Source organism: Miscanthus floridulus, chromosome 18 (genome assembly GCF_019320115.1).
Source record: "Miscanthus floridulus cultivar M001 chromosome 18, ASM1932011v1, whole genome shotgun sequence".
NCBI classification, from domain to species: domain Eukaryota; kingdom Viridiplantae; phylum Streptophyta; class Magnoliopsida; order Poales; family Poaceae; genus Miscanthus; species Miscanthus floridulus.
The window spans coordinates 35,514,829-35,659,007 of NC_089597.1; the positions used below are offsets into that span (position 1 = coordinate 35,514,829).

The 144,179-nt window shown below is 44.9% G+C and overlaps 6 protein-coding genes and 2 pseudogenes across 18 annotated transcripts; 5 read left to right on the forward strand and 3 right to left on the reverse strand.

Annotated features, from left to right (window-relative positions):
• Positions 1–18,753: 18,753 nt before the first annotated feature.
• LOC136522857 (triacylglycerol lipase OBL1-like) lies at positions 18,754–25,597 on the forward strand (annotated as a pseudogene).
• Positions 25,598–26,407: 810 nt separating this feature from the next.
• LOC136520896 (uncharacterized) lies at positions 26,408–71,374 on the forward strand. Of its 10 annotated transcripts, none has more exons than XR_010775430.1 (18): positions 26,408–27,028; positions 58,597–58,714; positions 58,843–58,978; positions 60,254–60,314; positions 61,866–62,458; positions 62,572–62,635; positions 63,486–63,605; positions 63,930–63,970; positions 64,414–64,608; positions 64,973–65,046; positions 65,613–65,957; positions 66,278–66,481; positions 66,565–66,690; positions 70,084–70,202; positions 70,302–70,377; positions 70,760–70,848; positions 70,943–71,138; positions 71,259–71,374. XR_010775430.1 is itself a non-coding variant. In XM_066514575.1 (16 exons), exons 11-16 carry the CDS (start codon positions 66,368–66,370, stop codon positions 71,064–71,066), a joined length of 648 nt encoding a protein of 215 aa, XP_066370672.1. In that variant the 5' UTR covers positions 26,408–27,028; positions 58,597–58,714; positions 58,843–58,978; positions 60,254–60,314; positions 61,866–62,458; positions 63,486–63,605; positions 63,930–63,970; positions 64,414–64,608; positions 64,973–65,046; positions 65,613–65,957; positions 66,278–66,367; the 3' UTR covers positions 71,067–71,161. The 10 variants fall into 10 exon arrangements, 1 of the variants encoding a protein (XP_066370672.1); XR_010775431.1 differs by lacking the exon at positions 62,572–62,635 and having other exon boundaries at positions 26,408–26,627; positions 26,899–27,028; XR_010775426.1 differs by lacking the exon at positions 62,572–62,635 and having other exon boundaries at positions 58,597–58,767.
• A 32,940-nt stretch (positions 71,375–104,314) lies between these two features.
• LOC136523656 (uncharacterized) lies at positions 104,315–105,587 on the reverse strand (annotated as a pseudogene).
• A 1,631-nt stretch (positions 105,588–107,218) lies between these two features.
• Positions 107,219–111,763, forward strand: LOC136521508 (uncharacterized). The gene is made up of 10 exons (XM_066515258.1): positions 107,219–107,547; positions 107,634–107,840; positions 107,925–107,991; positions 108,985–109,043; positions 109,471–109,549; positions 110,013–110,131; positions 110,226–110,305; positions 110,789–110,858; positions 111,111–111,188; positions 111,277–111,763. The coding sequence occupies exons 1-10, from the start codon at positions 107,275–107,277 to the stop codon at positions 111,340–111,342; spliced, it is 1,098 nt and encodes a 365-aa protein (XP_066371355.1). The 5' UTR covers positions 107,219–107,274; the 3' UTR covers positions 111,343–111,763.
• Positions 111,764–112,121: 358 nt separating this feature from the next.
• LOC136523025 (suppressor protein SRP40-like) lies at positions 112,122–114,433 on the forward strand. The gene has a single exon (XM_066516807.1). The coding sequence runs from the start codon at positions 112,359–112,361 to the stop codon at positions 114,282–114,284; it is 1,926 nt and encodes a 641-aa protein (XP_066372904.1). The 5' UTR covers positions 112,122–112,358; the 3' UTR covers positions 114,285–114,433.
• A 380-nt stretch (positions 114,434–114,813) lies between these two features.
• Positions 114,814–123,982, reverse strand: LOC136520713 (pentatricopeptide repeat-containing protein At1g71060, mitochondrial-like). Of its 3 annotated transcripts, XM_066514357.1 has the most exons (6): positions 123,672–123,982; positions 123,296–123,455; positions 122,947–123,155; positions 117,142–117,251; positions 116,914–116,973; positions 114,814–116,723 (listed from the first exon to the last, which is right to left on the reverse strand). In XM_066514357.1, exon 6 carries the CDS (start codon positions 116,565–116,567, stop codon positions 114,912–114,914), a length of 1,656 nt encoding a protein of 551 aa, XP_066370454.1. In that variant the 5' UTR covers positions 116,568–116,723; positions 116,914–116,973; positions 117,142–117,251; positions 122,947–123,155; positions 123,296–123,455; positions 123,672–123,982; the 3' UTR covers positions 114,814–114,911. The 3 variants fall into 3 exon arrangements, with proteins under 3 accessions (XP_066370454.1, XP_066370455.1, XP_066370453.1); XM_066514358.1 differs by lacking the exon at positions 116,914–116,973 and having other exon boundaries at positions 123,296–123,446; XM_066514356.1 differs by lacking the exon at positions 116,914–116,973.
• A 5,251-nt stretch (positions 123,983–129,233) lies between these two features.
• LOC136522061 (UDP-glycosyltransferase 73E1-like) lies at positions 129,234–133,009 on the reverse strand. 2 transcript variants are annotated; one of them, XM_066515850.1, is made up of 2 exons: positions 130,741–133,009; positions 129,234–129,689 (listed from the first exon to the last, which is right to left on the reverse strand). In XM_066515850.1, the coding sequence occupies exon 1, from the start codon at positions 132,748–132,750 to the stop codon at positions 131,197–131,199; it is 1,554 nt and encodes a 517-aa protein (XP_066371947.1). In that variant the 5' UTR covers positions 132,751–133,009; the 3' UTR covers positions 129,234–129,689; positions 130,741–131,196. The 2 variants fall into 2 exon arrangements, with proteins under 2 accessions (XP_066371947.1, XP_066371948.1); XM_066515851.1 differs by having other exon boundaries at positions 129,235–129,674.
• Positions 133,010–134,959: 1,950 nt separating this feature from the next.
• Positions 134,960–136,580, forward strand: LOC136522764 (UDP-glycosyltransferase 73C5-like). Its single transcript, XM_066516570.1, has one exon. The coding sequence runs from the start codon at positions 135,020–135,022 to the stop codon at positions 136,553–136,555; it is 1,536 nt and encodes a 511-aa protein (XP_066372667.1). The 5' UTR covers positions 134,960–135,019; the 3' UTR covers positions 136,556–136,580.
• The last annotated feature ends 7,599 nt before the right edge of the window (positions 136,581–144,179 follow it).

Below are 144,179 nucleotides of genomic sequence, written 5' to 3' on the forward strand. Positions count from 1 at the left end.
CTGCCCGAAAGATCCGTTCGGGCTACCACGCATTAATCAGATAGTTGATTCAACAGCAGGATCTACCCTATTATCCTTCCTTGATTGCTATTTAGGATATCACCAGATTGCATTAAAGGAACAAGACCAGAGCAAGGCATCTTTTATCACCCCATTCGGTGCCTACTGCTACAAAACAATGTTATTTGGACTCAAGAATGCCGGTGCCACTTACCAAAGAGCTATCCAAATGTGCCTCGATGATCAGATCGGCGAAAATGTAGAAGCATACGTGGATGACGTAGTAGTAAAGACAAAGAACCCGGATACACTAATTGAATACTTAAAGCAACCCTTCCAAAACCTGAAAAGATGGAGGTAGAAGTTGAACCCAAACAAGTGTGTATTTGGAGTTCCCTTAGGACAACTACTCAGATTCTTGGTCAGTCATCGCGGAATCGAGGCAAGCGTAAAGCAAATTCGAGCCATAATAGAGATGGGCCCTCCTCGAAATGTCAAAGATGTGCAGAAACTAACAGGCTACATGGTGGCCCTCAATCGTTTTATATCAAGACTGGGCGAAAAAGGGTTACCTTTCTTTAAATTGCTAAAGAAGACAGACAAGTTCGAGTGGACAGAAGAAGCCAACGAAGCTTTCAAGAAGCTCAAGGCATACCTCACCACCTCACCCGTTCTTACACCTCCGAAGAAATACGAAGACATGATGCTTGTATCATCGTGGCAACTTCTACTATGATCAGCACAACGATTATCGTAGAAAGAGAAGAAGAAGGGCGTGTATATAAAGTACAACATCCCATATACTACATCAGCTGAAGGTACTGTCAGAATAAAAAATCTGGTACCCGCATGTGCAAAAACTACTCTACGCCCTCCTGATCACTTCACGCAAGCTTCTGCCACTATTTTGAAAGCCACAAGATTACCGTGGTGACAGATTTCCACTCGGAGACATCCTACACAATAGAGATGCTAACAGGGTGCATATCTAAGTGGGCAGTTGAACTTGGTGCTCTCAATATCGATTTCACCCCATGGAAGGCAATTAAGTCTCAGGCCCTAGGCCTGATTTTGTTGCTGAGTGGACAGAAATTCAACAACCTATGTCAAGTACCATCCTTGATCATTGAAAGATGTACTTTGATGGATCACTCAAGCTAGGACGGAGCTGGTGTAGGCAGTCCTCCTCATTTCTCCAGATGGAAAACAACTCAAGTACGTCCTTCAGATATTATGGCAAGCTACAAACAATGAAGCAGAATATGAAGCCCTCATCCACGGGCTACGAGTGGCAATTACCCTCAGAATCAAGCGTTTACTCATATACGGCGATTCAGCAGTAGTCATCAATCTAGTCAACAAAGATTAGGACTGCACCAAAGAAAACATGAGCGCTTACTGTGCTGAAATACGAAAGCTCGAAAAACATTTTCAAGGACTAGAATTTCTACACGTCCTGTGCGATTCTAATATTGCGGCAGACGTCCTCGCCAAGCTTGGATCAGACAGGGCGAAGGTCCCACCCGGTGTATTCATAGAGGAGTTATCAGCTTCCTCTATCAAACAACCCGGTGAGATAACCCCTGAAATCTCAGCCAAAGGCACCCAAATTTTAGTAATCACCACTTCATGGACCCAGGTTTTTATTGATTACATCAAAGAGAATAAGTTGCCAGTGAAAAAAGAGGAAGCTACCCGAGTTGTTCGCAGAAGCAAGAATTACGTCCTAGTAGGAGACAAGCTCTACAGAAGAGCCGCATCATCAGGAGTACTCCTAAAATGCGTCTCATTTGAAGAGGGTAAAGAGATCCTAGATGAAATACACTCAGGTTGCTGTGGAAATCACACCGCTTCAAGAACACTAGTCGGTAAAGCATTCCGCACCGGTTACTACTGGCCAACCGCTTTGAAAGACACAGAAGAACTCGTCAGAAGATGCAAAGGTTGTCAAATGTTCGCAAGACAAGCTCATGTGCCAGCTCACAACCTCATCTGCATCCCACCCGCTTGGCCTTTCTCCTGCTAGGGGCTGGATCAAGTAGGACCTCTCAAGAAGGCAAAAAGTGGTTTTGAGTACATCTTCATAGCAATTGACAAGTTCACCAAGTGGATTGAATACAAACCACTCGCAAAATACAGCGCAGCCAAAGCAATCGAGTTCATCCAAGACATTATGCACCGCTTCGGCATGCCCAATCGAATCATCACAGATTTGGGTTCTCCCTTCACAGCCGCTGAATTCCAAAGTTAGGCACAGGACTGTGGCTTCAGAATAGATTACGCATCAGTCGCACATCCAGAGGCTAACAAACAGGTAGAAAGGGCTAATGGACTCATACTAGCCGAATTAAAACCAAGATTGTATGAAGAACTAATGGACTACGGATCAAAATGGATTGAAGAATTACCCAAGGTCGTATGGGGGCTACGGACTCAAATAAGCAGAGCCACCGGATACTCACCTTTCTTCCTGGTTTATGGATCAGAAGCTGTACTACCTGCCAACTTGATCTGGACATCACCAAGCATGGAACAATATGACGAAGGAGAAGCAGAACAAACCTGAAGATTAGAGCTCGACAGTATAGAAGAAGTTAGAGTAAACACTACCCTTCAATCAGCAAGATACCTCTAAGGATTAAGACGCCACTATAACAGGAATACCCAGTCTCGATCATTAGAAGTCGGAGACCTAGTACTAAGAAGAATACAAAAAACCAACGGACGCCATAAACTACTCAGTCCATGGAAAGGTCCTTTTATCATCACAAAAGTCACCGGACCGGGCACATACTAGTTGATAACTGAAGACGGAAAAGAAGTCAACAATACATGGCACATCAGCCAGCTACGAAGATTCTACGCATGAAAACAACTCAAGGGAAAATATATATACAAGCCACAAGAGATCAATGTTCATAATCAATAAAGATAGCGCTCATCAACAACATATGTACTATTATGACCTATCAATATTCATGATCAATAAAGATGGTTCTTTCTCGACAAACATATGTCTTATTATGGCTTTCCCCGAGTTGTTTCTAATGAACTAAAAAGAAAAATGGCTGAAAAGACGTCTGAGCATACCGGCCGAGAGCAAAAGAGCTAAAAACATGCTTGAGCCCGCCGATGAGGGTAGCTAATAAGCTAACACCCGAACCAAAAAGCAAAATGGCTGAAAAGACGCCTGAGCATACCGGCCGAGAGCAAAAGAGCTGAAAACATGCTTGAGCCCGCCGATGAGGGTAGCTAATAAGCAAACACCCGAACAAAAAAGCAAAATGGCTAAAAAGACGCCTGAGCATACCGGCCGAGAGCAAAAGAGCTGAAAACATGCTTGAGCCCACCGATGAGGGTAGCTAATAAGCTAACACCCGAACAAAAAAGCAAAATGGCTGAAAAGACGCCTGAGCATACCGGCCGAGAGCAAAAGAGCTGAAATCATGCTTGAGCCCGCCGATGAGGGTACCTAATAAGCTAACACCCGAACAAAAAAGCAAAATGGCTAAAAAGACGCCTGAGCATACCGGTCGAGAGCAAAAGAGCTGAAAACATGCTTGCGCCCACTGATGAGGGTAGCTAATAAGCTAACACCCGAACAAAAAAGCAAAATGGCTGAAAAGACGCCTGAGCATACCGGCCGAGAGCAAAAGAGCTGAAAACATGCTTGAGCCCGCCGATGAGGGTAGCTAACAAGCTAACACCTGAACCAAAAAGCAAAATGGCTGAAAATACGCCTGAGCATACCAGCCAAGAGCAAAAGAGCCAAAAAGATGCTTGAGCCCATCGATGAGGGTTGCTAATAAGCTAACACCCAAACCAAAAAAAACAAAATGACTGAAACTAAGCCTGAGCATAAATCAGAGCAATTCCAAGACAAGACCCTCTAGCTCCTTGTTCCTAATAGCAAGAGGCTCAAGGGCTACACTCAGAAGATCCCAAGAAGCGCTACATGGTTTCGCTCAAGAAAGCACTCGGACGACGCTTGTTTCTGCTCGACAAGACTTGAAGGAACAAGATGAGGCTTCTAGAACTCAACCATGAAGTGCTCGGGGGCTTATCGATCCTAGGATGTTTTTGCAACCATAGATAGGACCAGATGCTGACCACACTCCGAGTTAAGCCGAAAAGAAGAAGCTAGAGATGTCCTAAGTCTTTTCAGTACTAACAAGAACAAAAAGTTTGTCGAGACAACGATCTATACCGAGTTGTTTACAAGTCACAGATGAAAGCCAGACAAGCACTCGACAAATCAAGGAAGCCTACCAAAACATTAATCTACATATACCGAGTTGTTTATAAGGCACAAACTAAAGCTAGAAAAGCACTCGACAGATCAAGAAAGTTTGTCAAGACAATGATTTACCTAAGCCGGGTTGTTTACGAGACAAAGAAATACAGACAAAGAAGTCATCAATAAAAAAGAAAGAATCTCCATTCAGTCTTCAAGTATAGTGTTTTATTATAGAAGCTAAAATACAAAGGTCGACTACATCAAGCATTGTCATCAGGAGAAGAAACATAAATGTTAAGATTATCTACAATCTTCCTGGCTAAGTCATCGACCTCTGGCTCCAACTTCTCAACAGCATCTAGATACTCTTGGCTCTCGGCTTCATCAGCAACCTTGGACAAAGGAAAGTCTGGATAAAGAACCTGGACCTAGGCAAGGACATTCCTGGTATAATGATGGGCACACCTCTTCACAAACTCTTGGAAATGGGTCGGCACTTGGGGAATAAACTGAGCCCAAGAATAACCATCATCTGCTAGAGTCCAGAGAAGGTCGGCTACTGACCGAAAAGACTTCCACAAAGCTTTCCAGTTCTCAGTAGCCGTTGCCAACTTGCCAGTCAAGTCCGCAACGGTCTTTTGGGCCTGCATAAGATCTCTGTCAGCTCCACGCCTAATCAATTTAGCAAGCGCGAGTTCTTCTTCGGCTTGAGTAATTACCTCCTCAGCCTTATTGTGGCTAGTACGAATGAGTGTCTTCATCTCCTCGATACCCTCTGAGAGCTTTTGCTTTTCAACTTGGAGAGCTAGACCAAGCAAGAAAAGACAAGTTAGCAGAAAGGCGAATTTGAATACAAAGGGAAGCAAAAAAGAACTCGCGATACCATGGCACTCTTTCTTCATGGCCTCCACATTTTTCAAGGCCTCCTGGGCAGCTGCATCCTTCTGCTTTTCTACCTCAACTACCCAAGCACGGAGAGCCTTCTCCTCCTTCTGTTGCATTTGACGCTCAGTCTCCAACTTGTCCCGACAGAGGTCAAGTTCTGCCTTCAGGGTACTCACCTCGGAGGACAACTTTTTCTCAGTTTCAGACAAGAAAAAGAAGCCAGTATGATCATGAGAAAATGACTGAGCAAAAAGAAAGAGAGAAAAACAAGAAATAAGGATAGGAGAAAAACGAACATCCAAAGAAAGAAATTCAGAAAAACTTACCTAGAGCTTTTCCTCGAAAGAAGTCGCGAAGGTCGCCAAGTTTCCCCAGGCGGCAGTCAGCTCCGACAATCGATGAGTGGCATCAAATTGCTGCACCATGTCATCAGCCAAAGGCGGACCACCGGAAGCAAGAAGAGGATAGGGAGAAGCCGGCCGAGGTGAAGAAGGCATGACCAGGGCAATCTCCTAGGAAGCCACGGCCAATCCCTTAGATGAACCCGCCGCCATGGCCACAGTCACCTCAGGAGTCAGCAAATCAGCAGCTGCATACTCCGTCCCCCTCACAGCCACCTCGATGATCGCGCGCTCCGAGCTTTATGACACGGTGCATAAGGGCACACCAGAGGTCTGACAAGAAGTCGACTGGAGGCTCAGGGAAGATGAAGGCCTAAAAGTTGACAAGAAAACTCACCAATAAGAATAAGAAAAAAAGGAGAACAGAAGCAAAGAAATAAAACCAAAATTCACTCACTCAGCTATCTTCTTCTTCATAAAGCCAAAAGAAGACCTCGCAGGGGAACCACAGCAGCAAAAACATCACTGCCACCCTGCGACAGGAGCGATGCGGACGGTACTGGAGCACCAAAAGAAATTGACCCCGATGATCGCTTACTACAAGAGAATAAGACCAAAGTCAAAACAAAAAGAGGGGTTCAACAATAGGAAAACAAGAAAAGAACTCACCGATGAGTAACGAGGGCAGCATCATCATCCTCTTCTTCTTCACTCTCGACCAAGGCCACCATAGCGCTAGCTAAAAAAAGGACAAAAGTACTCAATCAAAGATAAAAACAAACAGAAAAGGGACAAAGCGTATTAATATGCTCACCTAAGAGCATGCTAGCTACAACTGAAGTACCTGGATGAGTACTCGACTGGCGAGACTTCTTGGCAGCAAATGGAGCAAAAGAAGAACTATCTGCTCACCCCCTCTTTCCGAAAGTATGAGGAGCTCGAGGAACTGAACGAGGAACATACTCTTCATATACGTCAGAAAATGCGGAAGAAACACCAGGAAGCATCATGGTAGTTTGAAACTTACTGGTAAGGATGCCCCAGCAAGACTACCCCCAGCCTCCACATTTGCAGGGAGATCATCAAGGGGAATTGGATCAGCGAAATTACATTCTAATTCCTATAAAAGAGTAAAACAATAAGATAAGAAAGATTAAGCAAAAGTGGATACAACAAAAGAGAATCAAAAGTACCTGCATAAAGAAAAGAATAACTCACAATAGGGGCGGGTTGTTAGTGATGTATTCAAGGACAGCAAGCGGAACGACGCTTACTCCTTTTCAGCATTTCTGAAGACTGCTCGAAGCACCTCCTCGTCAGTCAACTCAAGGGCTAGGGAGCATACGAGAAGGGTCGTCCAGTCCCCAGAGTACTCGAATCCATAATGTTCTCAGCTCCTTCAAAGGTTGAACTCAGCGGCGAAGAAAACTAGAAATAATCTCAAAGCCGGTCAAGCCTTGCTATTTCAAGAACGCAAATCCTCTCAAGAAAAGGCTTGATCAGTCTGGAGCTCAGCCAGCAGTCACAGGATTCTTTTCCCATCGGTCATTAACCTGAGGGACTAGATCCAGAATGAACAGAAAGAGAAGGAATCAAGTTGGCGGCATAAAACCAATCAGCACGCCAATCCCTCACAGAATCAACTAGGTCATAGTCAAAGAACTTGCTCTTAAGACCCTAGGTGAAACTGAATCCCGTAGCCACCAAGAACATTGGTGTCATCGCAGCAGGGGTTGGGGCTTCAGGCGGAAAAAGTAACGAAAGAGGGAAAGAGAAGGAGGAATTCCAAGGAAAGTTTCGCAAAGATGAACGAAAACAGAAAGATGAAGGACAGCATTGGGAGCAAGATGGTTCAGGCTAATGCCAAAATAGTTGAGAAATCAGTGAATAAAGGCAAAAGCAGGAAGGCAGAGACCGGCACGAATAAAGGAGATGAAAAGAATAATCTCACCGGGACTTAGAGCAGGGACCCGATGCTCGCTTGGAGCTCTCCAATCAGCAAACTTCTTGCTCTAGAGCAAGCCATCACTCACGAGCTCGCGAAGCTAATCTTTAGTTGTTGTTGGAGCTGGCCAGATCTTCTGAGCAACCCTCATCGCCATGAATTCTTGATTTTCAATGACGGATAGCGATGCTTCCTCATCGACAAAGCTCGCCTAGGACTTACTCGCCGACTTCTTTCTACCCATGTACTAGCAAAAGCAATGGGGCACTAAGAATAGAGAAGGCTCGGACGGCAGCGCTCAGATGACGGCGACAATGGCGACGGCGGAGTTTCGGAGGCTAGGGTTTCAAGGCAAAGGCAGGGTACCAAAAAAAGGAGGAGAAAGGCATTTAAATAGATTTTACACCGGTAAAAACACGGCCCACCAGGCCCATTTTAAAACGGCATGAGGACGCAACGGTCCATTTACCGACGTAGCTAAAGTGACGGATGACTCAAATGCACACAATGGTATAGTTCAACGGGCAGATTTCAGACTTATCCATCTAGCACCACGGCGGAGTTATCATATTACTACAAAAAGAACTCATCAACAATAAAGCAAAGAAGGGTTACCTCACAAGGAGCGCAACAACCCGGTCCTTACAGAAAGAACTCAGAAATCTCATCAGCAACCGGGACATCAGGAGAATAAAGAATGACAACTCAGAAGACAAGATTATTTCCATTATAAATGGTTTCAAAAAATAGGAGATTACACATCTTACAAGACCCAACGAACTCGGTACAACGACAAGCAAGGTAGCAAAGAGGAACTCAGACACAGCTAGGCTCTAGAATAACTATGTGTTCCAAATTGCTACTCAGTAGAACAAAACGCACTCGGCTACACTATTTTATTCAAAGGATGGACGCAGTGCATCCAAGGCGGAAATTCAGCAGCACGGTGGGACAACATAGAGCAGAGAAGGCCGGTAGGCATCTATCTACCCAAGACCGATGTGATGCTGGATATGGTGTTGATCTGCACCAGACAGTCTCAGGGCAGGCGATGAGGATCAACCCAGAACTGCCAGATGAAGGATCGCATCCCACATCACAAGACTCCCTCCTAACTACCGCCATGTACTTCCAAGTATAATGCTGCTGCGGGATTAGCCTACCTCTAATCCCTATCACAAGACTCCCTCCAGCTATGACAAGATACACAAGAACTATAAAATACGCCCGGGGGCTGCTCTACTTCACAAACTACCATATTCATGACTACAAAGACTTTAGACCACGCAACAAAAATGCTCGATGAATCAAAACAGCATAGGAGGAGGATATTTATAGGCCAAAGAAGCAGTGCACATGGACCAGGAGCACCAGCAGAACAAACCTAACAAAAGACACAGTGAGAAGACATAATTCAATGAAAGAGGAGTCAGGCGTAAAGCAGCAGTACTCGAGAACGAGCATATTCGGAAGAATATACCAATACTGTACAACTCGTGAACAAACAACATTTACACTCAACCACCACCATACAACTACATCTGACAATAGCAGACTACCAGAGAATATGCCAAGACCCTGCATCCGAGTTATTTCTGAACAAAAGAACCCGGATATATGCTCGACGGCTGCAACAGGAGAGGTTTTTAGTTCTTTTGAACAACTCGCATTCAAGACCCTCCAACTCTTTGTTCCAAATAGCAAGAGGCTCGGGGGCTACACTCAGTGAGTGCACTTTTTCCTTCAAAAAAGCGCACGTCACCAAGAGGACTACTTCAAGACAACAGTTTTTCAAATGACATAAGATTAAAGACCCTCCAACTCCTTGTTCCAAATAGCAAGAGGCTCGGGGGATACACTCAGTGAGTGCACTTTTTCCTTCAAAAAAAGTGCACATCACTTAGAAGACTTCTTCAAGACAGACGACTTCAAGGCCACGACAAAAAGAACCCAAGTATATGCTCAGGAGCCCTTCGACGAAGAATCAGGGCGATTTCAAGAAAAGACCCTCCAGCTCCTTATGCCAAATAGCAAGAGGCTCGGGGGCTACACCCAAATGGGAGTACTTTTTTGTTCAAAATGGTACACACCATGCGAAGATCTCATGAAGCGCTACACGGTTTCGCTCAAGAAAGCACTTGAACGACGCTTGTTTCTGCTCGACAAGACTTGAAGGAATAAGACGAGGCTTCCAGAACTCAACCATAAAGTGCTCGGGGGCTTGTCGGTGCGGGACCCATGGGATACCCCGCAAGGAAGGGAGAAGATGTAGTCTAACTAGGATTCTTCCCCTGTAATCTTAGTAGTAGTATTATTCTGTAATCCTACTAGGAACTCTCATTATAAACCGACTAGGATTCTGACCTCCTGACTATATAAAGGAGGGCAGGGTTCCTAGGGACGGTGACTCTTAGACAATTGTACAACACAACACTTGACAATCAATCCAACGCAATGGCTAACGCCGACTGGACGTAGGGCTATTACTCGATCAAAGATCGAGGGTCCAAACCAGGATAAATTGACTGTCTCTTGCGTTAACCATCGAGTTCCGCATATACTGAAGCCCGAACATACTGCCCTGGGTACCCCCGTGGCAGGCTATCGGTAGTCAAACATCGACAGTAACATTTGTAGATGACATTTGTAGGTATGAAGTTATCAAATATCCATCAAATTCTAGCTCAAAAACATGTTTAAATAAATAACCATCCGTACTAGTTGACCTTACTTATGTGATCATCTCAATGAGCATTTCTCTATCGGATGGCACTGACTTGGCCACGGAAGAGCTCCGATTCTACGAGGAAGGGAACAAGGTCTTCCACGACCGTTGCCGCTCTCCCTCGTAGAATCAAAGCTCCTCCTTGACGTTCGTTACCGCTTGGCATAGAACATGCTAGCTGAGATGAACATGATCCACAAGTTCAACTAGTACGGATTTTCTACAATTTTTTAACTATTTTCTAAGTATTTCATTTCATGGAAAAATTAATTATAAAAAATAAAAGGCATGATTTCTAAGTATTTCATTTCATGGAAAAATTAATTCTAAGTGACCAGCTCGACATTGGCGAGCTCACGGGCGTTTCATGGAAAAATTAATTCTAAGTGACCTGCTCGACAAAATTGAGAAAAAACACACGCTCTCATGACCTCACACATCTTCTAAGATCACGTAAGCCACCGCTTGTTGATCCAATCCGATGGGGTTTGACCAGCGCTGAGCGTCATTTAGGTTGCCTTGGTTGACGGTTCATTCATGATTCATGCTATTGACAGGCACATACAACAGGCACATACAAGAGATCAAATGAGCCCTAGTCGTCATCTTCCAAACCCTGTTGGCACATACACTAGGCACATGCAAGAGACCCAATTGATGTCAAGCCGCAAGAAATCGAAACGAGCAAAACACAGACCCAATTGATGGCTCCGGGGCTCCTCGTCCTCGGCGGTGCGTTGGCTCGGGTGGCTCCTTCGCTGCGGCGTCGCTCGGGCCAGGGATGCTCAGTGTGGGGAAGGCTCGGGCGCGCTCCGGTGAGGTAGCGTGGGGAAGGTTCCGGGGCTCCTCGTCCTCAAAGGTGCGGCAGCGCGGGGAAGGCTCGGGCGTGCTCTGGCGAGGACTGCGGCGACGATGGACGAGGATGAGCGAGGCGTGCGCTGGCCGACCGGAGAAGAAGCGCACATGCACGTGGGGCCAGTTACAGTGTGCGCGCGTGATGAGGTGAGGCTAGGGTGGTCGCCTGGGGGCGGCGGCGCTACTGGATCGGATCGATCTGGTGGAGAAGATAAGGTGACGGCGTGGTGGAGACAAAGAGAAAGAGAACTAGAAAAGGGAGAAGGGCTTGGTTTATAAAGGGAGACCTGTAGTCCCTGGTGATGGTTAGAACCGGGACTAAAGGTTCTTTAGTCCCGGGTGATGGTTAGAACCGGCACTAAAGGTTCTTTAGTCCCGGGTAAAGGTCTAACCTTTAGTCTCGGGTGTAGCCACGGCCCGGGAGTAAAGGGGATTTTGGTGGGCCGCGAAAGTGCAGCCCACCTTGGCAAGGTTCTTTAGTCCTGGGTGTAGCAACAGACCGGAAGTAAAGGGGATTTTGGCGGGCCACGAAAACGCAGCCCACCTTTAGTCTCGGGTGGTTGGCTTCCCACTAGTTTCAATCTCTATTTGTTTTTTATATATTTCTTTCTATAAAATGTTAAAGTCTTGTTAATTGCACAGTAAATTAAATACAAGGCATAAAATTATTTTAAAAGAATATGGATTTAGTTTTGCTTTATTGCACACAGGAAAATTGTGTGACCTAAAGTTTTTTGTTTTTTCTTATAAGTATTGAAACATAATGTCATTAATATTTACTATTTTGTTAAAGCGAAAATGTAGTGTCTAATTTAAATCATTAAAACTTTTGTTTTCCATTGGAAATTTGTTTTCACATCATTTTAACGTAAATCTTTTCATTTTTTCATCACTCATTGTCCAAAAGCGACATGGAAATCCCACCATCAAACACAAATTTAATCTGAACATAGAAAAAAAGGAAACACCTAATAAACATCTCTGAATTCACAATTATTACATAATACCTCTAATACACACTATTAACCATCACTATATATATCAAGCGGGTACGGTAGTGAACTTCTTCTTAACGTATATCCCTTGATTATGATCGCAACGTAACCATGGAGTGTCCTCATCATTTAGCTAGATGCTTAGGTCTTTGTTCACTATGAAGGGTCGAATTCGGTCATCCCTTTCATAATCTTCTGATATGTTTGACTTGTCTTCAATTCCGACAATGTTTTTTCCCTAAAAGAACTATATGACGCTTTGGCTCATTGATTGGGTCGTTGTTGTTTTCCCTCTCTTCGGTTTTGTAGACATGTCCTTACATAGAACACCTAATTCACATCCTTAGCAAGGACAAACGGTTCATCTTTGTACCCAATATTGTTGAGGTCCACGGTTGTCATTCCATACTAGTTGTCGACTGCTACCCCGTCTCCAGTCGCCTTTGCCCATTGGCACTTGAACAAAGGTACCTTAAAAGTAGGTGCATAGTTTAGTTCCCATATCTCCGCTATGCGGCCATAATATGTTTGCTTATTTCCATTAGGGTCGGTGGCATCTATGCGGACACCACTGTTTTTGTTGGTGCTCCTTTTATCTTGGGCTACTATGTAAAATATATTCCCATTTATCTTGTACCCTTTGTATATGAGGATATGCCACGATGGCTGCCTAGCCAACAAATATAGTTGCTCATCAATACCCTCATCACCCTGACATTCTTTTTGCAACCAGTCGCTGAAAGTTTCCATGTGCTGACACATAATCCAAGCTTCAGACTTCCCTAGAAACTCAGATCGAAGCAACTATTTATATGTCTTGATATACTGATCCACCAAGGAGGAGTTTTGCAGAACTGTACAGTGTGCTTTATTAAAATAATTGTCCTACGTACCAATATGTGTTTTCTTCCCTAGTGTCCCCTTTCCACTTAGTCTCCCCTCGTGTCGTGATTCAGGAACACCAATCGGGTCAAGGTCAGGAATAAAGTCAACACAAAACTCAATGACCTCCTCTGTTCCATAGCCCTTGGTGATGCTTCCTTCTGGCCGAGCACGGTTGTGAACATATTTCTTTGGACTCCCATGAACCTCTCAAAGGGGAACATGTTGTGCAGGAACACAGGACCAAGAATGCTAATCTCCTTACCAGGTGAACTAGGAGGTGTGTCATGATATTAAAGAAGGAAGGAGGGAACACCAACTCAAAGCTGACAAGACATTGAACCACATCATTATGTAGTTTAGCTAGATCCATTGGATTGATTGCCTTCTAAGAAATTGCATTGAGGAATGCACATAGCTTCACGGTGGCTAGACGTACATTTGGAGGTAGAATTCCTCTTAATGCAACTAGAAGCAATTGTGTCATGAGCACGTGGCAGTCATAGGGACTTTAAGTTTAGGAATTTCTTATCTGGCACATTTATTATACCCTTTATATTCGAGAAGAATCCAGATGGTACCTTGATGCTTGCTAGACATTCAAACATTCTTTCCTTCTCTTCTTTGCTAAGAGTGTAGCTGGCAGGACTTAAGTAATGGTGTCCATCATCTGTCTTCTCTAGATGCAGGTTGTCTCGTTCTTTCGAACACCGCAGGTCCTGTCGTGCTTCAAGTGTGTCCTTAGGCTTCCCATACACACCCATGAAGCCTAGCAGGTTTACACAAAGATTCTTCATCAGGTGCATCATATCGATCGCGCTACGGACCTCTAGGACTTGCCAATAGGGTAGCTCCCAATATATAGACTTCTTCTTCCACATGGGTGCGTGACCGTCTACGTCGTTCGGAACAGGTTCGCTACCATGTGCCTTTCCAAATACTACTTTCACATCCTTGACCATATTGAGTACATCCTCATCAGTTCAGTTGCCTGGCTTGATCTGGTGGTCTGCCTTACCTTTAAAATGCTTGCCTTTCTTTGTTAAGGGGGTGATTCGTAGGAAGAAATCGACGATGACCAAGGTACACGACATTTCGACATTTTTCAAGAATATACATTTAATGTCATCGAAACAGTCCGTGCATGCATTATATCTCTTGTTTGATTGTCCTAAAAGATTACTTAGAGCAGACCAATCATTGATTGTTACGAACAACAATGCTCGCAGGTCAAAGTGCTCCTGTTTGTGCTCATCCCACACACGTACACCTGGTCTGTTCCACAAAAGTAGAAGTTCTTCAACTAGTGGCCTCAGGTACACATCGATGTTGTTGCCAGGTTGCCTTGGGCCTTGGATGAGCACTAGCATCATAATAAACTTATGCTTCATGCATAACCAGGGAGGAAGGTTGTAGATACATAGAGTAATAGACCAAGTGCTATGACTACTGCTCTGCTCCCCGAAATGATTCATACTATCCGTACTTAAAGCAAACCTTAAGTTTCTTACGTCATTTGCAAACTCCGAGAATTCTCTATCGATTGCTCTCCACTGGGACCCATCAGCAGGGTGTCTCAACATATTGTCTACCTTACGGTCTTCTTTGTGCCATCGCAATAACTTTGCATGGTCTTTGTTTCTGAACAGACGTTTCAAGCGTGGTATTATAGGAGCACACCATATAATCTTGGCAGGGATTTTCTTCGTGGGACGTTCGCCCTCAACATCACCAGGGTCATCTCGCCTGATCTTATACCGCGATGCATGACATACCGGGCATGCATCTAACTTCTCGTACTCCTCGCCATGGTAGATGATGCAGTCATTAGGACATGTATGTATCTTCTAGATTTCTAATCTCAAAGGGCAGACTACCTATTTTGCTTCGTACGTAGTGATGGGCAATTTGTTATCCTGACTTCAACAAGTGTGAATGAAGACTCCTTGAGCTAGCATATTCCTTCAAATTCTTACATATGACACATGGGCAGCACATGAAGCCATCGCGTTTGTTTTCCTCAGCCACATGTAAGAAAGAATACACGCCCTCAATGAACTCTCGGGAGCGGCGATCAGTATTGTACATCTAATGCCGGCTCATCTGCATTACATGACATACATACCATATTAAAACTTAGAACATAATTAGTTAATTATACGACATGCATGCCACCACACAAGGTATTAATTTATAAAAATCTCGCTATAATGTAGACAATCCCAACTACCACTAAAAAACTAAAGCTAAAATGCACTTCAGCAGCATAAGGATTTCGTGACCAATCCCAACTAAAACACATAGATCATGCGTTTGTTCAACATCTATAGGCTTCTTCTGTAGGATCACTGCCTCATCAGCCGTCGTAGCTGCCTATGCAAGAGAATTTTGCACGTGTTCAACATACTCTTACTCCGAGTACCAGTCTGAACATCTAGTGCCATCCCACTGAAATTAAAACAAAAATTAGAACTCTAATCACAATCATCATGAAAATAAGTATAAATTAACCATAATCATCAAATACGACAAAATAACTCATATTGCGATCCGGACACTTGTAGAAGATACGGCCCTTGTTGGGACACTCCTTCCTCACCCGGTACTCCATCACGATCTTGTCCTCACACTTGCCGCATGCAATGAGAGGGAGGTCCGGCCTCAGTCGCTTTGGAACCCGATGAGAGGCCGAGGACCCGGAAGCAGTTGCCATCTACTCTCTATACTCATTTTTAATATAATATAAATTTCTCATTTTATAAACAAATAAAATTAAAAAAACTCTAAAATTCTCTATATCTCTAAACCATGAAGTGTGCTATGCATGCTAGAAATGAAAGCTGAATACTAGTTTTGAATAACTACTTTAACCTTCCTTCATCCAAATATGCAAACTTTAAAGTGATTTTGAGCTTAAATGGCTTACAAATAAAAAAAATCCACCATAAAAAACCACATATATCTAGTCCACAAAATGAGATATGCTACTAATGAAACATGAGAGTATAAAGTTGGTAACCTTTAGAACCGAAGAATCGATGGGGGAATCGAAGAAATCTTGTGATTATCGGCGATGAGGAAAGAAGAGAGACCGGCGATGAAGCAAGAACACTGAGCTCGAAGTGGCTCGGGCTCGGGGAGGAAGAAGGGGTATATAGGAGGGGACCTTTAGTCCCGGTTGAAGACAGCAACCGGGACTAAAGGTCCTTTTCTAGTCCTGGACGAAACCTCCAGCCGGGAGTAGACTTTTACTCCCGGTTGGAGGGACCAACCGAAAGTAAACATTAACCTTTAGTTCTGGTTGGTAGCTCCAACTGGGACGAAAGATCCCCTGCAGCAAAAACCTACCGCAGTAGCCGTTGGGCAGAGACCTTTAGTCCCGGTTGAAGCTACCAACCGGGACTAAAGGTTTCTCTAGTTCCGAACACGAAAAATACCGGGACTAAAGCCAAATTTCAAAATAGATCAAAAGTCGTTTCTCTACCGGTGGTGCCCAAAGCCCCGGCCTCCTTTTGTTTCTACCCTACAACAGGCGTCTAGTCGCCAAACTACCACGATAGTCACATAGATGATATGACTTGTATTACACGGTGCGTACGTTCTGACGGAGACTGGATCATAAGACTGGCCACAATGTATGGTTTTACCGGTGCTTGAAAAGGAGAGAGAAGCTGTAAGCCTCGGTGCCCGCCACTGCGGCCGATGCCGAGTTGAGAAAAATATTCGGCACCAGATCATGTCGAAGCATCGATGCCAAATCACGCTCTCTCTCCCGAGGCGTTCCTGGGCATTGATGACTGAAGTACGGAGTAGCAGGCAGCAGAAGAAAAACGGAGGGAGCAAGAGGAAGGAAGGTCCCACATGCACTAATTGCTTCGATGCTGAACGCTGTGGAAGCAAAAAATTTCTGGCATCGAGTAGGCAAACTTCTTTTGAGCATCGAGTACGCTGTGGCTAGTCTAATAAGGCTTAGGCCTAGTTTAGTTATCGAAAATTTTGGCAAAACAACACGGTAGCATTTTCGCTGTTATTTGGCAATTAGTGTCCAATCATAGTCTAATTAGGCTTAAAAGATTCGTCTCGTGGATTTCGTCTAAACTGTGTAATTAGTTTTGTTTTTTATTTATATTTAATGCTTCATGCATGCGTCCAAAGATTCGATGTGACGAAGAATCTTGAAAAATTTGGCATTTTGGAGGGAACTAAATAGGCCCTTATTACAAATTACAATTGTCGTCAGTTTGGCTAGCTAGCTACCCTAGTCCAACGTTAGGTGTAACACAAAGGCTGTGTTTAGTTCCACCCAAAAATCCCAAAAAATGCTATAGTACCTGTCACATCGAATGTTTGTGGCCCGTGCATGGAGCATTAAATATAGACAAAAAAAACTAATTGTACAGTTTGGTGGAAAATTGCGAGACGGACGTTTTGAACCTAATTAGTCCATGTTTGAACACTAATTACCAAATAAAAATGAAAGTGCTACAGTAACCCAAAATTCTAACTTCCTAGAACTAAACACGCGCAAAACTACACAAAGCGTATTACCATTTACTTTTACAAGAAGCAGGATGGATGCACAGAAAAAATGGTACAGGATACATTGAGGGAAAGTACTACTAAATCTTTCTTTAGAATTATACGGATTAATTAAACCTAGGTCTTTTTCTCGATCACGTAAAAACTTTGCGCGTCTTTATATTAAGATAGAGAATATATATTACACGGTGCGTGTGTACGTTCTGATGGAGACTGGATAAGCCTTATTACAATTGTCCTCGGTTTGGCTGGCTACCCTAGTCCAACGTTAGCACAACTACACAAGGTGCCATTACTTTTACAGAAGCAGGGATGCACAGAGAAAAATATGGGGGGTGTTTAGTTACTCCAAAATTTAAATTTTGGCATTATGCAAAAAGAAGATTCCTCATCACATCAAACTTATGGTACATGCGTGGAGTATTAAATATTAACGAAATCAAAAACTAATTGCACAGTTTGGTTGTACTTTACGAGACGAACATTTTGAGCCTAATTAGTCAACGATTAGACAATAATTACCAAATACAAACGAAATGCTACAGTGCGATACAGTGCTCTATAGTGAATTTGCCACTGCCGATTCCGGCCAACTAAACGAGGGCATGATAGAGGATGCATTCACGGAAAGTACTACTAAATCTTTTGTTTTAGAGTTAGGCCTTGTTTAGATTGTAACTTTTTTCAATCCGATGAATAGTACCATTTTCGTCTTATTTGGTAAATATTGTCCAATCGTGGACCAACTAGGCTCAAAAGATTCATCTCGTGATTTTTAACTAAACTGTGTAATTAGTTATTTTTTTATCTACATTTAATATTTTATGCAAGCGGCTAAAAATTGATGTGACGGAGAGAGAGTGAAAAAACTTGGAATTTGGATGTCATCTAAACAAGGCCTTATATAGGGATTAAAACTAGATCCAGCAGAAATCAACCAACCCCTGTCCACAAAAGTGACAGCTAGCACCTCACCCTCGATCCATCGGACATGCATGCACTGGGGTAAAAGCAATCTATAGCTAGCTTTTCTTACCGACCAAGATTTCCTGGTTCGCCTCGTTGCGTGCGAGGAACATGGGTTCCTTTTCCAATTCCATCGATCGCGCGTGCGTGACGACGAACAGGAAGTTGCTGGTTCCACCTTTGAGCCCGGTCCGGTCCTAACCCAAACCTAGTAATACTTTAATGGTAGTTGTTGCACATTGCCTTATACTAAGTATACCAACTAACACATAGTTTGCGACGACTAATATGACTAGCTACAGACGACACGGCAGCATTCCTATATAGTACTCCCCGTGCCGCCCAAGACAGGCTATTCCTCGTCGTGCTCCTGCTCCGCCTGTTGCTCATCTGCTCGCGTCGACCAACCAACCAGCAACCATGGACGGGCGGGACGACTTCTTCAGCGACTTCATGGTGCTGCGGCCGGACAAGGGCGGCGTCCGGAGCCTGCTGCACCTGCTGTGCTCCTGCAAGGTCGCCGACAACGACGCCGTCGACTGCCCCGTCGGCACCGAGGTCGCCGAGCGGCGGCGGAGGTGGGCCATCTTCGTCTCCCTGCTCGCGCAGATGCTGCTGCTGTCGGTCAAGACGCCCCTCGCGGCGTTCGGGAGGGCCGTCGAGTACGGGATGAACCTGTTCACGGACAATGGCGGCGGCGTCATTGGGCTTGTCAGGAACACTGTGCAAGGTACATATGAACATGATCATCAGTTCTTTCTTCTTTTAACAGGCACGATGAGCATAATTAAGATGGGTGCGCGAATCCATTACTCCAGCACAAAACAGATATACTTACGGTGATGCGCCTTCTGTTCTATAAGTAGCACGATTATAGCCTTTTAATTTCTTGACGTGCACTAAGTACTAACAACTAACTAGCAATATTTTGAAAGGTGCAAAAAAAAAAAAAGAGTCGTGCATTCACTAGTAGAGAAACGACTTTTGATCTACTTTGAAATTTGGTTTTAGTCCCGATATTTTTCGCGCCCGGGACTAGAGAAACCTTTAGTCCTGGTTGGTAGCTCCAACCGGGACTAAAGGTCCCTGCCCAACGGCTACCGAGACGTGTCAGAGGCACGTCAGTGCAAGAATCTTTAGTCCCGGTTTGAGACATGAACCCGGACTAAAAGTCCCGGTTTATGTCTCAAACCCGGACTAAAGGTGTCTCCTACCTGAATTTAAAAGAAAAGCATATCTTATCTAAGTTAGATGTGTGGTGGCATGTGAGATGGTAACGCGTGCAAGAGATGAAGTGGGAGGTCGTAGGTTCGAATCTCCAACCCAATAAACACCTCTACTCTCGGTTGGAGGAACCGGGACTAAAAATCATGACCTTTACTCCCGATTGGATAGTCCCGGTTCCAGATTTTGTGTTTGGTTTCCAAATCCCAGCCTATATTTCCTTGAAATATCATTCTTCAATTGCATATTTGTGTATTCGCCAAAAGAACAAGAAAAAAGGTTCTTTAGACCCTGTTTGGAAGCATGGGAATTTTTTTTCTATTTCTGTGTTTTTCATATGCAACTTGTTTATTTCTGTGAAAATTCTTATATGATTCCTCGAAAATTCCTGCATTCCAAATTGACACTTTTCTTTTGTTTTTCTAAAACATGCCTATCTCTCCTTTTGTTTGTGCATGAACAAGTGAACATATTGATATTTGCATAAATTGTTTTACATGTGCACGATTTAGCACCCCGGCCCGTACATGTACAATTTTTTTTTTTGATATTTGCTTCAAAGTCTGGAAGTTCATCTACCCATAATATAAGGCAAAATTGACTCCTGGGCACTAAAAGCGACCACCTTTTGCTATTGGACATCCAAAATGGAGCGATTTACTAGAGGACACTTTGGTTCTTGTCAAATTTGCTGATGTACGCTCCGCTCAATAAAATATTCATTTCTGGTTTTTGAGAGAGAGAAGCACACTGAAATATCCTTTTTACCCCTGGCTCTTTCTTCTACCTTGGTCTCCGGCCACGACCATGGCCATGGAGATGTTGTGGGGTGTATAACCTCAGATACCCACGACAGTGGACATGGGCCGCAGCACCAGGGGTGGTCCAGCCCATAAGAAGAAGGCGTGTGATGCAAGACACTGATCGGCATGCATCACATGGTTTTAGGAAGGAATCTTGAAGATAGAGAATGATCTGTTCGGATATAATACGTATAGTATTTTTTTGTAAATACTTACCATATACCCGGATAGATCTAGATCTAACCGACTTATAACCCTGTCCCCTAGACTATATAAGGCGAGCAGGGACCCCCTCGAACTCATTTTATATACAATATAATACATCAAAGACACAGGACGTAGGGTATTACGTCGATCAGACGACCCGAACCTGTCTAAATCGTAGTCTCTACGGTTGTGTCACCATCCTATAACTATTACGCGCACCTCTACCGATTCATCTACTACTGTGGGCATACCCATCGGTAGACTGTCGACCATATTTCGTCGACAGATGCTGCGACTTCGCATGGAGGGGGAAGGGCCTCCGGTAGGGGGCCTGGCTGGCCGGCGACACGGTGACGGTGCGGGGCCCACCACGGGCCGTGCTAGGGCCTGGCTCGGCGACCATAGGACGCCGGTGGCGCTGCTGTGCAGCAGCACGCGCGCGGAGAGAGGCCTCGGCGGGGCTAGGCTAGCCCACACGACCGCACGGGGGTGGCAGCCCTACTATGCTTGGGAAACCAAGAGGCAGGGGCAGCGACGACGCGAGGGCTAGGGGCGCGGGGAGGGGCCTCGGCGGTGCCGGTCTGGCCCGCACGACCGCGTTGGGCAGCGGCGGCGGCGGCTGCCCTACTCTGCTAGGAAAAATGAGAGGCAAGGGTGCGACGACAGGAGGGCCGAGGGCGCGGGGACATGCGCCGCGACCCCACGGAGAGACTGCGGGATGGGGAAGACGCCGGACTCCTCGCCCCTGACTCTCGACGGTGCCCCTGTGCCCGGACAGTGCGCAGAGCATGTACGCGCAGCTGCTCACCGTCTTCGCCTCCACAGTTCCTGCGCGCCGTCAAGTTCATCGAGGCCCACTAGGCGCGCACTCTGCGACTGACATCCGCACTGGCCACGTCAACGGGGCGTGTGTCCGACCGTGCCTGCTAGGATGCCAGTCACCAGGGTCGTGGCGCGGCCGGACCTGGCGCTGGCCGACGCCATCGCCTCTGAGTGCGAATCCGCCGTGTCCTGGCAGGACATCGTGAGCAGGCTAGCGGGCGCAGACCAAGTACATCGACGTCATGCGTGTGAACTTGTCCTGTCCATACTTTTTTTTAGATAAAGGATAGTTTATATCCGGCTTCATCTACCTCAGGGTAGAATCAGGCCAATTATTACAAAGTCCGGTACAGCGACCAGCACACAACCCACAGGGATCACAAGCTTACAAGTAGACACTAGGACAACAAAGCGGGAAGTAAAGTTCTGACTAATGAAGACCAATAAACCTAATCGATAATCATCCATTGGAATTAAAGAAGTGCAATGCTGATGTCTCCAGATGCTGCCCAGTAAGAATCAGCTGATCCCGTAGATCATTACGCCGCTGCAGCCTTGCCCATTGCCGTAGCCAATGGGTTCCCTGAATAGCACCTACAAAAAAGTTTTCGATCTGCATTTGTCAAAAACTACTTCGTTTCTTGTTATACGTTTTCTTGTTATACGTTTCTACTTTCAGTTCGTAGGAGCACATGCTTGGATCAACGTGGACCTCGCTTGTCCATGGATGCACTGCGGCTGGAACTTGGCGGAGAGCATCTGCGAGGTGCGGAGACTGCGAGCCGCCCGCGCCCTATGCCCTGGTCTCGATTGAGGAGCGGACGAGCGCCCACGCCACGCCCCGCACCCACGCTCGCGCCACACCCCACATCAACGTCCCGCGCCCGTGCCATGGGTGCAGCCTCCCTGGCCACGTGCACCGCCGCTGCTACCTGGTCACCGAAGAAAAAAAAGAAGGGATAGGGTAGGAAGAAAGAAACATGGGCAAAAATGATATTTCACCGTGTTTCTCTTTCCTAGAAAGATATAAATGAATATTTTATTGAACGGAGTATTCACTAACAAATTTGTCAAGAATTAGAGTGTCCTCTAGCAAATCGTTCCATTTTAGATGTCTAGCAGCAAAGGGTGTTCACTTTCAGTGTCCAGAAGCCAATTTTGCCCATAATATAATGGTTGTAGAAAGAGTTTAGTTGATAAATCATAAATGAATTTCCCAAAAGAATGAACATGAATCCTAAAACAAACACCCGTTTGGGAACGCACAAGAAGTTACCTTCTCGATCCAATCTAAACTGTTAACAAATGAATACTCGTGTGCCACGAATATTATTGGGGGTATTATTCATTTTTTAACAAAAAATATTATTTATGAATATGTAGCTATATAAGAATGCAAAGTCAAATGATGCCATCATTCTATAAATTGATCAATCTGATAAGATGGAATGAAAGCAAACACATCTGCTTAAATATATCATTCGAATGAGGACAATTTTTTTTTGGGGGGGGGGGGGGGTGGGGGGGGGGGGGGGGGGGGGTAAACGATATATAGCCAATCAGCAACCAGCAGCCAACCACACATAGACATAGTACATGCCTAGTTTATCGCCTACGCTTTGTGATATTTAACAATGCTGCAAGGATCAGCATGCCTAGTTGTCCGGCGAGAATTTAAAAAGAGTTATCACCGGTTTAAGAGTTAATTAATTAGTAATACGTCATTAGGAGTACATGACTATTGAAGTATTGATGGGTGTCACACACACTGTAGCAGTCATAAAAAATATATAATTTGTAGATTAGACATTCTGGTGCAGGGATATCTCAAAACGTTCTAGTGGTGTTAAGTACTTTCAGACATTTCTACTTTATGAACATGTGAAGAAGTCAATCCAATCATTCTTCCTCTTGAAGATAAGGATGTTGTCAGTTCCTTATACTCCTACGTAACAATAAGTTGCGTTGGGTGTCTTAATGGTTTAAGCAATCTAGTTGAATATTGTCTTTTGCTTTCTGTCGTGGGCGCTAACTGTGGCAATCATTTTTTTTCGTGATCTTGCCTTAGCACGTTTTTCATTAAGAAGAGGAGAATTAATTACAGTGACACAAGTACGAGAAAACCCTTGTACCACAGAGTTACAAAACACCACCAAGGAGGTGGCAAGCAACCCAACTGTGGCAATCATTTCCATAATAGAAGGGAATCATTAATTTCCCTGTAGTATGCTTTAGTTGTCACCTTAGGACATACGAAATTTCTTAACGCGCACATATTAAGTTTACTGTAAGGTTGCTGGTGCAAGTATGCATTCTAGGATGACAATTGTTTTGGTTTGATGATGCTGTAGCAGTAGCTTGCTTTTTACTTTGAAATTAGAAATCAAACATGAGTTCAGAAAAGTAGCAAGTTGCTTTTGCAGATATGCATTACACCAAATGTTTTGATAATCATCATTCTCATTTCAGTTCACCTTTCTGGACATTGGATGGATCAGCCATATACTTAATTTGAACTTTGCGTTATAAAGTAGTGGAAACGCACAACTGATCATGTGGTTTTTGAAAAGTCAAACAGAAACCCACATGTTCCACAAGAAGACAAACATTGTTAATTGGCTTTGTTCACCTTCCTAACAGTACTATGTACATACATCCATGTTCCGTAATTTTCATCTCAATTACAAACAACAATCACGCTGACTTTCAAACTAGTACAATGACATTGATTTCCTAGGAACAACAAGAACTAAATTCATCCGTCGTTTCCACCGTACCATGCATTGCAGGGAAAGTACGAACTCCGGACAGGAGATCTCCAAATTACCGGTCGTTCATCGGATTAGTTGACACGAGAATTGAACTGGACAAGAAGATCAAGGCAGGGGATAGCAGCTATAACGCAGCTCTTGGTAGTCATGGCTGCAAAACTAGCCTACGAGAACAAACTCGTCATAAAAAACGTCGTCGAAAGCCATTGGCAGGTGCAGAATTCTGCAGTAAAATTTTCACTACTTTTTCAGAAGAGAACATGATTTTCATGCTATCAGTGTCTTACATATCTCCTCCACTGTTCGTGGTTCTGCAGATGACGTTCTTGGAGTTCTTCAACTGTTGGAACGGTACGATCAGTAGTTCAGTACCACGTTCAGTCGTTGCATGCCATGCGTATTAGATGAAGTGATTAACACGCGTGCGTACGCGCTGTGTGCTTTCTTTGCAGAATTCAGCGGCGACTACACCACCCAGGCGTTCATGCTCGCGGACAAGCCCGCCGACGCGGAGCTCGCGGTGATCGCGTTCCGCGGCACGCAGCCGTTCGACGCGGAGCAGTGGTGCACGGACGTGGACTTCTCGTGGTACGAGATCCCCGGCGTGGGCAAGGTCCACAGCGGCTTCATGAAGGCGCTGGGCCTGCAGAAGAACACCGGGTGGCCGGCGCAGCCCACCAATCCGACGCGCCAGTACGCGTACTACGCCATCCGCGAGAAGCTGCGCGCGTTCCTGGCGGCGAACCCGCGCGCCCGCTTCGTGGTGACGGGGCACAGCCTGGGCGGCGCCCTGGCCGTGCTGTTCCCGGCCGTGCTGGCGCTGCACGGGGAGGACGCCCTGCTGGAGCGCCTGGCGGGCGTGTACACGTACGGGCAGCCCCGCGTCGGGGACGCGCAGCTGGGGCGGTTCATGGAGGCGCACCTGGACCGCCCGCGGCGCTACTTCCGGTTCGTGTACTGCAACGACGTCGTGCCGCGGGTGCCCTACGACGACGCGGCGCTCCTGTTCAAGCACTTCGGCCTGTGCCTCTACTTCAACAGCCTCTACAGGCCGGCGGCGATGGCGGAGGAGCCCAACAAGAACTTCTTCTCGCCGCTGTTCGTGGTGCCCAAGTACGCGAACGCGGCGTGGGAGCTGCTCCGGGGGTTCCTCATCGGCCACGTGTGCGGCGCCGTGTACGCGGAAGGGTGGGTCATGCGCGCCGCCAGGGCCGTCGGGCTACTGGTCCCCGGCCTGCCACCGCACTCGCCGCAGGACTACGTGAATGCCACCAGGCTCGGCGCCGCCTCGCTCGAGCTGCTGCTCCGTGAATGATCAATAGCTAGCTAGCCCCCGTGCGCCCTTGTGATTAGAGCTTGTGGAAGAATTCATGGAAAATAGAGGACAAAATTGACATGTATGCAAGGATAAACTTCAGTTTAATTTGTCAGAGGTACATACATCATCAAAGCAATTGTTCGCGATGCCATACGTAGTCCCTTGTTGCGTCCTTGGATCGTTAGTTGACGCCTATGTTAGCAGTAGTAGCACGCATGCTGACGATCGGTACACAAAATGTTGTAGATATACGGCTTACCCCATATCCGATTTGTTTGTTTTTCCAGTCAAAACAGTATTTTCTCTCACAACATTTCAGCTATAACAGTGTTTTTCAGCTAAGTTTCGGTAAGCCGAATGGGACCCTAAAACAGTGCTGAACACAGAAGCGAAGCAACACAATGCCTGGCAGGTACGGCAAGGCTGGACAGTGACAGTCGGGAGCACAGCCTTCGTCGCTTACCGCACGATTTTAATCTTGGGTTGCATACTCTGCAGGCTCGTTAGAGTAGCCGACTAACAGCCAGGAAAGGCATGTATGGTCGACCGGCCGGGGAATGTTCTCTTCTATCCGGTTCTATGCAAATTAATAATAATCTATATAGATCTATGTGACTATATCTTTCCACCCAATTTGGTACTCCTCCGTCCTATAGTACATTCAAGCATTCAAGAATCTCCAACAACTAAAAAGAACAAAACGTGATATTTTTTTTACGATATTCTAATGTGGTTCATAGTCCTGTTACATTCCCGCACCCATCGCTCCCTCAGTCTGCCTTCCCCTACGATCCCCTGCCGCTTGCCCCGCGACCGCGTCCACGCCGTAGAAGGAAAGCCGGATCCGCACGATCACCGCGAGTCCACGCCGCACAATCACCGCACAAGACATCGGTGAAAAAGGAAACCGAGCCTCCAATCTCCGCTCAAAATCCCATCGGCCGCCGCCCTCGCCATCGCCCTCGCCCGGCCTTAGGCCAAGCAGGGCCAGGAGGCAGGGGCGCAGGGCACACATCCGTTCGAAGGCGACAGCGTGCGGGCGCGGCTTTGGCCGTTCGGCGGCATGTGGCTCCGCCGGTCGGGCGCGGTTGCCGGCGTGCGGGCTGCGGCAGGCAGGGCTCTCATCCGTCCTCCTATATCCCGGCGGGAGGCTACGCTGCGTTGCGTGCCTGCGCTTGCCCGTGTGGTCAGGGGTTCAGGGCATCACTGCGTCAGGCGGAGCCAGAGTGGCAGACGGCAGCAGCCGCGCGGCGTGCCCCTGGCCCCTGCTGCCTGTGGTCGGCTGCTGGCCTGACCCTGCTATGGCGATCTTGTTTTTGGTATTTTTTATTTTTTGGTGAATCAGTGAATCTGAATGGTGGGGATTTTTTTTTGATGAACCAGTGGATATGAATTGTGAATTCATTAGTACTGAGGGATGCGGAAGGAGATGAAGCCATGAGTCTGCCCTACCTCGTATTTGTGGCTGGGTCCGCCACTGTCTGGCGATTTCTGATCTGTGGTCTTCGATGTTGTGAGTGCTTCCTCGCCCTTGGTTTTGCCGCTTCTCATCTGTTGTGTGTTGATTCATGTGGGGAATCCATGCGTGGAATTTCTCCTTGCCTCTTGCTTCTGAATCAAGGGGCATACCTTCCAGGCAACCGAAAGTTCTAGTTTGGTTTTGGTGAATTGATGGAACCCTAAGTGCTAACCTAGTTTATCAAGTGATCATAAGATAGGTAGCACACTCCAAGTGATGAAGCAAATGAAGATCATGACATGAAGATGGCGACGCCATGGTGATGATGAAGTGCTTGGACTTGAAAAGAAGAAAGAGAAAAATAAAAAGTTCAAGGCAAAGGTATAAATTGTAAGAGCTATTTTGTTTTGGTGATCTAGACACTTAGAGAGTGTTATCACATTTAGGTTTGATAGCCATACTATTAAGAGGGGTGAAACTCATATCGGAATGCGGTTATCAAAGTGTCACTAGACGCTCTAACTCAATGCATATGCATTTAGGATCTAGTGAAATGCTAACATCCTCGAAAATATTTGTGAAAAATTGCTAACACATGTGCACAAGGTGATATACTTGGTGGTTGGCACATTTAAGCAAGGGTAAAGAAGTTAGAGGTGAAAAGGAGTTAGTCTCGCTGGTCACAAGGTGACCGGACGCTAATCCCAGAGGAATCGGCGCGTCCGGTCAGTTGTAACAGCAGAGATGCTGGTGTCGGTCAAACAACCGGACGTTGGGTCACTCGGCGATCGGACACTGGCGGGGAGTGTCCGATCCTATTGTCGGGCAGCGCACAGAGGCTAGGGTCTCTGACCGGACGATGGCAAGGTCCGGTCGTGCATGACCGGACGTGTCCAGTGGGTAAAATACGTTTCTGAAACCTTACTGAAAACGACCGAACGCTGGTGGCTCAGCATCCGGTCAGTTATAGCGCAGCGTTCGGTTAACTCAAGTGACCGTTGAGATCGGGACACGTGGTTGCCGTCGGGCGATCGGACGCTGAGGTCCAGTGTCCGGTCAACATGACCGGAGCGTCCGGTCAGCCCGTGTTGTGCCCAGTGAAGGGGTACAACGGCTCTATTTCGTGGGGGCTTCTATTTAAGCCCCATGGTCGATTGAAGCTCATACTTTTGGCCATTTTCATTGACATAACAACCTTGTGAGCTTAGCCAAAGCGCTCTCACTCATCTCCATCATAGATTTATCATCTTTGTGAGATTGGGAGAGAATCCAAGTGCATTGCTTGAGTGTTTGCATATAGAGGCACTTGGTGTTCGTGTTTCGCTGCGGGTTTCACTTGTTACTCTTGGTGGTTGCCGCCACCTAGATGGCTTGGAGCAGCGAGGATCGTTGAGCGGAGAGTGGTGATTGTCTCCAGCTCTGATCGTGGTGATTGTGAGGGGTTCTTGACCTTTCCCCGGTGGAGAGCCAAAAGGTACTCTAGTGGATTGCTCGTAGCTTGTGTGATCCTCATCTTATATTGGTTGTGCGGCACCCTATTGAGGGTTTGCCGTGTGAAGCTAATTAGCGCGTGAACCTCCAAGTGATTGAATCGCCACAACGAGGACTAGCTTGCCGGCAAGCAAGTGAACCTCGATAAAAAAATCATTGTGTTCATCATTGATTCTGAGGTGATTGGTCTTCATTGTTATTCATCCTTGTGATTTATTGGTTCCTTCATCTACATGGCGGTATAACCTTCTTGATCACTCTCTTTATATTACCGTAAACTAGTTGTCAAGCTCTTTAGTGTAGCTAGTTGTGAGCTTGTTTGCTTGGTTGGTGTGTCTCCTTAGTTAGCCTTTGAGAGCACACTAACATAGGGTAGTGTCATAGCTATTGTGTGAATAGATACTATCTAAACTAGAATTATGGTAGGTGGCTTGCATTTTGAGTAGGCTAGCGCAACACTTGCTTTGCCTCATAAATGTCTAACCATTTTGTTAAGTGTTGTTGTAGAAATTTTTATTAGGCTATTCACCCCCCCCTCTAGCCATTAGGACCTTTCAATTGTTATCGGAGCCAAGGTCACCGTGATTTGAGGCTTAACAACCTTCGGTGTAAAAATGGCTCAAATCAACAACACCAAGAAGCCAACCCAATTTGATGGCACAAATTATCCTTATTGGAAGTCAAAGATGACCACACACATCAAGTCAATCAATAGAAAGGTGTGGAAGGTGGTAGAAACCAAAATTGAGATTGGTGATCCAGAGAATCCCGTCGCGGCCGAAGAAGTACTTCTCCAAAACAATGACATTGCTCTAAGTACTATTCATGATGCAATTGATGAAAGAACATTTGAGTAAATCAAAAATATTGAGATGGCTCATGAGGCTTGGAAGAAGCTGGAAGAATCGTTTGAGGGCACTCAAGCCATGAAGGGTGCAAAGGCATACATTCTCAAAGAGAAGTTTGCAAGCTTCAAGATGAAGGAGGATGAGAGTGTGTCAGAGATGTTTCATAGGCTTTAAGTGCTTGCCAATGATCTAAAAGCACTTGGAGAAGAGATGAAGGACAAGGACTTCTCCCACAAGCTCTTGAGATGCTTACCCTCAAGATTTGGCACATTGGTCACTATTCTAGTGAGAAGTGGTTTGGACACCATGTCATCAAACCAAGTATTTGGGGATATAATGACCGATGACACATATAGAGATGATGATGAGATGGAAGAAAAGAAGGAGAAGAAAGATGAGAATAAGGATGACAAGAAGAAGAGCATGGCATTCAAAGCCACATCATCCAAGGGCAAAGCTAAGCAAGAAACATCAAGTGAAGAAGATGAATCTTGGGATGATGATGATGATGAGAAGATGGCTCTCTTTATCAAGAAGTTTGGCAAGTTCATGATGAAGAAGGGCTACCGGGCTAGAAGAAAGAAGTCTTCATCCAAGAACAAAGAAGAGTCAAGAAGGTGCTTCAAGTGTGGAAGCAAAGATCATCTTGTTGCTCAATGTTCATATAATAGCGACAATGATGATGACAATAAGAAGAACAAGAAGGAAAAGAAAGAGAAGAAGGACAAGATGGCCTTCAAGAAGAAGAAGGGTGGTTCATATGTAGTCACTTGGGATAGTGATGCTTCCTCAAGTGATGATGATGATAGTGATGATGATAAGACTACCAAGAAGAAGGTTCTTGCAAGCATTGCCATCAATGAGAAGCCTTCTCTCTTCGAATCTTCATCATACTTCATGGCTAAGGCCACTAAGGTACAATCTTGTGATGATTAAAGTGATGAAGAACATGATGATGAAAATGAACATGAAAATAAAAATGATAGTGATAGTGATAATGATGAACCTACTAAGGATGAACTATTTGACATACTAGAAGATACTAAAGAACACTTTGACATCAAGAGAAGGGAATGCAAAAGCTTGCGTAAGGAACTAATAGCCCTTAAGAAAGCCTTTGATAAACTCAATGCATCTCATGAGAGGCTAGAGAAAGCCAATGAGAAGCTTGGGAAAGCTCACAAAAGGCTTGAAAAGACTCATTCCTCTTTGCTTGATGAGCAAAATAAAAAGAAGTATGTTGAAACTTGCAATGTAGGTTTAACTTGTGATATAATTGATGAATCACTATCTATGCCTATCATTATCATTATTGCTCCTACTAACCTAAAACAACCCCAATTTCTGCAAAGGGAAATCCACAGAGTTGAAGTGTAGTAAGACCGTGGTAGATCATATTACCTAAATTCCAGTCGAATATCACATCCATACAATGATAATATCAGAGTACAAATAGTGCGGAATTATATAAATTATTATATCGCCGCATTGGCGGAATCAAAAGTAGCATTCATTTAGAACAGCTTGATGATAAGATCGCCAAACTCAAGCGTAGGCATGAACCCCTCAACCGTCAAACTCCTCGGAGCTATACTCCTCAGCAGAACCTGTATGCCAAAATTTATCAGTACGATTTGTACTGGCCACTCCCAACCCTATGAGCATTGCTTTGTGGAAATTGGATGCAAGTTGGATATAGTCAAGAGGAACCTATAAGGCTGGGGTTTCCTATGCATTTAGCATATCAAGTATATAATAGTATAGTTAAGTTTTAACACCATTCCTACACACATTCCACTCCATTCCCTTTTTCGAGCCAGGTTTCGATCCTGGGATCGATATACCACCATCTCCACACCATCACCATACCATAACCATACCATCGCTCAGTCGACAGGCCAACTCCCTCTCGGCACTATCTCAAGGCCCGTAGCCCCTGGCTACGACCGAACACTCACTTCCAGGGGGAGGAAAAGAAGGACTCATCTCTCTATCTAGTTTAAGCGAAACCCAGGAAAGGTCCATAGCCGACAAGTCGGCACATGTATCGATCGATCAACCATACACTCTGCAGAGGTTTTACATAACCACAAGATCCGCCTTCCTCGCTGACCGTCGTCAACTGGGCTGATTCCGGCCGCTTGCTAGCCTAGGATAATGCCACTCTACCATTCAGCCCTGGTACACCCCAAGTCTAGTCTGGGGTGGCTGAAACTGTGAGTCATGAGCCGGGTCCACAGGGTCTCCATGAAGTCTCGGAAGGGTGTGGGGGAAATCCTCCGTGCCCCGTACCTCCTTATACTGTCCGCTATTAACCTAGCAGTAGTGGCAATATCCTACCAAGTAGTCCGACCGTCCCGCACCATATAGGGCGAGTGGTACATAAGGCTTCTCGGTGAATCTGAGTACTAGTAAGTCCTTAGGGGTGACCAAGCCAGAATGTCTTCATCAGGGTTTCCATTTATCATGCCACCATAGCACCTCCATCCCGGACTCCTCCCATCATAGGTTCACACCCAGGACCACCTCATATACCATTTACCCATCACAGGTATCCATTCCAAGGGTGCCCAGGTAGCACCACATGGCATGACTTGCCCCAGGCTCATCGTATACTCCAACTTGGTTGACACAACCCTCACCCTCCACACACCCAAGTCACACACACAACACTCTCCCCGTAGTCCAGAATACACCACGCATTAATGTAGTATAAGCGTAGTAGAAGTACAAGCGAATAAAATATAGCAGTAAGCGTGTGTCTAACCTAATAGCAGGGTATGCAGGGGTAAGGTTGCGTTAAGGTAAAGGCCATCAAGAAAGCATACTACCATGCAAGTCCTATCATAGTATGGTTATAACAGTATAGTAAAGCAATAGCAGTTCTACATTAGCCAAGCGTAATAGGTGCTACGAGATTGGGTGGGATGTGGCACCTTCAGTGTAGTCGTCCCCGTACTCCTCACGATACTCACGATCCTCGTCGGTCTGGTGCTCCTCCGAGTCTGCAAACGATCGCATTATAGTCGCGTTAGCGACGTCTATAGAATAGCACAAAGGAGCAATGAAAATTCAAAAGAGCCAAATGCACTCAAACATGGGTTCATTGCGTAGGGCTCGATTTTAGATGAACTTTGGTCCTAGTTTCGTATTTTTCTGAGATCATATGAATTAGTTATGAATTTCCGAAGTTTAAATCTATTTCTGAAAATAGAAAAAGGCTGAATTAATCCTAGGCTGACACGTGTCATGCTGTGGTTGGTCCACGTGGCTTGCTGACGTCAGCATTACGGTTCTGAGCTGACAGGTGGGGCCTAGCTGACGTCAGCATGACGTCAGCATGACGTCATCAACGTCGTCCACACCGACAGGTGGGCCAAAGGCTATTGGGTCACTGACAGGTGGGTCTGGTCAAAGTCAACGTCGGTCAACATTGAGTCAACGGTCAACGGTCAATGGTCAATAATCAGGGTCACTGACATGTGGGGCCTAGGATGCTGACGTCAGCAGCTGATGTCAACGTGACGTCAGCATGACGTCACCCTGGCTGCGGGGCTACTGACATGTGGGTCCCGTGTGATGTCAGCATGCCATCAGCGCCTGTCGTGTGGGTCCAAAGTGTCCGTGTCACTAACATGTGGGGCCAGGTCAACGGTCAACGTTGACCAGTCAACGGTCAACACGGCCGGGTCTCAAACGGGCTTCGGGTTGGGCCGGTCTGGGCCGGGCCGGGCCGAACATGTGGCACTCTGTGACGCTGCCACGTCACGGTCGTGGGCTCTTATTGGGCTTCGTCCACAGCGCGGCTCACACCGTGTGGCTCACGGTGGACCAACGCTCATGGTCCATGGACCTACGGTAGGGCGCACGGTGAACCAAGTCCACCGTCTCTTCTCCTTGGCTCGGCTCACGTGCACCGAGCTCACGCAGGGGTGTCAGCGAGGGGGGGTGTTTCCCCTATCTTTCTCCCGCGGTGGCGCTCCTACCGGCGGCGAGCTTCGCTGGTGAGCCTCCGTGGCGAGGCTGGTGCCCAACTGGGGAGGGGAAAGGCTACCCTAGGCCACGGCGATCATGATCCTAGGGCCCTAGTGGCCGGGGTCTTCCAAGTCGTTGGCCATGGCGGCTGGTGGCTCGGCGGTGCCCGCCGGTGGCAAGGTCACCCACGCCAGCTCTCCAGTAACTAGGCTGGGCAGACGATGGCTCCGGTGGTTTCGTGGGTGCACGACGAAGGCGTCCAGGGCTCAAGCGGGGCTTCGGACTCCTAGGTGACCGTTAGGGGCTCCAGCGGCCATGGCGACACGATGTCGATGGTGATGCGCACGGGCGATCAAGGGGGCTCCCGCGGGGTGGTCACGGCATGGTCGCGGGGTGTGCGTGGGTGCGTGTGTTCCTAGTGGCCGGAGACAAGGCACTGGCCTACACACTCCAGGTGTGGGGCGCCATGGCCGACGGTGAGGTTCGGCGGCAAAGAGAGACCGGAAGGGGGGAAAGCTCACCGTGGGTGGCGTGGAAGAGTGGGTGGTGATGCTGTGTCGATTCGAGGCCATGTAGCTCCGGTGGCCGTGCAGTGCCGCGTTGCCCGCGCCAGTGATGAAGACGACGGCATCATCTTCGGCTTCGGTGATCTCCTTTTCCGCAGCGGCTTCGACGCTTTCCTCCCCCTTCCCTTCCCCTTCTCCCTCCTCTCTCTTGGTTCAGGTGCGCAGTGTATGGCCACCAAATGGTGGCGGGCGATGGATGATCGCTAGGGCTCCAGGGCTGGGGATCTTATAGCCGGAGCTTCAGCCATGTCATGGACGAGCGGCTAGAGATGGCCAGGTGCGCGCGAAGGGCCGTGATTGCGTCGCGGCTAGGGCTACGGGGTTGCGACGTGGTCGTGGGTGCGATGGAGAATCCGTTTGCATGATCCTTGGTCAGCAAGGCGGGGGACAGGGAGGGGGCAAGGGCATGGCTCGGCCATGGGCATGGCAGGTGCGCGACAGTGGTCATGCATCTTGCGTGACCCTGTCGGGCAGCCGGTGCCTTGGTGGTATCCATCCAACGGCTTTGCAGGTGGTCGTGAGGCACGGACGGCGGAGAAAGGGTGCTGGGGCCTGGGATCTTTCCTACGGCTTCCGTGCTCTGCTTTTGCCGGAAGCAGAGGAGGGGACCAAGGAAGAGGATGACGCTGGGGGTCCACTCGTCAGCCAGCACGGGGTGAACAACGGCGTGGCGCGCGGCCGGCTGCGTGGGGTCGCGGTGGCAGCAACAGCGGGTGGAGCAGACGGACGCGCAGGCGTGGGTGATGCGCAACTGACGTGCGGGCCCAAGTGGCAGCGGTAGCTGGCGGGGCTAGGCGCGCGGGCAGCTGCGGTAGCCTGGGCTTGCTTGCTGGGCCTGCGTGCGCGCGCTGGGCTGGCTGGGCCGAGCGGCTGGCTGCGAGGCCCACTTCTTCTTTTCCTTTTTTTCCTATTTTCAGTTCTCTTCCATGTGTTTGAATTCAAATCTAGTTTTGGTTTTTGAATTCAAAAATTGGTGCACCAAATTCATTAGAGTTTCAGATATGTGACCCACAACATTCTTATATATATATTAGGAATTTATTTAGCCATTTTGTATACAAAAGTAAGTGTAACAAATCCTTATTCTTTGATTTGATTTGATGGTTTATTACTTTTAAAGGAGTTGTTAGGCATTACATGAAACAATGAAAATCCAACTCATAATTTGAGTTAACAATGTATGCAACACTTTATTTGTTAGAAATTAAATATTCATAATCAACAAATGACATGCTATGCTTATGTGATGACTTGGGTTGGGTTACTTCTAATGCCACTCTTAGGTTGGGTTTCTATACATGACACTCATCATCACATGAGATTTTAAGAAATTTTTTTTTGTAGTTGGTATTTTTGGTGTGTGGATTTCTGGGTTGTTACAGTCCCACCCCCTTAACAGAATCTCGTCCCCGAGATTAAAGCGTAGCGTACCCTTCGAAGAGATAAGGATAGTGTAGCTGGAGGTCAGACTCTTTCTCCCATGTTGCTTCTCTCTCTGTGTGATTGCTCCATTGGATCTTGCACATAGGAATAGTCCTGCTTCTGGTCTCTTTGGTATCTCTTCCTAGAATTCTGATAGGATGTTCTTTATACTCAAGCGTATCTTGAATGTCAAGCGTATCAGTCGGAACTACTTCATCGGGCACTCTCAAACACTTGCGCAGCTGTGAGACATGAAATACGGGATGTACACCCACCAATTCCTCAGGTAGCTCAAGTTTGTAGGCGAGCTTTCCAATCTTTTTGCAAATCTTGTATGGGCCAACAAATCTAGGGGCAAGCTTTCCTTTCACATGGAATCTGATAGTCCCACGTAGCGGGAATACCTTGAGATAGACGAAGTCCCCCACATTAAACTCAAGTTCTCTTCTCCTTTTGTCAGCATAGCTCTTGTATCGACTTTGAGCAATTCTCAAATTCTCTCTTACTTGAGCTACTCCTTCTTCGGCATCTTGAATCTTAGCGGAGTCAAAGAACGATCTTTCTCCTGGTTGGGACCACATCAGAGGTGTCTGACATGGTTTTCCATACAGAGCTTCAAATGGTGACATCTTAATACTGGCTTGGTAGCTGTTGTTGTAAGAGAACTCAGCATAGGGTAAGCATTTCTCCCAATCAGAGCCATAGTTCAGTACACTAGCGCGAAGCATGTCTTCTAAGATCTGATTTACTCATTCTGTCTGTCCATCTGTCTGTGGGTGTTAAGCGGTACTGAAATCAAGTTTGGTTCCAATGGACTTGTGCAGAGCTTCCCAGAATTGGGACACAAATTGAGGACCACGATCAGATACAATACTAGAGGGAGCTCCATGCAGTCTGAGAATATGCTCAATATATAGATCTGCTAATTTTTCGGCATTGGTCTTGGTCTTTACCGGTACAAAGTGAGCAATCTTGGTCAAGCGATCAACAATCACCCAGATGGAATCATTGCCTTTCTATGAACGGGGCAATCCAACTATGAAATCCATAGATATGCTCTCCCACTTCCACTCGGGAACGTCAAGAGGCTTTAGCAAACCTGCAGGCCTTTGATGTTCAGCCTTGACTCTATTACAGGTGTCACATCATGCCACATGTCCTGCAATGTCTGTCTTCATGCCTTTCCACCAAAAGTGTTTCTTCAAATCTTGATACATTTTTGAATTCCTAGGGTGTATACAGTACTTAGAATCGTGAGCTTCTGATAGAATTTCCTCTCATAGCACTGGGTCAGATGGAACGCAGATTTTGTTCTTGAACCAGATGGTTCCTTGTTCATCTTCATGGTGGTTGGTCTTATAGCCTAGTTTCATCAGACCATAGAGATATTCGATTTCTTCACAATCTTTCTAAGCTTGACAGATGTGTTCTGTGAGATCATACTATATGCGGAGCTCATTCAACAAGCCGTGCGATAGTATCTCAAGTTGGAAATCATCAATCTATTCCTTGAGCTCAGGTGGTACGGATTCTGTGATCAAAGTGTGATAGTAACTCTTGCGACTGAGAGCATCTACGACTACATTAGCTTTTCCCGGATGATAGTGAATTTCCAGGTCATAGTCCTTGATCAACTCTAGCCAATGGCGTTGCCTCATATTCAAATCTTCTTGAGTGAAAAACTACTTCAAGCTCTTATGGTCGGTGTAGATATCACACTTGTTGCCTATCAAGTAGTGCCTCCAGATCTTCAAGGCATGCACAACTGCTGCTAGCTCAAGGTCATGAGTAGGGTAACGGTTCTCGTGTTCTTTCAACTGTCGGGACGCATATGCTATCACTCTTCCATCTTGCATCAGTACACAGCCAAGTCCTTGATGGGATGCATCACAATAGACCACGAAATCTTTGCTGATGTCAGGCAATGCTAGCACAGGAGTTGTGGTAAGCTTCTGTTTCAATTCCTGGAAGCCTTGTTCGCACTCGGGCATCCATTCAAACTCCTTAGTCTTCTTCAGAAGGTTAGTCATCGGACGGGCTATCTTAGAGAAGTTTTCGATGAATCGGCGATAGTATCCAGCTAATCCCAAGAAACTTCTGACTTCTATCACATTACGGGGTTGATCCTACTCTTTCACAGCTTCAATCTTGGCTGGGTCAACTGCGACACCTTTAGCTGATAGTACATGGCCTAGGAAGGCAACTTCCTATAGCCAAAACTCACATTTGCTGAACTTTGCATAGAGCTGATGTTGGGCTAATTTCTCGAGCACAGTTCTCATATGATGTTCATGTTCTTCAGCGGTGGGTGAATAGACAAGAATGTCATCAATGAATACTACCACGAACTTATCCAGTTCATCCATGAAAACCTTGTTCATCATGTTCATGAAGTATGCGGGAGCATTCGTGAGTCCAAAGGATACCACAGTGAACTCAAACTGTCCATACCTAGTCACGAAGGCTATTTTTGGGATGTCACTCTCTCGAATCTTCATCTGGTGATAGCCAAATCTGAGATCAATCTTGAAGAAATACTTGGCACCTCGAAGCTAATCAAGCAGATCATCAATTCTTGGCAGGGGGGTACTTGTTCTTGATGGTGACTGCGTTCAAGTTCTGGTAATCAATGCACATTCTCATTGAACCATCCTTCTTCTTAACAAACAGAACAGGGGATCCCCAGGGTGAAGCACTGGGTCTGATATATCCCTTCGAGATGAGCTCATCAAGCTTTTCTTGAGCTCAGCCAGTTCGTCAACTGACATGCGATAGGGTCTCTTGGCAATGGGACCTATTCCCGGCAACAGATCAATGATGAACTCTACATCACGGTCTGGTGGCATACTCGGTAATTCTTTAGGGAATACATCGGGATAGTCTCTGACTACTGGCACATCATGAACTGTCTTCTCCTCTTTTTGTGATTCTGAACTTGCTTTAAGGGCACATAGGATAGAGGTGGACTTTCCAGACTGGGGTTCACATCTAATGACTTGGCTTGATGGGTGGGTCACTTGGACGTATCTAGGTGAACATGATATGATACCTTGGTGAATGGTTAACCAATCCATACCTAGGATGACATCTAGGCTAGTGGAAGGTAAAAGGGTTAGGTCAGCTTTAAAGACAAGACCCTCAATGGTGAGACTCACTCCCTTATAGATGTGGGTGCATTTTAGATCTCCTAAATGTGAACTGGTGATGATAGGCTTTTCACGTGGGGTTATAGGCAAGTCATGCTCCCGTGCAAACTTGGATGATATGTAAGAACAAGTTGCTCTAGAGTCGAATAAAACTGATGCAGTATTGCCATTAACTAAAAACATACCGTACACCACATCAGGGGCAGCCTGTGCTTCCTTGGCATCCAGATGGTTGAGACGACCACGGGTAGCAAATCCCTTGAACTGAGACTTCTGAGCAGCTGAGTTCTGTGGGCACTCAGTGGCTTTGTGACCTGGTTGGCCACAAGCAAAGCAGGTGAAAGGCATACCGCCTGTAGGGGTTGGCACGGTTGCCTTCCAGTTTCCTGTGCTTGGTGCGGAGCGATTCTGTGCTGGGCGTTCACTTGCTGAGTGGGGACAGTTGGAATGGTCCTGAGTGTTGCGGTCCTGCGTATAACAGTCCTGGGTGTAACGATCTTGAGCAGGGCGGGAGTATTTGGTGGTGCAGCCTCCACTACCCCTACTCGATCTAGGGTTGTCATCCCTGTTGTGATGAAAGCGTTCCCTGGATGGTGCATCTCTATGGAACCTCTTGCGATCACGGCCACGGAAGGACTCCTCAGGCTTACGCTTCCTCTCCCTGTACTCTTCTCCAGCTTCAGCATGATCTTTCTCGATCTGGACGCAGTGATCCACCAGAGCACGCAATGTGTTGCTCTCAATACCACCAAACTTCAGCTTGATATGCAGGTTGAGTCCCTTGCGGTAATAGTACAGCTTCTCCTTCTCAGAGTTCACAACATAGGAAGGGGCATAGCGAAGAAGATTGGTGAAACGAGTAGTGTACTCAGTCACCCTTTCCTTCCCCATCTTGATGTTGCGAAACTCCTCCGCTTTGGCCTCCATGATACCCTTGGGAATGTGATACTCAGTGAATGCTTCGGCGAACTCATCCCACGAGATGTTGGCAGGGTCCTCATGGGAATCACTGAAACTGTCCCACCAGGCATGTGCTGCACCTATGAGCTGGTGTGTGGCAGCTCCAACACACTCACCATCGGTGAAAGTAGTGAGGTCAAGCTTCTTCTCCATTTCCTTGAGCCAGTCATCGGCTACAAGCGGGTCAGGGTCGGTGCCATCATAGGTAGGTGGCCTTAGCTTCAAAAATCCTTCTAGCTTCCTTTGGAAGTCATTCTGCTGACCTCCCTGGCGACGGTTTGCTCCTTCAACAAGAGCTGCAAGAAGCTGGGTCTGCTGTGCCATCACTTCTGCCAGGTTCGGTGGTGGTGGTGGTCGAATGTTCTCCTCAGGCGGCAAAGTATTCTCCAGGTGGAAGGGTATCCCTCCACGTCCACGTCCATGGCCACGACCACGGTTGTTGCCACCACGTCCCCCATTTGGTTCAACTGGTTTAGGGGTGGGCGCACGTCCTCGATTCATTAGGCGATTAGAACGGCGGTTCGACATCTGCAACATGGATCATAGGGATTTTAGTGCTTGTGCCAAAAGTGCTTATAATTCAATATGATTACATGATTTTTGACGATTTAAAGAAAAACATTTACACTATCCAACACTCATTACAAAGAAGTAATAAGATCCATAAGATGCAATAAGATCCAAAACATTCATTACATGGGTTTTATTACATAGCATCATCTCCAGTAGCTACATTTAAAGACGTGCGAGAATTGTACTACGCATAATGTCTCATAATACATCTCATAAGGGGTACATCATGGGGTACAACTTACGGAAGCTACTGACATGACTCATGACCACGCAGGGTCATCTACTCTAACTCGTACACCGTAGCTGGGATACGACTGTTCTCGATCTCGATCTCCTCGTCAGACTTGTGAAGTCGGGACACGCACTTCAAGGCCTCGGTGAGCTCCTCAGTAGGCTTGGCTCCAGGTAGGGTAGGGCAGGCGTCTAGGTTGAGGCGAGTCGGAGCTAACTCAAACTCCTCTACCCTAGGCTTCGTCTTGCTGCAAATCTCCTTGGGTAGCTGATCCCACATACCCTTCATCTCCCTGAGGCGCTTCCTATCGGACTTCTGCCAAGCCTGTCGAGTCCTCTCACACTTGTCATGTAGGTACTCGTTCTGCCTAAGTGCCTCGATCAGGTGACCCTGGTTGCGAATGGCCTTCTTTCTAAACTCTTCTAGATCTTGAGTCATGGTCTTGTTTTGAGATTGGATCTTCAGCATGTCAATCCCCTTGGATCTCTCTCTGTCTCCTCTGTGGTTGAACTAGGCCTTCTTGTCGTCCAACTCTCTCTACAACTCCAAGACCTTACTATCGAGGTAGCAGTTCCTGTTGCCTAGGTCGGCGGCTTTATCCTGTAAGTCGTCGACCTCAGCTCTGTGGATTTCTTCACGGCGGTTGAGCTCGTCCTGCAGCTTGGCAACTGTCTCAAGTAGACTAGCTCGCTCCTGTGCTCCCTGCGAGTCTCGCTCCTGGTGCTCCCATAGAAGGGCCTGGTACTGACGTCTCTTCTGCTCAAGCTGGGTCACGTACCTGTCCTGCTCCAGTAGGTGGATAGCTGAGACGCGAAGGCATCTATCCTCCTCGGCAAGGATAACTCTGCCTGCTGCGAAACTCTGCTCACTGGGGGTAAGGCTAAGGTCGAGGGCCTAGGGAAGTAGATGGAACTCTGTCGTCTTCAGGTGCTCATAGTGGTCCCTCATCACTCCGCGAAGTGCCTTGTGCGAGACAGCTCGCAGTCCCTCCTCAACTGTGTCCTCTATGGTCATCTCGGTGGAAGCTGGAACAGAAGGTAGGGTAGTGCTAGCTGGGAACTCGACTGAGGTGACAATTGGTCCTTCGATTCCTCCTGCCTGAGCTGGCTTCCCAGTGTAGGTGACCTTGACAAGCTCGTCGGGGACTCCTAATGTGATGAGAACTCGGTAGAGGGTCTATGCAAAACCCCCGAGCTCACGTAGGTCAAAGGTAAGCTTGGCGTGGTCCTGAGGTAGCGGTCCTAGAGGTGGCCAGTCGACGTTTGTTGTCATCTGCATGTTTCAAGGGGACAGGTGTTAGCGGGTCAATAAATAGATAAGCCTTACATAAAAGTAAATGCAGGGTCGGTATATAACCGAAAGAAGGGTTGTCCACGTCCTATTCTATCGTCCATATCTGAGGGTTTCGTCCTATGGTCAAGTATGGCTCTGATACCAACTGAAACAACCCCAATTTCCGCGAAGGGAAATCCACAGAGTTGAAGTGTAGTAAGACCGTGGTAGATCATATTACCCAAATTCTAGTCGAATATCGCATCCATACAACGATAATATCAGAGTACAAATAGTGCGGAATTATATAAATTATTACATCGCCGCATTGGCGGAATCAAAAGTAATATTCATTTAGAACAGCTTGATGATAAGATCGCTAAACTCAAGCGTAGGCACGAACCCCTCAACCGTCAAACTCCTTGGAGCTATACTCCTTAGCAGAACCTGTATGCCAAAATTTATTAGTACGATTTGTACTGGCCACTCCCAACCCTATGAGCATTGCTTTGTGGAAATTGGATGCAAGTTGGATATAGTCAAGAGGAACCTATAAGGCTGGGGTTTCCTATGCATTTAGCATATCAAGTATATAATAGTATAGTCAAGTTTTAACACCATTCCTACATACATTCCACTCCATTCCCTTTTCCGAGCCAAGTTTCGATCCTAGGATCTATATACCACCATCTCCACACCATCACCATACCATAACCATACCATCGCTCAGTCGATAGGCCAACTCCCTCTCGGCACTGTCTCAAGGCCCGTAGCCCCTGGCTACGACCGAACACTCACTTCTAGGGGGAGGAAAAGAAGGACTCATCTCTCTATCTAGTTTAAGCGAAACCCAGGAAAGGTCCATAGTCGACAAGTCGGCACATGTATCGATCGATCAACCATACACTCTACAGAGGTTTTACATAACCACAAGATCCGCCTTCCTCACTGACCGTCGTCAACTGGGCTGATTCCGGCCACTTGCTAGCCTAGGATAATGCCACTCTACACACCCAAGTCACACACGCAGCACTCTCCCTGTAGTCTAGAATACACCACGCATTAATGTAGTATAAGCGTAGTAGAAGTACAAGCGAATAAAATATAGCAGTAAGCATGTGTCTAACCTAATAGCAGGGTATGCAGGGGTAAGGTTGCGTCAAGGTAAAGGCCATCAAGAAAGCATATTACCATGCAAGTCCTATCATAGTATGGTTATAACAGTATAGTAAAGCAATAGCAGTTCTACATTAGCCAAGCGTAATAGGTGCTACGAGATTAGGTGGGATGTGGCACCTTCAGTGTAGTCGTCCCCGTACTCCTCACGATACTCACGATCCTCATCGGTCTGGTGCTCCTCCGAGTCTGCAAACGATCGCATTATAGTCGCGTTAGCGACGTCTATAGAATAGCACAAAGGAGCAATGAAAATTCAAAAGAGCCAAATGCACTCAAACATGGGTTCATTGCGTAGGGCTCGATTTTAGATGAACTTTGGTCCTGGTTTCGTATTTTTCTGAGGTCATATGAATTAGTTATGAATTTCCGAAGTTTAAATCTATTTCTGAAAATGGAAAAAGGCTGAATTAATCCTAGGCTGACACGTGTCATGCTGTGGTTGGTCCACGTGGCTTGCTGACGTCAGCATTACGGTTCCGAGCTGATAGGTGGGGCCCAGCTGACGTCAGCATGACGTCATCAACGTCGTCCACACCGACAGGTGGGCCAAAGGCTATTGGGTCACTGACAGGTGGGTCAGGTCAAAGTCAACGTCGGTCAACATCGAGTCAACGGTCAACAGTCAATGGTCAACAATCAGGGTCACTGACATGTGGGGCCTGGGCTACTGACGTCAGCAGCTGATGTCAACGTGACATCAGCATGACGTCACCCTGGCTGCGGGGGCTGCTGACATATGGGTCCCGTGTGACGTCAGCATGCCGTCAGCGCCTGTCGTGTGGGTCCAAAGTGTCCGTGTCACTGACATGTGGGGCCAAGTCAATGGTCAACATTGACCAGTCAACGGTCAACACGGCCGGGTCTCAAACGGGCTTCGGGTTGGGCCGGTCTGGGCCGGGCCGGGCCGAACACGTGGCACTCTGTGACGCTGCCACGTCATGGCCGTGGGCTCTTATTGGGCTTCGTCCATAGCGCGGCTCACACCATGTGGCTCACGGTGGACCAACGCTCATGGTCCATGGACCAACGGCAGGGCGCACGGTGAACCAAGTCCACCATCTCTTCTCCTTGGCTCGACTCACGTGCACCGAGCTCACGCAGGGGTGTTAGTGAGGAGGGGGGGTGTTTCCCCTATCTTTCTCCCACGGCGGCGCTCCTACCGGCGGCGAGCTTCGCTGGTGAGCCTCCATGGCGAGGCTGGTGCCCAACTAGGGAGGGGAAAGGCTACCCTAGGCCACGACGATCATGATCCTGGGGCCCTAGTGGTGGTCGGGGTCTTCCAAGTCATTGGCCACGACGGCTGGCGGCTCGGTGGTGCCCGCCGGTGGCAAGGTCGCGCACGCCGGCTCTCCAGTAACTAGGCTGGGTAGACGATGGCTCCGGTGGTTTCGTGGGTGCACGACGAAGGCGTCCAAGGCTCAAGCGGGGCTTCGGACTCCCAGGTGGCCGTTAGGGGCTCCAACGGCCATGGCAACACGATGTCGACGGTGATGCGCACGGGCGATCAAGGGGGCTCCCACGGGGTGGTCACGGCATGGTCGTAGGGTGTGCGTGGGTGCGTGTGTTCCTAGTGGCCGGAGACAAGGCACTAGCCTACGCGCTCCAAGTGTGGGGCGCCATGGCCGACGGTGAGGTTCGGCGGCAAAGAGCGACCGGAAGGGGGGAAAGCTCACTGTGGGTGGCGTGGAAGAGTGGGTGGTGATGTCATGTCGATTCGAGGCCGCATAGCTCCGGTGGCCGTGCAGTGCCGCGTTGCCCGCGCCAGTGATGAAGACAACGGTGTCGTCTTTGGCTCCAGCGATCTCCTTTTCTGCAGCGGCTTCGGTGCTTTCCTCCCCCTTCCCTTCCCCTTCTCCCTCCTCTCTCTTGGTTCAGGTGCGCAGTGTATGTCCACCAAATGGCGGCGGGCGATGGACGATCGCTAGGGCTCCAGGGCTGGGGCTCTTTATAGCCGAAGCTTCGGCCATGTCATGGACGAGCGGCTGGAGATGGCTAGGTGCGCACGAAGGGCCGTGATTGCGTCGCGGCTAGGGCTACGGGGTTGCGACACGATCGTGGGTGCGATGGAGAATCCGTTTGCGTGATCCTTGGTCAGCAAGGCGGGGGACAGGGAGGGGGCAAGGGCATGGCTCGGCCATGGCCATGGCAGGCGCGCGGTAGTGGTCATGCATCTTGCATGACCCTGTCGGGCAGCCAGTGCCTTGGTGGTATCCATCCAACGGCTTTGCAGGTGGTCGTGAGGCACGGACGGCGGAGAAAGGGTGCTAGGGCCTGGGATCTTTCCTACGGCTTCCACGCTCTGCTTTTGCCAGAAGCAGAGGAGGGGACCGAGGAAGAGGATGACGCTGGGGGTCCACTCGTCAGCCAGCGCAGGGTGAACAATGGCGTGGCGCGTGGCCGGCTGCGTGAGGTCGTGGTGGCAGCGATAGCGGGTGGAGCGGACGGACGCGTAGGCGTGGGTGACGCGCAACTGACACGCGGGCCTAAGTGGTAGCGGCAGCTGGTGGGGCTGGGCGCGCGGGCGGCTGCGGTAGCCTGGGCTTGCTTGCTGGGCCTGCGTGCGCGCGCTGGGCTGGCTGGGCCGAGCGGCTGGCTGCGAGGCCCACTTCTTCTTTCCCTTTTTTCCTATTTTCAGTTCTCTTCCATGTGTTTGAATTCAAATCTGGTTTTGGTTTTTGAATTCAAAAATTGGTGCACCAAATTCATTAGAGTTTTAGATATGTGACCCACAACATTCTTATATATATATTAGGAATTTATTTAGCCATTTTGTATACAAAAGTAAGTGTAACAAATCCTTATTATTTGATTTGATTTGATGGTTTATTACTTTTAAAGGAGTTGTTAGGCTTTACATGAAACAATGAAAATCCAACTCATAATTTGAGTTAACAATGTATGCAACACTTTATTTGTTAGAAATTAAATATTCATAATCAACAAATGACATGCTATGCTTATGTGATGACTTGGGTTGGGTTACTTCTAATGCCACTCTTAGGTTGGGTTTCTATACATGACACTCATCATCACATGGGATTTTAAGAATTTTTTTTGTAGTTGGTATTTTTGGTGTGTGGATTTCTGGGTTGTTACATAACCCTTCTTGTAGCACTTCCACTTCTACCTCATCTAGTAGTGATGGTCTCACTTGTGACACCTCACTAGTGGTTGAGAATGAGAACCTCAAGAAGGAGGTCAACAAGCTCACTCACTCTTTAGCTAAAGCTTATGGTGGTGAGGACCGCTTGCTTATGTGCTTGGGTAGCCAAAGAGCTTCTCTCTACAAAGAGGGATTGGGCTATACCCCCAAGAAAGATAAGGCAGCCTTTGCTCCTCACAAGACTAGTTTTGTGAAGAACAATAGTCGATTTTGCACTAGTTGCAAGCAAGTGGGTCATAAAGAGCAAGAATGCAACAACAAAAGCAAAAATGCTAATGTATCCTTCATAAAGCTTGATTCATGCTATATGCTTACTAAGGGTACAAGTGGTGTGAATGCTAAGTTCATTGGTAAATCATGGATAGGCTCAAAGAAGAAAGTCATTTGGGTACCAAAGAGCTTAGTGACTAACCTTCAAGGACCCAAGCAAGTTTGGGTACCTAAAAGAATTAATCTTCTTTTGTAGGTCAATTACAAAGTCAGAGGAAAGCATTGGGTTCTTGATAGTGGGTGCACTCAACACATGACCGGAGATGCAAGAATGTTCAACTCAATCAACACCAATGGCAATGATGGTTATGATAGTATCATATTTGGTGACAATGGCAAAGGCAAGGTCAAAGGGCTTGGTAAGATTATAATCTCCAATGACATGAGCATTTCCAATGTGTTGCTAGTAGAGAGCTTGAACTTCAACTTGCTATCCGTGGCTCAATTGTGTGATCTTGGATTCAAATGCATATTTGGAGTAGATGATGTAGAGATCATAAGTGTAGATGGCTCTAATTTGATCTTCAAAGGTTTTAGATATGAGAATCTATACTTGGTTGATTTCAATGCTAGTGAAGCTAGGTTATCTACATGCTTGTTCACTAAGTCTAGCATGGGTTGGTTATGGCATAGAAGGCTTGGTTATGTTGGAATGAAATAATTAAATAGATTGGTTAAGCGTGACTTAGTTAAAGGCTTGAAAGATGTTGTGTTTGAAAAGGATAAGCTTTGTAGCTCTTGTCAAGCCGGCAAACAAGTTGGAAACACCCATCCTAAGAAAAAGCATGATGAGCACTAGCAAAGCATTTGAGTTATTGCACATGGATTTATTTGGGCCAACACAATACACTAGTATCGGTGGAAATAAATATGGCTTTGTGATAGTAGATGACTACACTAGATACACATGGGTATTCTTTCTAGTGGACAAGAGTGATGTGTTTGCAATATTCAAATCATTTGTCAAGGGTATTTACAATGAGTTTGAAACAACCATCAAGAGAGTTAGAAGTGACAATGGTAGTGAGTTCAAGAACACTAGAATTAATGAGTTATGTGATGAATTTGGAATTAGACATCAATTCTCGGCCAAGTACACACCTCAATCAAATGGCCTTGTTGAGAGAAAAAATAGAACACCCATTGATATGGCAAGGTCTATGCTTAGTGAGTACAATATGAGTCAATCTTTTTGGGCCGAAGCTATCAACACAACTTGTTATTGTAGCAACCGCCTCTATTGTCACCCATTGAAAGAGAAGACACCATATGAGCTCTTGAGTGGTAGAAAGCCAAACATTGCATATTTTTGGATTTTTGGTTGCAAATGCTATATCTTGAAGAAAGACACACGATTGGGCAAGTTTGACAAGAAATGTGATGAAGGATTTCTACTTGGCTATTCCACTACAAGCAAAGCATATAGAGTTTGGAATTTGGATAGTGATACTCTTGAAGAAGTTCATGATGTTGAATTTGATGAAACCAAGGGTTCACAAGTAGAGAATGAGAACTTAGAAGATGTTAGAGGCATTCAACTTTCAAATGCCATGAAGAACATGGATATTGGTGAATTGAGGCCTAGGCAAGTAAATGACGATGAAGATGATCAAGTGCAAGTGCTCTCTAACTCAAATGTGCAAGATGATACAAATCAAGTTAGTGCAAGTGGATCTCATGACAATGTACAAGATCAAGTGGCTAGTACATCATCTCAATCCAATGATCAAGCAAGTGCAAGCAATCAAGTTCCAATCCTTCAACCAACCAATATTGCAAGAGATCATCCATTGGACACTATTATTGGTTATATTTCAAGAGGTGTACAAACAAGATCAAGATTGGCTTCATTTTATGAGCATTTCTCATTTGTGTCATCCATTGAACCAAAGAAGATAAATGAAGCATTGAAGGATGTTGATTGGGTGAATGCTATGCATGAAGAATTGAATAATTTCATAAGAAATCAAGTATGGGAATTGGTAGAAAGACCAAAGAGATACAATATGATTGGAACCAAATAGGTCTTTAGAAACAAGCAAGATCAAGATAGGATAGTGGTAAGGAACAAAGCAAGATTAGTAGCACAAGGCTATACACAAGTTGAAGGTCTTGACTTTGGAGAAACATATGCCCCGGTTGCTAGATTAGAAGCAATTAGAATCTTGCTAGCCTATGCTTGTGCCCACAACATCAAGCTCTATTAAATGGATGTTAAGAGTGTATTTCTCAATGGCTACATCAATGAAGAAGTATATGTTGAGCAGCCTCTCGGTTTTGAAGATGATAAGAAGCCCAATCATGTGTACAAGTTGAAGAAGGCATTGTATGGCTTGAAGCAAGCACCTAGAGCATGATATGAGAGATTGAGGGATTTCCTACTCTCTAAAGGGTTCACAATGGACAAGGTTGACACCACTCTTTTCATCAAGAAGATTGAAAAAGATCTATTTGTGTTGCAAATATATGTCGATGACATCATATTTGGATCAACCAATCAAGATTTTTGTGATGAGTTTGGAAAGATGATGGCTAATGAGTTTGAGATGTCCATGATTGGAGAATTAAGTTACTTCCTTGGTCTTCAAATCAAGCAATTGAAGAATGGTATATTTGTGAGTCAAGTCAAGTACATCAAGGACATGATCAAGAAGTTTGGCATGAGTGATAGCAAAGTCATTAGCACACTAATGAGAACAAATGGCAACTTGGATAGTGATGCATGTGGCAACATGGTGGATCAAAAACTATATCGGTCTATGATTAGAAGCCTACTCTATGTGACCGCATCAAGGCCGGATGTTATGTTTAGTGTATGCATGTGTGCAAGATTTCAAGCCTCACCAAGAGAAAGTCATTTGAAGGCTACAAAGAGGATATTGAGGTACTTGAAACATACACCAAATGTTGGTTTGTGGTATTCCAAAGGAGCAAAGTTTGAGCTTGTTGGTTACTCTGACTCGGACTATGCGGGATGCAAGGTTGAAAGGAAGACACCTTGGGCACATGTCAATTATTGGGAAGATCACTTATTTCATGGTCATCAAAGAAGCAAAATAGTGTTGCATTATCAACCGCCGACGCCAAATACATATCCACCGGTAGTTGTTGTGCACAAGTACTTTAGATGAAGGCAACTTTGAGTGACTTTGGAATCAAGTTCAAGAAAGTACCATTGCTATGTGACAATGAGAGTGCAATCAAGTTGACCAACAATCCGGTTCAACATGCAAGAACAAAACACATTGATGTCCGTCACCATTTCATAAGAGATCACCAATAAAAAGGGAACATTTGTATTGAGAGTGTGGGCACCGAAGATCAACTTACCGATATATTCACCAAGTCATTGGATGAGAAAAGGTTTTGCAAGCTAATGAATGAGTTGAACATATTGGATTTCTCAAATATGTGTTGATGCACCCCCCCCCACTTATACTACATGCCTCTCCTTCAAGCAATTCAAGGTAAAAGTTGAGTGGCATGACATACATCCTTGCTAAGGACATGTTTAGTGCATCTAGTCACACTTTCAATTTTATTAAGGTCCTTTCAAGTGGTTCTATTTTATTAGGCTCATTCATGAAAATCAAATGAATTTGATGTTTATATGGTATCACTATTGCTTCTATGCTTGACTTGATCTAGTGATAGCATATGACATGTTTATGGGCTTGTAAACCTAGTGTTTAATCTAGAAAATGAGCTCTAAGTGTTTAACTCAACATGGTACAAGATAACCCTTATTTGGAGGTGTGAAGAAGCTTGTCCTTGGATCAAACCGAGTTAAATATCTTTGGTAAATGATCTAGATTGGACCAAATTTAGGAAAATAATCCTCACCCTATTGATTGACATTGATAATCCCTACCTATCTATACTCTAAACCTTTGTGGTCATTGATGACAAAGGGGGAGAAATAGTGCACAAAGATAGTGAAAGGGGAGAGAAACAAAGATATAAGTGATAGGAGGAGAAATAACAAAGATATTAGTACATGGGGAGAATATGAGGAGAAATAACAAAGATATTAGTACATAGGGAGAATATTAGTGTACTAAGTGAAAAGACAACAAAAAGGGGAAATTTGACATAGGGGGAGAGATATGACAAAGGAAAGGAATCAATTAAAATTTTGAGCACACAAGTAGGGGCAGCAAGCTCATAAACTTGTATGGTGCATTTGAATGTGCATTTCATATGTTTGCTTGCATGGCACAAGTTTTAAATTTCGATATCCATGCTTGTGTGATGAATGCTAGTTGTAAGATTGAATGATGAAATGAAATCGCTAGAGCATTTTCATTTCCAAGTAAGTTTTTACAAGTGGTATCTCTTCAAAGTATGTTTCCAAGTGGTATAAAGCGAACCATGGTGCTAAGGATGGTATAATGGTGCACTCCGATTGGTATCACGCTTCAAAGGTCCATCTTTTACACCTTAGCATCATTTGGTAGACATTGTCTCCTATATTTTCTATCTAAGCATATGTGCAAGCTACAATCCAAACTCTTAGCACATATGTAGGGGGAGCAATTGCTACCATATGGGGTTCATGAAACTTGTCCATATCCTTTTACACATGGTAAATATGCTTGGGCAAGCAACATGGATTCAATTGAATTTTAATTCATATCTTTGTGAAAGGGTTGTCATCAATTACCAAAAAGTAGGAGATTGAAAGCTCTAGTTTGGTTTTGGTGAATTGATGGAACCCTAAGTGCTAACCTAGTTTATCAAGTGATCATGAGATAGGTAGCACACTCCAAGTGATGAAGCAAATGAAGATCACGACATGAAGATGGCAACGCCATGGTGATGATCAAGTGCTTAGACTTGGAAAAAAGAAAGAGAAAAATAAAAAGCTCAAGGCAAAGGTATAAATTATAGGAGCTATTTTGTTTTGATGATCTAGACACTTAGAGAGTGTGATCATATTTAGGTTTGATAGCCGTACTATTAAGAGGGGTGAAACTCGTATCGGAATGCGGTTATCAAAGTGCCACTAGATGCTCTAACTCAATACATATGCATTTAGGATCTAGTGAAATGCTAACGCCCTTGAAAATGTTTGTGAAAATTTGCTAACACATGTGCACAAGGTGATACACTTGGTGGTTGGCACATTTGAGCAAGGGTGAAGAAGTTAGAGGTGAAAAGAAGTTAGTCTTGCTGGTCACAAGGTGACCAGATGCTGGTCCCAGAGGAACCAGCACGTCTGGTCAGTTGTAACAGCAGAGATGCCGACGTTGGTCAAACGACCGAACGCTGGGTCGCTCGACGATCGGACGCTGGCGGGGAGTGTCCGGTCCTGTTGTCGGGCAGCGCACAGAGGCTAGGGTCTCTGACCGGACTATGGCAGGGTCTGGTTGTGCATGACCGGACGCGTCCGGTGGGCAAAATGCATTTCTGAAACCTTACTGGAAACAACCGGACGCTGGTGGTTTAGCGTCCGGTCAGTTATAGCGCAGTGTCCGGTTAACTCAAGTGATCGTTGAGATCGGGACACGTGGCTATTATCAGGTGACTGGACGCTGAGGTCCAACGTCCGGTCAACATGACCGGAGCGTCCGGTCAGCCCGTGTTGTGCCCAGTGAAGGGGTACAACGGCTCTATTTCGTGGGGGCTTCTATTTAAGCCCCATGGCCGGTTGAAGCTCATACTTTTGGCCATTTTCATTGACATAGCAACCTTGTGAGCTTAGCCAAAGCCCTCTCACTCATCTCCATCAAAGATTCATCATCTTTGTGAGATTGGGAGAGAATCCAAGTGCATTGCTTGAGTGTTTGCATCTAGAGGCACTTGGTGTTCGTGTTTCGCTGCGGGTTTCGCTTATTACTCTTGGTGGTTGCCGCCACCTAGACGGCTTGGAGCAGCGAGGATCGTTGAGCGGAGGGTGGTGATTGTCTCCAGCTCCGATCGTGGTGATTGTGAGGGGTTCTTTTTCCCGACGGAGACCCAAAAGGTACTCTAGTGGATTGCTCATGGCTTATGTGATCCTCATCTTGTGTTGGTTGTGCGGCACCCTATTGAGGGTTTGGCGTGTGAAGCCAATTAGCGCGTGAACCTCCAAGTGAGTGAATCACCACAACGAGGACTAGCTTGCCGGCAAGCAAGTGAACCTCGGTAAAAAAATCATTGTGTTCATTATTGATTCTGAGGTGATTGGTCTTCATTGTTATTCATCCTTGTGATTGATGGATAAGTCTAGCTGCTATGGTCTTTGTGGGGCTATTGTGGTCTTTGTGGGGCTGTTGTGGTCTTTGTGTTTTTAGGACAACATAGGACAACATCTTAGACTAGCATCTAGAGGACAACATCTTAGCATCTAGAATAGCATCTTAGACTAGCATTTTGGCATATGCTTGGCTGGCTAGCAGCCTATAAATATGTATCCCCAACCCCTTGGGTTGGCATGGCATTTGTATGAGTTTGTGTGAGAAATAGACAAGAAAATTGCCCCAACTCCTAGTGTCATCCTCTCTCGACGAGAGTAAGAATTCTCCTACTACCAAGAGTGAGAATTCAGCGACTAACAACTGGTATCGGAGCTATATTATCCTATAGCCTGAGCATCTCCTGCTCATCTCCTCTCCTAGCCACACAACAGCCCCAGCTGCGACCAGTAGCTCCGGCCGCTCCTGCTCACTCCTCCCCCGCACAGCTCATCTGAAGTAGCCCTCTCCCCACGCAGCAGCCCCCCGGTAGCGTGTCATGTCCGTAGGGCAGTCTCAGCGCTCGGTCGCCTCGAGCACGCGGTGTCGGTAGGAGGACGAACTTGCCGCGGCAGAGGAACGCGAGCAAGCGGCGGCAGAGACCGCTGCAGCGGCGGCAAGGGCATCGAGGCTGGCAGCGGCGGAGCTGGCAGCAGCCAAAGCAGAGGCGGAAGCAGCGGCGGCGGCAAATGCAGCGCGTGCGGCGGCAGCAAAGGTCGAGGCTCTGCGCGGCAGCATCGGTAGCTCCATTTCGCTGATGACGCTACCGACGTGGACCTCGAGCTGCTAGAGAGGGAGGCAGCGCGAGCGCGGGCGGCGCAGTGGGCAGCCGTGCACGCCCACGAGCGTGGTGGTAGCCTAGACAGGCACGGACACGCTGGCGGCGCTCCTGGAGGAGGCGCACACGGCGGTGGTGCTCCTGGGGCAGCCGCGCACGCCCACGAGCGTGGCGGCAGCCCAGACAGGCTCGGACGCACTGGCGGCGCTCCTGGAGGAGGCGCGCATGGTGGCGGTGCTCCTACAGGAGGCGCGCACGGCAACGGTGGCGGACGGGTCGATGGAGAGCGCGGCCTTCACAGGCAGCGTGGCTCTCTGTCCCCGGATCGGTACCGTGGTTACCACAGGCTCTAGGCTGTTGTCAGGGACGTCGGTCCCGGCGGTGGGTGGCCTACCCTCACCAAGACCAACTATGTCGAGTGGGCTGCGGTGATGAGGGTAAAGCTCCAGGTGCGGCACATGTGGGAGGCAATCCGGTACGGCGATGTCGACTACGACCTAGATCAACGGGCGCTGGATGCTCTCATCACTGCAGTCCCGCCCGAGATGCAGTTCTTGCTTACCAGCAAGCGAACTACCAAGGAGGCTTAGGACGCCATCGCTGCGGCACACATCGGCAGCGACCGCGCGCGCAAGTCCACACTACAGGCACTTCGCAAGGAGTGGGAAAACCTGGCCTTCAAGCCAGGTGAGGACGTTGATGACTTTGCTCTCCGTCTCAACACTCTGTTGCAGAAGATGGTGCAGTTCGGCGACGACACCTACGGCGAGGAGAGAGCTGTCGAAAAGCTCTTCCGCTGTGTCCCCGAGAAGTACAAGCAGATGGCTCGCTCAATCGAGTCTCTACTGGATCTCTCCACGATGTCGATCGAGGAGGTGATAGGTCGCCTCAAGGTCGTCGACAGCGATGAGCCACGGTCCCTCTAGGGGCCCATCACCACTGGTGGAAAGCTCCTTCTCACTCGGGAGTAGTGGCTTGCCAGCCAAGGTGACCGGAGGAAGGGGGAGCCTTCTTCCACGACAGGCGGCCGCAAGCGTGGCAAGCCACGCAAGGCGCGTAGAGACACCCAAGCCGGGGCACGAGGACGTGCCGAGGGTGATGCCCGTGGAGGCGCCCAGGGCGGCGCCGTCAGCAGGCACAAGCCGGCACTAGATGACACCTGCCGCAACTGCGGCCATCTTGGCCATTGAGCCAAGGACTATCGACAGCCATAACGCGGCTAGGCCCACGTCGCACAGGCGGAGGAGGAGCCGGCTCTGTTCATGGCACATGCCAGCATCGAGCTACCTCCAGCGGCATTGGCCACAGCGGCTCTCCTCCACCTTGACGAGCCAAAAGCACACGCCCTCCTCGGCGACAGCTCCGGCAACGGCAAGACTGACGGGTGGTTCCTCGACACCAGCGCCACCCATCACATGACCGGTCGACGGGAGTTCTTCACCAAGCTTGACTCTAGCGTCCGAGGCTCCGTTAAGTTTGGGGATGCCTCTAGCGTGGAGATCAAGGGCATCGGCTCCATCATCTTCACCACCGTGTCTGGTGAGCACAGGCTGCTCACCGGAGTCTACTACATCCCCGCATTGAGGAACTCCATCATCAGCTTGGGACAGCTAGATGAGAACGGTTCGTGCGTGGTGGTTGAGGACGGAGTCATGAGGATTTGGGATCATCATCGTTGCCTTCTTGCCAAGGTATCTAGAAGCGCAAATCAACTCTACGTCCTTAACGTGCAGGTGGCACAACCCCTCTGTCTCGCTGCTCATCGGGACGATGAGGCATGGCAGTGGCATGAGCGTTTCGGGCACCTTCACTTTGAGGCCCTGAAGTGGCTCAGTGCCATGGAGATGGTGCGAGGCGTGCTGTGCCTCGACCATGTGGAGCAGCTCTACGACGTCTATGTGTTGACGAAGTAGAGGCGACTCCCCTTTCTACAGCGGGCTAGCTTTCGAGCCAAGGAGAGGCTCGAGCTTGTGCATGGGGACTTGTGTGGCCTGGTGACACTGGCCACACCGGGAGGACGATGCTACTTCCTGCTGCTCGTCGACGACCTCTCCCGCTACATGTGGGTGATGGTCCTCGGCAGTAAGGGAGAGGCTATGGACGCCATCAGGCACGCACAGGCTGCTGCGGAGGCGGAGTGCGGCCACAAGCTGCGCGTGCTGCGCACCGACAACGGCGGCGAATTCACGGCGGCTGAATTCGCATCGTACTACGCTGATGAGGGCATTCAGCGCCACTACTCCGCGCCATATAGCCCACAGCAGAACGGCGTCGTCGAGCGGCGCAACCAGACGGTTGTGGGGATGGCTCGGGCCCTCCTCAAGCAGAGGGGGATGCTGGTTGTCTTCTGGGGAGAGGCAGTGGTGACGGCCGTCTATATCCTCAACCGCTCACCTACCAAGGCACTCGACGACAGGACACCGTACGAGGCTTGGCATGGGCGCAAGCCGGTGGTCTCTTACTTGCGGGTCTTCGGCTGCCTCGTGTTCGCCAAGGAGCTTGGCCACATCAGCAAGCTCGACGGCAGGAGCACTCCGGGAGTGTTCATCGGCTACGCGGAGGGCTCGAAGGCCTACCACATCCTCGACCCGAAGACACAGCGTGTGCGCACGGCGCGCGACGTTGTGTTCGACGAAGGCGAGGATGGGCGTGGGACAAGGCGATGGACGACGGCTCGGCTCCAACGTACGACGACTTCTCTGTCGATTACGTCCACTTCGAGGGAGCTGGGGGAGTAGGCGGCTCTTCTTCGGCGAGCGCGTCTACCCCAGTCCCCGAGCCTCCATCGACCCCGGCGCCTGCTACTCCGATAGCACCACGCTCTCCAGCCAAGACCTCGGCTACGATGAGTTCTTCGTCGGCTCCACCACAGCCGGCAACGCCACGCACTCCAGCACCGACAGGCACCACTCCGGGCACATCTACTCCACCACAAGCTCGTGTCGAGCACGGCCCGGTTGAGCTCGCTACTCCGCTCTCTCACGACGAGGAGCGCGTCGACGCGTACCACGACGGCGAGCCGTTGCGGTACCATACGATGGAGAACCTTCTCGGCGACCAGCCGGTGCCAGGACCGGTGCCTCACGACCTGGAGGCATAGTTGCACCTTGCATGTGATGACGGCGAGCCTCGGTCGTTTGCAAAGGCCGAGAGACACGCGGCATGGCGCGCCGCGATGCAGTTGGAGATGGATGCGGTTGAGAAGAACCGCACCTGGGAGCTTGCTGACCTTCCTCGTGGTCATCGTGCAATCACCCTTAAGTGGGTGTACAAGCTGAAGAGGGATGAAGCCGGTGCCATCATCAAGCACAAGGCTCGCTTGGTGGCACGAGGTTTCGTGCAGCAGGAGGGGGTCGACTTCGACGATGCCTTTGCTCCCGTGGCACGGATGGAGTCCGTGTGACTCCTCCTCGCGCTAGCTGGCCAGGAGGGCTGGCGTGTTCATCACATGGACGTCAAGTCGACGTTCCTGAACGGCGACTTGAAGGAGGTCTACGTGCACCAGCCGCCGGGATTTGCGATCCCCGGCAAGGAGGGCAAGGTGCTCCACCTGCGCAAGGCCCTCTATGGCTTGCGGCAGGCACCGAGGGCATGGAATGCCAAGCTGGATTCCACGCTAAAGGGGATGCGCTTCGAGCAAAGCCCGCACGAGGCGGCCATCTACCGATGGGGCAGTGGAGGTAATGCTCTGCTGGTGGGTGTCTACATCGACGACTTGGTGATCACCGGCACCAAGGATGCAGAGGTGGCGGCATTCAAGGAAGAGATGAAGGCCACCTTCCAGATGAGTGACCTGGGGCCTCTCTCCTTCTACCTGGGAATCGAGGTGTACCAGGATGACTCTGGGATCACGCTTCGACAGACCACCTACGCCAAGCGCGTCGTTGAGCTAGCTGGGCTCACCGACTGCAACCCAGCTCTCACTCCGATGGAGGAGAGGCTGAAGCTAAGCCGCGACAGCACGACGGAGGAGGTGAACGCTACGCAATACTGGCGTCTTGTGGGGAGCCTTTGCTACCTCGCCCACACACGGTCGGACCTGGCATTCTCCATCGGCTATGTTAGTCGGTTCATGCAGCGACCGATAATGGAGCACCAGTAGGCTGTGAAGAGGATCATCCGCTACGTTGCGGGGACTCTCGACCATGGCCTCTACTACCCTAGGTGCCCTGGGGCGGCACACTTCGTCGGGTACAGCGACAGCGACCACGCCGGCGACATCGACACCAGCAAGAGCACGAGCGGGATCCTCTTCTTCCTCGGCAAGTGCCTCGTTAGCTGGCAGTCGGTCAAGCAGCAGGTGGTGGCCCTGTCCAGCTGCGAGGCCGAGTACATAGCGGCCTCCACCGCTTCGACTCAGGCGCTCTGGCTCGCTCGACTGCTTGGTGATCTCGGCAGAGACACTAGAGCGGAGGAGCTCAGGGTGGACAGCAAGTTCGCTCTGGCCCTGGCAAAGAACCCCGTCTTCCATGAACGCAGCAAGCACATCCGGGTGAGGTACCACTTCATCCGAGGCTGTCTTGAGGAAGGGAGCATCAAGGCGAGTTACATCAACACCAAGGACCAGCTTGCGGACCTGCTCACCAAGCCCCTTGGGAGGATCAAGTTCCTTGAGCTCTGCTCTAGGACCGGGATGGTTCAACTTTCCCACAAGACGACGCACAAGACTTAGGGGGAGAATGATGGATAAGTCTAGCTGCTATGGTCTTTGTGGGGCTGTTGTGGTCTTTGTGTTTTTAGAACAGCATAGGACAGCATCTTAGACTAGAGGACAGCATTTAGGATAGCATCTTAGACTAGCATCTAGAGGACGACATTTTAGCATCTAGGACAGCATCTTAGACTAGCATCTTGGTATATGCTTGGCTAGCTAGCAGCCTATAAATATGTATCCCCAACCCCTTGGGTTGGCATGGCATTTGTGTGAGTTTGTGTGAGAAATAGACAAGAAAATTGCCCCAACTCCTAGTGTCATCCTCTCTCGATGAGAGTAAGAATTCTCCTACTACCAAGAGTAAGAATTCAGCGACTAACAGTGATTGATTGGTTTCTTCATCTACACGGTGGTATAACCTTCTTGATCACTCTCTTTACATTACCACAAACTAGTTGTCAAGCTCTTTAGTGTAGCTAGTTGTGAGAGCTTGTTTGCTTGGTTGGTGTGTCTCCTTAGTTAGCCTTTGAGAGCACACTAATATAGGGTAGTGTCATAGCTATTGTGTGAATAGATACTATATAAACTAGAATTGTAGTAGGTGGCTTGCATTTTGAGTAGGCTAGCGCAACACTTGCTTTGCCTCATAAATGTCTAACCATTTTGTTAAGTGTTATTGTAGAAATTTTTATTAGGCTATTCACCCCCTCTAGCCATTAGGACCTTTCAGCGAGGTAACAACCCTATTGGCTATCCTTATGATAGCTTGAAGATGCGCTTCTGTTGTTCTGATTCCTAACTGCCTGGCCATTCTTTTCTGATATTACGTTAGGATTCAAAGTATGCATAGTAGTGACTAAATACAAATCATGTTTCAGGTATATGATACTAACAACATCGGCAGTATCAGCATTTGTGAAGTATATATTCTATGTCAGTGACATGCTAATGGAAGGTCAATGGGAGAGGAAGGCAGTGTATACAATTTACATGGAGGTGATCAGTGCCCTTGTGCACTTGTATACATGCTCTTCTTCTTAAGTTCTATGGTACACCTTTCAAACTATAGTGTAAACTATGGTTGACGATTCATTATACTGAGGAACTATGGTGTCCCACTGCAGGAAATTTTTTTAGTTATATGAGACCTACAGCAACTTCAGAATTCGCATTGCAGATGTACACTACAAAAAGATCACTTCGAACATAAATGAACACTTTCCGGATGCTACAGTAGAAGAGTGGCACAATTTGAATATGGTGATATCTGTAACTGATCTTTGTAGATTCATTATCTTATCTCTTATCTTGTTTGACTTTTCATGTTTCATCAAAGCACTGCTTGATACTCCACATGCAGCGTCGCTTTCCTCTCTCTCTCTCTCTCTCATTTTCAGGGTTGAATAAAGAGTTCATTGTTTCAAAGTTCTAAGTAATACGGTTCAGAGTTCTAAGCTATGTGCAAGTTTAGGCTTAAAAAAATTAGGTACAATGCACTGATTCAAATATTTGGGAAAAAAATACAGTGAACCATGTTGTGCTCTTTATCTCCTGATCATCTTGCATTCTGAATTTTCAATTTTTATTTTTAAATCTCTTATCCAGTTTTCAGTTTTAACAATGTTACTTTAGAGAACTAAAAAGAACAAAACGTGGTTCACTGTATTATCTGATTTTTGCAGTACTCATACATGAAAATATTAGCATGTTCATCTAAGCAAAGAGGATGACACAGTAGGTACCCTTTTTAGAGAACTTCCATGCACATCCTAAAGTGCGCAAACTCTTGACGTTTTCAGTTTGCATCCTGTTATTGCTGTTACTTTGAGCACTTGACATTGGACAAGTTGGTCGAAGGGCAATGTCAGCACATCTTACTCTGCAATATATTTCTAATTAGCTACTGAACGCCAAAGAATGAGGATCCATTTACATGATTTTTTCTTTTATTTAGTTGTGCGAATATACTTTGCCATCCAATCACAAAAACTTATCATTGGGTTGTTCGGAGCTATATTAACCGGCACAAAACTACTAAGTTCATTTAACAGAGAAGTGTATCTGTTGTATTAAAAATGTTTGGATACATGCTAACAGCGAAGAATATCTGTTGTATTAAAAATGTTTAGACACATGCTAACAGAGAAGAGTATCTATTGATTTTTTCTGATTGTTTTCAGAAAAGGTGCTCATATATGCATGTATAGATCTCTAGAAAAATTGGTCCACTGACTACAAAGGAATATCTGAAGTGTGCTTTTAGAATGCAAGTTAGCAAAAAAGCCCTTATTCAGTGAAAACAAATTGTTTTATGTCAAACATGCATATGTTAGTTTTTAAGTTCAATTGTAATTTTATTCAGAGACCATATAACTAATCTTGGGTGTTGGCTTCCTCCTTTCAGTTACCATTCTTTCTATTAGGAATATACTTAGTTATTACCTCCGCCCAATTATTTGTAGTTATATCTCACTGTGTCATGTACTCTTGTACTAATTTAACTCAAGATCATGTTGGAGTCTTTGTAATCTGCAGTGTAGTTTACTGGTAGTGAGCATGAGGTAGTTGATCCACTTCCAAGTTCCAAAGAGCCAAGGTATTATTGTTGTCACCTTATAAAACACATGCTGTCATGTTGAGGTGTTCCAACCATCTGATCCTGTTAGGGTCGAACTTTTGTGAAAACCTTAAATGACTAATAACCTTAAATGACTAATAACCTTAAATGACTAATAGCTGGTTGGATGCGTGATCAATGGGGCCATTCCAAATCACGCTTGGTCTTTTCCATAGATCATAACACTTAAAAGCAAGCATTGGCTTGCATAACTTTTGCTCAAAAAAATTAGTTTCGTGGTGGGCAATAGCAATTTTTATTTGGGTGCATGTATGAACATTCCGCAGATTGCATGATACATGGTTGAATTGAGATTCTTTTTATTGCATTCTCTAGAAAAATTGCCTCAACATAGATAATTATTGGCCCATTGTAACTCATGGACATAGACCTTGACTGTGGCCGCATCTCAGCATGCGTGGCAGACCGTCTCAATGTGGAAGAACGCTGGTGGTAGTAAGACTAAATTTTGTCTGAGATCACGCTGGTGGTAGTAAGACTAAATTTTGTCTGAGATCACGCTGGTGGTATGTATGAACATTCCGCAGATTGCATGATACATGGTTGAATTGAGATTCTTTTTATTGCATTCTCTAGAAAAAATTGCCTCAACATAGATAATTATTGGCCCATTGTAACTCATGGACATAGACCTTGACTGTGGCCGCATCTCAGCATGCGTGGCAGACCGTCTCAATGTGGAAGAAAGCTAGTGGTAGTAAGACTGAATTTTGTCTGAGATCACGCTGGTGGTAGTAAGACTGAATTTTGTCTGAGATCACTATACGCTGCCCTGTTTTAACGGACATGCCATGGATGTCGTGCTCAACTGCTAGGCGGCCGATGCGCACGCCATTCGACAATGACTCAGTTGGATGATGCGCTGGCCGTGTGCACCCAGTATAGTGGATGGGGGGCCAACAAGGGTCGAACCCCGTACAAAGGCAGATTGCTGCCAACAAGGAAGATGACAAGGGAAGCGACCGTGTAAGCTGCCTTTTGACGGATAGGGATCTAGCCACTGGGGTTCTGGACTTCTAGAAAGACTCCAACCGGTATCTGAGTAAGATCGCGTAGCTCTAGCCTACGATGATCTAGCATTTTGAATTCTTAATGCAACATAGCTCCAGCCTACGATGATCTGCGTGCGATCCCATGATCCTGGCTGCATTCCATGTGCGGCATGCCATCCCCACGCACGCTACCTCATGAATTGCATTGAGATTTTGCTGGCCTCCCGTAACTATTTGTGTTTTAGAAAAGCTGAGTAGCTTTATTGCAATTTTAAGATCTAGGACTTCTCAAGTATAATGGTCTCATCATACTATGCTAGAATTATAGTCCGTTCATTACAAGTCTTTTGTATTGAATTAAAAAAATTGCCTACATCTTATCTCTATCTCTACCACTGAAAATTAGCGATGGGAATCGTTGACCGACGTGCCATACTCGCTCGCTTTCCCCGCACGCGCGTGATTTCCTCCCTGCTCTCTTCCCCGGCGCTCACGATCTCCTCCTGAAATCACGCAGATCTTGTCCACCGATCCAATCATGTACAAAGGAAATCGCCTCCACTCACGTATAAAAGATCCGCGGCATCCTTTCCCATCGCTCCAATCAAGTACACAGGAAGCAGCCCTCGCCGTCGCTCGCCCACGCCACCGCCGTGCCGAGAAGGAGAAGGCCCGACGACGAATCGCCGAAAAGCAGAGCTCGACCTCGCTCGCCGTCGCTCTCACCGTCGCACTTGCCTTCGTCGAGCACCACGTCCGCGCTCGCTGACGCCACCGCCGCAACATCGTGCCGAGAAGGAGAAGGCCCAACCACGGAGAGCTCGACCTCGCCGTGTGCGCCCGCTCTGTTGTCCTTGCCCCACCCCGAGCCCCCAATCCACGGCGACGGATTGCCGACAAGGAGAAGGACTGCCGAGGTTCACGCCCACGCCATCGTCCTCGCTCCGCGCGCTCGCCCACACCGCCACCTTCTCTCCCTCCCTGTCATGCCGCCGCCGCCTCCAGATTCGATCGGCGTAGCAGTGCTGGACACTAGGTGCCCGCGCCCAAGGCCCAACGCGACGCGCTCGACGCCGCCATCAAGGAGCTCGTTGATCTGTCCATCCAAAGGTACAGTGTCTCTGATTTTCTCGCCACTTCTGAAATGTAGCAGTATCAAGTTGACTTTACAATTCTAGCTCTTTATGCGGTGCAAATCTGAAACAACCTGCTGAATGTTCAAGGTGAAAGTGAAACAATACAAAAGAACACAGATTGATCTATTCTTGGTGATGGTGAAATCTTTAGGTAATGGTGAAATGATATGGCCTTTTGTACCATATGTTCTGCATGCATTGTGTGCATACTGGTCCTTACAACATAATATGTGGCATGCTCTTTGCAATAGTTATTTTCCTGTTGACTAAATATGTATGTTGTCTTACTGATCACTTATAAATACATGGAATTATGCCATCTAAATACATGGATATATTGATTTTGAGCAGTCCTCATTTTTTATTTTGTTGTGCTTCTTTTTCTTTAACACAATCTATATGTTGAATCAATGCCTCCATTCACTACTCACTGTCTGGCAATTGGTATGCAGAGACACAAACAAAACGAAATATAAAGGAGGAAAAGGATCTCAATTCAGTATAGATTTAGGACCACGTGTATGCAGTTGCAGGCACATAGTTCACCTCAGAGAGCACCTTAGGAAAATAATAATCACATATAATCAGTAGATGTTGTGAAGAAGGTAAATATGCAGAAGATGGTAAGTAAAGACAAGCATTCAAATTGTAAAACCAGTAAGTTCAGTCATTGCAAATAAGAAGAAAGAACCTTTTTGGTGCCATACTGGATCGCAGATTTCTTTAAATATGATACTATATCTATAACAGGGGACAATAATTTATTAAATGGCAGTCTTTAGTAGGAAAAAAATGAAAAGGGCACAAAATGCTAACATGGTTGTTGTCCAATTTTTTAGCCTGCAAATCAGTGAGTACTCAAGTTCCAAGATAATGAGTTACTACATAGTACTTGCTTGTGCCACTACTGCAACTATAGGCCATTATTAGGCATTTGGATATCTGCAGTGTTATCTCTGTCAGTACTGCCAACATTTTCCTTTCTTTTTTTGTTATCTCAGAGACCAACCTTTTTTGGGGGATACACCGTCTGAATCCATGCACCAATTGTCGAGTGTTGGCATGCAACGATCATAAGAAGCAGAAACTAAAGCACGGTCTGCCCACAACCAAGTAGTCAGGTATATGAAATAATGGTCATTCCCTGAATATTTTCAGGATTATAATTTTGTTGTTTAGTGATCATCATATCTGCTTGCAGAATTTCACTTCTACTTATAATTACAAATTTCTTCAAATAACAAAAGATAGACTTCACTTTTTTCTACTCTGGATCATCTAGAGTGGTAGAACATTTTTCTGTTTCATAAGGTAAGACCAAAAGAGAAGATGCTCTCTGTGTGATCGAAATATACCAACTTAAGTAATCTATATAGTTTTCTACTTTTCGGAGTATAGAATGACCGAAAGATTAACACTGAGATGATGGTTTGATACCTATGCAGATCACTCTTCAGAAATACATGTCTCTGTCAAGCTTGTGCAGGTGCGTATTTTTGTGCAAGCTATTTCTGTAAGTGCTGGACGAGAGGGTCTATTCTATTAGTTGTTGGTTCATTACTATTCATTGGCAGACAGTATATTGCATTGCCCTTGTTGCTCTGAATTTCACAGACAAAATGGAATTCATGTATAGTTGTTTGCATCCCAAAGTGTATCATGAAAAAAATTAGCTTCTATTCATGAATCTATGAAAGATAGTCCTTGTTGACTAATGTTAATTTGATTCCCATACTGATTCTCTATACAACTTCACAGTTTTATTAGTATGTCACTGATTTTCCTATCTTGTTGACTAATGTTAATTTGATTCCCATACTAATTGGCTATGCAATTTCACAATTTTATTAGTATAATCACTGATTTCCTGTACCATTTTTCTTATTGCTAGACTCTATGAACTAATGGTACTGACCTATGCCATGGCAGTGATGAGATGAAGGTTTAGGTTGGCGAGATGTGATGAAGGATTTATGTGGGCTATAAATGATTGAGATTGTGTATCACCATTTGATCTTTGGTGGGTTTTTCTTTGAGGTTGGATGCTAAGGCAAGATGGAAAAAATAGCACATAAGTAACAGATCTTTCAGGTTCTTTATGTATTGACAGTTTGGTACATACAGGTATACAACTTGAGTGTCATGTCAACTTCGGCTAATTATCTTGTTGCTACACTTTTTTATCACATAGTTAGTGCTTAATCCCCATAGGTACATATAACTACAAGTGGTGCTTACTGGATTTAAGGGGCTTTCAAGTTTGAAAAAACTATGCTAATGAATTATAGCTCAGTAAATGCCCAGTGCCTATTTTTTATTGTGTTTAACATTATCTATCCATCCATCTCTCATCCCTTCCCCACACCATAAGGTGATGTCAAGTAATTATTTTTATCATGCGCTCACTGAATTTACTGAGTTTGTTTTGCCTCTTTGATTAACAGCCACAATAAGATGTAGAACTGATATGTCCATATTTTGTTTACAGTTGAGCAACTGACTTTGAAAGTCAAGCATTTAAAAAAAAAAAGCAAACATCCATCAGTTGTTGTACACAAGAAGGTATGCAAAATCTTAGTTTCTCTTATGATTTATTTGTGCTGGTTTACCACATCTGGTGGCGATGCTTTTTTATCTGTTTTTATCTTGATTCATTGTATGCAAATGCAGTTGAGATCCCTCAGTTTATCCTTCACTGCAGAGTTGTATTACTTGTAGAAAACAAACACTATGTGTATTTGATACTAGAAAGTACTTATTATAATTATTTTCTTGCAACTAATGCCGCTCATGGCATTGTATTATAATTATTTAACACTCAGTGTATTTAATACTATGTGTATGCAAATATAGTTTAATGCTTTGATAGTTAGATCATGTAGTATTTCATATGGTCACCCATGGCATTGTGTCATCAGATTGAGGTTGTTGATTCAGGTGTTACATAGTATCATTTTGATTTGTTTAGTTTGTGGCATTGTGTCATCATATTGTTTTCACTCCTGTCTACTGTTCATGGTCCGGCAATTGTAACCAGGATTGGTTTGATAGTTGATTTTTATATTCAAATCATTTAATCATATGACTGGTTATTACTAATTACAAGTCTGGGTATCTCCAAATTTTAGATAAACAGCACAAGAACAGAGATTGCAAGGTTCAGAAGAGCAGAGAAGGTCTCGATGGATAGTTCAGATGCAAAGGTTTCGAAGGAAAATGGAGGCCCCTTAGAAGATATTGTACAAACAGAAATTTCTAGTGAGCCTATGGATGATTCTAGATGGTTGCAAGAAAGCATGAGTACAGAAGTTACCCACGAAGCTCTACCAGTTGACCAGGGCTTTAGCACGGCCCATGATGAAAAGACCCTATCAACTTCTGGGGTAGATCCGACGGGAGAAAAATGACTTTCGAAAATCATAATCGTACAAAATAAACCCAAAAAAATCTGTCTTCACCGGTTGCCCCAGAAGGTATTGATATTTTCTCTTTGATGGATTAACCTAGAAAAACTGCTAACTATTGTTGTATACTTTAATTTAATCCTCTTTTTCATATTATGTTTGTACCGATACTGATAGAGCCATAATTGAATCTGTCAAAAAAATCCATCTTCACCTGGGAATAAGGAGCTTGTGCTCATAGATGATGTTCTGGTGTCGAGAAACCACATGGAATATCTTTTTCAGCCATATGAATACTTGTCCGACAAAGTAACAGATGCAAGTCATAATACTCAATCAAACATTGCCAACTTCAATGCTCTTTCTCTCTAATGGCAAAATGTATGTAGGTCATAGATGCTTATATTAAATTGCTGAAGGCCCAGGAGGGTTTAAAAAAGAGGCCAGTCTATCTTGAAACTGCGTGCTTAGTTGCAATCATGAAGCGGGATGGAGAAAAGGATGAGACCATTGAAGCCAATTACCCTAACTGTGGCACTTCACAGCGTCCTGGTTTAGTTCAAAGGGTGCTAGCTTACTTGAAGCATGACATGGTAACAATTTTTTTAAACGATTTATTGGTCTTTCATTATCAATTTTTTATGCTTGGCAAAATATTTATTGTTTGATTTGATAGGTGTTCCTTCCAATAAATGTTACAAATACACATTGGTATCTTATTGTTATAAACGCCGACAAACGTGAGGTTCAGGTGCTAGACTCTTTGGGCGAGATGTTCGGACGTGTTGACCTCAATAAAATTGTGGGTATTTCTTAACACAGCTATTTATACACATTTTATATTTTAGAAATATTGATTGATTCGTTCTTCTAACTCCGCCTATGGTGGGGCGTCTTTGGTGTCCCAGCATAGCAGGTCCTAAGCCCTGATAAAGGAGGAGGGTTGTGTTAGGCGTGGCGAGCCAATGTAAAAACTTAGTCACTTAAATGGAGATGAAACCCGAAAGAAAATCGTTGAGGCGTAACCCTCTTAGCGACGCGCCATATCGGAACCCGGGTATAGTGTTAAATGGACAAGGGCCGGGTCGTCACCCCCGTGACGCGCCGTGTCGTGATCTGGGCATGGTGTCAAGTAACCAAGGATCGGGTCGCCGCTTTCTTAGTGGCGCGCTACATCGGCGCCCGGATGTAGTAAAAAATGAGCAAGGGTCTTCGCATCAGAGTCGACGGGTGCGAAGGGTAAGGAAGCTAGTCGAACCAACTAGGATTCGTTTAGGTAGTTGGAATGTAGGGTCACTTACAGGTAAGTTAAGAGAATTAGTTATACCGCGACTAGGAGGCGTGTAAATATATTATGCGTTCAAGAGACTAAATGGAAGGGTCAGAAGACGAAGGAGGTGGACAATACAGGTTTCAAGCTTTGGTACACAGGGACAGTCGCGAATAGAAATGGAGTAGGAGTTTTGATTGATAAGAGCCTCAAGAATGGTGTGGTGGGAGTGAGAAGGCAAGGAGATAGGATTATCTTAGTCAAGCTTATCGTTGGTGATATGGTCTTGAACGTAATTAGTGCGTATGCCCCCCAAGTAGGCCTCGACGAGAGTGCTAAGAGACAGTTCTGGGAAGACTTAGATGGGGAGATCTTAATGGGCATGTAGGTACTACAAGCGCAGGTTTCGAGGCAGTTCATGGAGGTTTTGGGTATGGTAGTAGGAATCAGGAGGGGGAGAAAGTTCTGGACTTCGCGGTAGCTTTTGACCTGATGATAGCCAACACTTTCTTTAGAAAGAGAGAATCTCATCTAGTGACCTTCAGTAGCGGACAACACTGTAGCCAGATTGACTTTGTCCTCACAAGAAGAAAGGACAAACGAGCATGCATGGATTGCAAGGTGATACCAGGGGAGTGTGTTGTTTCTCAACATAAGCTTTTGGTGGCAGATTTTTGTTTTTAGGTGCGTGCCCGTAGGGATAAACAAGCTAAGATTGAAAGAACAAAGTGGTGGAAACTGAAAGGAGAGACGTCAGAGGTATTTAGGGAAAGGGTTATCAAAGAGGGCTCTTGGAAGGAAGAAGACGACATAAACAATATGTGGGACAAGATAGCAACCAACATTCGGAAGGTAGCCTCAGAGGTGTGTGGAGTAACCAAAGGAAGGGGACGCGAGGCTAAAGATACTTGGTGGTGGAACGAGGAAGTCCAAAGGGCTATTAAGGAGAAGAAAGAATGCTATAGACGCTTGTACCATGACAGGAGTGTGGACAACATAGAGAAGTATAAGGTGGCAAAGAAGACTGCAAAGCGAGCTGTAAGTGTGGCAAAGGGTAGAGCGTACGAGGATCTTTACCAATATTTGAGTACGAAGAAAGGAGAGAAGGACATTTATAGGATGGCTAGGGTTCATGAGAGAAAGACACGGGACTTCAACCAAGTTAAGTGCATTAAGGATGAAAGGGAGCATCTCTTGGTAAAGGAGGATGAGATCCGACATCGATGGCAAGAGTATTTTGACAAATTGTTCAATGGTGAGAATATGGACACAACCTTTCAGTTGGATGACTCTTTTGATGACACCAATAGGCGCTTTGTGCGGAGAATCCAAGAATCTAAGGTCAGAGAGGCGTTGAAAAGGATGAAAGGAGGTAAGGCGATGGGACCGGATGGTATCTCAATCGAGGTGTGGAGATGTCTCGGGGACATAGCTGTAGTATGGTTAACCAAGCTGTTCAACCATATTTTTCGATCGAACAAGATGCCTGATGAGTGGAGGAGAAGTATATTGGTACCAATCTACAAGAACAAAGGGGATATTCAAAGTTGTACAAATTACCGGGGAATTAAGTTGATGAGCCATACTATGAAGCTATGGGAGAGAGTTATCGAGCATCGCTTGAGAGCAATAACGCGGGTCTCTATGAACCAATTTGGTTTCATGCCCGGAAGGTCAACCATGGAAGCCATTTTCTTAATAAGACAAGTTATGGAGCGGTATAAGGAGAAGAAGAAGGACCTACACATGGTTTTTATTGACTTGGAGAAGGCTTATGATAAAATACCAAGGAATGTTATGTGGTGGGCTTTGGACAAACATAAAGTCCCAACGAAGTACGTTGGGCTCATTAAGGACATGTACAGCAATGTTGTGACTAGAGTTCGAACAAGTGATGGAGACACGGATGACTTCCCGATTAGGATAGGACTACATCAAGGGTCAGCTTTGAGCCCTTATTTGTTTGCTTTAGTGATGGATGAGGTCACAAGGGACATACAAGGGGACATCCCTTGGTGTATGCTTTTCGCGGACGATGTAGTGCTAGTTGATGAAAGCCGGACAGGAGTGAATCAGAAACTGGAGTTATGGCGGGAGACTTTGGAGTCCAAAGGTTTTAGACTTAGTAGAACTAAAACTGAGTATATGAGATGTGACTTTGGCACTACTACTCAGGAGGAGGAAGATGTTAGTTTGGAAGGTCAAGTAGTGCCTAGGAAGGATACCTTTCGATATTTAGGATCTATGCTACAGAGGGACGGGGATATTGATGAAGATGTTAGCCATAGAATCAAAGCAGGGTGGATGAAGTGGCGACAAGCGTCAGGTGTCCTATGTGATAAAAGGGTACCACAGAAGCTAAAAGGCAAGTTTTATAGGACGGCGATTAGACCTGCTATGTTGTATGGTGCAGAATGTTGGCCTACGAAAAGACGACATATTCAACAGCTAAGTGTCGCGGAAATGCGTATGTTGCGTTGGATTTGCGGTCATACAAGAAGGGATCGAGTTCGGAACGATGATATACGTGAGAGATTAGGGGTAGCGCCAATTGAAGAAAAGCTTGTCCAACACCGGTTGAGATGGTTTGGACATGTGCAACGGAGACCTCCAGATGCACCGGTGCGTAGTGGAATCCTAAGTCAGGATAGTAACGTGAAGAGAGGCAGAGGAAGACCGAAGTTGACTTGGGTAGAGGCAATAAAAGGAGACTTGAAAGGATGGAATATACCTAAAGACTTAGCCTTAGATAGGAGTGCTTGGAAGACAGCTATTCACGTGCCTGAGCCTTGATTGCTTCTATTGGGTTTCAACTCTAGCCTACCCCAACTTGTTTGGGACTTAAAGGCTTTGTTGTTGTTGTTGTTGTTGTTGTTGTTGTTGTTGATTCGTTCTTCTATGAACAAATAGTGAGGTGGATTGCAGAAACAGATAGATTTCATATTGGAGGAGACAGGCCCGAAAGAGCACAAATGGCTAGATGTTGAGGTTGATACCTGGCCGGTTAGGGAGATTTTCCACTGCAAATTATTACAAACAGATGGGTACGTCAAAAATAATGACATGTCATATAAGTTGAATTTTATGTGTCTTTTCCTTTTTGATCTAATATGAGCCTTAACCTCTATTAATGTTGTATGTAGTTTTTCATGCGGTTTATTCTTAATAAACTTTATGGAGTATTGGACTGGGAACGATTTGTCAGACGAGTTCAATCAGGTAAACTATGTGTCTTACCCCAAGTTATGAGTGTGCACTAGCTGTGGGTTTTTAATTAATAATTAATTAGGTTCATACTATCGTGCACGATGATATGAAAGAATTTAGATTGAAGCTTGCGGTGGTCTTGCTATCTTCAGAGTTAAACAAACGAAAGGGTGCTCCATATCTTGATAGGGATGAAAATATTGGAAGCCCAAGCGACTGTGCCATAATAGAGAATCCAAAGATGGCTGATCAAGTGTCCACGAAAAAGAGAGAACATTATGAGGAGGCCGAATGCTTAGTGGTTCAAACGAACACCCCTCAACACATGCAAACTCAGAATAAATCCCCACAAGTCCATACCAACCAAGACCCTAATGAGTTTTGGGCATTTTAGGCCATGAAAGACATGCCAATGAACAAGGAAGAGATGCCTGAGTTACTGTGTGATTACGTCATGGCAATTCAGGATGAAGCGACGTTGAAGTAAGCTACATGCTTATTTTAATTACTTTATTTACTAATAATATTGTGCTATCTTATATGACGAAAACCATCATATGTGTCTAATGCTTTGCAGGAAGCCTTGGGTTAAAGGTGTTCATCCCTCCATGATTGCCCTAAGTGTCAAGGACCTACAAGAGTTGTTAATGAACAATCGAGACATCTTTGAGAACTGTTTCAACTTAGGTGTTTGTTTTTAGGCAGCTCGAGAGTACAATACAATGAAAAAATACAATAGTATTACGAAGCATCACATGGACCTGAGATTCTGTGTAAGCACATTTTTAAAATTCTTATCGTGCTATATTATATTGTCTTATTTGTTGTTCTCCTAATTGTATAAAGTAGGGCAAGTTATACTAATCCTGACTCTCGATATCCTTCTCTTCTAGAAAATGTGTGCTTTAACAAAAATGCCAGAATACCGTAAAAATACACTAAGAAAGAAATGGCTGCTGCGATTAGTGTATGTGAGGATATGAAATACAACTTAGCACAATGCAGATATGTAAGTCGCTTGCTCTTGCTTTTATTACTTGTTTCCTATATACTATTCTAAACGCTACCATGTTTGTAGTTTCTTTTGCCATGGCTGCACGTTCGAAAGTATATGCTATATGTTTTCGATCAGAAGGAGAAGATGCTTATCATGATTGATCCTAGACCTATTGAAGACTGGTGTAAAGACACCGGCGCTGATGTATGCCAGGTACACTCTTGGATTTACCTTGCTGTACACGGATGCAGTGAATGTACATATTCCTGGATGGAATGAGGATGTCTTCAAATGGAAATTCAGATGGGAAGGAAATATTGCAGAGGACATAGATGGCTAACTAACGCAGAGTCACTATAGCTTGCAATAATAATACCTACGATTTAACTATTTCTATATATCGTTGATCGTGAATCTTGCCACAGACATTTAAGTGGATATCTTATTCTATAGTATATGTCTGCGTGGAATAGACCAAAAGCCATACATATTTATATGGTGAGTATAACACTTTGTTTTAAGTTTTTGTGGAAGATTTTTCAAGAGACGCAGTATTACCCATGCGACAGGCACTAATATTGACATATATACCCGAGCCTGTGTACAGAATGGTATGGAGATACGACGGAACTTATTCATGTATTTATTGACGCACGAAAGAAATGGATATCGGAGATTTCTTCCTACCGATATAAAACATTATCTTAGGCGCATCACGGAAATGTCTATAAAGTAGAGTTTGTAAGCTTGTGATGCCGCATTCTCTGTAACTGTTAATTTCACAAACTTTGCTTTTTGGATTAACCGTAACTTTAACGTTGATATTTAATTTTTACATAGGTTTGTGCCTGTGCGTTGCTACGGGATAGTTAACATTTTATACTAAAAGCATACGGATCGCACGATAAGATAACAATACTCTAAAATTAAATATCAATGTTAAAGTGACATTTAATCATCGGTCGTGCCCGCTCCCTTCGTGCAAAACAAAACCTTGACCGCTTGCTTTAACTTTGGTATTTAATTTCATAAATTTTGCTTTTTGGATTAAATGTCACTTTAACGTTGGTATTTAATTTTACAGCATTGTTATCTTATCGTGCAATCCGTGTGCTTTTAGTATAAAATGTTAACTATACCATAGCAACGCACGAGCACGAACCTAGTTATACTTAAATATAAAATATTTTATGAGACAAGCGATAGTTTTGCATTAAATGGTACCATAAATTTTGTAGATATTGTGTTATTTATCAATCAATCTCCAATAATCACATTGATAGTAGTATTTGATTGGAGAATGAAATAACGGTATATGTGTCTTTTGTATTAGTCATGTAGGTTGAGCTTTGACCCATATATCATTTTGTCGCCCTTTTCACCGTTAATAAAGAGCATGTCCATGATGGCTAAAATTTGTGTGCTCGGAACTTATGTTTCAATAATTAGGCACCTTCCTACCAGGCGGATCGGAAATGTCCACTCCGACAGGTGGCGGCTCTCCCTTCTCTCTCACCACTCGCAGTCATGTGCCCTTGCCGATGTTTTCGTCACCAGCAATCAATTTGGCAAAGCAACTAGAGGCTAAGCCCGCTAGACAGGATAACCTCACCACCCTTAGTAACTGATACGTGTCAAATACATCTATGTGGGATGCATACATCAATTTGTTGCAGATTTTAGAGCAACTCTAGCAATAGCCTCAACATTAGAACCCCTACTTTTGATTTAGTGCTCCTCTGATTTTTGGGTGGCTTGTTTTCTCGGCTCAACTCTAGCAGTACCCCAAAATGAGACCCCACTTTCTCTCTCTCTCTCTCTCTCTCTCTCTAGCCAAATGTTTCAACAATTCAAATTTAGACTCAATAATTCAAATTACAGTTTAACAGACATCATATGTAATGGATTTGATCTCAATAGCAATTGCAAATCAAAAGTAGTAGTTCATCCTCGCATAATCCAATTACCTCAGTCAAAAATAGTAGTTCATTGTTGCGTGACCCAAATACCTCAATCAAAATTAGAATTAAACATCATTGTGCATGCTAATGTGCTCATAGCATATCCAATTTCATCATTTTTTACAATCATCAAAATTCCGTCACATCGGGAAGGACTAAAGGGGTCAGCGATGATGCACACCTGCCAGGTTGCCATTCTGCTCAGGAAAGAAGATGGGGGCAATGACGGTGCACACCTATCTGCTCAGCAAGCATAGGGGCCTACCAGGGAGGTCAAGCTAGTGAAAAAAGACACCGAGGAGGGTGAGATTAGGCTAGATGACATTGGTGATCTCTAGGTCCAGCAGAGAGCGGTTGGCGAGGGAACCCAAGTGGGCAAGGAAGGCGGGAGGAGGTTTACCTCGTGCAAACCAGAGTAGGGGAAGCACCAAGGGAAGGAGGACCTCAGACGGACTAAAGCTAGAGAGGGCTAAAGGGAGGAGGACCTCAGACAGATAGGAGCCAAGGAAGGCGTCATGGGGATCCACTGGTTGGACCTAGGGTTCTACCTACGCACTACAATCTGCCTAGAAAAGTGGAGGAGGTGCAGGGAGGTCCGAAGGTAGGGCAGGGAGCCAGGGAGCTCAAGTTTGGCCAACAGAGACGAGGGAGGTAGCATCCACATTTGAGCATGATAGTAGTGGAGGTGGAACATTAGCAAGAGGGGAGTAGGCCTTTGTGTGGGCATAGGTGGGGAAGGAGGGAGCCAAAGGGCATAAATCAAAAGTTGAAGGTGTGATAAGACCACCTAGGAATGGGAGGTGGAGGGGGAAAGTAAGGGGGCTCCTACTTGGTGCCTGAGTAGGAGGCCTGTTGGAGTGGGGCTTTTGCACTCTGGTACCTAAAAGTAGGGTAGGAGTCTATTGTAGTTGCTTTTAGATAGCTAAGGTGTTGATGCTCTTGCTTGTTAGCATTGAATTGGCAGTCGACTTTCTTGATTCTAGGGGTTACTTCTCGTCCATAGGAAGTTTCACATCCGCACGCCCAAGTTGCCTTGCAAATCTCATCTACCAATTAATGCTACTCCTCGGCTTTCTCTACCACCCTATTGCTCAAGCACTAGAATAGTTGCTTCCGCGTCCTACTCAAAGGTGGAGCACCCACACATTGCAAGGATGTAGGCAAGGAAGAAGACATGCAGGTCTTTGCGTGGAGATGTGGGAAGAGAAGTTTGATTTTTTTTTCTTCTATCTATTTTTTCATGGGTCTGAATGGTAGGTCCTCTAAACTAGCTTGAGCAAAAAGTGCTAATAAAACCTAGTTGACATGGTGTAGTCTCAGCACCTTAAATACTGCTATACACTATTGAAAGGTCCTAATGGCTAGAGGGGGTGAATAGCCTATAAAAATTTCTACAACAACACTTAACAAACTGGTTAGACAAATATGAGGCGAAGCGAATGTTGTGCTAGCCTACTAAAAATGCAAGCCACCTACCACAATTCTAGTATCTATAGTCTCTATCCACACAAAGGCTATGTCACTACACTAAGTTAGTGAGCTCTCAAAGACTAACTAAAGAGCCTCACTAACCACTAGACTCGACACAAGCTTGCTCTCAAAACTAATTACACTAAAGAGCAAAGCAACACTAGAAATGTAAATGCAAGGTAGAGGATGTGATGATTATACCACCGTGTCGAGGATAGAGCCAATCAATCACAATCAAGATAACCAATAAAATCCTCGGACAATGATGACACAAGATTTTTTACCGAGGTTCACTTGCTTGCCAGCAAGCTAGTCCTCATTATGGTGATTCACTCACTTGGAGGTTCACGCGCTAATTGGCATCACACACCAAACCCACAATCGGGTACCACACAACCAACACAAGATGAGGATGACATAAGCCACGAGCAATCCACTAGAGTACCTTTTGGCTCTCCACTAGGGAAAGGTTAAGAACCCCTCACAATCACCATGATCGGAGCTGAAGACAAGCACCTTACTCCGCTCGATGATCCTCACTGCTCCAAGCCATCTAGGTGGTGGCAACCACCAAGAGTAACAAGCAAATCCCATAGCGAAAGATGAACACCAAGTGCCTCTAGATGCAATCACTCAAGCAATGCACTTGGATTCACTCCCAATCTCACAAAGATGACGAATCAATAATGGAGATGAGTGTGAGGACTTTGGCTAAGCTCACAAGGTTGCTATGTCAATGCAAATGGCTAAAAGAGTAGGCTTAAGCTAGCCATAGGGCTTGTTGACCATCAATAATATCAATTATAAACCATCAACATAACCTGCATTTATAATTAATTCTATCACCAAACATAGGTATAGGGGTTTGAACTAATAAATTCCATAAGTTTTGGTGAATCTGTGTTTTCAGCAGGATTTAATCAGAAAAACACCAAGAAGGACCTAATCGTCAAAGGAAATCATGGAATTTTGTCATGGTATCAACGTGGGAAGACTCTAGAAGGGTCCAAAAGGCGAATCACCGAAGTGGGGCTCGACCCACTGCCATGTGGGGCCACCTGACCTGTAGGTGGGGCCGCTCGGCCCCTATGGGCCCCACCTGTCAGCCTCCTTCGAATGTTGGTTCCTCACCGCCTTAAGAATTGCATCTAAGCCGTTGCTTAAGTCAGTTTGATCCAAGGGCTCACGTTGGACCCTCAGGGCTATATATACCAGCCCCTGCCCCCTCCCTCAGCAGATCCTAAAACCCTAATTTGTATCTCTCCTTTAGATCAGCATACACCATAGGGATTAGGTCTAGAGCTCTCCAATGTAGTAGATTAGTAGCTCGGGAGTGAGGGTCGAGTTGGGCTCATGCTCAAGTTCTGGATCTAGTCTTGGAGGCTTGGCAAAACCTTGTATCTTAACTTCTATATCTTGCAAAACTTATTATCAATTCATTATATTCCTATTTACATGGCTATGCTTACTTTGAATATATATCTTGCTTAGTTAAGATTATCATTGCTTTTGTGTGCGGGTTCATAGAGTGCTTAGCTTGCTATAGTTTATCGATTGGGCTAAGTAGCTGAGTCTCATGTAAGCATGGTGCTTATATGATGCTCTGCCTGTGAGTATACCCTGTTCTCTAGTTGGGTGGTAGCAGCGGGAGGTGGCAGCCCTATCTATCCTTTGTAGTCCACTCTGGATTGAGTAGGTTCTTAAATTGTAGGACCGTAGTCGCGTTAGTAGAGTTATCTATTGTAAGTGCTCTACCGTCTAAGCAGCGTTCCGAAGTGCACAAGAGTAGAGTTAGTTTTAGCTATAGTTGGGTATATATATACTTTGATCCTGTAATAAGAATATCATAGGAATCTACCTCACCCGTTGTTCTCCCGAGTTGACTAGTTTACATTATCTTAGTGACCTATCCCCTGAGTGTCATTATACTTAATTCTTATCATTACCTTTACCCCTTGCTTTAGCTATGCTGGTATGTTGATTAGTATACATTCCTTTGTTATCCAATAAATCTTTACTCCATTGTTTCCCTGTGGTAAAATATAAATAATGATACCTGGAATATTCCTGGTAAAATGCTATAATGGTATTCTGTGCGCTTGCGGAATCCTTCATATTCTATTTGCGTTAATAAATACCAATAGGGCTTAAATTGAGAGCCCCCACGAATAGAGTCATTGGGCTCCTCACTGCTACATGTCACGTGTTGACCAGACGCGCCGATCAAAACGATCGGAAGCATGCCTCCAGCGGCCGGTCAACATATCAGCGCCACGTGTCAATGCCTTCAAACGTGAGACGCACGATGCCAACAGCTAGTAGCCATTCCCACACGCTTTAAGTCATGATCGGACGCGCTTGTGATCTTCCTGACTCAGCAGCGGCGTGTCAGGTCAGCACAACACCGCGCGCCTCCAACACTTGACCAGACGCGCTGATCAACGCCAACACCCGTGCGTTAGGTCACTTCTAGAGAGGGTCCAGAGCCAAAATTCCATGACCTGACGTGTCCGATCTCACGTGACCGGACACACCACTGCATCAGGTCCACACTGCCTCAGCTCAACGCTTGCGTCAGTGTATGTCATAGCTTGATTGGACGCAGGCCCTGCGCTTCCGATCACAATGACTGTGCATCCTCCGGTCGCTGATCAGGCTAAGCCCGAGCACGCCACCAAGTTTATAAATGACCGAACGCTGCATCTTCGAGTCCGGTCACCACGTGACCTTTGTCCGGTCACTATTTCACAGTGAAAAACACCTCCTTCACTTCACCAACTTCTCCACCCTTGCTCAAATGTGCCAACCACCAAGTGTATCACCTTGTGCATGTGTGTTAGCATATTTTCACAAACATTTTCAAGGGTGTTAGCACTCCACTAGATCCTAAATACATATGCAATGAGTTAGAGCATCTAGTGGCACTTTGATAACCGCATTTCGATACGAGTTTCACCCCTCCTAATAGTATGGCTATCGATCCTAAATATGATCACACTCGTTGAATGTCAATCACCAAACCAAAAAATCTCCTATCAAGTTACACCTTTGCCTTGAGCTTTTTGTTTTTCTCTTTCTTCTTTTCCAAGCTGAGCACTTGATCACCATGGCCATCACCACCATCAACATGATCTTCATTTGCTCCACCACTTGGAATTGTGCTACCTATCTCATGATCACTAGAGCAAATAGGTTAGCACATAGGGTTTCATCAATTTACCAAAACCAAACTAGAGCTTTCAATCTTCCCCTTTTTGGTAATTGATGACAACCCTTTCACAAAGATATGAATTGAAATTCATTTGAATTCATGTTGCTTGCCCAAGCATATTTACCATGTGTAAAAGGATATGGACAAATTTCATGAACCCCAAATGGTAGCATGACCTCCCCCTACATATGTGCTAAGAGTTTGGATTGAAGCTTGCACATATGCATGGATTGGAAATGTGGGAGGGCAATGTCTACCAAATGATGCTAAGGTATAAGAGATGGACCTTTGAAACGTGATACCAATCGGAGTGCACCAATATACCATCCTTAGAACCATTAGTAACTAGACATTCACAAAAACTAGAATACCCCGTGAGATCAAAATTAGAAGCAAGGGTCTAGTTTTCATAATATAAACACAAGTCCAGTTACACAACCTATGCATGCTAGTTTTTTATTTCATCATTCAAACCTGCAACTAGCATACAACACACAAGCATGGAATTTTAATTTAAAACTTGTGCCATGCAAGCAAACATATGAAATGCACATTCAAATGCATCAATCAAGTTTATAAGCTTGCTCCCCCTACTTGTGTGCTCAAAATTTTAATTGATCTCCTTCCTTTGTCATATCACTCCCCCTATGTCAAAGTTCTCCCATTTGTTATCTTTTCACTATCTTTGTGCATTACTTCTCCCCCTTTGTCATCAATGACCACAAAGGTTCAATTTTAGATAGGTTAAAATTATCAATGTCAATCAATGGGGTGATGATCATTTTCTCAAAATTTGGTTCAATCTAGATCACTTGCCAAAGATATTTAACTCGGTTTGATCCATTGACAAGCTTCTTCACACCTCCAAATAAGGGTTATCTTGTACCATGTTGAGTTAAACACTTAAAGCTCATTTTCTAGATCAAACACTAGGTTCACAAGCCCACAAACATGTCATATGCTTCCACTAGATCAAGTCAAGCATAGAAGCAATAGTGGTACCATACAAGCAACAAATTCATTTGATTATCATGAAAGAGCCTAAAAGATATGAGGAATGACTATATGCACTAAACATGTCCTTAGCAAAGGATGTATGCCATGCTAATCAACTTTTACCTTGGATTGCTCAAAGGAGAGGCATGTCATATAAGTGGGGGTGCATCAACACATATTTGAGAAATCCAATATGTTCAACTCATTCATTAGCTTGCAAAACCTCTTCTCATCTAATGGCTTGGTGAATATATCGGCAAGTTGATCTTCGGTGCCTACACTCTCAATGCAAATGTCCCCTTTTTGTTGCTGATCTCTTATGAAATGGTGGCGGACATCAATGTGCTTTGTTCTTGCATGTTGAACCAGATTGTTGGTGAGCTTAATTGCACTCTCATTGTCGCATAGCAATGGCACTTTCTTAAACTTAATTCTAAAGTCATTTAATGTGGCCTTCATCCAAAGAATTTATGCACAACAACTACTAGCGGATATGTATTTGGCTTTGGCGGTTGATAATGCAACTCTATTTTGCTTCGTTGATGACCATGAAACAAGTGATCTTCCCAACAATTGACATGTGCCTGAGGTGCGCTTTCTTTCAACCTTGCATCCCACATAATCCGAGTCGGAGTAACCAACTAGCTCAAACTTTGCTCCTTTAGGATACCACAAACCAACATTTTGTGTATGCTTCAAGTATCTCAATATTCTTTTTGTTGCCTTCAAATGACTTTATCTTGGTGAGGCTTGAAATCTTGCACACATGCACACACTAAACATGACATCCGGCCTTGATGCGGTCACATAGAGTAGGCTTCCAATCATAGACCGATACAACTTTTGATCCACCATGTTGCCACTTGCATCACTATCCAAGTTGCCATTTGTTTCCATTGGTTTACTTATGGCTTTGCTATCATTCATGCCAAACTTCTTGAGCATGTCTTTGATGTACTTGCCTTGACTCACAAATGGACCATTCTTCAATTGCTTGATTTGAAGTCCAAGAAAGTAACTCAACTCTCCAATCATGGACATGTCAAACTCTTTTGCCATCATCTTTCTAAACTATTCACAAAAGTCTCGATTGGTTGATCTAAATATGATGTCAGCAGCATAGATTTACAACACAAACAAGTTCTTATCAATCTTCTTGGTGAAAAGAGTGGTGTCAACCTTGCCCATTATGAATCCCTTTGAGAGTAGGAAGTCCATCAACCTCTCATACCATGCTCTAGGTGCTTGCTTCAAGCCATATAATGCCTTCTTCAACTTGTACACATGGTTGGGCTTCTTGTCATCTTCAAAACTGGGAGGTTGCTCAACATATACTTCTTTATTGATGTAGCCATTTAGAAATGCACTCTTAACATCCATTTGATGGAGCTTGATGTTGTGGGCACAAGCATAGGCTAACAAGATTCTAATTGCTTCCAATCTAACAACGGGGCATATGTTTCTCCAAAGTCAAGACCTTCTACTTGAATGTAACCTTGTGCTACCAATATTGCTTTGTTCCTACTACTATCCCATCTTGATCTTGCTTGTTTCTATAGATCCATTTGGTTCCAATCATATTGTGTTCCTTTGGTCTTTCCACTAACTCCCATACTTGATTTCTTGTGAAGTTGTTCAATTCTTCATGCATTGCATTCACCCAATCAATATCCTTCAATACTTCTTCTATCTTCTTTGGTTCAATAGATGACACAAATGAGAAATGCTCACAAAATGAAGCTAATTTTGATCTAATTTGCACTCCTCTAGAAATATCTCTAATTATAGTATCCAATGGATGAACTCTTGAAATATGAGTTGGTTGGAGTATTGGAACTTGATTGCTTGCACTTGCTTGCTCATTGGATTGAGATGATGTACTAGCCACTTGATCTTGTTCATTATCATGAGAGCCACTTGTACTTTCTTGATTAGTATCAACTTGCACATTTAAGTTAGAGAGCACTTGCACTTGATCATCTTCATCATAAACCACTTGCCTAGGCCTTAATTCACCAACATCCATGTTCCTCATGGCATTTAAAAGTTGAATGCCTCTAACATCTTCTAAGTTCTCATTCTCATCTTGTGAACCCTTGGTTTCATCAAATTCAATATTATGAACTTCCTCAAGAGTATCACTTGCCAAATTCCAAACTCTATATGTTTTGCTTGTAGTGGAGTATCCAAGTAAGAATCCTTCATCACATTTCTTGTCAAACTTACTCAATCTAGTGCATGTCTTCAAGATATAGCATTTGCAACCAAAAACCCAAAAAATATGCAATGTTGGACTTTCTACCATTCAAGAGCTCATATGGTGTCTTCTCTTTCAATGGGTGACAATATAAGCGGTTGCTACAATGGCAAGCCATGTTGATAGCTTCGGCCCAAAAATATTGACTCACATTGTACTCACTCAACATTGATCTTGCCATGTCAATCAAGGTTCTATTCTTCCTCTCAACCAGGCCATTTGATTGTGGAGTGTACTTGGCCAAGAATTCATGTCTAATTCCAAAATCATCACACAACTCATCAATTCTAGTGTTTTTGAACTCACTACCATTGTCACTTCTAACTCTCTTTATGGTTGTTTCAAACTCATTGTGAATGCCCTTGACAAAAGATTTGAAAGTTACAAACACATCACTCTTGTCCATTAGAAAGAATACCCAAGTGTATCTTGTATAGTCATCCACTATCACAAAACCATATTTATTTTCACCGATGCTAGTGTATTGTGTTGGCCCAAAAAATATATGTGCAACAACTCAAATGCTTTACTAGTGCTCATCATGCTTTTCTTGGGATGGGTGTTTCCAACTTGCTTGCTGACTTGACAAGAGCTACAAAGTTTATCCTTCTCAAACACAATATCTTTTAAGCCTCTAACTAAGTCATGCTAACAATTGAGCTTCACTATCATTGAAATCAACCAAATATAGATTCTCGTATCTAAAGCCTTTGAAGATCAAGTTAGAGCCATCTACGCTTATGATCTATACATCATCTACACCAAATACGCATTTGAATCCAAGATCACACAATTGAATCACGGATAGCAAATTAAAGTTCAAGCTCTCAACTAGCAACATATTGGAAACAATCATACATTGGATATTACAATCTTACCAAGCCCTTTGACCTTGCCTTTGCCATTGTCACCAAATGTGATACTATCATAACCATCATTGCCAATGGTATTGATTGAGTTGAACATTCTTGCATCATCGGTCATGTATTGAGTGCACCTACTATCAAGAACCTGATGCCTTCCTCCAGCTTTGTAATTGACCTATAAAAGAAGATCAATTCTTTTTAGGTACCCAAACTTGCTTGGGTCCTTGAAGGTTAGTGACCAAGCTCTTTGACACCCAAATGGCTTTCTTCTTTGAGCCCATCCAAGGTGCACCAATGAACTTAGCCTTCACACCATTTGCACCCTTAGTAAGCACATAGAAAAAAAATCAAGCTTAATTTAGGATACATTGGCTTGAGACTTCTTGTTCATGCATTTTTGCTCTACATGACCAACTTGCTTACAATTAGTGTAAAATCGACCATTGTTCTTTATAAAACTAGTCTTGTGAGGAGCAAAGGCCGCCTTGTCTTTCTTAGGGGTACAGCCCAATCCCTCTTTGTAGAGAGAAGCTCTTTGGCTACCCAAGCACATAAGCAAGCAGTCCTCACCACCATAGGCTTTGCCTAAGGCGCGAGTGAGCTCATTGACCTCCTTCTTGAGGGTCTCATTCTCAACTATTAGTGAGGCATCACAAGTGAAACCATCACTACTAGATGAGGTAGAAGTAGATGTGCGACAAGAAGGGTTAGTGGAAGCAACAACGATAGACTTATAGAATGATTCATCAATTATATCACAAGTTAAGCCTGTGTCACATGTTACAACATGCTCCTTCTCATTTTGCTCATTAAGTAAAGAGGAATGAGCTTTTTCAAGCTTCTTGTGAGCCTTGCCAAGCTTCTCATGGGCTTCCTCTAGCCTCTCATGAGATGCATTGAGCTCATCAAAGGCTTGCTTAAGGGCTTTTAGTTCCTTTCGCAAGTCTTTGCATTCCCTTCTCTTAATGTCAAAATGTTCTTTAGCATCTTCTAACATGTCAATTAGTGCATCTTTAGTGGGTTCATCATCATTGTCACTTTCACTTTCACTTTCATTATCATGTTCCTCATCACATCCATCATCACAAGCTTGTACCTTAGTGGCCTTAGCCATGAAGCATGATGGAGAGTCGAAGAGAGAAGGCTTCTCATTGATAGCAATGCTTGCAAGAGCCTTCTTCTTGGTGGCCTTGTCATCATCACTTGAAGAAGCATCACTATCCTAAGTTACCACATATGAACCACCCTTCTTCTTCTTCTTGATGGTCATCTTGTCTTTCTTCTCTTTCTTTTCCTTCTTGTACTTCTTCTTGCTCTTTTTGTTGTCATCATCATTGTCGCTATTGTATGGGCATTCAACAACACGATGATCCTTGCTTCCACAATTGAAGCAATTTCTTGACTCTTCCTTGTTTTTGGATGAAGAATTATTTCTTCTAGCACGGTAGCCCTTCTTCATCATGAACTTACCAAATCTCTTGACAAAGAGAGCCATCTTCTCATCATCCATCTCATCAAAGTTTAAGTCTTCATCTTCACTTGATGATTCTTGCTTTCCCTTGCCCTTGGATGATGTGGTCTTGAATGCCACACTCTTCTTCTTGTCATCCTTCTCATCTTTCTTCTCCTTCTTTTCTTCCTTTTCTTCATCATCTCTATATGTGTCATCGGTCATCACATCTCCCAACACTTAGTTTGGTGTCCTAGTGTCCAAATCACTCCTCACTAAAATAGTGACCAATGTGCCAAATCTCGGAGGTAAGCATCTTAAGAACTTGTGGGAGAAGTCCTTGTCCTTCACCTCTTCTCCAAGTGCTTTAAGATCATTGACAAGCACTTGAAGCCTATGAAACATCTTCGGCGCACTCTTATCCTCTTTCATCTTGAAGCTTGCAAACTTCTCTTTGAGAATATATGCCTTTGCACCCTTCACGGCTTGAGTGCCCTCAAATGACTCCTCCAACTTATTCCATGCCTCATGAGCCCTCTCAATATTCTTGATTTGATCAAATATTCTCTCATCCAAAGCATCATGAATGACACTTGTAACAAAACCGCATAATTCATACAAGCTCAAGTACGGCTGTCCCTGTTTGACACGTTGATGTGCACATACTTTCACTTATATAAACCCAGTAGTCCGCCGAGTGTCACGAAGGACCTCGGTAAATCAACATCACAACCTAGATTGCACGATTAAGCAAATACACATCATATACATAGAGTTGCAGCGGAAAAAATGTTTACAATGAATTCACAAATAATAATACAAGTTTGGGTTTCAAAACCGATTAGTGAAAACAACATAGCTTTCAAATGATTACAATAATATAAGTTCCAAATACATTGCTAGCACACGTGACATCCTCTGATAAAAGCATATAGATAAGAACACTATATAGAGTCGCCGAGCCCACTGGCGATTAGCCACCATCTTCAGTAGGCCGAGAACTTCACCTGCAACATGGTGGGATAAACCCTGAGTACTCAAATGTACTCAGCTAGACTTACCCATCATAAACCAAAAATAAAGTAACACCAAGGATTATGCAAGGCTTTATAGGTGGAGCTAGCTTGACAACATTTTGCAAAAAAACCACTAATTCAGCTATACATTTTATAATTCGGTCATCAAGTTAATTATAGCTATTCATCTCTAGATTAGCAACTAACCTATGCCAAACATGTGGTATATCATTTAGTAGCATAACAATAGTAACCATAGCTGGTGTAATAATTCCATGTTCATTATAACCATCATATTCCATAATTCAATTACTACGATGCTGGAGCTAGTCAAGTTTCTCACTATCCGAGAGAGACGGCGATTCAAATTGATTTCAACCAGCTAGGAATTTATTCCTAACACAAACCTAGACATACCTGCACCAAGGTAGTCTTAGGTTACCTTTGGTACAACTCAGGTCCACATTTCATAGGTTCGACCAGCGCCACATAATCAGGGACATCTCTGGTCCTAGCACTTGCTTAGTCCTTCCATCTTCGGGATAGGTCCATCATACACCATCTTTGGGTTAGGCTCCAACATCACGTCCTTCATGTGGTACATCTAGCATACCTAGATGAGATGCAACAATGCAAGTGCATGAATACGAAGAATGGCAATATCAGATGCATCATATAAAGCATTCAAGATGAGCACAAGGTTGCACCGAACATATATAAGCACTCTACGTTACATAATTAAACATCACACAACCTATCATGCTAGGATAGCAAGGAAGGCATCACCAAGCATGACACAAGTTTTACAAGGTTTTAGGTATATTAACTCAACACCATCAAAGACATGAGCCACACTTAGCAACACACAAAGCAAAGCAAGATAAAGTAAACAATTTTAGGTACAAACACACAGCCTGTTCAGTTGGCTGGTTCGTATCATTGCTGGTTCATGAAGAAGTACTGTTGGCTAGTTTGTGTGAGAGAAAAATACTATTCTGGCTAAAAATTTATGACCGTTTATGACAAGCCACAGCCAAACGAACAGGCTGACAGATTCTGAACAGCAGCACAATAGTCACTTATTTTAACCATACCTAGAGTTATAGGCATGCAAAAAGTGTGATCCTAGACTTTCTGGAAAGATAATGAAATTATCTAAAACTTTGTTATTAACATCAACATCTGATTCAACAATTAACAAGGTCAAAATACATCATGAAATAGAGCTTATATAATTAAGGACAAAAAACGGATAGTAACTTCTGAAATACATATCCGAAGTTCTAGACATCTAGAAAATATGATTCTTAACTTTATAGAAATCTTATTAAGTTATCTATAACTTTCTAATTATCATCTTAAGATTATTCTATAGCTAACAAGGTTAAACAACATCAAGAAGGCATATCTGTCTACATTTCAATAAAATTTGCCATTCCACTTTGAATAGCAATAACTAGAGTTCTAGACCACCAAAAGCAGTGATCTTATACATTTTAGAAAGCTTAGGAAAAGAACTACAACTCTTCTATTATCACCAATACATCATTCCATGTTTAAATGAGCCAAACAATACAATCTTTTAGATCTATCTAGAGGACATGCAAAACAAGACAACAAACTTCTAAAATCTATAACTCCTAAACCACCAGGCTTCAAATCATGAAACTTTAGGATAAGCAAGATAAGAAAATTATCTACAACTTTTGTATTCAACATATCAACAGAAAACATCAGTTGCATCACAAAAATATTACCACCACAAAAACTATACATGTAGCCATAACAACAAAGATACAACTATATGTATTTACCATTTATGTTGTTAACAACTAACATTTTGTTGCTATATATGCAGCTCCATGCAACTCCTAACTATAACCAAGCAATCACATTACCTAGCACCAATTATTAAAAGTATTAAATGGCATAAACACAAGCATCTACTAACAAATTTTCATTAGCTTTTCTATATATAAAAACCTATATATTAATTATAGGTGATGTTGCAAACATCTCATTTGGATCTCAATTTTTTATGAGAGATAGATGATGACAAAACATGATTACTATACAAATCTTACATACTTAGGTTTTATAGATTAATTATTACAAAAAAAGACAAATTGCTAATGCAAGAAAACATGTAAAAGCAAGATAAATCTAAAGATAAATAAAACCCTAATTAACCTAGATAAATAAAAACAGCAAAAACCTTCTACTAACATATATCATAAGATGACTATACTGTGTATATATGCTCACAAGAATTCAAAAAATTCCTTATTTGCTATTTTACGATTTTTCTACAATTTATTATGATTTTCCAAAGTTTCATCCATAAAAGAAAAACAAACTTGCGCCGAGGACCCTGAACTTCCATGAAAATAAATTCCAGCGAAACAGTCCTTCTAGTCACTATTCACATGAGTCATGACTCTGCAGAAAACTCCTTCTCTTTCTCCTTATTGCTGCACGAGCTCCTTTGCCTTCTTCTTCTCATGGGAACGGAGCAGAGCACGGCTTGGGGTCGGCCGACCTTGTCTAGCAGGAGCCGGCAGCGGCAGGGAGTGCTAGGGGGCTTCCCCAGGACTGTACGCATCCACAGGCGGCCCGATAGCTGGTGCTCTGGCAATAGTGGGTTGTAGGGGTAGAGCCGGCGAGACGAGGAGCTAGGGAGGCACGGTGCGAGGTGAGGAAGGAGGTGGCATGGTTAGCGGGAGCGGCAGAGCGCGGAGGCAAGGGAAACACGGGAGGCGTGGAGCTTTGGCTCGGCATTAATGGTGACCGCATCCGTGCTCTAGCACAGAGCGAGGAAGGGAGCGAGCAGAGGCAAGGGAGAGAAAGTGAGGGAGTGGAGGAGCTCGGGCATCCACATCTAGAGGGTGCAGAGGCGCGACAGAGGAGGTGGGATGCGCGTTGGCATGGTGGGGCGCGCTCTCACGCATGAAGTCCACGTCGGTATTTCATTGGACACCTAGCTTGTGTGGTTTAGCCCAACTTGGAGGCCATTTTTGGTCTAGCTACGGGCCGAACTGGGCTATGGGCCTTGAGACAAAGTTGTTCCATTCGATCTGCTCTACAACTTGTATTTAGGATGCTCAACCATTAGAGCAATAGATTAGTGGGTAATTAGGCCCCAAGTTGATAGTGTCAGCTACTAATCAAGGGTTAAGCCTTGCTCTGCTTGTGCTCCAATTACTTGGTCCCAATATGGACAAATTTGATCCAACTTTTTGTATGTCCTTCAACAAGATGTCCAACTTTCATTTTTGTTTCAACTTGAGTTGTTTAACAAAAATTCGAGAACGCGAGATGCCAATCATCATCAACATTGCAATCTCAGACTTGGACAAAATTTTGATATCCCAAAACAGTACTGGGTTTAGTTTTGGGGCCCCAGTTTGACTAAGTTAGGGACCAAACTTGCTCATGACCCTTAAACAAAGTTTGTTATGCACATCTTGATCTGCAACTTTGGTTAAAGGATGATGGACTGGTTCAACTTGGTTAGGAAGATACAATTCTCCAAAGTGGGGTACACAAAACTGAAACCGAGATTCAGTCAACTCCTAGAAACAGTTAGTCTTTGCTGATTTTGAAACTAACTTTGAAGATCCAAATGAACTCCAAACTTGATGAGACATGCTTCGTTGTTTCTAGCACAAAGTGTACTTCAACTCATATTAAGGAAAATCTAGTAGAGCTATCACACAAATTTAGAAGATAAAAATTCACAAACATGTCAACTCGCTGTTGTCAATTAGGGACTTTGAAATATTTCTGAGAGGCCAAAACAGCACTGCATCCAAACTTGAGGCCACTGTTAGAGCCACTTAGGAGTTGAATCAGGGCTTGGTCCAAAAATAAAGTTTGTTGTACTCCACTCAAACTTCAACTTTTATTAAAGGTCCAACTCCATGAAAGCACTCCAAATAGTTGGTCAACACAGGTCAAAACCATATCATGAAAAGGACAATTTTAGCCATTCCCACACTTAGAAGCATTTTTCTTGACATTTGCTCAACACGAATCCTTCAAGATTTTTTTTCATGAGTTTAATTAGAGTTGTTTGAGAAAGGTTGCAAGGTTTGGTCGACATCCCATGTTTCCATTTGCTAAATGAAGCAAATTAAGCAAAAATATAACTTATCATTTCATGTGACTTTTTGGCTCCAAACTTCATGAAACTTTTCATAGTCATTGCTGATGGAAATGGATGTGAGGCACATGAAAAGGGGCACCTTCCACATTACTCAAGCATACCTCTGAAAAGGGTCAACATAGAAGCAAGGTGTGTTGTCCAAGTTTAAGTTGGGGCTCATTCTTAGAGAGTTGATCCCAACACCTTTGTCACCACTTACAAGTTTGAACTAGAGCTCTTGATTACCACTGAACTTGTCATGTTGGAGCTCAAACCCACTATTTAATTGGTGACAAACACCTAGGGTGTTACATCCCTCCCCCCTTATGGGAATCTCGCCCTGAGATTCGGTGCGAAAGACTTTTAAGGGAAGAGAAGCATGTCATCTATTTTCCAACATCAGGAATAGCTTTAGGCTACTTAGCTTCAAGCATCAGAGATGCTAATTTGGTCAAGACATTTTTTGATACTTGCTCTTCATAGTAAGTTTTGTCTGAAGAATTTCCTTCATTGACTTACATGAAGCATTGTTACTTTGGGAGGAATCCACGATAACACAGTACTTCATTCTCGGGATACGGAGAGTACTATGGAGCATAAACTAACTACCCATAATATATATTTCCCTAGTGAATATAGCATGGACCATGTGAACTTTGCACTAGACTACAAGCTTCTGAAAGCTACTCATTACAATGGTTCCATGTTCGTTCCCAAAGTTTGAAAAGCAGTCCTCTACCAAAGTAGCTTGAGTACAACCTTTCATAAGGGATGAGATCACAGATGGGGTAAGCATCCTCTGAGGCTGTGAGAAACCGAGTAACCAATAGACAATGTCTATGCCGGTTGTAATTGTTCAATCACTCAGATGCCAACTGATGGAAAACTACATAATGTTCCATGTGTGTAGTTCTCTTTCTCTAATGATAACACTATATTATCTGAGTCTATTGAGTGAGCGGTGAATGTGATAGCTGACTCTGTTAACTCAGTGTTTTCAACAATCATTATTTGAGGGAATCCTCGTATCCAAGTGGCAACAATTATCTAGATTGAATCTGATGCAACCTCTTGGGTAAAAACACATGGAAGGTACCAAAGGACAAGTCCGCCTTGGAAATCCTTGCTGAAGAAGGATGATAGCGAGGTCTAGAGGACAACAAAGGTTGCAAGTATTCACTAACTGGAGAAACAGTACACCACCAAGATTGAGTACAATTTTTCTTCATGGTGCTGTTGCACAGTAAGTAGGGTTGACTTGCACTATAGCAAAACTAGCCTGGTTGGACTACTTTTGACATTGAGGCTTCCTTTCTAATGTCAATCAACAACTCAAAATCATAATCTAAAATCTGTTGTTTGACACTTCTCAAATTGTTTTTGACTCATAATGGCACAAATTGACTTTTAGAACACCTTGACTGCTCAACATTGTTGATATGAGAAGGCAAAAGCAAGGCACAAAGGGGTGCAAGGAGTATCCTCTAGGGCACCTAAAGGATTATCTAACGGCAAAACATTGACTATGTTGTTAATCTTAGCATCAATCACAAACACAACCTTCTAACATGAGGGATAATAGCAGTCAATAGAGAAATCATAGATTCTGTACACCATGGTTTTCAGTTCATGTCTCACAAACTACTACTTCATTGCGCATGAATTTTGGTAGGCATATAGATCCAAGAGTCCTCTAACTATTGACCAAAAGTCAGCTCAAACATACACTGTTTGACTATCTAAATAAATCATCTACCAAAACTGCTCTATCCTTAAATTGTCGTGACCCGAACTATCAAAACATCTCTCAAATCCGATGCTTTACTCATCCAATACTCAAACCAACTTAAGACATCGAGGCACCTTAAGCAAGGAATGAGCTTGCTAAGTTTTGTGGCAATCCATCCATGTTTGATCCTCTAATCACCGGCTTAAGGATAACCAGTTTAGTGCCATGAAATCTAGATAGATTTCCTGCTCTTCTTTTCCTTTGCTTCACACGTTGTGGAGTGTGTTTTGCACTCTTTCACTCTTCTTATAGAAGCAGCATTAGCTTTCTCACTAAGGAGAGAGACTAGGGTTTGTCCTTACATGCCTCTTAGGAAACAACTTCAACCGTTGATTTAGGCACCAACTCGATGATGCACAAGCATTGGACTGGTGGGCTACTTTTGTGGGGCACAAAGCATACTTCACATGGAGGGACAGTCCTACAAGATAAGGGACCATTTCGAACTACCCTTCTATACTTCCTCCAATAGAGTCCTGAACAAATCCTTTGATAGCACCATATACATAATGATGTTGACCGAACTAGGGACGTGCCTTCTCTAGTTCCTTACTTAACATTGTTCTGTGAGACATAGCCTTTGTAGTTACCAAAGAGTTATTACCTAGCTGAAACTTAACTTTCCTATTGGTAACTAATTAGTTGTCTCTCAACATTTAAAAGCTCCAAAACTTCCTTTTTGATGGCAACAATTGTAGTGGATGCGCAAACAGACAGTCAATATCAAAGTCAGCAGAAAAGGGTCACACCGAAGAGGTCGGTTGATCATCTTGCACATAAGGTCAAGACTTGGACAGAAAGCTCATAAGCACCAGGTGACCTATTACAGGACATAATATCCTGATCCATTTATCATCCGACTAATAACTTGTCTAACTTTAAGTATTATGTACCTTTCTGATCCAACGGGGATGACAAAAGTTGCTCACTAGATGATCGATGTCATTATAGGGACAGTCAAGTAGAGTCACTTATCTACCACCTCTTAAAGTCTGTTAATGTTTATGTCAGTGATCTGTTCTTCAAATGTTATCCTCTAGACAACTTTAGAAGGAAGTCCTACTGCATCTGGTCCGGTATAGGAATCTTCTGATAGGATCTGGAAAGATAATAGAGGAAGAGCTCACGTGAAAATAACACATCGGTGTAGTTCTGCAATGGATCATGACTAGAAACCTCGATACCAGCGCGTGCCGAGCAGCACAACCTTATGGCCGCGGTCCACAGGATGCCCTCGGTTTTGTCGTGGCACTGTAGTTGCTACTCATAACACCATTACCGATAACACAACCAAGGTGAAATTTCAAGTGGCATAGATTGGGTTGTATGAACAAGCACTATGCAAAGGAGGGATAGCAAGCAATGGTAGTCACAAGGTTAGGAGCCAACGAGGGGTGGTCCAAGGTAAAGATATGGAACAAGAGAAACATAGATTAACTAATGTAGGCAACTAAGCATGAGACTCTTGCTTTATTTCCATTAGCGCCTTGTGTCCACAAAACTGATTACCAGATAAAGATTAACATGAGATTTGGTCTTGTTGAGCAGCAACATGAGATCAAGACTAATAAACATCCAAAGACTTGAAAGAGTTGAAGACAAAACAAACGAGATTCGAGGGATAGAGCCAATACACTGACTAGGGATTGAGTTGATAAAGCAACGAAATAATTTGCAAGGAAAAGATTCTGAGGTTCAGGCAGCGAGAGGTTAGCGTTCCACCAGATCGTCTGTAAGATAAAAGGGCAGCGATGTCTGATAGGGATTTTTGTGTAAGGTCTTCATACACAGTAGCAAGAAATCCATGACACATGCAAGCATTCAAGGGGACTAAGCTTGGGCTCACGGGTCAAGCAAAGGCATAAATACACAAGCATTCAAGGGCTCACAATCACACCTACAGGCTCAAGCTCCTAAGCAAGGGAATCTACTTGGAGACAACCATGAGATTAACGTAACTTGAGTGTGGTTCTAGGATTAGGCTCTTCAACACTTGTATGCTCACCGTGGACAAAAGGGGTAATGACTATGATACTACCTAGGTAACAAAGCATCCACACATACATCATGGTCTTAAGCAAGCATTTGAGAAACTCAATCAAATTAGCTTAAGCAACTAATAGCAAGCACAAAGCTCACACATAACAAGCAGTCATCTACAACAACACCACTACACCAAAATGTGAAATATGGTGGTAAGGTACTGTTATCTTTTATTTCCTTTTTACTAAGTAGGTGGATATCTCTTCAAAACAAGTTTTACTTACATTTAGCAAATTAGTTTCCGATCATGCACAACATGACCATATGGTTACAACAAGTTATCCATTAATAGAACAAGGGTGAGATGAGCATGTTTATGCACAAGCAACAATCATGATGTATGCTCATCCTATTCGTCCTCACGAAATTGCCAGCCTAATGTGGCAATCAAGTTCTACGTCAGTGGCATAACACGTACTCTCTCGATATATAGCTAGTCATTAGCTACATTCAATCTACACATTCGTTGTTAGCGTACCTGTAGAAGGATTTCATTTTAGCCTAACCCCACAATTATATATGAGGAAATGAAAATCTGGTCTCTAAGTTGCAAGCTAAATACTTCCATATATATATATCAACTATATATATATATATATATATATATATATATATATATATATATATATATATATATATATATATATATATATATATATATATATATATATATATATATATATATATACTTCTGCATCAAAGCTACCCATCAGTAAATACGTCCATATATACATATAAATATGCATATACAGTCGTACCAAAGCTAACCCATAATTAAGTACTTCCGTATATATATGAGCTATATATACTTAAGTATCAAAACTACCACTCCCCTTTGACCGTACGCTCACATCTTGCGGTCATGTCACTCACCAACTTATCTAGGCGTAGAGGTATATTGATTCATACATTACCATTTAAGCGAATGGCATCTATGCAAGAAAGTAAATCCCCCATAGTTAGTATTAATTTACTTATTGCCACCTAAAGGTCCTTAATCGGGCTTAACTGGAGGTTGTCGCTAGCATAGTTTTACAAATTTGTTTTGACAATTTACCTGTAGCTAAAGTTTTAGTCAAAATAGGCTTTTTAAAACCAAAACTTTGCTTTTAAAACTATATACATGACAGTATTATGCTTAATCTTGCTTTGATATCAGCTATGATAGAACCGCCCAATTCACATAAGCTCAAGTACGGTTGTTCCCATTTAACACGTTGACGCGCACATACTTTCACTTATATAAACCCGGTAGTCCGCCGAGTGTCACAAAGGATCTCGGTAAATCAACATCACAACCAAGATCGCACGATTAAGCAAATACACATCATATACAAGGAGTTGCAGCGGAAATAATGTTTACAATGAGTTCACAAATAATAATACAAGTTTGGGTTTCAAAACCGATTACTGAAAACAACATAGCTTTCAAATGATTACAATAATATAAGTTCTAGATACATTGCTAGCATACGTGACATCCTCTGACAAAAGCATATAAATAAGAACACTATATAGAGTCACCGAGCCCACCGGCGGTTAGCCACCATCTTCAGCAGGCCGAGAACTTCATCTGCAACATGGTGGGATAAACCCTGAGTACTCGATTGTACTCAACTAGACTTACCCGTCATAAACCAAAAATAAAGTGCCACCAAGAATTATGCAAGGCTTTATAGGTGGAGCTAGCTTGACAATATTTTGCATAAAAAGCCACTAATTTAGCTATACATTTTATAATTCGGTCATCAAATTAATTATAGTTATTCATCTCTAGATTAGCATCTAACCTGTGCCAAACATGTGGTATATCATTTAGTAGCATAACAATAGTAACCATAGCCAGTGTAATAATTTCATGTTCATTATAACCATCATATTCCATAATTCAATTACTACGATGCTAGAGCTAGTCAAGTTTCTCACTATCCAAGAGAGACGGCGATTCAAATCAATTTCAACCAGCTGAGAATTTATTCCTAACATAAACCCAAACATACCTTCACAAAGGTAGTCTTAGGTCACCTTTGGTACAACTCAGGTCCACATTTCGCGGGTTCGACCAGCGCCGCACAATCAGGGATAACCAGCTGCTAGGACGATCAGGACTACCCTACCCTTAGGCTCACATCTGGCTCCCCGCACATCCTTACTACCATCTAGAGTGCCCACTTTTATAGAACGGGGCCCGGCCTAAGTTGAGCTACTCGGCTTTGCGATTGGAACAAGTTATCTGGTCAGCTAAGTGAGACGCATGTGTTCAATCTCGATAGAAGTGCCAACAACGGTATGGTCCTTAACCGGCATAGACAAAATCACACGAGTCAACCTACACATAGTCTCCGCCCGGCCTACAGTTACATTACCCCATGGTTCTGTTCCACGATGGCAAATATAGCCAACCATGCTTCGGTATCCACCTATATCTCGTAGGTGACAGGAAATCATCCGACCTCTACCAGTCTAAGCATGGCTAAGCATATATTCGATCCTAGACCTACACAGGGTTAAAGGTATATTTCTGGACAAGGTAGTTTTATGCATCAAGTGGTTCCAATCAACTCTTATAACATAATGCATCAAACATAAAGGACTCAAGTGATATTTCTAAAAACAAAGGAGGCTTAGAATGCTCTGGGGCTTGCCTGGGATCCGACACAAGTTAGTTCAGTTAGCTCGCACCGTTTTGATGACATCTCTGGTCCTAGCACCTACTTAGTCCTTCCATCTTTGGGATAGGTCCACCATACATCATCTTCGGGTTAGGCTCCAACATCACGTCCTTCATGTGGTGCAACTAGCGTATCTAGATGAGATGCAACAATGCAAGTACATGAATGCAAAGAATGGCAATATGAGATGCATCATATAAAGCATTCAAGATGAGCACAAGGTTGCGCCAAACATATATAAGCACTCCACGTTACTTAATTAAACATCACACAACCTATCATGCAACGATAGCAAGAAAGGCAGCACCAAGCATGACACAAGTTTCACAAGGTTTTAGGTATATTAACTCAACACCATCAAAGGCATGAGCCACACTTAGCAACACACAAAGCAAAGCAAGGTGAAGTAAATACATTTAGGTACAAACATAGATTCTGAACAGCAGCACCACAGTCGCTTGTTTTAACCATACCTAGATTTATAGGCATGCAAAAAGTGTGATCCTAGACTTTATGAAAATATAATGAAATTATCTAAAACTTTGTTATTAACACCAACATCTGATTCAACAATTAACAAGGTCAAAATACATCATGAAGCAGAGCTTATACAACTAAGGATAGAAAACTGATAGTAACTTCCGAAATACATATCTGAAGTTCTAAACATCCAGTAAATATTATTCTTAACTTTATAGAAAGATTATTAAGTTATCTATAACTTTCTTATTATCATCTTAAGATTATTCTACAGATAACAAGGTTAAACAACATCAAGAAGGCATCTCTGTCCAGATTTGGACAGAATCTGTCATTCCACTTTGAACAGCAATAACTAGAGTTCTAGACCACCAAAAGCAGTGATCTTAGACATTTTAGAAAGCTTAGGAAAATCACTACAACTTTCCTATTATTACCAATACATCATTCTATGTTTAAATAAGCCAAATAATACAATCATTCAGATCTGTCCATAGGACATGCAAAACCTGACAGCAAACTTCTAAAATCAATAACTCCTAAACCATCAGGCCTAAAATCATGAAACTTTAGGAAAAGCACAATAAGGAAATTATCTACAACTTTTGTTTTCAATATATCTCTAGAAAACATTATTTGCATCACGAAAATATCACCACTACAAAAAATTGTACATGTAGCCATAACAACAAAGATACAACTATATGTATTTAACATTTATGTTGTTAACAACTAATATTTTGTAGCTATATATGCATCTCCATGCAACACCAAACTATAACTAAGCAATCACATTACCTAGCACCAATTATTAGAAGTATTACATGGCATAAACACAAGCAGCTACTAACAAACTTATATATTAATTATAGGTGATGTTGCAAACATCTCATTTGGATATCAAATTTTTATGAGAGATAGATGATGATAAAACATTATTACTGTACAAATCTTACATGCTCAGGTTTTATAGATTAATTATTATAAAAAGGACAAATTGCTAATGCAAGAAAACATGTAAAAGCAAGATAAATCTAAAGATCGTCATTTTCTATAAACATATAGCCATATTATGCTTCCTCAGGTCACAATATCACCATGCAAGGGCAAAGGAACCACCTTTCACATTTTTGCATATATAAATTATTTATAAACCATCTAAAACCATTTATCAAGCATTAATCAAGTTAAATCAATAACTCAATCATACTACATCCAATGATCATGAAATTTTTACCACAACACACACATAGCATCAGTAGCATACCATAAAATTTCACCTCATTTGGAGCACCACAACTTTAGAGATGAGTTTATCCCTAGAAAACCCTAATTATTGTTTCCAGCACAAAGTGTACTTCAACTCATATTAAGGAATCTAGTTGAGCTGTCACACAAATTTAGAAGATAAAAATTCACAAACATGTCAACTCATTGTTGTTAATCAGGGACTTAGAAATATTTCTGAGAGGCCAAAACAGCACTGCATCCAAATTTGAGGCCACTGTTTGAGCTACTTAGGAGTTGAATCAGGGCTTGGTCCAAAAATAAAGTTTGTTGTACTCCACTCAAACTTTAACTTTTATTTAAGGTCCAACTCCATGCAAGCACTCCAGATAGTTGGTCAACACTGGTCAAAACCATATCATGAAAAGGACAATTTTAGCCATTCCCACACTTAGAAGCATTTTCTTGACATTTGCTCAACACGAACCCTTCATGATTTTTGTTCATGAGTTTAATTAGAGTTGTTTAAGCAAGGTTTCAAGGTTTGGTCGACATCTCATGTTTCCATTTGCTAAATGAAGCAAATTAAGCAAAAATATAACTAATTATTTCATGTGACTTTTTTGCTCCAAACTTTATGAAACTTTTCTAATAGTCATTGCTGATGGAAATGGATGTGAGGCACATGAAAAGGGGCACCTTCCACATTACTCAAGCATACCTCTGAAAAGGGTCAACATAGAAGCAAGGTGTGTTGTCCAAGTTTAAGTTGGGGCTCATTCTTAGAGAGTTGATCCCAACAACTTTGTCACCACTTACAAGTTTGAACTAGAGCTCTTGATTACCACTGAACTTGTCATGTTGGAGCTCAAACCCACTGCTTAATTGATGACAAACACCTAGGGTTTTATGGCTAAGAGCAATGTCATTATTTTAGAGTAGCACTTCCTCGGCGACGGTGGGAGCCTCTTCATCGACAATCTCAATCTTGGTCTCCACCACCTTCCACACCTTTCTTGGTGTTGTTGATTTGAGCCATATTGACACCGAAGGTTGTTAAGTCTCAAATCACGGTGACCACGGCTCCAATACCACTTAAAAGGTCCTAATGGCTAGAAGGAGGGTGAATAGCCTATAAAAATTTCTACAACAACACTTAACAAACCGGTTAGACCAATATGAGGCGAAGCGAATGTTGCGCTAGCCTACTAAAAATGCAAGCCACCTACCACAATTCTAGTATCTATAGTATCTATCCACACAAAGGTTGTGTCACTACACTAAGTTAGTGAGCTCTCAAAGACTAACTAAAAAGCCTCACTAACCACTAGACTCAACACAAGCTTGCTCTCAAAACAAATTACACTAAAGAGCGAAGCAACACTAGAAATATAAATGCAAGGTATGGGATGTGATGATTATACCGCCGTGTCGAGGATAGAGTCAATCACAATATGATGAAGCCAATCAATCACAATCAAGATAACCAATGAAATCCTTGGACAATGATGAGACAAGATTTTTTATCGAGGTTCACTTGCTTGCTAGCAAGCTAGTCCTCGTTGTGGCAATTCACTCACTTGGAGGTTCACGCGCTAATTGGCATCACACGCCAAACCCACAACCGAGTGTCACATAACCAACATAAGATGAGGATCACATAAGCCACGAGCAATCCACTAGAGTACCTTTTGGCTCTTCATTGGGGAAAGGTCAAGAACCCCTCACAATCACCACGATCGGAGCCGAAGACAAGCACCTTCCCCCGCTCGACGATCCTCGCTGCTCCAAGCCATCTAGGTGGTGGCAACTACCAAGAGTAATAAGCAAATTCCACAGCGAAACATGAATACCAAGTGCCTCTAGATGTAATCATTCAAGCAATGCACATGGATTCACTCCCAATCTCACAAAGATGATGAATCAATGATGGAGATGAGTGGGAGGACTTTGGCTAAGCTCACAAGATTGCTATATCAATGCAAATGGCCAAGAGAGTGAGCTTGAGCCAGTCATGGCACTTAAATAGAGAGCCCCCATGAATAGAGCCATTAGGCTCCTCACTATTGCCTGTCACGCATTGACTGGACGCATGCCTCTAGCATCCAGTCAATGGATCAGCGCCATGTGTCAACGCCTTCAAACGTGAGCCGCACGATGCCAACGGCTAGTAGCTATTCCCGCGTGCTTTAAGTCACAACCGGACGCGCTCGCGATCTTCCTAACTCAGCAACGGCGCGTCAGGTTAGCACAACACCGTGCGCCTCCAACACTTGATCGGATGTGCCGATCAAACGCCGACACCCGTGCATCAGGTCGCTTCTAGAGAGGTTCTAGAGCCAAAATTCCATGACCTGACGCGTCCGATCTCACGTGACCGGACGCTCCACCGCATCAGGTCCACACTACCTTAGCTCAACGCTGCGTCCGGTCACAATGATTGTGCATTGTCCGGTCGTTGATCAGACCAAGCCTGACCGCGCCACCAAGTTTATAAATGACCAGACGCTGCATCTCCGAGTCCGGTCTTCATGTGACCTGCCTCCGGTCACTGTTTCACAGTGAAAAAACACCTCCTTCACTTCACCAACTTCTCCACCCTTGCTCAAATATGCCAACCACCAAGTGTATCACCTTGTGCATGTGTGTCAGCATATTTTCACAAACATTTTTAAGGGTGTTAGCACTCCACTAGATCTAAATGCATATGCAATGAGTTAGAGCATCTAGTGGCACTTTGATAACCGTATTTCAATACGAGTTTCACCCCTCTTAATAGTACGGCTATCGATCCTAAATGTGATCACACTCGTTAAATGTCGATCACCAAACCAAAAAACCTCCTATCAAGTTACACCTTTGCCTTGAGCTTTTTATTTTTCTCTTTTTTCTTCTCCAAGCTGAGCACTTGATCACCATGGCCATCACCACCATCAACATGATCTTCATTTGCTCCACCACTTGGAATTGTGCTACCTATCTCATGATTGTGGCAGAACCGCCCAAAATAGCACACTTACAGAGGCGCTCTTCTTCCACCAGACACTAAGCACCCCGAAAGCAAGCTACAGCGGGCGGTATCCGTCGGGCACACCCCAAGAGAGAACCCAAAAGATCCACATTTTTCCCAAGGATCCAATAATGAGAACGAGTTACAATACTTATCCATTTCATACATCAGAGTTTCTTAAAAGTACATTATTACAATACCAAATATCAGAGTGCGGAATGATAACAGTGGAATTTAAAAATAACATCTAGCAGTAAGGGGCGAGGATTCTGTCTAAGCCCACCAGAAGGATCCTCCACACAAAGGTACTCTTCAAGCATTACCTGCAACAGGGGTAAATAAACCCTGAGTACACAATGTACTCGCAAGACTTATCCGACTAGTGGGAATAATTTCCCGACTCCAAGGAATATGATAAGCTTTATGGTTTGCTGGTTTTCTTTAGCAGAAAGCAATACTAATAGTGAGTCCTTATTTATGTATTATTATTATCAGCCGTATTAACTTATCATCTAGCCAGTCTATATAAGCACCTATTTTACTTTCAAGCAAGAGTTGAGCAATCAGTTCCATTTCTTCTTCTTTCAACTTTCAGTTCTTACTACGGTGCTAAACCACAGACAAGCCGTACTGGATTTCTCGGCAATTCGCGAATCAATGTGCCCAGCTGGGTGCCCCGAAGACACACGCCCCGCTTGTACCCTAGGCACAAGCAGGACTAACCCATCACTCTCCTATCCTAGATGTCCAGGTCCCCGTCCAAACTTGGACTCCAAGCCCCCACATCCTGAGTCCCGGACTCAGTGTGGTGCAAGGACCTCCACCACCTCCTCTTCCCATCAGTCGGTCCGGAAAGAGCTAGATCCGCGACAAGAGAGCAACAAGTCTTCCCTACGCCCATACCCAAGTATGTGCTCAGGACAATAGATCTGTGACTTGCCTAGAGCCATATGCAACGACCGGTCCTTAATTGACATAGACAGGGAAAAAGTGTAACCAAGCTATGCCCTGTTGGCCGCAGGACACAACCCTTTACACCCACCAGAACCCAACCATATCCCTGCCCGATCACCATTTTCCTTTCCACCATTTTATCATGAGTGATCATATTTATCACCTATTTGCGAGTAACGGCAGGTTACTCACGCTACCAAGATCCTGAGCATAGCAGCTACTTGACCTGTACTAGTAGGACTCATAGGTAGATATATTTATGCATGTAGTTTCCATAAAATGCCTGTAACGTAAATGCACATCATAGATATATATTCAATTATTATTCAAAATAAGGGTTATGCACCAGGGCTTGCCTTCAGCGGGCACGGTGTCAGCAAAGTCAGTGACGGGTGGCTCCGGAACGTCCTCCTGTACGAGGATCTCCTCGTACTCTTCGACGACTTCGTCGTACTCCTGCTCGCCGAAGGTCACGATCTCCAGTGGCGCGTTCTCTATATGCATGCAGTGATGATGATGCAATGCTTAGTAATATAGCAACAGCAACTCTTAAAATAAAAATACATCTACCAAACTACTAAGCTAACTCTAATGACTAATACGCAAAGTTACCTATTATTCCCACTAAACAGGTATGAAACATTTCATGTATTATCTTAGCAACTAAAGGCATCCTTATTGCTGATATCAATTTACTATATATATGATAAAACAAGGTGCACTAGCTACCATATTTATCAACCTATTCTAAGGCCACAAAAATTACAGTGAGCACATAATAATACAATGAACCTACTGTAAAAGAATTCTAGGGCTAGCACTTCTACCAATGCATCATAAAAATTCATTCTCTAAATAACCATAATAATAATACGCATCTTGAAAAAGTAATCCTAAAGGTATCACTGAACTATACGAACTAATTACACTAACAGATAGATCATGAATTTAGGAATCTAACAAAATTTATTTCACAATAAATAAATAAATTTAAATGAGCTCTAGAGTTGAAGAAAATGATATTATTGGAGAAGGATGATCATGCTATTGGACTTGTTGACTTGCACATGACTGTGGGTCTAGAACTACTAGATGAGACCGTGGGTCAAGAAAATAATAGAGAAGGAGGATGAAGGAATTCTTACAGGCTAGCTACCTCGGAATTGAATGAAGTGCCACCTACGGTGATCGATGTGTGGAGGCAATGCAAGAGGAGAGACACCAGGGAGCTTAGCAAATGCTTGCCCTGCGTGGAGTGGAGCAGAACCATATATAGCACTTGTCGTGGGTGGTCATGACAAGCTAGGTAGTCAGGAAGCACGAAACGAGTTGGCAGGGTTGTCCTCTGGCTCCGTGCCGTGTGCGGTGGTGTGGTCTTTGGTCATGAGAGAATTAATTCAATGATGGACTTTGAGTGGTCTTGGACTTACGAGCACATCAGGACTGGAGTGTGCTTTGGGCTAAACGTGCTTGGCGGTGGGGTGCTGGTTCATTCATGCAGGTCAAGGAATTAATGGGGAAGGAGACCACAGGTCAAGAAAACATTAGAGAATGAGAAGATCAATTATAGACTAGCTACCTCAGCTGATTATTGTGGCTCGGGAGAAATCGATAGACGCAGCTTTCACGGATAAGAACAGAGAAACTGATTTGAGAGAAGCAAGTGAGCAGCGGAGCGAAATAGCTCGGTATATCCTTTTAAAGACAGGAGACGCGAAGGCGCGATAGCGACGCGTCGTAAGGTTAGTGGCTAACTAGCTTGCTTAAAGGTAACAAAACGCTACTTGTGCACAAATGACAAGTCGATCTGGATATAAGCTAGACAACAAAATAGGCCTCGCTGAGAAAAGTTTATTAGTGATGTGCGGTGGCAGTAGTAATGTTTGCTATAACTATTTGGACCATAAAATACTCCAAAATAATGGTCCAAAATGCATGAATAGCAAACACTCCAAATGAAAAGTTACCAGCACGTACATCCCCACAACCGTGCATCACGCATTTAGCCTTTGTCCTATTCGTGGTTCCGCAGACACACGAGTTATGTGCTACTGCACAACGTATTTGGCAGGCCATGCATAGTGCCTGCATGCAGCATGGACACCTGAAAGTCAAGCGGGGAACGACGTGCTGCATGGATAAACAGCATTTTCCATGGGCTATAGTGATTTTCCGCGGGTGAACAGTGACTTCTGCGAGTGAACGGTGATTTCTCTAGAGCTACAGTGTTTCTACGCTGCTACATTGTTGCCGTGTGGAAAATCAGCAATGCTACCGTGCTGACGTGAGGAAAAGGGTGCGTGCGCTGCGTTTGCAGAGCTGTGAGCGAGCGGCGTGCTCAGCGGTCCAAACTTGTGAGTGAGATTAATGTGTAGCGTGTGCGACACACTATGGCAGTGGTAGCGCGTCGCAAGATTGATGGAGATATAAATCTTGCCAAGTGGTATGCTAATAATTAGTGAATGACAATAATTTATCATTTGACTTTGTGGCTATGGAGCTCTCACGTGGAGAGAGATGACGTGCTGGAAGGACAACTTGGACAAGGAATAATTTAGAGCTCAATTTGAGAATTATTGCATTAAAATTTAATTTCTCCTTTACCATATGCAATAATACATAAACATGATGCTCATAACATGGTTTAGTATTTTGATTAAGGCGTAACACCGAGGGTATTACAATGATCACTAGAGCAAATAGGTTAGCATATAGGGTTTTATCAATTTACGAAAACCAAACTAGAGCTTTCAACTATGGATGCCCTAAGATGTCTATGACACTATATTGTGATTTGCGAAGTGTCTATATATAATCTTTATAGGCAACTTAATTTGTAATGAACAACGAAATGTCTATAAGCATTTAACTCCAATGCATAGTGACATTATGTTGTTCCATAAGCATTTACTATTTCTTATAAGTAGTTAAATATAAATTTTATCATAGCAATTAACTGTGACCCATAAGACTTGATACAATAGGATAAAATAAAACCCTCTCTAGCCTTTAAATATTGGCTTCACTGTGTTTCAAAAGTTTTGGAAATATTTCCATCTAGATGAAACCTCTCTCCTTCCTCTCTTCGTAACTCTAATTTTATATCATTATTTTGTTTATATAGCATCTTATTAAATGAGATTAAAACTATGTCAGGGCTGATCATAGACCTAACTGCCCCAAATTTTTTAGGGAAAACGGTGTTTTTGCCCCTGTCCAGAAGTTCAATTGTGATTTTACCCTTATTTTTTTAACTTTGTGATTTTACCCCTGTTATTTTGAAACGAAGGAGCCGTTTGCCCCTGGTTTGGATGTCCGTTATTTAGAGGCTGATTAAACGATTAAAAAAAACAAAACACATAAAATCAGATGCAAAAATGACTGAAATGCCCCTTCATCTTCATTCTTATCCGCTCATCCTCTTCGTCGCTATCTGCTCCGTGAGGACAGAAGACCGGCGGCCGAGCACCGTCGTGGCCGCGCGCCCCTGCGCCCGCCGGCCATGGCGCTCCGGCAACCCCGCGACGGCGGCCCTCGGCGACCTCGCCCGCCGGTCATGGCGCTCCGGCAACCCCGCATCAGCGCGATGGTGGCCCTCGCGACCCCGCGCTCGCAAATACCGATGGGGCAAATCCGCCCTATTGGGCTGCACGCGCGACATCGATGGGGGAGGCACGGCCGGCGGGCTCACGGCGCGGTGGGCGTGGCAAGGCGGGCGCTGCGGTGGGTGCGGCGGCCGCGACGGGGGCGCGGCTGGGCGGGCGCTGCGGCCATGCGAGCTCGCGGCGCGGCGGGTGCCGCTGGGCGGGCGTCGCGGCATGGCCGGCGGGCGCACTGCGCGGCCCTCGTCCTCCGACAGCTGCTCCATGGCACGCTCGAACTGCGCGACCAGCTCCGGGTCGAACAGCGCCTGCTGCTGCTGCTGCTCGCCGGCAGCTCCTCCGTGCTCAGCCGGCGGCGACGTCCCGAACCGGGGCGTGACGTAGGAGCCCGGCGAGAAGATCTGCCCGCCCTAGCGCAGCCAGTCCCGTAGGCTGCCGGACTTGGAGATGGAGAAGTCGAACGCCGCTGCCGGCACATTTAGCTCGCCCAGCTACCGCGCCCTCGCCCACCTCTTGGCTCCAACGGCGGCCTTCGACCCGGACCCGCCTGATAGCTCTGCCTCCACGGTCGAGGCCGTCGCCGCCGCGGGCGCCGCTGTGGCTGTAGCGAGCTCCTCCTCCTATTCGGTTGCCAGCGCGGTCGGTCGTTCCGACGGCGAGCCGCTCTCGCTCTGCGTCTGCTGTTGCTGCGTCAGTACCATCGCGTCGAACTCCTCCACCGTGCGGAAGCTCCTCGCTCTCCCATCTGACGCGGACCACGGAGCGTCATCTTTGTCACGGCTGCTCTATCGCCGTTCCCGCGCTTGCTCCGCCGTGCAGCTCTCTTCCTCCTCCAGAACGGCGAGCAGCTCTGACACGTCGATCGTCTCGATCTTGGCCGGCTCCTTGGCTTTCCTGGACGACGAGGTGGAGCTGCGGAGGAGGGCCAGGAACTGGTCGCCGTTGCTCTTAGAGGTGGAGAGGATGATCTCCTCGATCGCGCTGCTCCTCTGGAAGCTGTGGCCTAGGCTGCAGGCAGCTCACCTTCTCCTGAAAGCTCCCTGATTTCGCCAGGATCTTGGACGACACACACCCCATCTCTGATTCTCTGTAATCTGAAAGCACAAAGAAGCTTCTTTTTGTTCAGTTTATCCTACTCTGATCGAGCAGCAAGAATAGGAGCGGATGACAAATATGTTTGAATATTTATCAATATTAAATCTGAGTTCAAATAATTTCAAGTTGTGCCAAATATATTTGACCAAATTTAATCAATTGTCAGCATACAATAAAAAAGTCTAATTCCAAATCAGGGTAAAATCACAATTAGGCATAACAAACAGGGGCAAAATCGCATGGCATTCATGTCCTTTTGTACAAAGTTTAACACCGTTAGGGGTGGATGACGGAGCAGGGGCAAACTGGTGCTTCGTGAATGGCACAGTAGGGGTAAATTTACAAAGTCAAAAAAATAGGAGTAAAATCACAATTTCGATACAAAACAAGGGTACAAACGCAAGAGCCCCAATTTTTTAAGATTCCACATCTGGACCTGAAAAACACACATAATTCAAAGGAATGTTTCACGGGGCAACATAACTGCACAAGTGTACACATGTCAGACGCGGCAGGCGTTGTAGCACCATTCAAGATTGAAAAAAAGTCAACGTTACCTCCCTCAACTTTCGCGAAAGTCCGTTTTTTCTCTCTGAACTCCAAAACCAGGCAAAACACCTCCCTCAACTTTTAAAACCGTTCATCTTACCTCCCTGGCCCTGTTATAAGCAACTTTGAAGGCGGTTTTGTCTTTTTCTTTTTTATTTATTTTGGCAGAATTTTTGAAAAATCATAGTAAATCACAGAAAAATCATAAAATAGAAAATCTAATTTTGTTGGACTCCACATGAGTAGATCTACACAGTGAACATATAATGTAGTATACTTTAGTACAAAGTTTTTGTTGTGACTTTAGATCTATGCTTTTCTGTACTTGATTGAAATAATTCATAGCTGTAATTTCTATGGTCAAATTGTGATAAACTTTTATAGTGGGCTAATTATTGTATGATTGAACTTTAGTAAAAATTTCATACTTATTGGATCATGTATAGCTTAGTTATAGATTTATTTATATTTAACAAGCATAAACCTAAATAAAATCTATAACTAAGTTATATATGATCCAATGAGTATGAAATTTTTGTTGTAGCTTAAGCATACAATAATTAGCCCACCATAAAAATTTCACCACAACTGAACCATAGAAACTACTGCTATGAATTATTCCATTTAATTATAGAAAAGCATTGATCTAAGGCTACAACAAAAACTTTGTATTAAAGCATTCTATATTATATGTTCACTGTGTAGATCTACTCATGTGGAGTCCAACAAAATTTAATTTTCTATTTTATGATTTTTCTGTGATTTGCTATGATTTTTCAAAGATTCAGCCGAAATAAATAAAAAAGACAAAGACAAAACCATCTTCAAAATCGCTTATAATCATGCCAGAGAGGTAAGATGAATGATTTTAAAAGTTAAGGGAGGTGTTTTGTCTGGTTTTGAGGAAGAAAAAATGGATTTTTGCAAAAGTTGAGTGAGGTAACGTGCACGTTTTTCTTCAGTATTCAGCCTACCGGACCGGATTCAACCGGCCCAGCAACCCAATACGCCTCCCTGAACCCTCCCCTCTCGGCCTCTTGCCTCAATCGGCCCAAAACCCCCAATCCAAGCGTCCATTCCTGAATTCCTCCCCGGCCGGCAGGCGCCCCCCGCCGCCGCCATGAACCCCGTTCACAGCGAGGCGGCCGCTGCTGAGAAGGCGCGGCGCAAGAAGGACAAGAGGGAGAAGAGGAAGAAGCACCAGGACGCCAAGGAGGACGACTGCGGCGCCGCGACGGCCGCGGAAGAAGCGCCCAAAGAGAAGAAGCAGAAGCAGAGGAAGGATGGAGACGAGGGGGAGGGGGAGGAGAAGAAGAAGCTGAAGCCGACGGTGAGCATCGCCGTTGCTGGCTCCATCATCGACAACGCCCAGTCCCTCGAGCTCGCCACCCTCGTCCGTACCCCCTTTCCTCCTTGTCGCACTAGTCCTTGCTATGTCTTGCAGCACGAGGCCTTACAAGAGCATCTCTTCTGTTTCAGCTGGCCGGCCAGATCGCTCGCGCCGCCACCGTCTTCCGCATAGACGAGGTCGTCGTCTTTGACAGTACTCCCGCGACGGAGAACGGCGGCGCGGGTGATGGTGAAGAGAGCGGCGCGCGGTTCCTTGTTCAGATTCTGGAGTATCTGGAAACTCCACAGTACCTCCGCCGCCGCCTCTTCCCGATGCACAAGAACCTGAAGTTTGTGGTGAGATGCCAAGCAATGTGGTTGCCTTCGACGTTTGATGATTTCTCTAGGTGCTAATGGTGCTGTGCAATTTCTGGTATGCAGGGATTGCTTCCACCGCTCGATGCGCCACACCATGTGCGCAAGCACGAATGGTCTGAGTTTCGTGAAGGTGATATCCCTTCTGGTGCCCTTGCTATCAATTTTAAATTTTGAACTCACAATTTGAAGTAGGATTTCATTTCCATCAAAAAGGGTGCTTAAGTAGTTAAATATAAGTTTTACCATTTCTTGTGGTGCTAATCTAGGAATATTGTGTCTTCTCATAGTTCAAGCGCAACACATGCTGAACATCTGGAATGGAACACAAATGTGCACATATAAATAAAATATGGCCATTTAATGCTCTTTTGCTAATCAAGCTGCACATCTTCCTTTTAAAGTTCAATTGTTACTCATTGCCTTTGCTCTCGCATTTGGAAGGTCTGACCGAACTTGGTTAGTGTAGTATACAATACTGTGATGACAAAAGGGGTGTTCAGCCGTAGGTTTTGGGTTGCTACTGCTCGTTCGGAGGGGACATTTGAAGGTTGACATCCTTTTGACACTACTGAACTAGTGATTAGTGAAAGTAAACGAATACCAATATATGATGAGGAGATATGTAGTTCAAACACACAGTTAGGTGGAGAAGTGCAAAACAATTTGGTTAGTACACCAATTAACACTCAAAAGTTTCTGTGAATATTCGGGATGTAATTCTCAAACTCTACCTGTGTGGCCTTTGAAGTTCACCCTGTACTGGGAGTAGGAAACTGAGAAATTTCTGATACATGTTAAATCAAATGGAAGTTTTGTTGCTATACACACCAAGCACACCTTGCTTTCCTGTAGCTTGTTTGGAGGCTGAATTTGAAATGGTCGTACAACATATAGTGCATCTTGCATATTTTGTTAAGGATTTTCTCATGTTGATTTGATGCCCAAACTGGAAGTCTTTGCACCTACTTCTGTTTTTAAATTGCACTATGCATCTCTGCTAGCATGGTGGATTTGTACTTGTTTAAATCATGTTCAGCTCACTGATGTTGAATAATTGTCTGTTTCCACATATTTTGATATTTCTGACCCAACAAAATGCTTACATGTTACTGAATTTAGACAGGTGTAACATTGGAAAGTGATCCCTCAAAGGGGACTCTTGTTGATGTCGGATTAAGTAAGGTATTATGGATCTTCTAGTGTCCTTTTCTTTGTTCTGTGCCACTTTTCTGGGGAAAGGTGTTTACTGAGTTTGAAGATATGTTGAAAGACTGGGGAAAGCCTATTATATCTCACAATCTATGGGAATATATAAATGGCCACAACCTTATGAAAATCTTAAATATGATTTTGCTTACGTTAGTTGACTTATTTTCTTTTTTCTCAAAAAATTGACTTATTTTCTGTAAATAAGGCTTTTTAAGGCAGACAATGAGGTTAGGAAAAACAAAATCCCAAGATTTGGCAGACCTTAATATATCATTTACAGATAAAAAACATTTCACAATGTGTATTATCTGATTTGCACTTAATGGTTTCATATATAGAACAGATCACCACTTCCATGCAAAAAATGTCGCATTGATTCTAGTTTATCATGATTCTGCAGAATGTTCTGGTTGAACAAACACTAGCACCAGGCAAAAGAGTAACTGTAGCCATGGGAACAAACCGTGACCTAACAACAGGTAAACCATTTATTTCATGGATTACAAAATATAATTGTGTTGATACTTCTTATCTATACCTTTTCCGATGTATGAAGAATTTGTACATGTCTTAAGTAATCTAGATAATCATCATAAAGGCTATTCCTATTTTCTAAGCATTTACATTTGGTAGTTCAACACTTCTATTATTAAAACAATTTTTCAAATGATATATATTCATCATCAGTTCATGATTTTGTTGGCTTGTTGCTTCCTCTTCAACTTTTGGCCTTTCTCATTTCAACTCATAAGTGTTGTTCTCAATGTATTCTTCTGCCGTGTTTTTTTCTTGTCAAATCAATTTTGAAACCAAATTATGTTGCTTATTCTTGTGGAGTATCAGTATGTCTCTCTATGTCCTCATTCTAGAGCAATATTAACTTAAACTATATACTGTTTTATTTTGCCATTTTACTGTAACTTAATTTGTACTTGCATCTAGCTTGCATAAGGAAAGTTGTTCCCCCCTCCACACCTAGGGAACAGATGGGATCTTATTGGGGCTACAAAGTTCGTTATACTTCAAATTTAAGTGGTGTTTTCAAAAATTCCCCATTCAAGGTACTGTTTTCACATCTGAATATGCTGTTCAGAAAAAAATGTGTTATGATTACTCACTTCCACCTTCCTTTGGTTTGTTATTTACTATCCCTAGGAAGAATACGACCATATCATTGGCACCTCAGAGCATGGACAAATAGTTAATTCTTCTGAGCTTACCTTGCCTACTTTTAGGTATGCCATCTGCTGTTCTCATGGAACACCTTGACAAAACCAATTTAGATTTGTTACCATTTTTTTTATTACTTGAATGTGTAAATTCCTCCCAATTTGCTTAGGATGCTTCAGCTTTATTTGAGTATGCTAAACTGTACGTTTCAACAAATAGTCAAATAGTTGTGGACATGTATTTTATGTGCTAACCTGTGCTAATAATTCTTGCTAAGCAGTAAGCAAGTAGCTGCTACCCTACCTTTGTGTTAAATTATCATGAGTGGATAAACACTTAACCAAGGAATGTGTACCTTCACTTAACTATTGAATTGATACGTTCTAGTTAAATTCTTTCTATAGTAACTATTGGCTAGTATTGTGCTATTGCCATATTCCAAGGCTGAGCATTGTAACCATCTGTGTATGCTTTATGAATGACCCTTGCCATGTATATTAGCGACCATTGTGAGCCTATCCTGTCACTTATGAGGCTTTACTGAACAGGCACCTACTCATTGCATTCGGTGGACTTGCTGGTTTGGAAGAAAGCATTGAAGAAGATACAAATTTGAAGGTATAGCTGTTCTTTCTGTTATGAACTTATGATACTTCATATTTCTAGTGATCTCTTGCATGGAAATTAGGAGTTATGAAAGCATTTCTGGTCTATGGTCAAATTGAGAGTACTTGAAATGTCAACATTGCATGAGAACCTGAGCTAATTTGGTAGCTGAAACATTCAGCTTGTGTTTGCGGGGACTCTCTCACTTAATTAATGATGTAATGTTACTACCGCTGGTGTTGAAGTCACTTATTTCCGTGACAGGGTAAACGTGCAGATGATGTATTCACATCTTATTTGAATACATGCCCCAACCAAGGGAGCAGAACAATAAGAACAGAGGTACCTACCTCTTGTAAGATTTTAAAAGTTCATTTGTTATGGCATCTGTTAATATGCTAACAGAAGTAGCAAAAAAAAAATATTCCAGGAGGCACTTCTCATTTCCCTCCAATACTTCCAAGATCCCATTAGGCGAGCGGAACCAAAAATGTAGAAGGTAATACAGACACATGCAAATCTAACGATGCCCCACAAGTTGGACCCTGTCGGCTTCAGAGCTTCACTTGTAATCATGGAGTTTTCTCAGAGAATTTAGACCCTTCACCTATGTGGTGATGACAGTGGAACCATGAGGTTGTGAGCCATAGAGGACATTTTGACACAACTATTTCGGTTTAGAAAAAATTGATGTGGAGCTGACTTAAGTGAAAGTGAGTGTTAGCTTGCTATTTCATGTATCCAGTGGTTGTCCACGTTAGTCTATCGCTCTTTCATGCCTTTGACAATGTACTGAAAACGGAGGATCGCTTTTAGCACCATAAGGCCATGCTTGACGCAATGCTATTCTTTGTTAGGCGACATTGTGCTTGATTTGGAGTCAATACTGCATAATGCGATTGATGATCACCATTAGTAGCAGTGATGGTTCATGTTGTATTGGTGTCATGGTTTAGTTCTCCTTCGGTTCCATAATGAAGTATGTGCACTAGAGAGTAGTGCTGCCCTTGTGATTGATGGGTGTGTATTTATGTGCCCTCGAGCCAAATCCCAGATGGATTTTGATCCACTAGGGTTTTAGGGTTACAATTGCCCATAAAAGGAGGCGGTTGAGTGTATTGGAGAACTGTTCGTATGCCGGCGTAGCCACCACCCCTGGTGATTCGTGTTTGTGTCGGAGTCGGACACAAATCACAATCAATTCCGCTTTCTTATAAGGCCCGATCCGGAGGGGCGAGTCCAGCCCACGTACGTCTCACGCCAGCCACCGCCGTCCTCGGCCCTCCCTCCCATCCGCCGAGACGCGTGACTCCGGCCGCCGCCATTTTCGCGTAGAGCGAGCGAGAGGACGCAGGCGGCACCGCCGTCCTCCCTCCCATCCGCCGAGACGCGTGACGCCGGACGCCGCCATTTTCGCGTAGAGCGAGCGAGAGGACGAAGGCGACCGCAACCGCCGCCATTTCGCGTAGCGCGAGCGAGAGGACGCAGGCGACCGCACCCACCACCAAGAAGATGCCTGGCTATGGCCGAGTCGCGGCGCGCGACGAACTCCGCTCGAAGACGATGGACTTGGCTCCGTCCGAGCTCTCCGCCCCTGATCCGCGCCAGGTGCTGAGGAAGAGGCTCGGCGAGGAGATGGAAGCGCTCCGCGGCATCCTCAGGAAGGCCGAGCTCGTGGTGCGCAAGAATATCGACAAGGGCCGCGCGGCACCTCGCCGCGGCAAGGACGGGCGTTTCTTGGCCGCAGAAGCCCGATCAGAGGCCATGGAGGCCGACCGTACTCCATGTGCCAAGAGAAGAAAGGTGATGCCACCCCTGGAAATCATCGAGCCTCCGCCCCGGATATCGAAGTCCGATCAGGCTGCATGTGCCAAGAAAAGGAGGACGACGCCACCCGTGGAGATAATCGAGCCCCGGATATCTCAGGACGAGATCTTCAGCTTGGTTACCCGACTGTCGTCGCTCTCGTCGAACATGGCGACGCGCATCCTCGAGTTTCTGAACAAGGAGTGCACCGGTCGCACAAACGAAAAGGCTGGGGAGATAGAGATCGATCTGGGATCCATGACGCGCTCCGCCATGTTCGAGCTGCAGAAGTTGCTGGACGAGTTTGCTGAAGAAGAGAAGCGTCGGCAGCAGAAAGAGGAGTCGATGAACGTCTGCAGATCCATTAATCGCTCATCTTCCCGTGAACTAGAGGAAGGTGAGTTCATCGAAGAGGATTGTAGTGCCACCACGGATTGCGGCGATGCTTCTCCTGTTGTGGCACGTAAGGGCCTTTCTTCACCGCCACGAATACTTGAAGACGGAAAGATGACAGAGGAAGAGGGCGCCATATGCGGCGACACTGGCCCTGTTGCAACCGCTGAGACCGCAAAAAGCCCAAGCAACAGCAGTTCGTCTGGATCCTCCAGCAGCAGTGATGGTTCATCTGGATCTTCTTGCAGCGATTCATCAAATTCCGACAACAGCGACTTAGACTCTGACAATGAATGCATGACAAGCAGTGTGGCTCCTGCCGTTCTTCCCATTCCCAAGGCCGACGCCTCTGCCATAGCAATGCCAACCAAGGGCCTTTGCTCACCGCCACGAATTCTCGAAGACGGAGAGATGACAGAGGAGGAGGAGGTCGACATATGCGGCGACACAGGCCCTGTTGCAACCGAGAAGTTTGATGAAACAGCAAAAAGCCCCAGCAGCAACCGCAGCTCTAGCAGTTCGTCTGGATCCTCCACCAGCGGCGGCAGTTCATCTGGATCTTCATGCAGCGATTCATCAGATTCCGACAGCAGCGACTCTGGCTCCGACGACGAGTGTGTGACAAGCAATCCGGCTCCTGAAGTTCTTCCCAAGACCGACGCCTCTCCCATGGCAATGCCACACAAGGTTCTCAGTCCTATCGCTGAAGAGGAGTTTGCTGAAACCGAGAACAGCCGAAGAAGCAACAGTTCATTACTTGAAGATGGCGAGATAGAAGAAGAGCACGGCACCTCCCCTGTGGCTGCAGAGAAGTTTGCTGAAACCGTCAACAGTACAGGATCTGCCAATGGCCAATGCATCAGAAGCAGCCTGGCTCCTGCCGTCCATCCCGAGCCATGGAAGCCGCAACCAGCTGCACAAGGCACTGTTCGTCATTTCTATGCCAAGGGTTATGAGAAGAAGCGCGACAGGGCTGTGGCGGCACAAGGCACCGTTGGTCATTTCTATGCCAAAGCTTTTGAGAAGAAGCGCGAGAGGCAGAGAGCCTACGAAAAGCTAGAAGAGATGGAGAGGAACGCGAAGGCGAAGCCCATCTTCGACTGGATACACCCGAGACACTTGAGGCAGCTAGGGATCACCACCCCGGTGGAGTACGCTGTCACCTCGGAGCGGCGTTTTCCTGCTCGTCGTGGCTGCCCGGTGCAGAGTCTACTTGGGCTCTTCTTGAAAGCAGAGTAGCACACCACGGAGATCTAGCAGAGTCTACTTGGGCTCTTCTTGGAAACTTATTACAGTAGATTAATGTATTAGTGTTTATATAATCCGGCTGTACTTTCTATCGCACAGTATGATGTACTCGTGATGTTGTAGTCTGTATGCTGTTGAGTGTTGAGCCCTACCAAAGCTTATCGAGCATGATCAGTCTAGTGAACCTGATGTATATGTCTACCTTAAACCGGTTAATATTGCGCCATTGTGTCATATGCTGAGAAAGCTGTGTATGGCTACCTATGTTTGCAGCCTAAGCATAAAAATATTCATATATTCTGATGTGTGTGTGTGTGTTGGGGGGGAGGGGGGGGGTGCGGGGTTCCAATTCTATACATTTTCTCATGGGTAAATAGAAGTAACAGCGCAAGTCATGATAAACTTACACAAAGACAATGAAACATGCTGAAGCTAGGGGTTTTTTTTTTTGGTTAGTTACTTACGGAGTATACAGAAAATCTCTTTTGCAAACTCACGAATATAAGCATCTTATATTGATTTCATCAAGTTTTCATACAAAGACTATTTAGTTGATAGCCAAAATTTCGTTTCTGTGATCTGAATACACTACACTGTTTTTATGAACAAAAGCATTTCTTAACCACGAAAAGGTTGTTTCCTTATTGCGTCCAACTTCAAAGCCATCTCTTGTGCCAAACTTATTCTCCCTCCTTCAACAAGAGCTTCCTTCAAATTACTGAAAAGCTGACCAGGTGGCCTAATACCTTTGTCCAGCATCTCCTGGAAATATACACAAGCTTCTTCGAGCCTGTTCTCAAAGCATAACCCATTGATCAATGCCGAAAACATATGCATACATGGGAGGACACCTCTCTCCCCCATTTGCTTCCACACCTTCAATGCCATATCAACTCTTCCGTTACTACAGAACATGCCAACCATCATTGTATATGTATTGAGCTGAGGCTCACAGCCGTCCATTCCCATTCTCTGGAATATATTATAAGCCTCCTCAAATTTCTGTGATTTTATCAGATAATGAAGAATTACATCATAAGTACGGGAATTTGGGCCAATTTTACACTTCCTCATCTCCTCAACCATCTTGAAAGCATGCTGAAACTTTGAGGCTCTGCAGTAAGCTCCAACAACCGCATTGCACGTAGGCACCTCCATGGGGAACCCACTTTTCTTATAATGCTCAAAGTACTTCAAAGCTTCATCAAGCCTCTCCTCTGAGCCAAGGCCATTGATAAGCATGCAGTAAACATGAGGACTTGGCATGCAACCACTTGCTTCCATCTCGTAGAACACCTTGATGGCCTCATCACATTTGCCAGACTTGCAGAAGGCGCTAATCAGCATCCCGTAGGCAACAACATCAGGCCTAATGCCAGCATCAATCATTTCTTGGTACATTGTTTTCACCATCAATAGATCTTTCTCATGGCCCCATCCTTCCATGAGGACAGTGTAGGTTTTCAAATCAGGTACAAACTTACCCTTCCTCTTCATCTCCTTATAGATGGCTTGTGCCTTCTTCACTTGTTTGGATTTGCTTAGCGTGTCAATCAGCCAGTTGTAATCCGACAACTCAGTTTTAAGCCCAAAAACGCTCATCTTCTCGAATGTCTCAACAGCATCTTTGACCTTTCTAGCCCGAGCATACCTTCGAACGATGAGCTTGAATGTGTCCTTAGACAGCAAGCCCCGGCACCGCATGGTCTCCACCAAGCTCCACACCAGCCTGAACTGCTTGATCTTGCCAAGTGCCTCAATCAGGTTGTGGAAGCCCTCAGCCGTGTAACTGAAGCCCTCCTGCCTCTCTGCCCAGCGGAAGAAGGCAAGTGCTAGCATCCCAGCATTGCTCAAGTTCTTGAGCACTTCAGCTACCAGCTCTGGAGACATTGCCACCCCAAGCGCATCAAGCGTCGACGCAATCCTTGGTTCTGGTTGCGTGGACACAATACGACACACCATCTTAGCAGCCTCTGACATGCCCACAGGCGGGCCATCCCCAATGGCGTCGCTTGGTGCGACTGTGAATCGCAGTGGCACTGCACTGGCGTGCTCATCCGTGGACTGCCGAGCCATAGTACAAAACCCTGAAGTGTGCGTTCGGCCGAGCATCTGGCAGGCATGGCCAAACAGTGTGTGGCATGGCAGTTTTGGTGGAGCAGGAGGCGGAGGCATTTCGTCGAACAGTCCTTGTACATCAGTGGCGAGCGCGCAGGGTCCACTCCTCACGGAGCTACCGAGCAGGGTGGAGGCTGGACGGGCGAGGCGATGCATCAAATCGTGGTTCTGAGAGGAGGGTTTGAGGGACAAATGATTTTGCAGTGACGGTGAGCGGTGGGAGGGCAATCAGGACGCGAGGGCGTGGCAGCACCGGCACTAGTGCTAGATGCCTAGATGCGAAAGCTCTTTGTCCTTCTACTATCCAAATAACTGCACAAACAAAATGAGTAACATGTCAGTTCACTAATTATATGCACAAAGTGCAGAGTAACATGTCGGTTACCAAAGTGTGCAACTCTAAATTATTGTAAACTTGTGGTTCAAACAGTAGTCTGCAAGACTGCAAATGATTAATTTCATAGTATTCTTGTGGTCTTATTTTACAAACTGTGACCAATACCTAGTGAACTGCTTCCAAGCCCTCATGTGCCATATATGGCTGCCGGTGCTAGGGATTTACCTGTGATTCGACCAACCACATGCAACACCTTAGCACGTGGAAGTATTAAATAGAGCATTATATATCCAAAAAATCATCAGTAGGATCCTATATTTTTAGAGTATTGCTTATTTCACCCATGCATAGTTATTTTCATCTAAAACATTTCAAACAGGTAGCAATACTAACCAATTTTCTTCCAAGCTCATGTAACACATCCTTGTTAAACTTCAATGTGTACCCATAGCTTAGTTGTTATCTTGGAGCTCCACTTTTGGGAAACAGAACCTAGTTTGAACCTGAAAACTCGTCAGAAGAAGCAAGGTGATCAGGGAAGTAAACTGAAAGGAGTTAGAAATACATTTCCACCAAGTGTGTCATTAGCTACACACAAATTTCCATTCAGATTGTAGTTCACAAAGAAGACGATAAGAGGCAACAAATATGTTTGATAGCTGAAAGTGAAGATTCCCATTTTCTATTGTCCACAAATCAGCATCTAAGCTGAACCATTTGTGTCTAGGATGGCTAGCGGCCATTCAGTTACCATAATTCTTTCTACAAAAAGCATGCAAAGTACTTCTGATGCTGTGGAGAAAACACATATAAATATATCTTGTACCAACAAAGATCAAACATAGGAAAAAAGATAAACATCTTAAGAGGAGAAAGAAATATATCCCCTCTTATTTTGAAAATAAGCATGATTTGACAAGGTAGATCAGAGTGTCCACTTAAGAATGTTTATATCCCCCTCTTAGTTAGGCGTGCACAACCTCTGTTAGGTTCATGGGCATGTCTGATTAATGTTTTCAGGTCGTCCGATTAATCGCGATTAGTCGTCCTGGTCAGTCCCTGGTGTTCAATTAGGAGGACCGACTCGATTAGCTCGACCAGAAAGCTGGTTGTCCGATTAGCCGACAACTAATCGCGATTAGTCGTCCGACTAGGATAGGGACGACCAATTTGGTTACTCTGTTTTTGGGCCTGTTTAACTGGGCGAACATGTGGAACTATTGAATGTCAATGTTTATGACTTTGTGTTGAACACTTTAGCTTATCTGTACTGAACTAATTTGGTTATGTAATATGCTGGCTGTGTGGCTGCTATGGTCTGCTAAATGTTAGTTATTTTGCTACTGCAGCAGTGCTGCTGTTCAGGTGCGTCAAGATCAAGACTGCATTAGTGTCACCAGCTAAACACTAATGCAGTCTTGATGCTTGCTTTATTGTGTATACTTGTCCTGATATACATGGACAACTAGATGGACGACCAGGGTCGACTAATCGCGATTAGTCTCCTGGTCGATCCCATGGCGACCAGGTTCGACCAGACGACCTGAAAACATTGGATTATACAAAAACACATGTGAGATGGAAACTTTTCTAATCAATTTACCCACTGAAAATAGATATCATTCATCCACTAATTATGTGCAGGAAACAAAAATTATATCCATTGTATGGAAAGCCTGCAACTTACAGTAGGACAAAGGGTATCAAGCAATAAAGCCCCAAAAAAGTCAACATTTGCAACCTCATCAAATGCTTAGCTGTTAGATAGAATACTGGTTGGTTACTTACGATCTAGAAGACCCCTTTTGTTAATAACTTCTTTATGGACCGGAAGACGCAAGCAGAAGCACTGAGATGGATGAAACTAAGACTTGGATGAAGATTCAGTTTGTATTTTGTGAAACTTTCTTCGATAGAACGGCGATTAGACCGGCTATGTTGTATGGAGCAGAATGTTGGCCTACAAAGATTCGACATGTTCAACAACTGAGTGTTGCAGAAATACGTATGTTGCGATGGATTTGCGGTCACACAAGAATGGACCGAGTTCGGAACGATGATATACGTTATCGCCTAGAGGTAGCACCAATTGAAGAAAAGCTTGTCCAACATCGGTTGAGGTGGTTTGGCCATGTCCAAAGAAGACCACCAGAGGCACCAGTGCATTGTGGAGTCCTAAGCCAAGCTAATAATATGAGGAGAGGTAGAGGAAGACCGATATTGACATGGGAGGAGGCAATAAAAAGATATTTGAAAGCTTGGGATATACCTAGAGATCTATGTTTGAATAGGAATACTTGGAAAGCAGCTATTAAAGTGCCTGAACCGTGACTTGGGGCTCTTGGTGGGTTTCAACTCTAACCTACCCCAACTTGCTTGGGACTGAAAGGCTATGTTGTTGTTGTTGTTGTTGTTGTTGTTGTTGTTGTTGTTCGATATAAACAGGTATCTGAAGTTAGCACAAACAGAGTCTAGTAGATATGTTTGATTTCCTTGAATGATGGTCTGTATCATCTCTTTCGTACCAATGATCTCACGCCAATGGAGCAGGTTTCCAATGAATGATTTTTTATATTACCTCTTTTGTGACTGGATTGATGAAAAAGGATAATGAACCTATAAATGCAGCAGCTAAGGCCAACCTTTAAAATGCAGTAGCTAAGGCAAACCTTTAAATGCAGTAACCAAGGCAAAGCATCTTGCATGTGCAGTCAGTAACTAAGAATAGAGATGAAACTACTGTTACGAACCTTTGGGATCACAGAGTACTAATGCTCCAGAGGTGAAGGGATATATAAAGAGCCACATGGCTAATTATAGAGTGGGCCTATAGATAGGCCTATAGATAGAGCCTTAACCATACACTTAACACCCCCCTTCAAACTCAAGGTGGAAGTGGAGGATCTGAAGCATTGAGTTTGATCAAGTGAAGCCGATGCTGCTCCCGAGTTTGTGCTTTAGTGAAGAAGTCAGCCAATTGCAACTCTGAAGGCACATACTGGAGAGAAATAGTCTTCTGATGACAATGAGACCGAGTAAGGAAAGCATCCACACCAATATGCTTTGTGAGTTCATGCTTCACAGGATCATTAGCAATTTGTATGGCTCCTGTATTATCACATAGAAGAGGTGTGGCAACATCACAAGAGATGCCTAAATCAGCCAACAACCATCGAAGCCATACAATCTCTGCAGTAGTAGTGGCAAGGGCTCGAAGTTCAGCCTCTGTACTAGAGCGAGATACAGCTGCTTGCTTCTTGGACTTCCATGCAATAGGAGAAGAGCCAAGAAGAATGCAATATCCAGTGATGGAACATCGATCTGTTGGGTCACTCGCCCAAGTGGAATCCGAGTAAGCATGAAGCTGAAGCAGACTATCATGCGCATAGAGTAAACTTTGAGATGATGTCCCCCGTAGGTAGTGTAGCACGCGAAGTAAATGTCCAAAATGAACAGAAGTTGGGGCACAAACAAATTGACTCAAAATATGGACTGCATGAGCAATATCCGGCCTAGTGACAGTGAGGTAAACAAGGCTGCCCACAATGTGTCGATATCGAGAGGGATCCTTAAGAGGTACCCCATCAGTGGGACGAAGCTGCAAGTGAAGATCCATGGGTGTGGCAGCAGTTCGACTATCAGTGATGCCTGAACGAGCAATAAGATCTTGTATGTACTTAGACTGAGAAAGATGATAGCCCTGAGTAGATTGCTTGACCTCAATGCCTAAGAAATAACTGAGAGGACCCAAATCAGACATCTGAAATTCAGCACTGAGTTGTTGCTTCACATGGGAAATGTGATCCTTATCATCACCCGTAATCAGCATATCATCAACATAGAGAAGAAGCAACGTACGGCCACGTGGTGACAAATGAACAAATAAAGCCGGATCATGATCACTAGCTGAAAAGCCAGCAGCCCGTATCAACTGAATCAACTGATCAAGGGGGCCTTGGTGTTCACCTTTCACTGCATCCATAATCAAGGGCCTTGGGGTTCCAATAGCAGCCCGAGAATCAGCTGAACATTCAGGTACCATGGAAGTCAATGATCCCATCAATCGATCAAACGCAGAATAGTACTCATCAATGGACATATCATTCTGCTCTATGACATGAGTTTGCTGCATAAGACTATGTAAAAGAGCCCCACTATCCTGTACATAGCGCTGCTTTAGATTTTCCCATATGGCCTTAGCAGTTTTGAACTTAGATAGACTCATAATCAAGGATTGTTTAGTACTATTGACCATAGCAGCCATCACTTTGCCATCATTGATACCTCAATCCTTTACTGCAGCAGCATTACTACCATCCTCCTTAGGCTTAGGGGCATTGTCAGTTAAATGATGTAGTAAACCATGACCCCTTAAAGCAGTTTCTACACAGAAGGCCCATTCAGGATAATTTGGACCCTCTAAAGTGATACGGATGACAATTGCGTTGAGCTGAGACTGAGACATGATGGAAACAACTGCTAAGGAGGGAGGCAGCGATCTGTTACCACTGTGGTATAAGAAGCAGACGACCCCCTCTATTTGCTGAACGTGCAAGACCTCCTCTGCTCTGCTCCCAACAGGCGGGCAGAGCAGGGAAGTTGGAGACTGAAGAGGCGTGGAGCAGCGACGAGCGGAAGCAGATGACGATCAGGACCTCCTCTGCTCTGTTCCAACAACAGGCGGGCAGAACAGAGAAGCCGGAGATTGAAGAGGTTGAAGAGGCGACGAGCAGCGACGAGCGGAAGCAGCAGACGACGATCCCCGCAACGGAGACGAGTCACGAGCGACGTGCCCCGCGACGGATGATTCGCGATGCAACTCACGAGCCGCGACGGAGACGAGTCGCGGTCCAAGTCGCGAGTGATGTGGACATGCGGACAGAAGCCTCGGGCGGGCGATGAGACGGCAACGGGCCGTCGGGCGAAGGGGCACGGCGACGGGCCGCGCGAAGACGCGCGATGAGACGGCGACGGGCTGTCCACGCGGGAAGACAGGCGACGAGAGGGCACAGCGACGGGCCGCGCAAAGAAGAGAGGATCCCAAGGAAAAAAAATGGATCGTGGGTCAGACTAATCTAATCCTAACCCTAATCCCATAGCTCTGGTACCATGTTACGAACCTTTGGGATCACAGAGTACTAATGCTCCAGAGGTTAGGGGGACCATATATAGAGAGCCACATGGCTAATTATAGAGTGGGCCTATAGATAGGCCTATAGATAGAGCCTTAACCATACACTTAACAACTACAACTGGTGATATTGCAACTAATATTTTGCCAATGGACTTGAAATAGACAACAAGGACAGTTTAACACAACTGCTGATTTGTGGTATAGTTCATTGAAGTTATTTACATCTGAAACAGCTCCAGAAACTGAGCCCAATGCTCAATCCTCTGTTTGTCCCAGACCATAGTTAAAGAGAAGGAATAAAGCGTCAGTGTACAGTCTCGCTGTAAATCCCTTTTCTGAACATTTTTTCCTCAACTGATTTTTTCCTCAACTGATTTAATTCGATTGAATCACTTATACTTAGATCTTAAATCATATATACAGAGTCTACTTATTTTTATGCTATAGTTCATTTGATTTATTTGCATCTGAAACAGCTCCAGAAACTGAGCTCAATGCTCAATCCTGGTCGGTAGTCCCAGACCGTTAGGATTTAGGAGTTTCTTTTATCCACTAGTTCAAAGGATTCAAAGGAATATAGACACAGGGTAATATACTAATAGTTAACTCTAAAATAAGTAGACGTAGACTCTGGAACTGAATATAGACACGGGTATAAAGACGCAAAGCTAAAAGCAGGGAAAAAGACGTGATGGTGGTGGCGGCTTAAGATAGGGCATCTCCAAATTTACAGGAATCACTCAAGTCACTCCACCAGATTGACCATCAATTAAAAAAAAGGCATGCATTCCAATATATTGTAAAGCTGGAAAAGCAGTACCAATAAAAAAACAGCAGTGTTCTGAGGATTTTGTCGTGAAAATGACTGAACGTGTACTGAGCAGATGGTCTTCAATATTGGTGAGGCAAGAGCTAGGCGTCCAGTTAACCAATAAGCTAAACAGACACATGTATAATCAAAATAGTTAACTGATCGCTCTGCAATTTTTTCAGTTCCATCGAACTGGTAAGCTAAATCAACTGAATCCAAATAGATAACTCATCAAGGGGGCCTTGGTGTTCACCTTTCACTGCAGCAGCTCGGTGTCCGGACCTGATGGAGGGGGCCTTGGCATTCACCTTTCACTGTGGCCGCTATTACGGGGCTGTCAGTGCCGCAGTCGGTGAGGCTTTGTACTGGCCTGATCCAGGCGTCTTCGTGCTGGTGGATAAGGAATCCGGCGGAGGAGGTGTGGCTCCAGTGGTAGACCTAGGATTTGAACCCAGGGTACGCCTAGCAAGAAATATAAAATGCAATACATATACATAATTCGGTAGATAGTTGGGTATATACAAGATTATTTAAATCGTTCGTTATACAAGTAGAAAATAACAAAAAAAAAGATAATATGTTTAAAAGGTCTCATATAATACCTTAGATTCAAAACTTGCGTAAATGAAAATATATATTCGCCCTGTTCTGTGGCGGTACTTCAGCAGTACTTTTCAGCGAACATATAGTGTTTTTCTCTCACAATAAATCAGCATAAGCCAAATTTCAGCGAAACGGCCCTGTTCTTCATGCCTGAACTTCCTGACAACCAACAGACAAGCAGAAAATGGCACATCAGACCCACTTAACTGCAATGTTAAATCACAAATTAGGCTTTGATTTCATCCTAAGCTATGCAATGAGCAAACCACTGGCCATTAAAATATAGAATCACACACCAATTTCACAAATGCACAATCCCTAAGCACAATTTTACGATCCCTAATCCTGAAGGGAAGCAGACTCTTACTGACTCACCAGGGGGCAGGGCCAGTAGCTAGCGACCAGCCGGATAGGGAGCGCTTCTGTGGAGGCGCGTCGGAGTCCTGGGGCGCCGTGCGTGGGCAGCTCAGTTGCTGCCGGCCGGCTGGAGCCTGGACGCCTGGAGCTGAGGGCGGTTGCAGAGCATTGGGGAGACGGAGATCGGGGTTAGCAGGGCCTGGGCGGGTCCATAGCTGTCGGCGGCCCGTCGTCTTCGCGTGGCGGTGGCTGGCGGCAGCGCGGCGGCGCTCCTCGCTCGGGAGTCGGCGCTGATGCTGTTGGGCCTTCGGGGGGAGACGAGGAACGGGCACAATATCGACGCTTTTGAACAGCTGTTTGGGCTGTGTTTTCATATAAGTGGCACATTGATCAACCGGTGATCTCTAGTTATCGCGTAGCCACCGTTAAGTACGCTATTCTTTCAATAATGAGAAATGCTAGCGCACGGCGATGCGAATGTTTCCCATCGAACGCCCGCTCACGCCGCGACGCCTGACCCACCCCCATCCGTGCACCCCGCCCCTGCAGGCGCACACCGCCCTATCCCCATCTGTTCGCCCCGCCCCCTAGGCGCACCCACGCTCCATCATGCCCCCGACCACTAGCCCCAGCACGCCGCACGCCACCTCCTCCAGCCACCAGCTCGTCACGTCCCATTCCCAGACGCTCCCTGACTCTCCGAACAGCGAGAAATACGTGCAACATGAAACATTTGAATGCAACATATGTCTGAAACAGATGAAAATCTGAAATATACACTTGCAACATATGTGTGAAAACATATGCAACATACAGATAGAACGCTTGCTACTTGCAACATGAAAACACTTGCTGCAACCGAAGACTGAAACAGATGCAACATTTTGGAACATACTGTTGCAACATATGTGTGAAAACATATGCAACATCCAGATCAAAACGCTTGCAATATACGTCTAGAAACAGATGAAACAGTTTGAACAAACGCTTGCAACATGCATCTGAAACACTTACAACATGTGCAACATCCTCTGATATACTTTTACAACATCCATATGAAACAATTGCAATATGCCTCTGAAACGTCTGAAACAATTGAAACATGCATTGCAACATAGGGGGAGAGGCCTGGGCCGGTCGATTCCGGGTGACGAGGTGGGAACCGGCGGCGAGCGGCTACGCGCGAGCACCACCCACTACTAGCGCCAACGACGCGCTCAAGCACCACCACCACTAGGGCCACCAGCACCGGGCTTGGCTCGACGGCGACGGTGGGGGGATGAGAACGGGGAGCGCCATGGGCGCCAGGGTGGGGGGGAGCTCGGTCGTAGGGGTGAGAGAGGGCGCCGCGCTGGGGTGGGGAAGAGCCGCCCACTCCCCTGCAACACTGTTGCGCCACCTCCATAGATCTCGTCGGAGGCGAGGGGATCTCGCTCGTTCTCCATGGATCTCACCAGGAGTTGGGGAGAGGCCAAATCTGCGGGCATTGGGGGCTCCCGATGAGGACGCCAGGGTGGGGGGATGTCGGGTGTTGGTGCCCTGCGACAAAGGATGAGAAGCGCGGAAGAGGTAAGGATGGGAAGGAGGAAGCAAAGGAATAAGTCTTTTTTTATATACATGCTGGCGGGAGCAAACGGTACGGGTGTAAAAGTTGTCTGACATTTGTGTTGTCCATCGGACGCACGACACGTAGCATTTCCGTTCAATAATAATCGACATATTCATGAATCAACAAGAGAATTGCTGAGTAAATTTATTAGAGAGCAAGCAAAGAAAAATCAAACAAAGGACAACAAGTGGACAGACAGCTAAGAGGAAGGGCACACTATCATTTCATGATTTGACGGCGTTATTTTTTTTAATATTAGCCGATATATCCTAAAAGGCTTTAACTGTGAGACATCTATTGTGATTTTGTTACTAATATCGAAATTAGCATAAGCACTGTCAGTGTACATGCATGCTATGTTTGGAGCATGCTAAGGACCAGAGCACTTTGTTAATCTCAAAGTCGGTAGAGTAATGCATATATGCAGACGATCTGAACACGACGTCATGCTATGTTTGGAGCATGCTAACGATCAGAGCGCTTTGTTAATCTCAAAATCGGTGGAGTAATACATATACACGGACGATCTGACTATCTGAGCACGACGAGTCACAACCACCATACCTAGAGTGTTTGCAAGCGAATGGAATGTCTGAATCATCTCGTAAACCTGACTACTAGTTTAAGTTAGGTCGAGAACTGTAGTTGGTGCTTGATCTAATAGTTGTTCCGGGTAAAAAAAAAAGTGGGGGGCTATTGCGTTCTTGCCCCTATTTTGACGTCCAATTGTGATTTTACCCCTGTTTCTGTCATCGTTGTGATTTTACCCCTGTTTTTTTAAAACGAAGTTTAAGTTTACCCCTACTCTAGTAACAACAAGTAACGGTGTTAAATGGGCTCAGTAAGGACAAGTTTGCTCATGCGAAATTGCCCCTACTTATTTGAATACATTGTGATTTTATCCCTGTTTTCTAAAAAAAAATTGACAGCATAATTACACAACTTGTTACCTATGATTCTACACAACATGCAAATATAGATAGATAATATCATATCAAATGAAAGTGTAGCAAAAGTATCCATACAGTACAAAGCCTCATCCAACATACAAGTCCAACAAAAACGGTAGCTAATAGTGAGATATTACATGTTCAGTGTCATACATCACATTTATGCATCTATTCCCAACAATGCACCCAACCTCCCTCCTCTTCCTCTTCCTCTTCCTCTTCCTTCTGTTCCAGCCCCTTTCGCTCCTTCTGTTCCACGTCCTACACTTGCACTTCCACTTCCTCTTCCTCTTCCCCTTCCCCTTCCCCTTCCCCTTGCACTTGCAGTTGCACCTCACATGAATGGAGAAAAATGGTTCAATAAACAAGTTGACTAAATAAGCATTTTTTTCAAACAATAATAACTTTCTAATAGAAATTCTCTACTATGAAACTTTGTAAAACACTGAAACATCAAAACAAGCACAAGTTACAAATGACACAGAAACAACCTAAAGATATGACAAGGTAAACCATCAACATTTAGAGCACTGAATGATCACTTCAAAACAATCATAGGCACTGAAGGTAGCTCGGTGTGGCAATTTGACTGTCAGGCCTTGTATCAAGGCAGTCCAGCGGCAACTGAGGACTAGGGCCAGACGGGTTTGGCCCAAGCTTCTATCTTGCAGCCTGGGAAACGGTCAAGAATAGCATCATGTGCTTTATGGATGCCTTTCACAGAGAAGAAGTGCAGCTGGAAAGGGTGAACAGATCATACATGGTATTGTTGCCAAAAAAGCCTGGAGCAACAACAGTCTCCGCTTTCAAACCCATCTGCCTTCAAAATTGTTGCGTCAAGATACTGACCAAGGTCCTGACTACAAGGCTACAGTCACAAATCAAGAAGCTTGTTGATCTAGACCAGACTCGATTCATCCAAGGTCGATCCACACTGCTCGATCAGTTTGCAAACGCCACTGGACAGCAAATCAACTATAACAAGAGTACAGCTATGCCCATTCACATGGATGAAGAGACTGCTGGCTCTACTGCTATGCAAACCAGGCCGACTAACCATCAACATTTAAGCTGGACTGGTTTCAGTTACTACTTCTATTATTGATTTAAATTCAAGAAATACTTGCAAATGAATAAAAATCTACAGTTGTAATGATCTTTTGAGTAGTCATTTAAATATGGCAGGCAACAAACATTAAATATGGCAAGCAACTACAACTACAACTGTATCATCTTTTGAATAGTCATTTAAATATGGCAGGCAACAGACACTAACGAAATCCTCTTTTGAAATACAAATGAGCATGACTCACATTTTTTGTGAAGATGGTTCATTTTGAGAAGATGAGCGATTCCTCTTTTGACTAGCAGTTGGACCTCCTTGGCAATGCTTCGCTATATGGCCTAGTTCATTACATTCAGAACATGGTCTCCTTTTCTTACTGGTGGTGGCCTCATCATATGACTTGATCCTAGAATTTATTGGTCTTCCTGGTTTCCTTCTCAGTTTAGGCTTCTTGATTTTATAGCCCAAATCAACATGTGGCCAATTATCCTTGGATGTCATTGGATTGAAAGAACATGCATATGCCTTTTTTAACCGATCAACAGAGAAGTATTCATGCACAAAGTCATCCATTCGTACCTCTCTACTAATCTTAGAAATGAAAGCTAAAGCATGGGTGCAGGGCTGTCCAGTTACTTGCCGCCCAACCATGTTGCGGCATGCTAGAGTGCCCACGGTCAGGCGCAGGTGCACTCTCAATTCAGTGATTCACACGGCCATACATGCAGTGCATTGCAATGCAGTTGTAGTGCAGTGCAGTGCAGTGCATGGCTCCACGTCGTCAAGTCAAGATAGCAGCAAAAACAACTCGGGAAATCAGAATTCAGAATGATGGCCCCAAAAGATAAGTTTTTTTGCAGGATTAGTTTCTTGACCATTTACTATACGTCCTCTCATGACTGCCTAAACAAGCTTTGCTTTCAATTCCAATCATCCCGTCCCAGTCTCTTCTTCCTCCCTCTCCTCTGGTCACATCGTGCACACGGATGCCATCTCTCTCGTCTCTCTCTCCATTGGCAGGTTGCAGGCGTATATCACTAGCTAAGCAAGCAATCAAAGCACTACTACTGCCTGTCGCAAGTAAAGAGCTATCGGACACGACGACCAGCACAGTGAACTGGCAGCTACCTACATGCACCAGCTCGTCTTCTTGCTCCTCTCCCTCTGCCTCCCCGATGCAACCTTCTCCGCACCCGTCGGGTCGTGCAACCGGCAGTGCAGCAGCAGCACGGTGTCGTACCCTTCAGATCCGAATACGAATAGTATGTTAGGGCTTGGGCGCACGGTTTCGCACAGCGGGAAGAGAAGACCAAGGGGAGGGCGTACCTGGTGATGCTCATCGTCGGCGAAGGGGCTGAAGTAGCAGCGATGGCGGGGCCAGTCGTCTGTGGATGGGGGGGTTGCGTGCTCGCCGCCGCCTGCCGCCTGGCCCCCGTGCCGCATACTAGCCAAACGGCGCCCCGTGCCGCCTGCCCCTGCGCGCGCTCGCGCACCCATGCGCCAGGTGCCCTGCTACTGGCCGACGAGAGGGAGAGGGAGAGAGATGCGACGGGAGCTAAAGGCTGCTGGGCGACGGGAGGGAGAGATGGGAATGGGACGGCAGGAAGAGAAGAGTGAATAGCGAGAGAGAGAGAGAGAGAGCAAGCGACCCGTGCCTCTGTTTTCTTCTGAACAGATGACAAGAGAACGAAGAGATAAGGGGCAATTTAGTCTTTTGCCTTTGTGTTTAGATATTATGATTTTTTTTAATTTATTTTTTTTCAAGTGCATTTAACGGTCATCCAAAACAGGGGTAAACGGAGCTTTCATTTCATAAAAGTGAGGGCAAAATCATAATGTTACAAAAAAACAGGGATAAAATTACAATTAGACTCCTGAACAAGGGTAAGAACACAATTTTCCTCCAAAAAAACCATGTCATGGGTCCATCTAAACCACTCTGGTCAGAACAATTTTTCTCCCACGTTTCGAGTCAAGTTGGTTAGGCCGTTAAACCTATGATCAGGCCGACTTGCGTACACTGGCGGAATAGGTGAACGGGGCCGGTGTAGCCGCCGGCATTCAGTAAGCCGGATGTCAGAAGCACACATGGAGTCGGAACAGCAGGAAGGCAGCAAGAGCGCAACCACCTCGGCAACTTGTGGAGATTATATAATGTTGAACACAAGAAAACACCAGAACAGACGCGACAACGCAACCACCTTTAACAATTAATTAAAAAATAACAAACAAAAAACTCACTTCTCCAGCAAGCTGAGTTTCTAAAAGTGATTCATAGGAATCATAATTCACAAAAGGCAGCTGAAAACACTGGATATCTTCTGAACCAATAGTTTCTGAATCACTGGAGGAAGATAAATCAATTACACCACCGGGCCTTTTCCGAGCCATCAAGACTGCAAAGAAAAAAACTAAATAAAAAATTATTAATAATGAAGCAAACAATAAACTGCTACCCTAAAAAACAATCCGTACTTCAACATCAAAGAACCTAACCAAATCGATCAATTAGACAACAGAAATACAAAAAAAGTAAACAGATAATTCATTAATGCTAATAAAAAACTACAAAAAAAACATTGTATTTACGAAAGCGTTTGAAGTAACAACAACATAAAGGACTACAAACTAACACACTATCTAATAAACAATAACCGACAAATCCAATAAAAAATCAGGGGCTAAATCTATAGAAAGCACAGACTAGCTGATTTGCAAAAGCACCAAGTAGAAAGAGATTACACATTCCAAATCCCAAAAAAGACACAACTACACAAGTAACACCACCATCTAATAGGCAGTAATACATGAAGCATTTCATCTAGAGACAGCAGAAAAGCACTGGAACCATCAAAGCATCAACAACCTACCTACCATACCATCGACAACAAGCAAAACTATGAACCAGATTTCGTTACCCCGTATTAGCAAACTTACAAAACGGGCCTACAAAAAACAAATCAACAAGCTACTGCCACAGGTAAAGGACAGGCAAATCACCAATCCCCCATATACCAAACCCCCGGCAACAATCCACTAAACAATAGCGTAACCATCACCACAAAATCAGTGATTCAGTACCAAATAAACGCGACAAACACATCCACATACCTCAAAAATCATCGGAGCAACAATTACAACGAACGTTTACTAGCACCGCAACAGATCAAAACAACAAGTTCCAAACACGCACCGGTCATGGCGACGGAGAACAGACTCAAAACTTAGGAAAACAATATACGCATCAATCAGATCTAGCAACAAAACAACCGCGAACACATCAGTCCTAGCCAATACAACATGGTGAAGATTATCCCCACAACAAACAAACGCCCAGATCTCAGACACCCGCTCGAATCTCTCGACACGCCCAGATCAAGCAAACCAAGCAGTCGCTCAAAAAAAATAGATCACGCTGGTGGATGAAAGTGAAACAGACCAGAGGCAGATAGACAGACGTACCAGTCGATGCGCCGCTGGGCACGGCACCCCTCGCGAAGCTGCCGTCGCTGAGGCTGATCTCGGGCCAACCTTGCCAAACCCTAGAAAATCGCCTGCCGCTACGGAGAACGAAACACCAGGAAGAAGATGAAGAGGAAATGAAATGACCAGGAAGAAGACGAAGAGGAAATGAAATGGCCAGAAGCGGCGAACGGATCCTCCAATCTCGGGCGCGAGTCCCAAAATACAAACAGTACCGTCGACGGCCAGGACCCACAGGCCATCCGAGAATTTAGATCTGCAGACACAAGTCAGATCAACGGCTCAGATTTCAGTTGATCACGGTCCAAATTTCAACCGGTTGAGATATAGCTTTCTCGATTATATATATCGTTGAACACAAGAAAACACCAGAACAGACGCGACAACGCAACCACCTCCGTAGTATATTGCTACAATTTGGGTTCTTTACATCAGTCACGCGGCGGCGCCACGTGCTGTGCCCGGCCCCGGCGCGAAACGATTGACGAGATCCTGCAGGTTGGCGTGCGACGATCCGCCCACCAGCGCGGCCGCCGCCGCCTTGGCCGCCAGCGCGCGCGCCCGCCGCCTCCTCTCCTCGGCCTCCTCGCCGTCGCCCATCACGCTGCGCACGGCCTCCTCCACCACGTCCCGCCCCACCAGGATCTCCTTCTTCACGGCCTGGAACGTCAGCGGCTCCTTCACCCCGACGCTGACGCCGGTGCCCAGCACCTCCACGACCATCTTCTCGTTCAGGAACTGGTCGGAGAAGTGCGGCCACGTCACCATCGGCAGCCCCGCGGCGATGGCCTCCAGCGTGGAGTTCCACCCGCAGTGCGTCACGAACGCGCCCACCGCGTCGTGGGACAGGATCAGCAGCTGCGGCGCCCACCCTCTGATGAGCAGGCAGCGCCCCGCCCCGACGCGCGCCTCTAGCTCGCGCAGGAACTCGCGCACCGTCTCGTCGTACTCGTCGGCCGTGTCCTTCACCGCCCAGACGAACGGGTGCCCCGACGCTTCCAGCCCGAGGCCCAGCTCCACGACCTGCTTCGGACCCGCCTGCGCGATGCTCCCGAAGGAGACGTACACGACGGAACTGGGCTCCTTGCCGTCGAGCCACCGGAGGCACTCGTCGGGGTCGACGGCGGAGGCCCTCAACCCTCTCGACGCCAGCGTTGACGCCAGTGTCGTGCGGCTGTGGTGGTACGTTGAGACCGGCCCAACGGTCCAGACCTTCATCTCCCGGGCCGCCGCGTAGCCGGCGACGTACTCCGGCTCTAGCTCCAGGAAGGTGTTCACGATGACTCCGTCAGCCTCGGCCCGCGCGCGCTCGACGTAGTCCGCGAACTCCTCCCACCACGGGATTGGGATCCCCCGGAAGAAGCCCGGGGCCTGCGCCCTCGTCACCACGAACCTTCTCTCCAGCCCCGGCACGACGACCGGCTCGTTGGAGTCCTTGACGCCGTCGTACGCGTGGAACCTCTCGAGGTTGTGCTGGTACAGAAGGCCGAAGGCGCACATGCTGAAGAAGCTCAGCCGCGGGACGCCGAGGTTGGCGGCGAGCTCCGTGGTCCATGGGTGGACGAAGTCCGACACGATGCACGTCGGGTACGGCGCGTGAGCGCGGAGGTAGCTCTCGATCGGCGCGCGGAGGAGCGCCATGGCGCGGTAGTAGTTCCACATGTATCTATGTGGAACTCTGTCCCCGTCGTCTGCCCCTTCCGGCAGGCCGGACTCGGCGTAGTCGAGCGGGAACTCGACGAGCCGGACCGGCAGCCCGGTCCGCTGGGTGGACTCGACGGTCCGTCGCACCAGCACAGCCGTGGACGGCGGCGCCACGATGGTACAGAGCGCGCCGTGGGTGGCGAGCAGCAGGGCTGTGTCGACGGCCGGGATGAGGTGACCCTGCTCTCTCAGCGGGACGAACACGAAGTGCGCCGCCTTTGTGCGGCCGCCGTCATCCTCCGCGTCTCCCCGGGCAAGGATAGACGCTGGCACTTGGCTCGTCATCCTGCTCGTCGTCTTCCCGAGTGAGCTGTGGTTTTCTTGCCTCTGCCCTCTGGTGTGCTGTAGACTTTAGGTGGATGTGCGTGCCATCTTAAAGGAGATATGCTTAGGATTCGGAACGGCAAAAGTTGTTTGATGAAAGCCAGTGAGTGATTTTCAAACTTTGTCTGTTGGATTGGATTGAAAATCATCACTGCCTGCACCGTCAGCGTGAGCATGTGAGTTACAATCCTGTATTTTTTATGGTCCCGTGATGTATACTCCCTCCATAAATAAATAAATAAATAACTGTACATACATCTCGTTTTACAAAAAAAGTTACCATTTTTAAGATTGGCCTAATAATATATATAAAAACATACAGTACTAATAATATGAGTACTAATAATGTGTGTAATAAATATTAGCAAATTAATGGTGGAATATATTTTTATAATAAATATATTAAGAGATACCAATGTTTATAAATATTTTCTATAAACCTAGTCCAACTAAAAAATTTGACTCTCAAAAAACGAGATGCACTTATTTTAGAATGGACAGAACCAGAAATTACAAACATAGGGCTCATGGTATACGTAGGATTGTGCTTAAGTCGTTCTAGCTTTTTTTTTTCTCTAGTGTAATATATTACAACAATCAATAGTTTTCGCCGTCTTTGGGGAAAAATTCAGAAAGCTACCGAGTGACGATGACATGTGCCAGTGGGGGCACACAGTCTCGTAGTTGGTAGATGACGAAATTCTAGTACTATTTAGTAATATTATATATAAGCTTTTGGTGGCCTAAATGACTGACATTAGAGTATTTAACTATCTGGATGACCAAGTGCGAGCGCCGGCGTAACTGCGTGGTTGCTCCCTGATACAATTCAACACGATTTTGCTAGTGAAAGTCAATATATCTGGTACGATCTTTGATAGTTAAGATTGTTAATGTTATAAGGGCATGCTCAGATGTTACGTAGATATATAATCTCCTTTTGTTCTGAAGAAACTTCAAAGAGTCAAATGATTTAAATTTATAAAAAATATTAACATTTATGGTCCCAAATAGGTACCTAGCGATGAAAACAAGCTTTAGAACCATAAATAGACTTAATTTTGCAAGGTTATTTATAGATTCACGTGCAAGGCTATTTGCATCCCTGTAAGCACCATTATATTAATTATGAAATATAGACCTATTTAGAGACATAATTGTTGATATTACTTTCAATAAATTTAGTCAAACTTGAAAAGTTGACTTGATTTAAATTTAAAATAGCATCCCTCGTCGACCTTCGTAACCGCGCGCGCGACCTCTGTGCCGTCCCACCATGTCCGGATCCTTCCTCGATGTCGCACCCGTGGCGGAGTGCCGTAGACGAGGGAGGGATTGGTGGAGAAGATGAGAGCGTCGTTGTAGGGGTTGACGGGCGGGAGGTAGCGGCGACGGAGGTGATGATGGGCGGGGAGGTGCGGTGGAGGAGGCGACGACAAGTAGAGGCCTGGAGGGGCGGTGGCGAGGGGCACCGACGGAGGAAGGCATAGGCTGGGGAGGCGACGCCGCGACAACCAAAGAAGGGGATCACAGATTTTGAGAAAATAAGTGAGTTGAAAGGGATAAGACTGCATGCTACTTGGCTAATGGATCGTGAGACCATAGTCTATAACGACAATCTTTACGGGGACATAATTTAAATCTTAGAATGACGATTATTCTGTGACAGAGGAAGTATCCTAACGGCACAAAACAGTAGACTACAAAGTGTAATCTAGTTGGGTTTATCAATTGCGTTCAAAAAGTCGGGTTTATCAATCGAGATCCCGGGTGGAAAATCGACTGTGGGAGGTACTGTAGTAGTTATAGGTCCTAGGCTCCTAGCCGAGGGAGACAGCTGCGAATTGAAGTTAGTCAGTATTTGCGCTAGTTGACGTTGGATTTCGTTCGAAACCCAATATTTGTGGTCCTTTGACTCGGCAACTCGTTTCGTACTGTTCAGGACCATGCAGAGATGGAGTACCAACAGAACATTGCAGTCTCGCAATTCACACAAGTGTCATACTGTCATCCTGGCGACCGCAAATTATGACGTCAGTCCTGACTGAGGACATAGATGCCGACCGGCCGGCCTTGGCCGGCTGGGTTAACGACGCAAACAAAGCTCTATGCCGTCTTTTATAGATGTCACGCGCAGCAAACTAAAACACACACGAAAGCAGCCGATAAGAACACTAAGTCATCACTGCCCCAACCCCCGTCGGCGGCACGACGACCGCCAGAAATCAGGATGGGTAGCCAAGGACAAGCGGCAACCAACGGCCGGGGAGACGCAGACGACACCGGCGGAAGACGAACCCAGGCGGCGCACTTCGTGTTCGTCCCGCTGATGGCTCAGGGCCACCTGATCCCGGCCGTCGACACCGCGCTGCTGCTCTCCACGCACGGCGCGGTCTGCACCATCGTCGGGACCCCGGCCACGTCTGCGCGGGTACGCCCGAGCATCGAGTCCGCCCGGCAGTCGGGCCTGCCGGTCCGGCTCGTCGAGTTCCAGCTCGACTACGCCGAGGCCGGCCTGCCCGAAGGCGCCGACAACATGGACAACGTCCCGGTAGAGTACACGCAGAACTACTTCGAGGCCGTCGCGCTCCTCGGCGCGCCGATCGAGAGCTACCTCCGCGCGCACGCGCCGTACCCGACGTGTGTCGTGGCGGACTTCTGCCACCCGTGGACCACGGTGCTCGCGGCCAACCTCGGGGTCCCGCGCCTCAGCTTCTTCAGCATGTGCGCCTTCTGCCTGCTGTGCCAGCACAATGTCGAGCGGTTCAACGCGTACGACGGTGTCGCCGATGACAACGAGCCGGTCGTCGTGCCGGGCCTGGAGAAAAGGATCGTGGTGACGAGGGCGCAGGCCCCGGGCTTCTTCCGGGGGATCCCAATCCCGTGGTGGGAGGAGTTCGCGGACTACGTCGAGCGCGCGCGGGCCGAGGCCGACGGCGTCATCATGAACACCTTCGAGGAGATGGAGCCGGAATACGTCGCCGGCTACGCGGCGGCCCGGGGGATGAGAGTCTGGACCGTCGGGCCGGTGTCGCTCTACCACCACCAGCGCGCCGCAACACTGGCGGCGAGAGGGAACACTACCGACATCGACGCCGACGAGTGCCTCCGGTGGCTGGACGGCAAGGAGCCCGACTCCGTCGTGTACGTCAGCTTCGGGAGCATCGCGCAGGCGGACGCAAAGCAGGCCGTGGAGCTCGGCCTCGGGCTGGAAGCGTCGGGGCACCCGTTCATCTGGGTGATCAGGAACGCCGGCGAGTACGACGGAGCCGTGCGCGCCTTCCTGGACGAGCTCGAGGCGCGCGTCGCGGGGCGCGGCCTGCTCATCAGGGGGTGGGCGCCGCAGGTGCTGATCCTATCCCATGCCGCGGTGGGCGGGTTCGTGACGCACTGCGGGTGGAACTCCACGATGGAGGCCATCACCGCGGGGCTGCCGGTGGTGACGTGGCCTCACTTCACGGACCAGTTCCTGAACCAGAAGATGGCCGTGGAGGTGCTGGGCATCGGCGTCAGCGTCGGCATCACGGAGCCGCTGTTGTACCAGAAGGTGGAGAAGGAGATCGTGGTCGGCCGGAACGTGGTGGAGGAGGCCGTGAGGAGCGTGATGGGCGGCGGGGAGGAGGCAAAGGGGAGGAGGCGGCGGGCCCGCGCGCTGGCTGTCAAGGCCAGAGCGGCCATGAAGGAGGGCGGGTCGTCGCACCGCAACCTGCTGGATTTGGTTGGGCGCTTCGAGGGTGTCATGGCCGAGACCACCAAAGGCGCGTGAAGCAACAGAGCGTGGTGAAGGTGTACTGGGGAGAAGTTTTTTATACTAAAAATACACGAATCGTACGATAAGATAATAATACTGTTAAATTAAATATCGACGTTAAATTGATATTTTCTTAAAAAAAACAAAGTTCGTGAAATTAACACAGTCACGGAGAGCGTGGCGTCGTAGACTCACAAACTCTACTGTATAAACTTTTTCGTGATATGGCTAAGATAATATTTTATATCGGCAGAAAGAATTCTCGGATATCCATTTCTTTCATGCACCAATAAATTCATGAATAAGTTTCGCTGCATCTCTATATAATCCTGTACACACAGGTTCGAGTATATATGTAAATATTAGTACCTGTTACATGGATAATATTGCGTGTCTTAAAAAATCTCTCATAAAATTTTAAAACAAAGTATGTTATACTCACCGTATAAATATGTGTGGCTTTAGGACTATTCCACACAGATATATATTGTAGAATAAGGTATCCACTTGAATGTCTGTTCCAAGATGTTGTAATTCTTAATTTCGACACATTTTTTAGGTCAAGGCAACCAATTGTGATACTTTTCTTAGTGGTGCATAATTTTATGGTGCACCTATTGACTGTCTGAGTAAGGACAAGTTAGCACTGCAAAGGCTCAGAAAAAGCTACCGAGAAGACCAAGGTTGAGTTTTCTTTCACTATGCATACTAAAACCTATGTCCCCATTTATCATTGCCAATGCTTTTGATGCAAAGCAATTCAATATTACTATGATTAGATATAAGTTTAAGTCTCTTGTGAGCAATCTCATAGGAGGACTCTCATTCTTTACGTGATCTGCCTCAAGGATATTGGCAGGACGATGGACCCATGTTGGAATGTCGCATCAAAAAGTGTCCACGTTTTGTCCACGATTTATTTCCCATGAATACATATGGGTACTTTGATAACACTAACTACACCAAATAAAAGATTAGAGAGAATTTGCATTGCCTCCAGAAGGATTTATTTATTAAGTTCTTTGGACTCTATATGTAGTTTTGAAATATCTGTTTACATGTCTTACCTCGTATCATAATTCAAAATTTTATAGTTTAATTAGAATATTTAGGTGATTGTATATATATAATATTCAATACAAGAATAATCTATGCATAATCTTCTTGAAAAATTTCTGCAGTGTAAAGACATCTTTGTTTTTCATGCATGCCCGTGCTAACGCTATGGTAAAAACAAAAGGACAATATATCAATTAAAAAATAAAAACAAAACTCATACTCAAAGTCATAGAGATAAATTATGGATGCTTAAATTTTGTCATCCATTATCTACCGGCGTGCCTATAAAATAGACTGAATAAACAATTAAACATAGATAGAAAACTAAATTAATGAAAGGATCATTATAAGACATCAATCATCTCATAGTTTCGGACAATATCGTAAAGCTACTAAAAAATATAATCGTGCCCTCACCTCAAACATTGTCCAGATAAATGGATTACAATGAAAGAAATGGATATCGGAGATTTCTTCCTATCAATATAAAACATTATCTTAGCCGCATCACGGAAAGGCCTATAAAGTAGACTTTGTGAGCCTACGACGCCGCGCACTCCGTGACTGTATTAAATTCATAAACTTTGCTTTTTGGATTAAATGTCACTTTAACATTGGTATTTAATTTTTATAGTATTGTTATCTTATCGTGCGATCCGTGTGTTTTTAGTATAAATTGTTAGTTATTCCGTAGTAACGCACGAGCACCTTACCTAGTATAAATATAAAGAATAAAAAAGACGACAAGAAAGATTGGCATTAGGCCAACTCCTTTTGATTCTTTACAAATACATCTGAAAGTTAACATGTGGGCTGTGGGCATCAAATCAAAACAACAAAAAGAACATGGATTCGACCATAAGTAGCATTTGCCCTTCTTTTTTGAAAAAAAAAGAAATGTACTGCAGAGTTACAGGATTGTCAATCTTATCAGCACCATCAATTTTTAGCAATTGTAGAACACAACCAAGACATCCATTGAAGTGCTACATCCCTAGCTCGCAACCCAATTAAGAGTAAGTTCTCGCAAGCCTAGTTCCCCAGCCATTATTAAACTGCATGAAGGGCTCTGAAATAAAGACCACTATTTGAAAAAAGAGTAAATGATTATTGTTTCCTTCCATGTATGATTATTATTTCCTTTCATGCATGATTATTGTTTCCTTCTATACATGATTATTGTTTCCTTCCATGCATGATTATTGTTTCCTTCCATGTATATGGCCTCAGGTGATCGATTTGTTTCCTTCAAAGCAGACGGAGATCGCAGGGATGACAGTTTCTTTTTCTATCAGGCGAGGTATCGCACGGGGTGGGCAGACGGACGAACCAAAATAAATGTCGCACCAAAAGATATCAATGCTTTGTTCTTTTTAGTTGTAGGAGATTACTATAGTCTACAGGTGAGTGTCAACGTGTTACTGGCCCCGTTCGCTTCGCTAAAAAAACAAGCCGAAACACTATTCTGGCTGATTTGTTGTGAGAGAAAAATACTGTTGCGGCTAAAAAAATAAGCTAAAAAAACGGATTATAAGAGAAGTGAACAGGGCCACTATGGAAGAACATTTATATATGTGTGGGTGGTACATTTTTTATTTGTCTAGGTGACATTCAGTTGTTTTGGGTTCCCCTATCAACCGAATTTTTTTATGGATTCCTGATATCAGAGAAATATATGTCAAATCGTTTACAAATATTATCAAATTCTTTACAAATTATTCACAATTTTTAGAAAAAATGCAAACTATTCACAACTTGTGGTGGGACCCACCCCCACCTTATCCCTTCCCTTCCCTTCCCCAACCTAGGCAACGACGGTGGGTACCAAGGCTATGGTGGCTACCACAACCAGGGCGACAATGGCGGTGGGTACTAGCAGCAGCAGGGAGGCTACCAGCGCCGCCTAGGCAATGACACTACTATCAGCCGTGGGGACGCAACTACTTTGGCAACAGCCGCTTCCTTGCCCCTGCCCCCAAGCCCATTGTCGTCGAGGACATGAACTTGTTCCCGCTGTTATCTGCCGCGGCTTCCTCGGTACCCATGGCGACGATGCGGATCCGACGAGGGAGATGGTCTGGCCGCGGATCCAGCGGCCACAAATTCGGTTGATGGAGGTGACGAAATCAATCGGTTGACATATAGCAGTACTTTTTTTATAAGTCGAGTGGGTGGTACATTCAACAGAAACTGTCATCATATATTGATATCTATCATGATGTTTAGAAATGTTTCCACATGGCTTGATAGCAAATAAGTTCAAAAGTTATAGGCAAGGACGATTATAGGAATACCACTTATAGTTACGCAAAAATTATAGACTTTCCTTTTCGAGCCTATTTGGTTGACATTGACCTAGCTAGTAAACTATGCACACTATGGTTGAGCGCATGCGAGTCATTTTAGTGTGTAAATGAGAGCTAGCAACCCATACAAAGACACCACCACATGCATTGCGACTTTTGGGTGAACCTCTACATGATTACAACTTAATTAACTCATAACACATTACCTTAACAATGGTCTGCTACAAGAGCATGTTGAACCAAATGCATCCCACAAATAACCATGTATTAAACACTTAAATGAAATGAGCGAAATGAGAAAAAAATTCTGGTAAAGTCTGAATATAATGAGCCATGTAAGAGAACCTACCACCAATCTTTTTTTTGTGAACATGCCATAACATGTGTTTCATTAAGGCCTTGTTTGGATGCGCATGTATTCATCTCAATCCACATGTGTTGAAGTGGATTGGAGTGGAATTAAATTAAGTTCCATTCCTATCCACTCCAACAGGTGTGGATTGAAGTGGATACACATGCATCAAAACAAGGCCTAAGAGAAAAACCTACCACCAAACTGAGAGAAAACCCTTCAAGTGATGTTTTCTTCCTTTTTCCAGTTAAGTTATTTATGCGGATATCTAGAATTTAACAATCTTAGTTGCAAGTCAGTTCAGAACAAGCGACACCATTCATGATTCAATATCTTTGACCTTGCAATTGCCAAGTGTTGTATTTCTTAAATCAATAGTAATAGGCAACCAGCCAGGCAAACAATCATCAGCACACAAAAAAAGTCAATGATAGTGTACCTAGCTGTTACTATTGGCTTTAGAGACACAAATCGCTTTGGCGAATTTGTGTTGGCATCCCCTTTCGGCAACCATTTTAGATCAGCCCTCTATAGCTAGTAAATTTATGGGCAATGACTTATATACGGTCTTCCATTTTTAAGGGCCAATGAACGGCCGCCCGCGTGCAACTCTGCCCGCGCGCACGACTATCCAATCCCCACGCACACACCCTCCTCTCTCTCTCATCTCTGGCAACTTCCTCCCCAACTCTGGCGAGCGGATCCGACAGCGGCATGGACTCTTCTATCCCCCCTCTCTCTCTTTCCTCGGTGACCTCCTCCCCAACTCCGATGAGCGGATCTGACGACGTCATGGAGTCTTAGGGTGGATCCGGCGGCAGACATGGCCGATCCGATGGTGGCCATGGCGGATCCAACAAGGTATGTCCTCCTCCTCCTGGATCTTTGAGCTAGGGTTCCGATGACCTCCTCGCCAACTCCGATGAGCGGATGCGGCGACGACATGGAATCTTCAGGCGGATCTAGCGGTGGCCATGGCAGATCTGAAGAGGTATGTCCTCCTCCTCCTGGATCTTCGAGCTAGGGTTCCGTTGACCTCCTCCCCAACTATGACAAGCAGATCCGATAATGGCATGGAGTCTTCGGGCAGATCTGGCGGCGGACATGGCGGATCCGACGAGGTATGTCCTCCTCCTCCTCCTGGATCCCTGAGCTAGGGTTTCGGCGAGCTCTCCCTCTCATCTTCCCCAACTCCGACGAGCTCAGAAAGGGAAGTTTTGGGGAGGAAGGCATGCCAGGTGGTGGGGATGGCTGGAGGACGGTTAGGGGCCCTAACGGCAGTGGAGGCGGTCAGACCAAGTCGGGGTGGGTGCATCACGGCTAGGGTGAGCTCTAGCAAGGGGAAAGGCAGCCCCACGTCCGTGGAGCTCCAACCAAGCCCTACGCGCCATGGCAGGGCAGGGCGATGGTGAGGAGCGTGGCCGCCAGCATGGAGGAAGAAGGGGGAGGGGGTGGAGCATGCGAGGTTGAAGATGGACGCGGCTGTGCGTAGCGGCCGACCGTATTTAAGAAGTGTCCAAATTTCTTCCTAATGTGAATACTTCCAATTGCTTTTCCAAATTATATCTATTGGCCCATTCACTAGAGGTCAATTGCTAGTTCATCCCAATTACTAATTTTATTAAGAGATTATTTTAATCCTTTTTTTGGTTCACCAATTCTCACTAGGTTCAATCCTTTCCTAAATTTCGTGATGTTAACCAGACTCCCATGCCAGTTATCAAGGGAATGACCATTAGGCAAGCTAAGATGCACTTCGTTTTTGTTTCTCCCTCACGCTGATCTTCCAAACCTTGCTGAAGGGAAGGATTATAGTAGAGTCTGTCTAGCCAACAACCATGTGTTTCAACAAAAGGTAGCACATGGTTGTTTGCTAGCTACAAAACACATAATTTATAACAGAGGAAAAACCATGTGTTTTAGCACAAGCTAGCACATGGTTGTTGGTTACTTGCATAACACATGATTTCCAATAGAGAAGAAACTATGTGTTTTAGAAAAAGGTAGCACACGTTTTTAAAGAAGGCCCACTTAGAGAAAATCTGTTATAATTTCTGTGCAATCAAAGTTGACCCATTAACTAAAATAACAAAATAGCCCATTTAACAGTAGCAACCCATAAGAGAAGCCCAAAACCATGAATACATAGGAATATAACTAAAATTACAAATTGACCCATTTAACAGCAGCAGCCCATAATAGAAGCCCAAAATTATAAATACATAGGAATATAAAGACTCAGGAGAGAAGCAAAGCAAAAACAGATCTGCTGCGTGGGGAAAGCCTCTGCTCTGCTCATGTAGAGCAGGGAAAAGGGGGAGACATCAGATTGCAAAGAAGAACAAAAAATTTTAAGAAGAAGAACTACAAGACTAATCCATACCTCATCAGCAAAGGTTAGTAAACACACGTACAAGCTTATTGACAAAATAATAACACTACCACTGCAAAAAGAAACTCTGCCACAAATCAAAATTAACTATTTTAGATGTTGCTAGATTTTGTAATCTTATATGCAAATTAAGTGTAATGCATTATATCGATGAAATTACTACGAAACAAAATATTTACTCACACATAATGAGATGTTCTCGGTGAAAAAATGCACAATGATTATGATTACAAAACAAGAACATGAAAATTGCATGTTTCAAATAGTGCAAATACTACATGTTGTTAATACAATTATACTGTATATATATATAAATACATAATCCAGCTCATGAATGTGGAGCCTGCTCACAGTACAATTAAACAGCACAGAATGTGTACATAAAAAGAATGACAAACTGAGAGACAACAACACATATGAGAGAACAATTTAAATACCTCATACTACCAGATGCCAAAGGTTCACATAATGAGATAATATAATTTTCAGAAGCATAAAAGATGTAGAAAGAACCTTAACATGAGCCTCCAGTTGCAGCTATATTTGGATGACATCCTAGTTCCTCAATCAAGTATTTGCACACCTCCAGATGGCCCTGGCATGCTGCTCGATCACCATTTCCTATGCCCAGGTTCCTTATGATACCTTACACACAATGACACAAACAAGTTACCACATTGAGGAAGCAGATACCCAACACATGACCGCGCAAACATCAAGAAAAACTAGCAATTACACCCACTGGCAGATCCTACTAGCACACTACTATAACCATTCTTGCATGTGAGTAAGCTACCACAAGCACATGCAGCTATTGGAGATCACACTGGTACACTATTGTAGAGAAATTATCATGCACAAAAAATAGAAAAACTTCTACATAAAATAACAAGGAGGAGTTTAGCTTCTAGGGTCTGTATTATATTGATATGCAAGAACAAGGACAAAAATGCGATGTGTGTTGGCATAAATCAAAATTAACAAAGTTCATGAAGTGTTAGCACAAATCACAAGAGACAAATTTTTTTTCTATGAAAGGACAAGGACATAAACTTGGCTTGGGCAAGCACAAACCACACTAAACAAAGGAAAATGTGAGCTAGCACATGACCCTCAAAGTTACGGTTACCCGACAAAACAGCAGCAGCAGCAACATCTGTTCAAAAGAGGTAAGCGATAAGCTAATCATACAGAAAAAAACTGAAATTTGTTACAGCTAAATAGTCAATCATCGTAGAATTAACTTACCATTTTCTATAATGGCAGCTGATACAGATTCATGGCAGCTGATACAGATTCATCGAGATCACCAAAGTTTCCAATGCAAGTGGTACAACCATAGCCAACAATATGAAATCCTTGCTGGTTCAAGTATTCTTGAAGGCCACTGTAAATAGGAATCACTAGAAGCAAGTACTTCATGACAACTCCTGATCCAGGGGCAAGGCTTGTCTTCACCCATGGTTTAACCTGAAAATAAGTGTCATCTCACATCAGCAGAAAGCACAGAAAGGCACTTAGCATAACAGC

Excerpts from the sequence above, each read along its gene's own strand:
- LOC136522764 (XM_066516570.1), top strand. The coding sequence starts at position 135,020 with ATGGGTAGCCAAGGACAAGCGGCAACCAACGGCCGGGGAGACGCAGAC.
- LOC136521508 (XM_066515258.1), top strand. The coding sequence starts at position 107,275 with ATGAACCCCGTTCACAGCGAGGCGGCCGCTGCTGAGAAGGCGCGGCGC. Across the intron at positions 109,550-110,012 it reads AAACCGTGACCTAACAACAG|CTTGCATAAGGAAAGTTGTT; the intron begins GTAAACCATTTA and ends ACTTGCATCTAG. Across the intron at positions 110,306-110,788 it reads CTTACCTTGCCTACTTTTAG|GCACCTACTCATTGCATTCG; the intron begins GTATGCCATCTG and ends TTTACTGAACAG.
- LOC136523025 (XM_066516807.1), top strand. The coding sequence starts at position 112,359 with ATGCCTGGCTATGGCCGAGTCGCGGCGCGCGACGAACTCCGCTCGAAG.
- LOC136522061 (XM_066515850.1), bottom strand. The coding sequence starts at position 132,750 with ATGACGAGCCAAGTGCCAGCGTCTATCCTTGCCCGGGGAGACGCGGAG.
- LOC136520896 (XM_066514575.1), top strand. The coding sequence starts at position 66,368 with ATGAAGCGGGATGGAGAAAAGGATGAGACCATTGAAGCCAATTACCCT. Across the intron at positions 66,482-66,564 it reads CTTACTTGAAGCATGACATG|GTGTTCCTTCCAATAAATGT; the intron begins GTAACAATTTTT and ends TTGATTTGATAG. Across the intron at positions 70,378-70,759 it reads TGTCAGACGAGTTCAATCAG|GCCATGAAAGACATGCCAAT; the intron begins GTAAACTATGTG and ends TGGGCATTTTAG.
- LOC136520713 (XM_066514358.1), bottom strand. The coding sequence starts at position 116,567 with ATGCATCGCCTCGCCCGTCCAGCCTCCACCCTGCTCGGTAGCTCCGTG.